The sequence below is a fragment of the Heteronotia binoei genome, chromosome 12 (assembly GCF_032191835.1).
Source record: "Heteronotia binoei isolate CCM8104 ecotype False Entrance Well chromosome 12, APGP_CSIRO_Hbin_v1, whole genome shotgun sequence".
NCBI classification, from domain to species: Eukaryota; Metazoa; Chordata; class Lepidosauria; order Squamata; family Gekkonidae; genus Heteronotia; species Heteronotia binoei.
This window is the reverse complement of record NC_083234.1, coordinates 28,114,819-28,258,997: the sequence shown is the minus strand read 5'-3', so window position 1 is coordinate 28,258,997 and position 144,179 is coordinate 28,114,819. Positions and strand designations below refer to the sequence as shown.

The window sequence follows — 144,179 nt, the reverse complement described above, 5'->3', positions numbered from 1 at the left end:
ATGGAAGCCTGGCGCAGAGCAAGGTTAGTGTGGAATCAGCCAGAGAGAGACAGAGATAGAAAGAGACAGAGATGGGTGGGAGAGAGAGAGAGAGACAAAGGGGGGGGGGAGACAGAGAGAACTTAAGCTTGTCAGAGTTTAGAGGCAAAACAGGACTCAAGGTCAGTACTTTGATGGGAGACCACTGAGTAACTCCAGGGTTGCTACAAAGAGACAGACAATGGCAACCTACCTCTGATTGTCTCTAGCCTTGAAAACGACATGAGAGTTTGCTGACAGCCAGTTGTGATTTGATGGCACTCAACAATAACGACGATAATTATTATTCCACTCTATCTGCTCTGCCCTCAAAACAATTATTATTCCTTTTTTTTGTAAGTGTGATACCCTTCTCAAGGGCTTTCTGTTACATCCTGTCTTTTTTTGTAAAAGGAAAGTTTCTTCTTTTGTTTCCTCGCCCTGTGTGCCCCTTGCTCCCTGCTGCAGGAAACCCCGCCCCCCGTGATCCATCACCATTGCAAGTCATTTTAAACATCTACAAATTTTGCTTAGCAAGTACAGGAGAAGAGGGAAGAGAGCTGCCGATGGGCGAGAAACGAAAGCAGTCCAGCCTGGGTCTGCGCCTGTCACCACCTTTCGAGACGCGAGACTCAGCTGAAGAAGCATTTCGCAAGACTGGCCAGGCTGTACATTTGCATCTGCCCTTCCAATGTCGAGAGCCAGTCGGGGAGGGCTCTTCTGACTGCCACAGAGCCTCTTGTGAGCATTTGCAACGTATTGCTCATGTGGAAACAGAGCTGCCAAGTGGCACAAAATGCTTTTGTTATTTGAAGAATAAAAGCCAGGCTTCTGTGCGCAACTTCTGCACGCTCGGAGGGTTGCCGTATTAGGTGACTGCCTTTCACATTCAGCCAAAGCGTTTGTGACGCGTTATGAATATGGAAAACAAAATTCTGAACGAGCAGTTGAGAAGCTCGTGTGCGCACACACCTCATTTGGGAGGCCTATCAAACAGATACTGTTGGATGGGATGGATGGAAAATAATGCAGAAGCCTTCCTTGGTCCCAGGATACAGTCAGAAAGCACCAAAAACTAAGCAAGCTGGGATCTACCCAGTATCAGCATGGAAGTCTAGCTGGAAATTTTATGTATTCTGGTTTTGGGCTCCACAGAAGAAAGGCAGGATAGTAATGTCATCAAACAGACAAAGAGCTATATGTGCTACTGTTACATTTTAAATTTGGTTTTTAGATTATACGTTTTAATGCTTATTATGTCTCTTAGACGTAACTGCCCTGAGCCCACTTGTGGGGTAGGCCAGGATATAAACCAACAAACAAGAAATTTCAAACCTTCCCTAAAGCCAGATGCTAGCTTCATCATGCCAGAGGTGCGGGGTGACCTATGATAAAGAGACTGTGCTCTGTACATGCCCAGAGGAACTCTTCTGTCTGTGATCATATTACTCATGCTAGAGTTTAGCCATGGCACATTCCAGGAATGAGGCTCTACCCCCATCTTAATCCCTTATCAATCAGTAATCATCAAGCCCAACAGGAACTCATTTGTATATTAGGCCACACCCCCTGACACCAGGCCAGTCAGAACTGCTTTTCTCTGTGTTCCTGGTTTAAAAAAAAAGCCCTGATCTTGCCATCTCATCATGCCCCACCTTGCTGCTAGGGCAAACCCAACCAGAACTGCCTTCTGATTGCTGAGATCCCTGGAAAATTAACAGGACTACAAAGAACTGGGTCTGATCCAAGAGTGCAGCCTCAGGCAGGGTTAATGTGATTAGTTCTGTTTGTATTGCTAAAAGATCCCTACGTACAGGCTCTTGCAAACAGAGCAGTGGACCAGTGGTGGACTGGCCAGGGTGTCAGCTTGCCCAATGGCGAGGGGGGCCTGCAGGCCCCTGATGAAGCCGGCTCCTCTTAAACATTAGGCAATACTTTAAAAATGTTAATGACGCTTTTAGTAGCTTGAAAATATAATAGAAGTCCCAATATTATTACTGTAATACAGCTAAAAATTACATTGTATTTAGGGTTGCCAGCCTCCAGGTGGGGCCTGGAGATCTCCCTCTTTTACAACTGATCTCCAGTTGTCAGAGATCAGCCCCCCCCTGGAGAAAATACAATCTGCATTTACATTTAGTATCTACTGTATACTGCCAGTAATATGCACAATATATGTGCACTGTAATTACTAAATATATATGCATTTATTTTGCAAAAGTTTTAATTGTACCTTTTTCAGGTATTTTTTTGAAAATTTTATTTATTTCTTACAAAAATTAAATGATAGCCTTATAGTTGTGGGTGGGCCCCCTATGTCTCCTGGCAACCAGTATTTTTAGACCTAGTCCGTCACTGCAGTGGACTACAGGGGTTTAAAAAAAATATCTCAAAGTTTGATGTCAGTTCTGCTCTAAATGCTCTGTGGCCTAGGGCCACTCTCTCTTAATCTTATGGGGTGTGTGTGTCTAAAGATACCATATTAAGCCCCTTGAAGGAAGAGAAGGATAAAGTTTAATTTAGGATAAAGTCGCTAGTCCTAGCAAATGATTGTCATTATAAGCACTTTCCTCCATGACCACAAGGCGGCAGTAGAGCATTCAAGAAAGCAATACTTCGCTCTAAACTTGCCGGTGACAGACATTCCCGCATCCAGAGCAGGTAGGGAAAGAGACTGCCCTGCCCCGCTGTACAGATAAGGACGTTTGTTTCGTGCTTTCCTTTCCCCCTCACAGACTTTTGAACAGGAACGCAGTTCCGGCTGGCTTGGTGTCAGAGGTGTGTGGCTTAATATGCAAATGAGTCCCTGCTGGGCTTTTCCCGCAAAAGGCTGTGTGAAACAATGACATCAGTGGGTGTGGTCTAATATGCAAATGAATCCCTGCTGGACTTTTTCTTTAAAAATGTGCCTGTTGTGATTCGACTGTGCTGTGCACAACATGTTAGACGGGAGAGTGTCAATGACATCTCCGGTGATGTTGTGCTCATTCCGTGTTGTGACATTGCTTTCCAAAGTTTAATTCCTAGCAATCTATCTGTGCACGTTCAGCTATATCACTCCAGTGCAGTTGTGCTCTCGCAGGGCTGTGTGTCCCACTAGCTTTCCCACCAGCGAAATGGGACGGGGAGGGCGCTTTAACCAACAACAAGTTTCTGCGGGAGATCAGGGGAACCAAAGCGAGATCGTGGCTGCAGCGAGGAGAGAATCATAAGAGCAAAGGTGGAGGGATGCAACCTGCAGGCACGATCCGCACTTCCGCGAGAAATTGTGCGTCTGCACCCCACAATACGGCTCTCTCGGTCCCCACTCGCAGAAAGTCCATTCACACCCTTTGTATTATGATTGCACTGCTAATCCTGACGCTCAAACAGTACTTTAAAAGCGTTGTAGCCGCTCTGGGAGACGAGAGCACGTGTCTGTAATTACTTCAAGTAGCCACTCGATGGCAGCACACGATAACCCCTGAACAAAGTGAAGCTTCGCGCGGGGTTGATTTTAGAATACCGATAGAGACACGTGCGCTTAGTAAAAAGGGATTACCTTTTGCAAAGTAACAAAGTTCTCTGCAGGTGAGTTGATAATGCTCAGAACAGAATTTACACATTACGCAGCAAACCAACCCGCGGCTGCCAACAAGTCACTTGGCTAAGCCACATAATTTCCAAAAAACAGTTTCTATTGACTACCAAACGTATGACTGTCTGATACAAACAAGAAAAGCACAGCCTCAAGCTATACAGACGCATTATAGAGAAAAACGGGAAAGTCACATCAGAACCAAGCATCACCAGCAGCAGAATCACCTCACCGGGTGCAACTCCTGCTGGACTGTAACGCTATGAATTGAAAGGAGGTTGCAAGTCTGGATAGTTTTCGCATTTAAAAAACAAACACACGCACTCCCTGCCCATAGAAAACAAGCATGCCACGGTAGGAGGAGAGCGGGCAATTAGTCTGCCCTTCTCACTCCCTGCGAGAAAAGAGGTAATAAACCTTACTATATGGCCCCCCTCATCCCAAGAAGGTAGCTGGAAAGGTCTTTTCCTCACCTTCACCACAGCAATCTCTCCCTTTGGCCTTCAAGTGGCTTCCTTCCTCTATCGCCATCACTCTGCTACCGGAATTACTCCTGTCATATCATTCTGTCCACGTGACACTCCTTTTGTCCCTACATGCTGCACTGGCTTCCAAACTCTTCATCCCGCTTCAAAACCCACCGTGCCCTTTACCCGCCTCCCAAACTAGCTATTCGGTGCTCTGACACGCAGTTCTGGGCGCCTGGTTTTCATTTTCTTGCTTTACCACTCTTTCACCACAGGGGGGCGCATTTATATAAGCCTTGAAGAGGGACGAGTCGGGCTTCTAACTTCTGAGCTCCTGGAAGGAAAATGTTTATGTAAAGTCACCCTAATGGTACTTTATTATTATTTTCATGCAACTGTCCCAAGACCCACCCACGGAAATAAAGCTCCACTCTTCTGAGAGACTGCACAAGAAAGTGTCCACCTCCTGGAATCTAAGGTTGCCAACAGGCCTGGAGGAAAATGAATACAGGCTTCAGCTGCCCATTTCCACACATGGAGCCTCTATTCAAAGGAAAGGATTTCTTTTTCTTTTGACTTAAGCTTTGTCAGGCCTCGAAGATTTACAGTTTATGGTGCCTCCCAGTTGGACTGGAACTTTACACTTGGCACACTGCTAGGCAAGCAGCACCTTCACCTGTTGAGGGGGGAAATAAAGAGCATATTTTGACCTCATGGCTTTAAATATAAATGCACAGAACAACCAATCACTCGTGCCTAATTGTCTGAGCATCTCCCAGGAGGGGGAGGGCTGTGGCTCAGTGGTCTGTTCCAGGTAGGGCTGGCAATCTCCAGGCGGGGACAGGGGATCCCCTGGTTCAGAGGCCCTCCCTCTGCTTCAAGGTTATCAAAAAGGCGGGGGGGCGAAATGTCTGCTGGGCACTCCATTATACCCTATGGAGACCGATTCCCATAGCATATAATGGAAAATTTATCTGCCGGTATTAGGGGCTCTAGGAGGGTCGGCTTTTTTTGAGACTGCTGGGTTTTCTATTGCAATTTCACTTCCTGTTGTCATGAGTTAACTAAATGAATGTATATGCATGCTGATGCTTAGCCAGTGAGAGATAGAGCCAATGACAATGTGTGCACGTATTTCCCGCTCAGGCTAGGTGTCAAAATGTAAAGTGACCATTGAAGCAATGCCCTAATTGGTTAATCCATTTATTTGGGAGGTGGTCTGGGGGAAACCATTTGGTCAGTTTTACAGCCCTTTGTGTAAGCCCTCAGATCTCCATGCAGTTAGAGTTTGGACATCTCAGAGTTGAGATGTAGCTTAGAGAGCTAGATAGGATATTGAGTCCTTCTTTGTTTTCTAGTAATCCCAGTAACCCTTTCCTCATAGTAAAAGTAAACTACTTTGTTCTTAAGCTAAACTGTGTGCCTGGCTTGTTTATCTTTGTGGTTCTCTCCACACAACTCTGCTAAAGTGTTTCTAAACCCCAACAGAGACAGAGCCACCAAATATTCAGCATAGCATCCAGTGCCTCTCCTCAAAACAGCTGCCATGTTTCAAAAAGATTGGACCAGGGGGTCCACTTCTATGTGCCCCAAAAGAAGGTGCCCCTAACCTTCATTATTTCCAATTGAGGGAAAGCATTTAAAAGGCGTGTGGTCCCCTTAAATGTGATGGCCAGAACTCCCTTAGGAGTTCAATTGTGCTTGTCACACTGTTGCTCTTGGCTCCACCCCCAAAGTCTCCTGGCTCTACCCCAAAGTCCCCAGATATTTCTTGAATTGGACCTGGTAACCCTAGTCCCAGGTTCCATCTTCAGCATGTGCAGTTAGAGGGTCTCAGGTAGCAAAGACCTATCTGTCTGAGGATCCCAGCTAGATTGGTCAATGGGCTGACACACCACACTTGATGGCATTTATCCTGTAGGACACGACCGCACTTGATTTAGGAGAAGAGAAGGCATGCTCATGTGCAGCTGCCTTCCCCTGAGTCAGAACCTTGGTCCTTCAAAGCCAGCATTGTCTACCAGATTGGCAGCAGCCCTCCAGGGTCTTAGAGAGCCAGCGTGGAGTAGCGGTTAAGAGTGAAGGACTCAAATCTGGAGTGCCGAGTCTGATTCCCCACTCCCCCTCCACACGAAGCCTGCTGGGTGACCTTGGGCCAGTCACAGTTCTCCCAGAGCTCTCTCAGCCCCCACCTGCCTCTCAAGGTGTCTGTTGTGGGAAGAAGGTGGGAAGCCACTCTGAGACTCCTTTGGGCCCCTAACAGCAGGGCATAAAAACCTTCTCTTCTTCGTAGGTCAAAGTCTTTCACATCACCTACTGCCTGGTCTTTTTCCCCTAGAGATTCCAGGGATTGAGCCAGGGCCTTCTACGCAGATGCTCTGCCCGCCCCCCTCCCCCAGCCCTTCCACAGCCCAGGCACTCAGGGATGGCTTGGAAGCTCCCCCCCCCCCAGGCACATCTTGGGAATGCGGCACTGGAGGCGGACAAGGGCAGCAGCAGGGGGAGCTCTGATGAGGTCCAATTAGCAGGGCCGGCTGCCTCCCCCAGCCCAGCCCAGCCAAGATGATTATGAAGCCCCTTTCAAATGCAAAGCCAGGGGAGGCCCAGGTGGCATCAGGGCTGACCTTTCCCCCCACGTGGCCTCCACACAGGAGTGCTGCCGCAGGGCCTTCCTCTCCTGCTGGGAGAAACGCCTGTCCTCCTCCCAACCACGTGGAGGAGCACCGGGCTCTGCAGTCAGGGCACAGCGTCCTTGCCAACCAGGACTGAAGCAGCCTTGGCAAACCCTTTGCTTTTCCCCCTTGGAATGCCTTTGCCCTCGGACAGCCCCGTTCCACCTGTTGCCTCTTCCGACATTTCCCAGCAATGTTCTGCTTCCCCGGGTCAAGAGGAGACAGGCTGCTGTCAGCTGTAGCCAGCTTGCAGCTGAGGACGAAAGCTGCAGGAGGTGCAAAGAAGCCCCAAACAGACAGGCCAGAAAGAGAGCTAAGTGATTCTTTTGTGCTGGAACAGAGCAGCATCTTGCACATGAAGAAGAGGGAAGAAGATCCTGCAGGGGGCAGCAAGCTCTAGCTGGACAGGACCGGAGAGGGAGAGAACTAACTTTCTTTGCCTTGTCTGTCTGCACAGTGCTGCTCTTTGGCTTTTCTTCGAGAACAGAAGTCCCAGTGGGGTGCCTGGGGGTATCGCGGCACCTGCAGACATCTTTCCTGGGACTTGCCGAATGTATTTAGATCAGGGGTGGCCAGACTGTGGCTCTTTCATGTATATTGTGCAGCTCCCAGTGGTCAAGAAGGAACTTAATGCAGGCTTACTCTCAGGCAGGGGTGGCCAAACTGTGACTTGGGAGCCACGTGTGGTTCTTTTGAACATATTGTATGGCTCTTGAAGCCCCCATCAACCCTGTTGGCCAACTTTGAGAAGGCATTTATCCAGTAGCTTGCATAATCCATTTAAAGTTAAAGTGGTTTTCTTTCCACCCCTCCCTCCCTCTCCCATATATCTTCCTTCCTTCCTTCCTTCCTTCCTTCCTTCCTTCCTTCCTTCCTTCCTTCCTTCCTTCCTTCCTTCCTTCCTTGTCTTGTGCCTCTCAAACATCTGACATTTATTCTATGTGTCTCTTATGTTAAGCCAGTTTGGCCACCCCTGGTTTAGAAGATGGGGGGCAGGTGGGGCACAGACACAAAACATCTTGGAGAGGTATTTGAAATGAATTTTGACAAATAGCATTAAGGCGATCCAGTCATCTGACATTTATGCACAGGGCTTTTTTTGTAGCAGGAACTCCTTTGCATATTAGGCTACACCCCCGTGGCGCAGAGTGTTAAAGCTGCAGTACTGCAGTCCTAAGCTCTACTCACGACCTGAGTTCGATCCCCGGCAGAAGCTGGGTTTTCAGGTAGCTGGCTTGAGGTTGACTCAGCCTTCCATCCTTCTGAGGTCGGTAAAATGAGTACCCAGCTTGCTGAGGGGAAAGCGTAGATGACTGGGGAAGCAAACCACCCTGTAAAAAGTCTGCTGTGAAAACGTCATCAGAGCAACGTCACCCCAGAGTCGGAAACGACTGGTGCTTGCACAGGGGACCTTTCCTTTTCCTTTCTCTGATATAGCCAGTCTTCCAAGAGCTTACAGTAGGCCCTGTAAAAAGAGCCCTGTAAGCGCTTGGAGGATTGGCTACATCAGGGGTGTGTGTGCCAGGAAGTCCAGTTGAGGTTGGTTAGTCAGCCTGCCCAAGTCCTCAGAGGCCTACCTGTGTCCAAGGCTGTCCCAAGTCACTGCGCAGTAAACACACCATTTGTGACCATTGTGATCACTCATGAGTTAAGCCTTCTATCTCCTTGACTCACTGACATCTGTCTTAAGCAGCTGCTGAACAGCTGTGCATTAGCTGGGGGCGATGGGAGTTCCAGCTCTTCTGCCTTGCATTCACATCTGGGCAGCAGGTGAAACTGATTCTTTCCCAGGGTTGTGAATGGTTACAGGTCAGTTAATTAAATGACAGAAAGAGAGAGAAGAAGAAGAGCCTGGATTTATCCCCCACCCTTCACTCAGAGTGCTTACAATTGCCTCCCCACAACAGACACCCTGTGAGGTAGGTGGGGCTGAGAGAGCTCTGCGAGAACTGCTCTTGAGAAGGCAGCTCTGAGAGAACTGTGACTGACCCAAGGTCACCCAGCTGGCTGCCTGTGGAGGAGTGCGGAATCAAACCTGGCCCTCCAGACTGGAAGCTGCCACTCTTAACCAGTATAACTTCTTAACCACTGCACCACACTGGCTCTCACTCACACTCTCTGGCTATGACTCTTCACAAGAATGCTGGTGAACACCAAATGGTAAAACCTTTGTTCAAAGGTTTTAAAAAACAGCTAGTTAACTATTTTGCTAATTCTGACAGGTTGGGGGTGGGGGAGACAAGGACTGCCGTTGGGCTGTAGGGGAATACTTGTGGGCAAAATGCCACCAACTGCACCATGCTGGGCTATCCGAATGAGCAGACGGTGACCCACCGACGAGGCTCCAGGCACTCCTGAACAGATTTCACTGCTCAAGGAAAAAAACAGGCTCCCTGCTTACAATGGGCAAGCAGGACTCGAACCCGACCGGCAGGGGTTCGAGCATTCCCGATCATAGCAGCAAGGAGACCCACTGCTTGAACCAGCAGCTGCCAGACTCATCAGCCGTCTTTGCTTGCGGCAAAGCGATGCTGGAGAAATCTCATTTCCACCAGAAGGCCCCATTCAGACAGAGCCAAGGATGGGAGGGGGTGCCCGCAGACGATGCGAAGTCAGGGTGCCGGCTGGTCGCCTGAGCCATTCTGCCATGATGCAGGAGGGCAAACCGGTCCTGGGGCCCAGCTGAAAGCCTCTTGTCCGCCCTCCGCCCAGACAGGGCAAGAGCCAACCAGCCGACCATGGGTGATTCATTGAGTCCCAACAGCTGTCCCTTCCTGTTGCCAGAGCCGGCCTGGACCTACGGGGACCCTGGCTCTGGGGCAAACTGCCAGAGCAACGCTGGTGCAGAAGAGGGAGCCATCTATCTCTTCTTGGGGGCGACTGACACGCTCCGAGCCCTGCTGTCTCCTCGCCACGGTCCCTCCCCTCCCGCTAGCAAGAGTGGCAGCTCCGCTCTGCTCCAGCTACTTAGAGACAAAGCAGCTAATTAATAACGCACTCTGTGCACCCAGCGTGTGGGGAAACACATGGCGAGATGGCAGCTGGGAGGGGTGCAGCGGGGGAAAGCAGCATACATCTAGCTGCGGCATCAGGCCACACAGGGGATCAGTCTGTCCCCTCTCCATTCATCATCGGCTCTTAGAAGAGCCCTGAATTCAGGGACTCACTCAGCCTAGCCAACACATACATAGTCCGATTTGCTTCATCCTATGCCCAGCCCTTGACTCTCACACGAAGTCAAGATCCGATGCCCGAACCAGAATCAAGGCCGACCCTAGGCTTTCTGGCACCCTAGGCAAGGCTAACTTTTAGTGCCCCCCCCAACACTGATAATGTCACCGAGTCACCTGGGGGGAGTGCCCAATTCAGCACCCCTAGAAGCCTTAGGTGATTGCCTAGCTTGCCTAGTGGCAGGGCCAGCCCTGGGGTCTAAACATAATCCCACCATCCATTGTGCTTTCCAGCAGCGCCCGATGTGGAACATTTCTGAAGAGCCAGGCTCCAAACATGATCCAGCACAACGCAATGATCGGCCTCAGTGTTGCCTCCTGAGCCAACAAAGAGGCCGATTACAGGAGACTGTTGACTTGGTGTAAGCCCAAGTTGAACCCTCCCACCTGTCACAGAGCTGCAAAAAGCAACTGCGGGGTGGGGGTGATCTGGCTCAAGACTGCAGCACTGGGAAGGAAGACTGACAGGGCCCTCCTGCACAGATATCCACCCTTCTAAGCCCGTTGGATTGAATGGACTCCGAAAAGCATGACCCTGTTTAAGATGGCATTTCCTCCCCATCCCCAGGCAAAGTATGGGCCCAACTTGCAGCCAGCAGTGACCTCTCTATTGACGTCCGCCATATTGTGTCTGTTCTCCCCCACCCCCGTCTGATGGTGGCATGCCAGAATTTGCACAGACCCCACTCACCAAAGGAGCCACAATGGAACTCTAATATGGACCAGGTAGGGACCAGTGACACATCCTTCCCAGGGCCAGTATCACAGAGGAAAGGTGCTCAAGGGCAAGGGTGGAATTCTAGCAGGAGCTCCTTTGCATATTAGGCCACACCCCCTGATGTAGCCAATCCTCCAAGAGCTTACAAAAAAGAGCCTTGTAAGCTCGTGGAGGATTGGCTACATCAGGGGTGTGTGGCCTAATATACAAAGGAGCTCCTGCTAGAGAATTCCACCCCTGCTCAAGGGTAAGGGGCTGCGGCTCGGTGGTAAAGCATCTGCTTGGTATGCAGAAGGTCACAGGTTCAATCCTGTGTATCTCCAGTAGAAAGGATCAGGCAATAGGTAATGTAAAAGACCTCCACCTGCCAGCCTGAATGGACAAGACCAATCTCGACAGACCAATGAGACCTCATTATAAAGCACCTCCATGGGCTTCTGTATATATACATCCAGGGCTTTTTTCGTAGAAAAAGCCCAGCAGGAACGCATTTGCATATTAGGCCACACCCCCTGACACCCAGCCTGCTGGGACTGTGTTCCTGCTATTAAAAAGCCCTGTGTACATCCCATGAGGCTTCTCTGTGCTGAGTCAGAACTCTGGTGCCTCTAGCTGAGCTCGGTCTCTTCTGACCGCTGGCAGCTCTGCAGGCAGAGAAAACACCTGATGCCTCGGATCCTTCAAATGGAGATGCCAGAGAGAGAATCTGATAACTTTTGTATGTAGCGAGGCTGAATGGTATATATATCAAGCTGCCTTATATTGCATCAGACCACTGATCCATCTGGCTTGCCCTGAGTACCTGCCTCAGAATAACCTGGGGGTGTTTTAGTTTGCATTTGTTTACATGCCTGCACACACCAACAGTGCACAAGAGGACTAAGGCTATACATCCATGGGATGGTAAAGGTTCTGGTCCTCGCACCTTCAGGTCCCACAAATGCTTGGAGTAAAGCCTGTTCCCTTAGGGATACTCATCTAGGGTTGCCAGCCTCCAGGTGGTGCCTGTAGATCTCCTGCTTTTACAACTGATCTCCAGCTGACAGAGATCAGCTCCCCTAGAGAAAATGGCTGCTGTGAAGGGTGGACTCTATGGCACTGCACCATGCAGAGGCCCCTCCCCAATCCCCACCCTCTCCCAGATCCACCCCCAGAGTCTCCAGGTATTTTCCAGCACAGACCTGGCAATCTTATTTCTGGCAAGCTATGCAAGCAGAATGTATCATTGCCTGGGATGGATCCATGCAAATCCCTGTGTGGGGTGTGAATCACCAAGAGAAGAAAAGATTGGATTATTCTGGGGCACTCAAAGGAGTCTCAGAGCAGTTTACAATCTCCTTTCCCTTCCCCTCCCCACAACAGAAACCCTGTGAGGTAGATGGGGTTGAGAGAGTGCTCCAAGAACTGCTGAAGAAGGAAAAAGGAGAAGGAGAAAGAGGAGGAGGAGGAAGAGAAGAAATCCTCCAAGAGCTTACAAAAAAGAGTCTTTTTATATCCTGCCCTTCACTCTGAATCTCAGAGTGGTCACAATTTCCTTTACCTTCCCCCCCTCACAACGGACACCCTGTAAGGTGGGTGGGGCTGAGAGAGCTCTCACAGAAGTTGCTCTTTCAAGGACAACTCCTGTGAGAGCTATGGCTGACACAAGGCCATTCCAGCAGCTGCAAATGGAGGAGTGAGGAATCGAACCTGGTTCTGCCAGATAAGAATGGCTGACACAAGGCCATTCCAGCAGCTGCAAATGGAGGAGTGAGGAATCGAACCTGGTTCTGCCAGATAAGAGTCCACACACTTAACCACTACACCAAACTGGCTCAGAGAGAACAGCTCTGAGAGAACTGTGGCTGATCCAATGTTACCCAGCTGGCTGCATGTGGAGAAGTGGGGAATTGAATTGGGTTCTCCCAGATTCAAGTCCACGCACTTAACCACTACACCAAACTGTCTCTCCATATGCTGGATCAGAAGGTCCAGAAGAGCTCATGCAACCTTCTCCCCTCCCCCCAAATCAGAGGAGCCTAAATGCTGCTTCCAGGTCTGTTTTATTTCTCTCTCTCCAGATCTGGGTAAACAAAAGCCATCTTCACAGAACTCTGAACTCTGGTACAGTTGATGTCTTCTGATAATAAGCTGAGCTCCTTGGATGCGCACAGACAAAGCCTCCTGACCCAAACAGCCCATTCTGGAGAGCCAGTTTGTCATAGTGGTTAAGTGTGTGGACTCTTATCTGGGAGAACCGGGTTTGATTCCCCACTCCTCCAGTTGCACCTGCTGGAATGGCCTTAGGTCAGCCATACCTCTGGCAGAGCTTTTCCTTGAAAGGGCAGCTGCTGTGAGAGCCCTCTCAGGCCCACCCACCTCACAGGGTGTCTGTTGTGGGGGGAGAAGATATAAGAGATTGTAAGTTACTGAGTCTCTGATTCAGAGAGAAGGGCGGGGTATAAATCTGCAGTCTTCTTCATTCGCTCTGTTGAACCTCCAGCCTTTTCACCTTGAATGTCGCCATGTCTGAAATGGCTGGGCTTAGCCATGCTCCCATGGAGCTGATGTCATAATCTCCAGCAAGGAGGCCCTTCAGCGTGGTTCTTATGGATCGGCTGCTTCCTGCTGCTGGCATGCTGGAGAGAGGGAGGCAGTTTCCAAGGCGATGGCAAACAGGCCCTCTCCAGGCCGGCAGGGGAACGGGATGTCATTTCTGGGCTGTTGCCCAGCTAATAATTGTCAATCAAGAGCAACCCTTTCTGTGTAAAATCCACAGAGGCCGATGCAGCCTTCTTGGGACCACCCAAATGCATCTCAGCAACAGCTTCGCTTTCTCAAATGTGGAAACAATGAAAAAAAACCCTATACAAACAAAATCCTTTGATGTCCCTTCTGTCTGTTTGCATGGAGCGTCCCCCAATCTGGGCTGGCTCTGCCTAGGGTTGCCAAGTCCTCTTCACTCCCCAGCAGGGGACATTTGCATGTGTGATGCGCGCGTGATGAAATGACGTCACTGGGAAGTGACATCATCAAAATGGTATCGCCTGTGTGTGGCCGCTCTAGGTGTTTCCGGGAAAACTCTATGGTTTTCCCAGAAGCTCTAGCCATTTGGGAGGTTAAAACTCCTATTGTACCATAGAGTTTTACCTCCCGAATGGCTAGAGCGTCCGGGAAAACCATAGAGTTTGTAAGCTCTCGAAGGATTGGCTACATCAGAGGGTGTGGCCTAATATTAAAAGACGTTCCTGCTACAAAAACAAGCCCTGGCCATCGCAATGTTTTTGTGGAGGGCTCCACCTCCTGCAGTGACCATTTTGTGGCAGCCATTTTATGGCTGTGCCCACCATGCTGTATCAGAATTCCAGGTGTGCCCACAGGCTCAAAATGTCAGGGAACCCTGTCCTAAGCTGACACCAGAAAGTGCTCAGCCAAGAAACAGCAGTTGCAACTGAGGGACCAGCAGAAGTGGTCCCTCAGGTGTGTGCCCAGGGTGGCCAGTTTTTCAACAGACCCCTGCTCCCCTGCCGTTAAAACCTGCTCCATTGCAAAGGTTAACAGGGATGAGTCCCAGGCTTCAGTCGATCCCTTGAGAAGCCTGGACAGCTGATCTGGAGCTCAAGCTGCTGTTAGAAGTGTGACAGCAGCCCAAGCCGTTTTTTCTTCCGGGTCAGCTGGCAATCTTCTTTACTTGCCAGAAACAGAAGAAAACGTTTATCTGGTGCCAAGGAAGCCTTTCAGTTAAAAAGCGGTTCCCCTTAAAACGTTTTCTGCCATAAATCCATGCTGAGAAGGCCTTTAAAGTTATTGCCTTTATCTAACATGCAGCTATTGCTGTTTAAAAATAAAAATTCAAGCCATGGTTTTAAAGAATGCAACATCTGTTTTCACAAAATAAATACTTTAAAAAAAAAGAATCACAAACATCTTGAAATAGCAAATGCTTCTACAAGCACTGTGGAACAAAACATGAGGTTTTGGGGGTTTTGTAACAACTAACTCCAGCCAAAATAAACACTGCCCTGTGTGTTAGTTGCATATTGTGAAGTGAGTGCTGAGTGAACACAGCTGGCTGATGAAAGCAAGTGCAGAGATCAAGTCTCTGAGCCCTTCTGTCCTCAATTGCCTATTGGCCAGGGAGAGTGAATGACACAGGAGAGTCCCCACCCCTATAAAAACAAGGTCGTTGTTCTTAGTTGTCAGAAAAGTTCATGCTGAGCTCTAATGCTGCTGTTCCGGTTTGCATGACCCAAGATGCCCTTGCTGACAGAGCTGCCAGCCTCCAGGTGAGACCTGGAGATCTCTCGCTATTACAGTTGATCTCCAGATGACCAAGATCAGCTCCCCTCGAGAATATGGCTGCTTTGGAGGGCGGGCTCTATGGCATTTATACCTTCCTGAGGCCCTTCCCCCAACCTGCCTCTCCCAGGCTCCACCCCTCAAATCTGACATTGTAGCAGCACATTGCCTAGAAGGGACAAAGGTTCTCTGCAGACACACGCCCTCATGCACACCTCAGCAAGGAAAGTTCACCCCTGCAGGATCTAGAACAGGGGGGGCCAAACTGTGGTTCGGAGTCACATGTGGCTCTTTCACACATATCGTGTGACTCTTGTCAGCTGGCTTGGAGAAGACATTTCTCTCTTTGAAGCACTTCTCCAAGGCAAGTTTAAAGTTAAAGTTGCTTTCTTTCCACCTCTCCTTCCTTCCTTCCTGCTCCCACACATCTGACATTCGTGTTTTGAGGCTCTCAGACATCTGACAGCCGCATCTCAGAAGCTAAGCACGGCTGGCCCTGGCTAGTATTTAGCTGGGAGACCACCAAGAAAGGCCAGAGGCAGGCAACAGCAAAACTCCCTTGGCTGTGACTTGCCAGCCCTCCTTTCCTCTGCCCTCCCTGCCTTCCCCACAGCCAACAAGGGCTCTCCCACCAACAAGGGCCCCCAAACCGCTGTCTGTTTGGATTGCCAAATCGCCCCTGATAAATGGGTTATGCTAATGCAGAGCAGAGGGAAAGTGCCAGTGTTAATAAAGCCACCGTGTCTCCCTGAGCGAGCAGCAGGCCACCTGTTTATGCAGCCAACGCTCCATGCATAAAGATTTCCCCCCTCGCTGCCCTCTGGAGCCAGCGCCGATGCTCCACGCGAGGAATAGGAGCCGCTCATTAGGAGGAGGAGGAGGCAGGCAAGCATTTGCGCTCCCTATCCCCTTGTTGGTTTCTAATGCCCCTTTTATTGGCTGGCACAACCCGTCTGCTTGCTGCTGGCTCCTGCCACACCTGGGAGGCGTGCTGGATGGTTGCAGCAGCCGCCTGCCTCCCGTGACAGCATTGCAGCACCTGCGAACTCTGCAGGGCTCTTTTGCAGCACGAGAGCCTCTGCAGCCTTCGATCTTCCTCCTTCCTCTAGAGATTAGGACAAGACAGCCGCAGGGCTAGAAACCAGGGCCACAAATCAAACAGGACAACCACAGAGTGGAGGAAAGCCCGGCCAAGCTTGGCACCGCTGCAGTGGTTTAAACGGATGCGAAAGCAAACCTTGGAAAGGGTTTCTTGAGGTCTCCCACTGCTGCTAAACTCTTCCCATCCCATGCAGCAGTTATCTGGCTGAGGTTGTTGCTGTTTAATACATGAAGTTATCTTATGCTGAATCAAACTGCCTGTCCATCGAGGTCAGTACCGAGAGCCAGTTTGGTGTAGTGGTTAAGTGCATGGACTCTTATCTGGAAGAACTGAGTTTGATTCCTCACTCCTCCACTTGGACCTGCTGAATTGCCTTGGGTCAACCATAGCTTTCACCGGAGTTGAAAAGGCAGCTGCTGTAAAAAAGCTCTCTCAGCCCCACTTACCTCACAGGGTGTCTGTTGGGGCAGGGGGGAAGGTAGAGGAGATTGTGTCCACTCTGAGATTCAGAGTATAGTACAGGATATAAATCCAATATCTTCTTCTTCTACTGTCTACTCAAACCACCAGTAACTTACCAGAGTCTCAATCAGTGGACTTTCAGGCCACCTACTAACTAAATCCATTTTAATTGGAGATGCCAGGGTGGACTTCCTGCATACCAGGCAGAAGGCCTGCCACTGAGCCACGGCATCATGGATGGCTTTCTCCAGTGCAACCAGCGCCTAAGCCACGGATAGAATTTCTTTCATTCATCTGGTTCCATTTCCATCCTGTGCTTTCCCAAGGGCTTGGAGAGGGTAACAAACATTTCAAATCAAAACTGAGAACCCAAAAGGAACTACATTACTTGTATCCTGGCAGCTAAATGTTAGCTGAAGACAGTTTTACAGCTCTCCTGGGAAGTACACAGGCTCAGACTTTGAAGGGAGAGGGGAGGAAAGTTCCATAACTGTAGGACAGTTCAAATTTGGCAGGTGGATGGTGTGGTCAAGAAGGAGCCCTAACTTGGCCTTCATAGTTACCAAGGTGGCCTCAGAAAATCATTTTAGCTATATGATTTAGGGGGAGGGGCTGTGGCTCAGAGACAGAGCATCTGCTAGGCATGCAGAAGGTCCCGGGTTCAATCCCGGGCATCTCCCAGAGATTAAAGAATGGAGTGTTTAAGTAGTAAGTGCTGTGAAAGACCTCTGCCTGAGACCCTGGAGAGCAGCTGCCAGCCAGAATAGACAATGCTGACCTTGATGGACCATTCAGTATAAGGCAGCTTTGTGTATCCATTTAGATTAAGCTTCCTCATTTAGTCAATGAAGCTTCCCCATCACCGCCTCTTTACCTCCAGGCCAGGAAAACAGTTATCTAAGACATTTCTGTGTGATGGGCTGCTATTAAAAGGACAGGAGTGGGGCAGCTTTAGAAGAATGAAACCCCCACCCCACCCAAGCCCTTGAACCCCAACAGAGGGTCTCTCAAGCAGGTGTTGCTAAGTAAATGTGATGCCTTCTCGTTTACAAGCCGGAACTCTCTCAAGGGTTTAATGGACTGGAAAGAACTTTGTGGGTGTAAAATGCTTGGTTAAGTCTGGAATGAGTGCCAAACTGGCCTCGTTGGCTGTGCAGCAAGACTAGGAACAACACCTGCTGTACAAATGCTACCATCGCCGAAGAGATCCCCTCCCCCCCCCTCATCTCTTCCATTCGTTTTCCAACACGGAGACCTCGCCTCGCCCCTTCCCTCTGTTAATAGATTTCAGGAGAGCATCTGCGGTGGATCGCTTCGAGGTACACGCTCCTCCTGATGAGAGGAGCTTGTCCAAGCAGTTGCCCTTGACACCAGGAAATGTTTGCTGAAGTTTGTCTAACATACGGCTGCTCTGCAGGGTCAGCCATGAAAACATCTGGGGACTCCAGGGGTTGCGAGGGGAGACAGGGTAGAGGTTTATAAAATTACGTATGAAGGGAGTTGACAAAGAGAACATTTCTTCCCTCTCCCCAAATGCTAGAACTCAAAGGCATCCGATGAAGCTGGTGGGTAGTAGGTTCAGGGCGGACAAAAGGAAATACTTCTTTACACAGAGTGATTTAAATGTGGAGTTCATTGCCAGAGGGTGTTGCGGTGGCCACAGGAATGAACAGCTTTAAAGGGGGGTTAGATAGATTCATGAACGATAGGATCTGTCAGTGGCTACTAGCCATGGGGACTGAAGGGACCCTCCACATTCAGAGGCAGTCAGCCTCTGTATCTCAGTGCCAGGAGTCAACACCAGGGAAAGGTGGTGTTGTTGGACATGATCACCCCTATTTTATGGTCTTTCTTGCTCAAAATCTTTACCCCCTTTTTTTTTACTATTTTACCATCCCATGTTATTGCAGAGCTTCTTTGTTTGCAAGACTGAACGTTCTGCCACTGAGTCCCTGCCACAATAGAAACCTGTAGTGTAGAAAGCCACAATAAATGCCAAGACCGACAGTCCCTGATACAGAGACTATATGAAGTGTCAAGAGTAAACTTCTAAATGGTATAGTAGAATATGTCCTGTCCCACAACGGTTGCAAGAGAAGCTGCCGACAAGAGCTCCATCTTGCAAGCAGGCTGAAAATTGTACATACGACAGCTATAAAACTAGGGCAGAATGGTGAAGAGCCACTACATCCTGATCTAACAAAGAGACAGAGAAAGTTCCTGCAGAAGTTTTGCAATTAGAGTTACTTTTTAGATCTATTGTCTTATTTAAAACCTAGCTGCTGGCTTTAATATATGCTGATATAAATTCTGCTGCTTTTTAATATCCTTCCTGGATCTATACTTTTTGTGTTGTTCTCATGCTCTTTATACTTTAGTCTATTTTTATTTTATGTTCGCATCTCTCTTACCATTTCCCAATCATGTCTAAAAAGAAGGAAGGAAACAGCAGCAGCCAGAAACTCTGGAGGGCTGAGGGGAACAACCAGACATGGCCCTTAGAGCCTCCACAACCTCCATATTGTAATCTGAGCCACATTCATCCAAGAAGAGGCTGCCTGACTTGGTGTGGCTGCCATGGCTGGAATGGATCTTGACAGGACTTGGAAAGGACTGACATCTTGTCACACTTGCATACTAGGAAGATGGATTTCCCACATGGAGAGTTAGTTTGGTGTAGTGGTTAAGTGCGCGGACTCTCATCCGGGAGAACCGGGTTTGATTCCCCACGCCTCCACCTGCAGCTGCTGGAATGGCCTTGGGTCAGCCATAGCTCCCTTAGGAATTGTCCCTGAAAGGGCAGCTTCTGGGAGCGCTCTCTCAGCCCCACCTACCTCACAGGGTGTCTGTTGTGTGTGTGAGGGAAGGTAGAGGAGATTCTGACCGCTCTGAGACTCTGAGATTCAGAATATAGGGTGGGATATAAATCCAATATCATCATAATTCTAATCAACAGTAGGAGGAAAAGAGGCTTCTTTCCCAAGAGAAATTCAGCCTTTCTAGGGAAGGAACTGTGAACTCCACACAAACACATCACAGTGGCATCTTCAGCTGCCACAACTTATTTCTACACAAAAGCCCTGTGTGAAACAATGATGATGTCAGGGGGTGTGTTCTAATATGCAAATGAGGTCCTGCTGAACTTTTTCTACAAAAAAAGCCCTGAGTCCAGGGTAACCCTTAGCCACCTCACCACAATGGCTCCCAAACTGGGAACTGTAATGGCAGAAAAGGTGGTCTATAAATAGAGAAAATAAACATGCCATTAAGATAGTTCATGATTGCGACTGCTCCCATTCGCCACTGACTGATCAAGAGAGGTCCAGACATTCGATGATTTTGGACATTACTTCTGAAGGAGAAAAGAGTCCTGTGGCGCAGAGTGGTAAAGCTGCAGTACTGCAGTCCTAAGCTCTGCTCACGACCTGAGTTTGATCCGAGCGGAAGCTGGGTTTCAGGTGGCCGGCTCAGGTTGACTCAGCCTTCCACCCTTCCGAGGTTGGTAAAATGAGTACCCAGCTTGCTGGGGGGGAAAGTGTAGATGACTGGGGAAGGCAATGGCAAACCACCCTGTAAAAAGTCTGCCGTGAAAACGTTGTGAAAGCAACGTCACCCCAGAGTCAGAAACGACTGGTGCTTGCATAGGGGACTACCTTTTTTACCTTTTTCCGAAGAACTGTTTCTTCAAGACCATCTTTAGCAGCTGCAGAATATGGCCAAAAGAAAAAGACAGCGAGACAGTAGACCATGAGCATTTCTACTTCCTGTCCAGAATGGCAGCTTCAAAACATAGTTCAGTTTGTCCAGGGGCGGTGCCATTTTTTGGGGTGCCCTAGGCGAGGCCCAAGTGAATCTTGATGCATCATGCACCTGAAACAAGTCCCTGTCTTACCGCTGCCACACTCACCCAGACTGCCCCTTTCCCCCTCCCTGTCCAGCAGGGAGCGACAGCAGCAAGCCCCTCGCATGCCAGGCCTTCCCCACCACTGCTCCTCACCCGGGACCTGTGTGTTGAGATGTCTCAAAGTCTTTTTTCCCACCTCCTGAAGGGTTTTTCCCACCTCCTGAAGCAGTCAGGCTCCAGCACGTGGGGCTGGGCATTGGTGGCTTCCTCTTGCCACTTCCTTTGTTGTCTGGTGGGCCTGTGCTGCTCGGTCCCTGGGCCAAATGGCAGAAGCTTCACTCAGGCTCCAGTCAGTGCCAAGGCGATGAGAGAGGCAGTGGCAGCTCCCAAGAGCATAACCTAGGAGCCTGGGCACCGCTGCCTCCCCTCTTGCCTCTCACCGCCCCCCGGCCAGCTTGGAGTGTGGCACTCCATGGAAGCCTCCTCCTTTGCCGCCTCTCCTGTAAGTGATGTCTATGAGGAGCATGGAGTTCCTCCCTGCTGAGCTTGACCCACACAAGCCCTGGCAGGAGCCTGCAATGCTGCTCTGCCTCACACTACCGAGACCGGCTTCCTTCCTACCAAGAGTTAGTTTGGTGTAGTGGTTAAGCGTGCGGACTCTTATCTGGGAGAACCGGGTTTGATTCCCCACTTCTCCACTTGCACCTGCTGAGATGGCCAGCCATAGCTTTTGTAGAAGCTGTCCTTGAAAGAGCAGCTGCTGTAAAAGCACTCTCAGCCCCACCTACCTTGCAGGGTGTTTGTTGTGGGTGGGGGGGAAGGTAGAGGAGATTGTGACTGAGACTCTGCGATTCATAGTATAGGGTGGGATATAAATCCAAAATCTTCTTCTTCTTTCCTGAGACTGGCTGAGCTCCCGAGGTGCCAATTAAAGCCGGCTAATTGAAAGCCAGTGATGAGGCGCATTGCAGGTTGAAACAACCACTGACATCGCGACTGCCCGAGGGTCGCAAATGCAGCTCCTCCATCCTTTGTGTTTTGGCAGAAGAAATGGAAGGACAGCCACTGAGAAAGGCCCACTTTAGCCAAATACAATTTAATGAACTTGATTTGCATACTGGGGAGGGGAGTGAAAATCAATTCAACCGGGCAGGGATTATACCAGTGGTCCCTTCTGACACACAAGATTTGTGATTCTGTGCACTTCTCCTCATTTGCATTAATAGCAAATACTAATTAATAATGCTAATGAAGAGTGCCTCCTGTTTATGACAATGAGCCCGAACAAGGCCAGGGTTAGGTCTCCGCTGCACACCAAAAGAGACCATGCATTCTGCTTTCAACTTCATTTGCATGTTTTTCAAAAGGACAAATCTGGAACATCCAATCTGCATGATCTCTCCTCCACTATTTATCTAGTTATTATTTTATTACCGCTGACCTTACCATTTTTGTTTCTGGATTCTTGTGTTATTCCCCACCACTGAGCTCAGCAAAAGCGAAGACAAACAGGTTGTCTTTGCTTTTCAGATGATCTGTACCTTTAAGAGCTGCATGGCTGGTGGGTAGAAAGGGTTCAGTTGCAGTTTCCCTCCAGCATGCAAGTGCAGCAATGGAAGGGTTGCACCTGTTGAATTCCTGTCCACCACTTTTTAAAAAGCCATAATGTCTGCGTTGGGTGAATGACTGCTTTTCTGACTGACATTACTTCTGTGTTTCCATTCAAGTTCATGAAACTGCTTTTTGAATTTTCCAGCCCTCCAAACTTGCACTGTGGGTATTCAATGGCTTCTAGTTTGTTTCTGGACACAATTCAAAATGCTAGTTTTGACCTATGAAAGTCAAAATGACCTGGGACCAGGGTATCTGAAAGACAAGTCCACCCAGAAGCCATGATGACTATAGTGACTACTAACTACATTGGGGGGGAGAAGGTTTCCATACCTTGTGTATGGCACCTGGTTGGCCACTGGGAGCACCTGGGTTGGACACTGCGTGGAACAGGACGGTGGACTCTTTGGACCATTTATATGACCTCACAGGACTGCTCCAATGTCCCAAATGAACCTGCCCATTTGCGGAAGCCACCTGTAGAGAACCTGTTCCAGATGTCCCCACTGCCAGAGGTGAGGCACATGGCAAGTACAGACATGGCCTTCTCTTTCAAGGTTTACTGGTATTGGAAAGCCTTCAACAAATACAGAGGCAAAGCACCATGGATGCTGAGAACCTTGATGTACACACAACTGCCAGGCAAACTTACCTTCCCCAAATTCCTTAGTTAGGTATGAGCTGAGCCCCTGATCGGATAGCTTTGATCATGCCGTTCATCAACCAGCTCAAGCAGTATACCAACTATTTCACATGCACAATAGCTGCTTGTGCTACAGAGTCACGGCTTGGCTGTGCTTTGCTTACCTTTCCTTTTAGTTGAGTCCAGTGGCATCTTTAAGACCAACAGAGTTTAATTTGGGGTATAAGCTTTTGTGTGCATGCACATTTCTTCAGATGTATTGATGCACAGCAATGTATCTGAAGAAGTGTGTGTGCACATGAAAGATTATACCCAGAATTAAACTTTGTTGGTCTCCAAAGTGCCACTGGACTCAAACTTTGCTCTGTTGCTTCAGAACAACACAGCTGAATCAATCTTCCTTTTAGTTGTCACTGTGGGTGCATTGCAACCAGCCCTGAGATGCGTCACTTTAAATAGTTTTAATGTTTAAAAAACCAAGGATTTTGAAATGACTATTTGGGGATGGAATGGGAAAGGAAATAAATGACAATTTCCATAATGTCACATGAGAATACTAAGGTTGCCAACCTCCGGGGGGGGGGGGTGGAGATCTGCAGGAATCTTCAGTCAATAGAGATCAGTTCTACAGAAGAAAATGACTGCTTTGGAGGATGGGCTCTATGACCAGGACTTTTTTTGTAGCAGGAACTCCTTTGCATATCAGGCTACACCCCCTGATGTAGCCAATCATCCAAGAGCTTACAGGATTCTTCTTACAGGGCCTACTGTAAACTCCAGGAGGATTGGCTACATCGGGGGGGGGGGTGTAGCTTATTATGTAAAGGAGTTCCTGCTATTAAAAAAGCCCTGTCTATGGTCCCTCCCCTTCTCAAAACCCCTCCCTCCCCAGGCTCCACCCCTAAGTCTCCAGGTAGCAACCCTAATGCATTTACATGAATTGCTCAGGACAGCTTCACACCCATGAATGGATAGCAACTTCATGGAGAGACACGAAGGGGGGAAATTTCAACACCAACTGTAAACAATATCTATTTTCCTTTTAATGAACATGCCTTTTAAGTGGGAAACATGGGTAGCACCATCAGACGTAGGAGCAGGGAGGGCATTTGACTGTGAGAAAGTGATTGGACATGTCCCAGATGTAGAACCAGGTTTGATTTCCCACTCCTCCATTTGCATCTGCTGGAATGGCCTTGGGTTAGCCATAGCTCTGGCAGAGGTTGTCCTTGAAAGGGCAGCTGTTGTGAGAGCTGTCTCAGCCCCACCCACCTCACAGGGTGTCTGTTGTGGGGGGAGAAGATATAGGAGATTGTAAGCCACTCTGAGTCTCTGATTCAGAGAGAAGGGCGGGATATAAATCTGCAATTCTTCAGAGGCAAACAGTCCAAGCTGGAAGTCAGTCCAGTGGGCAATGAAGAACTCCTGTTTAGCACTTCCATTATCATCTTTCTGGAGCTGCTGAAAGTGGTTCTGTCCTTCCAAGTTTTCAACAGGATGTAAGTGGAGAGCTCCTGGGGCTGTAACTGTGGTCTTCAACCCAGGGTCTGGGACCTTTGTTTGGACCACAGCACTTCCCCTGCTGAGGAGGGGCAGTGGTTCAGTGGAAGAGCCTCTGCTTTGCACCCAGAAGGTCCTAGGTTCAATACTCAGCATCTCCAGCTACAAGGACCAGGCAGTAGACCCTAGAAAGCCACCAGTCTGAGTAGACAATACTGCTCTTGATGGACTGATTGGTCAGTAGAAGGCAGCTTTGTGTGTGTTCATGTGGGTCATGATCATGAGCCCCTATTGGGCCACCAGATTTTTGCTGTTTTTTGGAAGGACCTGCCACTACTGCTACTGCATAGACAACAATTTGTTCAAGGGTGCTGAGAGGAACAGCAGGATGGTCAGGCAAGGTCACTCTGCAGTGGACAGGCTTCCTCCATTGCTCCAACCCCCTCCTGCTTGCCCCTCCTACAGTGGATCTGCCGGGGTTTAGCTTGTATTTCCTGTCACCAGCTCTCTCTTTGCTGCCCACTGTTTCACCCTTGATGCTTGCCCCTCCTCTTCCTGCCACCTGACTATGATGTCACATGCTTCCAGCTTGGTAGGCCTTGGTTTTATGCTGCCCCACTTCCCTGCAGCATGTTCCCACCTTCCTATAGCATGGAGAGGGAGCAAGGAAGCCAGGCAACGTCTTCCCCACTTCCTTGAGCTGCAGCGAGGGGAGGGGTGCAGGTGGGCATCAGTTTCCCAGAGTGCAGGAAGGCAACTTTCCCACCCTAGCCAAGGGCACCCCAAATCCGTGCCTCTTGCATGCAGCAGCCCTGCATGTGCCCAGGTGTCATAGATGACGTCCTCAAAGCTGCTTTGAAAGTGGGTCACATTACACACCATTGTGTTACTAGAGTAATAAAGCCCCCCACCCCAAGCACAGCCTAGAAAGGAGTTATGGTATCATGGTCATGTAAGTTCAAGGCCAGTATAGTATCATTATCAGAGTGTTGTACTAGAACTTGTATGCAAGAACAAGAGTACAGTAGCACCTTAAAGACTAACACAATTTGTGGTAGGGGAATGAGCTTCCATGAGTCACTGCTCACTTCTTCTGCCACAAATATTGTTACTCTTTAAGGTGCTACTGGACTCTCACTCTTTTCTACCACTACAGATAGACTAACATAACTACCTATCTTGTACTAGAAGTGGGGAGGCCTAGATTCAAATCTCCACTCTAGCATGCTGCTCACAGTGTGGCTATGGACCCAGGGCCAAGTGGGGAAGGCGTAGGAAGGGCAGCAGGCCAGGCAGAGTGACAAATCACACTTTCTCATTGGCTGTGAGGCACTCCAAAGTGATCTGTCAAGGCTGGGTGAGTGGGGGTCAATGTGGCAAATGAGGTTCAGTGTGACCAAGTGCAAAGTAATGCATATTGGGGCCAAAAATCCTAACTATAAATACAAGTTGATGGGATGTGAACTGGTGGAGACTGACCAAAAGAGAGATCTTGGGGTTGTGGTAGATAACTCACTAAAAATGTCAAGACAGTGTGCAAGTGCAAAAAAAAGCCCAACGCCATGCTGGGAATTATTAGGAAGGGAATTGAAAATAAATCAGCCAGTATCATAATGCCCCTGTATAAATTGATGGTGCAGTCTCATTTGGAATACTGTGTACAATTCTGGTCACCGCACCTCAAAAAAGATATTACAGCATTGGAAAAAGTGCAGAGAAGGGCAACTAGAATGATTAAAGGGTTAGAACAGAAAGGTTGAAATGCTTGGGGCTCTTTCGCTTGGAGAAATGTCGACTGAGGGGTGACATGATAGAGGTTTACAAGATTATGCTTGGGATAGAGAAGGTAGATAAAGAAGTACTTTTCTCCCTTTCTCACAATACAAGAACTCGTGGCAATTCAATGAAATTGCTGAGCAGTTGGGTTAGAACTGATAAAAGAAAGTACTTCTTCACCCAAAGGGTGATTAACACATGGAATTCACTGCCACAGGAGATGGTAGCAGCTACAAGCATAGACAGCTTCAAGAGGGGATTGAATAAATATATGGAGCAGAGGTCCATCAGTGCCTATTAGCCACGGTGTATTGTTCGAGCTCTCTGACTGGGGCAGTGATGCTCTGTATTCTTGATGCTTGGGGGGGAGTGCACAGTGGGAGGGCTTCTAGTGTCCTGGCCCTGCTGGTGGACCTCCTGATGGCACTTGGTTTTTTTGGCCACTGTGTGACACAGAGTGTTGGACTGGATGGGTCATTGGCCTGATCCAACATGGCTTCTCTTATGTTCTCATATTATTATTATTATTCCTCTTCCTCCTCCTGAACTCACTCCAAATGTGACCAACCACTCCCCAAAGAACCAATCCAGTCCAGGGGTAGCTACGGGTGATATTTTCAGCTTCTTTATCTGTTACATAATATATCTAAGTCCACAGGTGACCAGGTGTGTGGTGATGGCCACTGCAAGGGAGGGAGTATGAAGATGTCTGCCCTGGGTGAAGAGATGTCTATTTATGGCTCCAGTTAAATACTGATGGAGAAACATGCTATATGGAATGGGTGGGGGAAGGATTTAGGAGTTGAAGCACATCAGGGTTCCTGATATTATGTGCACATGAAGTCTAGTGCTTGTCTAGTCTAGTGCTTGATGAAGTCTATGTACCTGAAGTCTAGGGGTTGATGGTGGGGTATCTGGGCTGTAGACTGCAGGCAAGAGTTCTCATCTTTTAATGTTCTTTCATTCATTCAGCTCCCCTGCTCCCCACATAGAAAACTAGATGCCAGTCAGATGGGTCCTGTCTCAGCCTTTTCCATGATAAGTTTCTTTGTGCATTAAAATTTTTTTGTATAGAGATGCATCCAATCCAATTGGGAGGGATGGTGGCTCAGTGGTAGAGCATCTGCTTGGTAAGCAGAAGGTCCCAGGTTCAATCCCCGGCATCTCTGACTAAAAAGGGTCCAGGCAAGTAGGCGTGAAAAACCTCAGCTTGAGACCCTGGAGAGCCGCTGCCAGTCTGAGTAGACAATATTGGCTTTGATGGACTGAGAGTCTGATTCAGTATAAGGCAGCTTCATATGTTCATATGTTCAGTCACGTGAGAAAGGGCACAGTGCAAAGGAGCACAGCCCAGACACAAGTTTACTGCTGTTTGCAAGAACTAAGCCAGAATTGTCCAGCCCCGTTAACTTTAAGAACAATGCAATTTTTCTAGCAGCAGAGTGAAACCGATGGTTGCCTCAAACAATGGGCATGGGACACCTTTGCACATGTTGGAAGCTGGAGATTAGGAAGTGCGCTTCTTTCAAAAGTGCGCCTAGGAGACTCACCGGAGCGTGACACCATACAAATTGAAGCCGTTTCTGCAGAAAGCATGCACGGTGCACCATTACCCAAGATAAAGAAAAACCTCTCCAGACATTTCCAGCACAGCATTTACAGTGCAATCCTTAACAGAGTCACACTCTTCAAAGTCCACTGGCTTAAGCTTTAGAAGGACTGCACTGTTGGAGACCAGATTCTGGAAGCCACTTACCTGGACACGGGAGATACTTGTTCTCATAGGAATAAGCTACACAAACCCCTTTCCTAGCTAAGTAGCCAAGTCAAGACCTTGCATATTCTTACCATAACACACAGTCTGAATAAAAGAGCTATTGTTTTCTTTCCCAGTGTTATTATGTGTGTATTACAGAATGAATATAAAATAGCATTTGGGGGGGGGCAGGATCAGGTATAGCAGGTGTGATTTGCTATTCTCCGAGAGAGGGCGCTGGCTGGCCGATTTACCTTTCCAATGGGGACTGTATAGTTAACACATTCACCTTCAGACAGCTGCACTGGGATTCTCTAGCCTGAAGATGGTGTGACAACTTATCAGCGTGCCGCATATCTTAATAAGGAGTCATCAGTTCGCATTCATCAGCAGCATTCTTATTCAAAAGCTGGCAATTACGTTCCTCGGCTGTGTGCGCCACCTGCCACCGCGCTCGGAAGGTTCGGCCAGCCAGCCAGAGAGTTTCCTGCATTTTGCAATGCGGGGCCACTTGACCTGGAATCCGGGCCAGGTTCGACTACACCGGACCGGGAGCCGCGCTTGACTAGAGGCGTTCCTATCACTGGAATAGGTCTCAGGAAAGGGGCGCTCTCCCAAGCTCCCCCCTCCCCGATCTCAGACGTGGGGGGAGGGATGGGCTACCCCAGTGAGGAAGGAAAGGAACTCTGCGCTTGCTCAGAGGCAGCGCGTTCGGGTCGCATATTCCAGCGCTGAGCTCTGGCCTGCCAAACTGGTTTGGGGTGGGGAGGCCGAGTCTTGCAGCCCAGTCCTAAAAGCAACTTTACTCCTCCGTTAAGTCCCACCGATTGTAACGCGAGTCGTTGCCCTGCGAGGTTGGCAGGACACGAGAGAAGATCCTATTCGACGCAAGTCGTGCTTACTGCCGAGGAGAACCGGGCGGCTCATGTGCCTGCGCGCCTTAATGAATCCTGAAACTTAGAATCATAGAGTTGGAAGGGACCTCCAAGGTCATCTAGTCCAACCCCTTGCACAATGCAGAAAACTCACAAAGACCCCCCCCCCCCTGAATCCACAGGATCCTCATTGCTGTCAGATGGCCATCCAGCCTCTGTTTAAAAACCTCCAAGGAAGGAGAGCCCCCCACCTCCCGAGGAAGCCTGTTCCTAATGCCATCTCTTCTCACTCTCTCTCTCACACACACAGGATAGCAGAGGCGGGGTTGGGGGAAAAGAAGCCTGCGACCCTCATTGACTGTCACGGGCTCTGGCAGGGCAGATTTCCCAGGCAATCCGCAGATCCCACTGGGGACTTCTGGACTGGAGAGACGGACGCGGGCGGGAGAAGAGTCCCGCAGGCAGCGTCCAGCCCGCAGTCTGAACAGGCAGCTGGAAGGAAGGAACACCCCCCCCCCCGCCCTTCCTCAACTTCTTTAAACTTCGGCACTCCGAGGGCCTCTCCCCCCACTGCTTTGGACACCGCTTCCCAGCCCAGGGACCTCCCCGCCCGAGTCCTGCAGCGCCGGCGCCTCCGAGCATGTGCAGAGTGCCGCGGCGAACAGCGCCCCGACCGGCTTCCCGAGGCCGCCCCTCTCACCGTTGAGGCTGAAGGCGGTGAGGTTGCCCAGGTCGAGGAGGCGGGGGTCGAGGGCGACCAGGGCCGAGGAGTTGAGGCCGGCGGCGAGCAGCAGCTCCGGGGCGGCGGCGGAGGAGGCGTTGGCCAAGGCGTCGCTGGCCGCCAGCGAGTCGGCGAAGAGGTTCATCTGCAGCAGCGTCTTCAGCAGGTAGCGCAGCATCCTGGTCGCGCCGCCGCCGGCCCGCCGCCGCCTGTGCTGGCATCCGGAGCAGCAGCAGCAGCAGCAGCAGGAGGAGGCGCCGCGCAAAGCCGCCCGCGCCCGCCCGCCCCGCACCTCCGGCTCTGCAGCGCGCCTCTGCGCTCGCCTCGCTCTCCCCTCCTTCGCCCGCCTGGGCTGGGCTGGGCTGGGCGGGCCGCTCCCCCGGGGGCGGGAGGAAAGCAGGTGCCGCGGCCGCCAATAAATGTTTAATTATTAGATTAATAACCCTCCCTGGGGGGCGGGGAGGCGGAGAGGAGCCCCTCCCTTCCCCTCTCTCTCCCCCCACCCCGCGGGGGAGCCGGGGGAAGGAGAGCCCGGCCAAGGGGCGCCAGGCAGGCCGGCTGCTCTTCGGGGGCACCTACAGCAGCAGCAGGAGGCTCCCGGGGCTGAATGGAGCCCGGGAGAAGGCTGCCCTCGCACGCCAAGGGGGGCGCTCTCAGAAGGGGGGGGCGCGTGTGCGTGAACCCCCGCGCCGTGTCTCTCGCCCTCTTCCCGGGACAAAAGTTTGGGCCAACCAAGGGCGCGCTCCCTCGTGAGCGTTCCCAGAGCGGTCAACTTTTCACGGATCCCCGCCCCCCCCCCCCCCCCCCGCAGCCGGGGCTTGGCTGGCTTAGGCTCGGCAGGCTGGCGTGGCCGGGTTCCCTTGGAAAGGTCGTTCCCCTGACCTCCGAAGCACACCAAAAGCCACAGAGCATCGCGGAAGGCGCCCGATGGCCTGGCCCGCCTCGTGCAGGCATCCGGCGCTCGGCTCCTGCAGCCCCGCCTCGCTCGGCTCCCTAAGTCAACGTCGTGTGGCCGGGCAATGGGACCCCGGGCATTGCGGCGGCGAGGGGGGCGGGTGCGCGCGCTAGCTGGGCAAGGAGCCAGCCGCAGGCACGGCGTTTCCACGAGGCTGCCATGTGCCGGGTCGCGGGGGGCTATTGTTAACTTCTGTTCCACAGTGGGAGTGGATCTGGAGCTCTACAAACAGCAGAAATGTCCCGAAGAGTTTGCGCTGGGAAGCTGGAGAGAGAGGAGAGAAAAGACGGGGCTTGAAAGGGGAAGCAAAGTTGAATGGCCGGAAAGAAAGGCACGTGGCTTTTCTTCCACTGGCGGGTTAATGAGAAGGCTAAGGTGGGGGTGTCAAACGTGTGGCCCGGGGGCCGAATGAGGCCCCCAAACGACTGGCTGTCATTTGCTTCCTTCTGCATCACAGCTTGCTTTGCAAGGCTTGCTCAATTGCACTTGCACAGGAACTGCAGAGCAAAGCCTCTGCTTTCTCCATTGGTTGCTTGGGGAGGAAGGGGGAGGGGAGGCAGAGCTTGCTTTGCCAGGTTCTCTCAATCACACAGCAAAGCTATTGAGCCATGCTCCTCTTCCTTCTATTGGCTGAGGCTCCTCCCCCTCCTGGTTCGCTGGGGAAGGAAGGAAAGAGCCAGCACTTCCTTTGCCAGTTCCGTTGATCCCATGGGAGAGATACAAAGGAAGCATCTTTACGACCAACAAGTGCTAATGTTTTAAGTATGTTTTATTTTGTTTTTTAAAAACTTTGATTGTGTTTGAGTTCTTTATAAAGTTTATCTCTGCTACCTAATCTTAAATAGGAACACACATGGCCCAGCCCAACAAGTTCTCATTTACGTCACATCTTGTTCTCATAACAAAAGAGTCTGACATCCCTGGGTTAAGGGGAAGGCTTAAAGGCAGAAGGCAACTTGAAAGAGGGGCTTGAAAGAATAGGGAGGCGGGGTCTGGAGAGGCCCTAAGAGAAAACACTCTGCACACGTTTTCTGTTGTGTGGCATTATGGTCTGAACCTGAGCTGTGGCATTCTGTCCAGATATGTTGCCAACTTACTATGTAAATGTTTTTAAGATAAACTTATGTAAGTTTATGTGTTGTGAGCCGCCCTGAGCCACTTCGGTGGGAAGGGCGGGATATAAGTCAAAATATAAATAAATAAATAAACAAGGCTGGTGGCCCAACTCTTAGTCTCCTGCTAAGTAGAGCAGAGCTAAGCTACTGGACTCTGATTGTCTCCCTCAGTTGCAAACAGCAGTGACAACAGCTAGAGAGGAGGGTAAAAATGGACTTCAACCACCCCAGTCCATTTGTATTCCATCTCCTTGCCAAGTGTAAAGATCTGCGGTCTGACATTATGAGAGTTCTTGCAGGGTGGTGCGGGGGATGCAGCCACCTGCAATAACTGCTTGGAAAAGTGGATGCTTTTACCATTTGCTGTGATTACTAATTTACTGTTTGTTTAAGCTACACAGAAGTGAAATGGCACCAACCCAGAAGGTGCATCCAGACAGCACCTGCCTGAACTGCTGACACACACCAGCACTCAAACAGAAGCATTCTTCCCTCCCCAAAGCAGTACCAGGTCATCTGGGTGTTTGCACAACAATCCAGGAAGGGATGGGAGAGAGATTGCATCGTTTTGCCTCCCCCTCTCCCATGCTGCGCTTGCTAATATCTGAGGCTCCTATTAGAAACTGGGGGAGCAGCAGTGCTTGAATTGGAGGAGGAGGCAGAGATTGGATTTTTCCCCTGCCCTTCACTCAGAGTGGTTTACAATCTCCTCCCCTTCCTCTCCGTACAACAGACACCCTAGGTGGGGCAGAGAGAGCTCTTTTGAGAACTGCCTTTGAGAGAACAGCTCTGAGAGAACTGTGACTGACCCAAGGTCACCCAGCAGCTGCATGTGGGGGGAATCAAACCCAGTTCTTCAGATTAGAGTCCACTGCTCTTAACCACTACACCAAACTGGCTGCTTGATAATACACTGAACTGGCTCTCTTATACACAACAGGTATTATTTGTGTTTATACCTCATTCTTTCCCCACAGTGGGAACTCAAAAGTCGTTTAGATTATTCTCCTTCACTCCAGTGTATCATCATCAGGAATCTGTTAAGGAGGTTGATGAGAGTGTGTGATGCCCAGAATCACACAGCAAGCTTCTATGGCAGAGAAGGGATTTTAATCTGGCTCTGAGGCTATTGTACTTTGGTCACATTATGAGAAGACAGCACTGGAAAAGACAGATTCAGGTGTTTTAGCTGTGTGGGTCTGAAGCAGCAGAAGAAAGTTTGAGTCCAGTGGCACCTTTAAGACCAACCTAGTTTTATTCAAAGTAAAAGCTTTCGTGTGCAAGCACACTTCTTCAGAGACAGTGAAAAAATTTCCTCCTTGAATTTGTGAAACATCTTCATTATCTATGGATATATAGTCAATAATGCTAGCATCTTGAGATGAGTTGTAAGTAAAATCACCATAAGGGTCAACTAGATTATTCCATTTATTATTGCTAGCGACAGTCTGGAGAACATATTAACATCTTCGTTATGCTGTATGATAATTTTCTGCTCATCCTCTACCTGTATGTAAGGACTGTTTCTGTCTCTGTCTTGACTCTAATTGGCCCTTCCTGGTAATTAAGCTCCCACCACACCTTATGCCGAGGGCTTTTTTGAGCAGGAACGCAGTTCTGGCTGGCTTGGCATCAGGGATGTGGCCTAATATGCAAATGAGTCCCTGCTGAGCTTTTTCTACAAAAACCTTGTGTGAAACAATGGTGACATCAAGAGGTGTGGCCTAATATGCAAATGAGTTCCTGCTTGGCTTCTTCTACAAAAAAAGTCCTGCCTATACTTATACATATTGGTTGGCAAAGTTTGTTTCACAGTATTGGAAGAAGTGTGCTTGCACATGAAAGCTTATCCCTTGAATAAAACTGTTGGTTTTAAAGGACTCAAACTTTGTACTGGAAAAGACAATCATGCTAGGGAAAGTTGAAGGCAGCAGAAAAAGAGGAAGTTAACACAATACAGATTGACTCTCTAAAGGAAGCCATGGCTCTCAGTTTGCGGGCCTGAGCAAGGCTATTATTTGGAGGTCATGAATTCACAGGGTCACCATAAATTGGAAGTGACTTGATGGCACTTTACATATTAAGTCTCACTACACAATACCACACTGGTCCTGCTACAGTTTAGGATCTCAGATTATGCGGGGAGGGGGGCTCAAAATCCTTTTTAAAAAATGCAACATTACTAATACACATAAGTGATGGGACTTCTTAAATCTGACATAGTTTAGGGTTTCAGCCTGTCTTAATTTGGCCCTGGAGAAGAGTCATAGGAAGCGGAAGAATCCCTGTGTGGCTTGTGGATTCTGGGTGCATTTGAATCTGTGACATTTGAGATGCTTGCCCACTTCAAACTTGGATGCAAGCTGGCAGTTTTAAGAAGCATCAGCATGGGAGTTTGCCAGTGATGACACATGCCTACTAAGCATATTTCAGCCATAACAATTTGCAAGTACTTTGAGCTATACCCACTCTGGTCCTTTGTTTTGCGGGGCCAGTGCAACCGGAACTGTCCACGTGATCTATGTATGGGGGTATGAAACTCATTTGTTGAGGGCCGGATCGGACATAAATGAGACCTTGTTGGATGGGGCCATGTGTGTCATAAAATGTAATGCCAGGTAATGGAGACACAGACTTTATAAAAGACACACACACTAAAAGATTTTTTAATTTTTTTAAAAAAATAAAACATGCTTAAAAGATTAGCACTCTTGCAATATTTTATTTAACAGTCTCTGATGACTGAAGGAACCAAGAGAGAGGGAGAAGGAAGCAGACTTGCTCATGGGCCTGATAGGAGCCCTCCAGGGGCCTGATTCAGCCCCCGGGTTGCGTGTTTGACACCCCTGGGGTTCTGAGCCACATGGGATCTCCTCTTTCTTTTGTGCTTTCCATCTTGGTGCTTAAGTGTCAAATTGGGAACAGGAGAAAGTCTTGTGCAGGCTGGTGGGGGGGGGGGGGGATAAAACTGAATTAGGTGTTTGCTCCTTTCTGACCAGCAGCTCCTCCTTGGTCAGAAAGGAGCAAACCTCTAATTCAGTTTTATCCCCTCCAGCCTGCACAAGGCTGCCAAGAATGGAAGTTGCAGCATTTCTTTTCTTTCAAGATGCCCAGGGGCCTGATTCAGACTGGCACAAAGGAAATTAAATAAGGTGCTCAGGCTTCCCTCCACTGCCGTATCCCTGGCTGGAAATGTTCCAACAGAGCTGATTTCTACCCTGCTGCAGCGAATATACAAGGATCCATCTAAATTGCCTGTCCAAGCTTTCGGGGACTGTTTTAGCCCCTAGCTGCACTTCATGTCTTCAAAGATTTTCTGTCCCCCTCCCCCTCTTTTAACTGCAGAGGTGGTTCAATTAAACAGTTTCTTAACAGCCAGGGATCAGTGAACCAAGCAGATGAACCAAACTCCTTCTCCTGCCAATTCAGAATTGTTTCCTAAAGAACATTCACTGTCATGCTGCCCAACTGAATGTCTATCAGGAGAGGGGAGGGGGAGGAAGAGATGCAGTCTCTCGCACAAATACCTGCAGCAGCAACTGCTGGCTGAAGTTCTCCAGTCCCTGAATATCTGCATTAGAGCAGCAAGAATTCTTTGTTTTCCTGGGATATGTTTGATTCAGAACAGCTCAGTATTTTACACTGTGTTCACTAGCTTCCTAAGAATCTGAGAAACTGCGTGAAGCATACATTTTCCATTAAATTTACTAAAGTACATGAAGATTTAAACTGGGTCCAAGTACATATAATGTTGGATGTGGGGGCAGGGGGTGGGGAAGAAAGCTGAGCAAATTTCATAAATCTAGCATTGCTGATTCGGGCTCAGTGGCAATGCACATTTTTTTACACACAGACAGTCCCAAGTTCAATCTTTGGCATCTCATATTAAATGCATTCAAGTTAGCATGTGCTTGGAAAGATCCTTCCCTGCCCTGCAAAGTTGCCAACAGTCAGAGTGGAAAATCTTGAGTTAGTCTAAGTACAGAGCATCTTCATCTAGTTGAGTATAGATGTAAGGATTCAAATCCGGTCCCGTGGAGTTTGAGTGGCAGATGTCCTGAAGAAACTGTCCAGTTTACTAATGGGTATTCAGTCGTTGCACAACAGAGATGCCATAGCATCATACCCAGTATGACAAAATGAAATTCTGGAGACAAAATGAAATTCTGCTGCCTTTTTGTGGGTCTGTCAAAGACAAGCAAGGTGGGCAAGAGATCCTCCATCATCAGTTGAGGCTGCAATAACACAACTTTGGATGCTGTTCAAAAAACGATTCCCATTCCAGCAGAAGACTAGTAAAAAGAAGTTAAAGCTGTTACGTTTCCTTCATAAATCAATCAGTTGTTCGTACTTAATGTGCTGCTGCAATTGGCCTAACAATAAATCTCCCTGGGACTTTCTCCTTACTTTAAAGCAACTCTGTGTGGACTGCATTCTGAGAGCTTCACTGCCCAGCTTGAATGCTAATGATCTCCAAGCCCTGGAATTCCACACAGGATGCCCAGGGTGAAAGGGGTGGGGGGGGAGGAATCACAGAAGTGGGAAGAAGGGTCTCAGCACGGGGCTGGCTGGCTACAAGAGGAAGGTGAGAGAAGCAGAAGCCACATTTTAATCTTTGTTGGGGCACAGCAAGAGTTAAGCAAGACTGACATGTTCCTTCAGAATCTCCACTAATCCAGGATGCTGTTGTTGTTGAAGGCTTCACCAGGTGGCGCCCTTGCACATGTCCTCCACTAACCACACTTGCCTAACCAAAATCCATTTGGGGGAAGCTACCAAGGGTCATCCTAAGACGGATGGCAGGCACATAATACAAACACTGCCCACCCCCCCCTTTGAGTTGGTCCTCCAAGCATAGGCTTTGTTAAGAAGTCTTCAATTAAATCTAGTCCTCATGGCAGAAGAACTTGGGAATGGGGTTCCCCTGGATTTCTAAAGAAAGTGAGCCTTGTCTACTTCACAGTTTTTTAAATAGAGAGTGGAGCTGGTGTATCATAAGTAAGCCACTTGCATTCTAGCACTATAAAGGCCAGGAACACTTTTAGTTTCTAGACCTCACAGCGCAAAGAAACAGAGTGCTTGTAACAAGCTCAGAAACCTGTATTCAGGTGAAAGGGTGCAATGTTCAACCATTAATCTCCTTGGGCCTTTCTCTTCCATCAAAAACACACACTGAAATCTGGATAACTTCTGTATACAAGCCTGTACATTCTATTTAAGCAGCCCCATGGTGCAGAATGGCAAAGCTACAGTACTGCAGTCCAACCTCTCTGCTCATGACCTGAGTTCAATCCCGATGGAAGTTGGGTTCAGGTAGCTGGTTTAAGGTCTACTCAGCCTTCCATCCTTCCCAGGTCGGTAAAATGAGTACCCAGCTTACTGGGGGGAAAGGGTAGATGACTGGGGAAGGCAATGGCAAACCACCCTGTAAAAAAGTCTGCTGTGAAAACGTCGTGATGCAACGCCATCCCAGAGTTGGAAATGACTGGTGCTTGCACAGGGGACTACCTTTACCCTTTAAGAGCCCCGTGCTGCAGAGTGGTAAAGCTGCAGTACTGCAGTCCTAAGCTCTGCTCACGACCTGAGTTCGATCCCGGCAGAAGCTGGGTTCAGGTAGCCGGGCTCAAGGTTGACTCAGCCTTCCATCCTTTTCCGTCAGTAAAATGAGTACCCAGCTTGCTGGGGTGAAAGTGTAAATGACTGGGAAAGACTGGGAAAGGCAATGGAAACCACCCCATAAAAAGTCTGCCATTAAAATGTCGTGATGCGACGTCACCCGAGAGTCAGAAATGACTGGTGCTTGCATAGGGGATTACCTTTACCTCTATCTTTTACATTCTATTCAGATTGCAGAGTTTTCTAATCTCAGAATTTGGGCTGCTTGGGGGTGGGGGGAACCACACCAGAGCGTGGATTTAGTTTCCCCCACTCAGGGATCCCCTCTTGTAAAATTGACTAGCAAATGAGTAAAACTCAAATGTAAAGATGCTGGCTTCAAGGACAGTCAACGGCTGTGGTTGATTTTCTAATAGTCTCTTCACATTAGCTCCCAGAAACATTGAGAACACCCACTTCATCCTTAGAGATGGCAATAAGTAGGGCTTCCTTCATAGCCAGGGAACAGGTCACTGTTAAGATGCTGTTCAAATTCCTTCTCAGCCAGGAGAGCCAATTGTTTGACATTCTTCATTAGGATTTTACACTCCTCTGTGCTTCAAGTGTCATTAGATGCATATCTCATAGCTGCATACTTCAGCCTCCCTGGCTCAAAGTATGTGATGATAGTGCTTCTCCTGAAGGATTATGGATTGCAGAAGGGATGAAGAATCGACAGGAGTATCATCTGCACTTGCAGATAAGATCAGCTATAAGAGCATTTTCAAATATGACCTTCCAGTCCTGCAAACGCTAAAATGTTTGCAGGACTCTTCAGGTGTAAGTGTTGCCTAGCTTTCTGTGGTCTGTGAGTGCAGATGAATGGACACTTAACATCTATACAATTTTCCTAGTTTCAGGGAGGTTAAATTTGCCAGCTTGGGGTAAGGAAAAACCTGGAGATTTGGCGGGTTGGTGGGTGGGTGGAACAACTTCAGCAGGGTCCAATGCCATACAGTCTGTCCTCCAAAGCAGTCATTTTCACCAGGTGAACTGGTCTCTGTGATCTGGCAATCAGTTGTTATATTGGTAGATCTCCAGGCCCCACTTCGAGGTTAATAACCCTAATAGACAGTCATGATAGTATACATTAGAACAGTAGGTCCCTAGTCCAGCAGCACCTTAAATATCAGCAAGATTTCTAGGGTGTACGTTTTTTAGAGTCAAAGCTCCCTTTGACTTTTGAAAGCATATTGCTTGAAAATATTTTTGGTCTTTCAGGAGCTTGAACCTTGCATGACTTTTCTAAAGGCTGAACACCTGAGCAGCACTAAACAAAATGTTGCATGTAGGATGAGTTTTAAGGATTCTCCCCTTGTAGCAATGACTGTGATTGCTGATACTGGTGGCCAGATGACCAGGCAGTCAATGGGAAAGAAGATTCCCTTCCTCTTCCCCTTCTCCAGTGTTTTGAAAGCTGTGTCAGGCAAATCTGAGGTGTGCCCTAACCACTCTCGGAAATGTACACATGAACACATGAACCTGCTCATAGTGAATAAGTCCATCAGGGTCAGTATTGTCTACTCAGACTGGCAGTGGCTCTCTTGGTCTCAAGCTAAGGTCTTCTACATCACCTACTGCCTGATTCTTTCAACTGGTGATGCCAAGGATTGAACTTAGGACCTTCTGCATGCAAAGCACACACCCTACCACTGAGCCACTGCCACTTCCCTGTAGTGCTTAAGATGTCTTTTGTTAGATATCAGAGGAGGAGGAGAATGACAACTCATTCGGAGTCTGGAGAAAGCCAAGTTAACTGCTGCCTCTAGGTGCAAATAGCTCAATTTCCCCAAGCCTAATTCTGAATTAAACTCTCGGGATGGGGGTGCCTCATTTCAAAAAGGATGTGGACAGAACGGAGCGTGTGTAGAGGAGAGCCAGGAGAATGATTTGGAGCCTGGAGACCAAGCCCTATGAGGAAAGGCTGAGGGACTTGGGAATGTTCAGTCTGGAGAAGAGGAAGTTGAGGAGGGGCATGATTGCTCTCTTGAAGTATCTGAAGGGCTGTCACTTAGAGGAAGAGGGCAGGGAGCTGTTCCTGTTGGCAGCAGAGGAGAGACTCACAATTATGGGTTTAAATTAAGGGTGGGAAGGTACTGGCTGGATATTAAGAAAAACATTTTTTCCAGTAAGAGTTGTTCGGCAATAGAATCAGCTGCCTAGGGAGGCAGTGAGCTCCCCCTCACCGGCAGTCTTTAAGCAGTGGCTGGACAAAACACTTGTCAGGGATGCTCTAGGCTGAGCACGGGGTTGGACTAGATGGCCTATAGGGCCCCTTCCAACTCTGTGATTCTATCTCTGATCAAAGCTGCATCCACAGTGACCGTTGGGAAGAAAATCATGCATGATTGTCCAGAATTTGTTGAGTAACCTTGGCATGGTCAGTTTCTCTCAGCCTAATCTACAGTATTGTTTTGAGGATGAAACTGAGAGGAGGAGAGAACTAGGTATGTCTTATAAGAAATGATAGGATAAAACTGCGAGATAGTGCAAGGTAAAAAGAGGGGTTCTCTGAAGGACTGGAGAAAGCCAAGTTAACCGCTGCCTTTAGGTGCAAACAGCTCAATTTCCCCAAGCCTAATTCTGAATTAAACTCCAGAGATGGGGGTGCCTCATTCTTGGCAACAATGAAGGCCATTGGTTTTTCAGGACAACATGAAGATACATGTAAAGTTAAGGTCATTAGAACGAGCTCAGTCTGAGACTCAAAAGCGTTTCTGATTGGTTTTTAAAGCGTGACTCATGCATGCCTTTTTCTATAGCAAAATAATCCCAGTGCCAGGAAGAGAAGAGTGAAATGTACAGCATGGAACATGGACTGAGCCTCACTGCACACAGAAACAACCTTCTGTTTAATCACAGCAAAACACATGCTATGGCCAGTGCATGGTACTGTATACTTTCTCCCACCAAGATACAGGTTTTGTTTTTGGAAGAAGAATGCCACAAGCTTGAATGCTGTCTATCAATTAATCATCGAGTAAGTTACCCTGAAGGCTGATTCCTCAAGAACAACTGTTCATGTGTTAACATACCGGAGCTTTACAAGTCTTGCGCGCTAACAGCTTGTGTTGGCGTAACGCACAGGTAGAGCAAACAAACGAGCAGGTGTTGTTCCTAATTAGCACATGCCCTGGGATATTATTCAACAGCGACAACACACCTGATATCCATGGATATCAGCCAAACCCAGAATTCATTGTAATTGATTAGCCCTCAGGTTTAAGGACCACCAATGTGCCTTGTAGCAACTGCTGTGCTTTTGTTGACTGAAACATTGTCTTAAGAAAGGTATGTGGGGCAACTGAAATACTACAGAGAAGGGGTCACCAACCTTTTTCAGCTTGGCGGAACCTTTGCAATTCTCACACAGAGTGGAAAGCACAAGTACAAAATGGCTGCCAGAGGAGGCAGAGCCAACTGCAAAACGTCAGGAAGTGAGGTCAAAAGAACTCTAACAGCAACCTTTCACCGTTCCAGCCAATTCTGTTTAACACAACGCCTTTTAAAATGAGCCTGTTGTTTTAAAACTCTGTCTTGCATACACACTGCTTACCTTCTTGTCACAGTGAAGATCCTTGTGTTGTAGGGCCAACTGTTGCTGAAGCAACTTTTATTTATTTATTTATTTATTTATTTGGGATTTATATCCCGCCCTTCCCACGAATGGCTCAGGTTTTAGAAAACCTGCATGGCTAATCAACTCTCCAATGGCCAACCAGAAGCCCTGCCAGGCAAAAGCTCCACCTGACCCCATACACTTTCTACTACCACTTGGTGGGCAACGGGAAAGATGTCAGCTGGTGCCCTGGGCTCAAGGGCACTACATTGGAGACCTCTGTTCCAAAGGCACAGCCTTGTAAAAAAGCCGAGCCTTTTAACAGAAGATTCCAGAGATTGCACTTGGGATCTTCAGCATGCAAAGCACATGCTGTGAACCATGGCACCATTGCCTTCTTGGCTTTTTCAGTGTTAGCCTCTATTGTGATAAGAGTGCCATCCCAAGGAGGTCTCCTCAGAATCTTCCTTAGGTCTACTTAATGGGGCTTACTCTTGTGAAAGTGCCCAGAGGATTACACTGTGTATGAGTTTTAATCATGAACCTTAAAAGTTGCATTAAATGTCCTCTTGTAAAGCAATCAAAGAATCACAGACGATATCTGTCCCAAATGTCACCTGTAGAGGAGTACTGTAGCAGTGTTCACGCACCTGTGAGTCAATTACAGTGCCATCTTAAAATGATTTCAGAGGGCAGATGTGATGGTCTGCAGTAACACAGCTAGATATGAGTCCAGTAGCACCTTCAAAGACTGTTGGGGAAATGGGGAGTGCAGGAACCTTTTCATGGACTCCCATCCCCACCATACTTATTGGGGAGGGAGAGAAACTGGTTTCCCAATTGCATCAAAAGAGACAGAAACAGTGGTTTCAAGACACCTCCTATGTATTTAATTTCATCCCCAAACGTAAAACCCTTTAAAACATATAAGAATCTGGCATGCAGTGTACAAAATTAATCACATATCGAATTAGAGTGCACTGTAATTTTATAAAGGATATATCCTGGTGGCCTGCCAAGACCCATAATGCAGGGTGGTTGGCATACAACCTTGAACAAGACTACATTCAGACATTAAGTACCTTTTTCTATCCATAAGAGCTAATGTAACTGTCAGTCAAGTCTGTTGCTAAGCATCTGAGTTATACCTGACATATACAACAAAGCTCAGTCCCTTCTTTCTATCTCTGGGGGGTCAGGAAAGTCAGGGAAAGCTAAGACAACTCAGAGAGTCAAGAAAACTAGTTTCAGATACCCTATCTATTTAGAATTTGATAGTGTATAAATAATTCAAAAGACAAAAGTCCTGTACAGCGTTATCGGTACCAGAAGGCCACAGCATCAGGAGAGTTCCACAGCCTCCTGGGAGATAGAACCAAAGATTCAACTATAGAAGCTAATATAAAATAGAAATTAAAGTAGCATAGGTTTAGCAGGAGACTGAGGCACAATCCAGGCCCTAATTCCATGACAAAGACCCTCAGGGTATAAGCTTCCAAGAATCAAAGCTCCCTTTGTCAGATACATCTCATACCCTGATTATTGTGGTGGCCTTTCATGTGCTCCTGGACACTAATCCGGCTACCCTAAGCAATGATACACTTCTAAGTCCCTGTACTTCAGTGGGCTTGGAAGAGTGTAACTCTGCTCACGAGGTTCCTGTTAGAGCAGGAGGAGGAGATTGGATTTATACCCCATCCTTCAGTACCCAAAGGAGTCTCAGAGCAGCTTACAATCTCCTTTTCCTTCTCCTCCCCGCAACAGACAGCCTGTGAGGTAGGTGGGGCTGAGAGAGCTTTCCAAGAACTTGAGCAGAACAGATCTGATACAGTCATGACTGATTCAAGGTCATTCCAGCAGGTGCACGTGGAGGAGTGGGGAATCAAACCCAGTTCTCACAGATAAGAGTCCGCACACTTAACCACGACATCAAACTGGCTGCTCCTCTCCTCCTCCTCCTGCTGACTGGACTATGAACTAAGAAACTGAACCACATTTTTGCCATGAATTCCCTAAATGGCCTTATAAAAACTCACCATTTTTTAATCTCCCCCTTCCTCCAAGACACTAAAGGCAGCATATGTCATTCTCCTCCACTTATCCACTTCCAATAAGTGTGTGGACTGTACTGGCTGAGACACAGTCAGAGGGGCCTAATGTTACCCAGTTAGTTTTGTGACAGAATAGGTAACAACCTGTGCTTCCCAAGCTGTAGTCCACCACTATCATCACTATACAGCACTGATTTCTCACTTTGCAGAATGTATCTGATAATCTAACCTTATGAAGAAGAAGAAGATGGTGATACTGGATTTATATCCCACCCTATCCTCTGAATCTCAGAGCGGTCACAATCTCTTTTACCTCTACCCCCCCAACAACAGACACCCAGTGATGTAGGTGGGGCTAAGAGAGCACTTACAGCAGCTGCCCTTTCAAGAACAATTCCTACAAGAGCTATGGCTGACCCAAGGCCATTCCAGCAGGTGCAAGTGGAGGAATGGGGAATCAAACCCGGTTCTCCCAGATAAGAGTCACACACTTAACCACTACACCAAACTGGCTCTCAAAGATATTAAGAAAGATATTGGAATAAAGATATTGGAAAGAACAGATATGTGTGTATATTGAAAACTGCTACATAACTTGGCCAAATCACACCAGCATGACAAAAAAAAGAAAAAAAAGAGAAGAATTAGGCTGTATATAATCCACACCTGGGATCCCTCATCCAAGTTATTCTACATTGCTTTATTAACCATGACCTAAGGAGTTACGATGCAGGTGTGCATGCTAATTTCAATGACTTCTGTGCTTCAGGTTCTGGGATCAGCATGCTTCTGAAGCCGCTAAGCAGCTGAACAGAACAACCAGCTCCCACTCTGCCACCGAGGAGTTGCAGATCTCCTCCCTCCTTTAGCCCATTAGAACCTGTCACCTGACAGCTCCCCAAAGTGTCAGAAGAGCCCAGGCCTATCGAAGAGCTGAATGAAAGGGGGCAGGTGGCTTCCCAACCCCATCAGAGTCTCTCTCAAGAAGGCTCCCTCTTTGGGAGTTTGAATTTTAAGTGAGTTTTGCTTGTGCTAATCTGTAGCTGGCACGAGACAGATTGAACCTGTCTTGCGTTCCTCCTGTGGGAAAATTTCCGAACATGTCAGAGACGCACAGAAAGAGGGGGAAGTGAGTCCTCAAAGTTTCTCCTGCTGCAGCAGAGAGCATCTCTCGAATGTTAGAATGGCAGACACTACAGCTAGACATGCCACTCGGGAACCTTTTTAGGATTGGAACTGACTGTTGAATTCTTACCGTTCTGGTAACTGGAAGCTGGGTCTTTAAAATTTGTTTGTTTATTTATTTAGTGGATTGCCCCATCCCAGCTAATGCCAGACTCTGGGCAATGTACAGCATAACTGATAAAATACAACATTTAAAACCAATAAAGTCAATAAAAGTAGCAACTATAAACCTCGATGGCATCCTCTTAAATTCTACCAATCCAGATTTCCAGATGCTGCATCAAGTGTGTGTGTGTGGGGGGGGGGCAGTTTGGCAACCATCACTGTCCTTAGTCAAAAGCCTGGCGGAACTGTTGGGTTTCTGATGCAATTTCACTTCCTGTTGTCATGAGTTAATTAAATGTTTGTGTATGCTTAATGTTTGTGTATGATGTTTAGTCAGTGAGTAGGTAGAGCCAATGAGAATGTGTGCACGTACTTCCCGCCAAGGCTAGGTGTCAATATGCATAGTGACCATTCAGGGAGAGCCCTAATAGGCTAATCCATATATTTGGGTGGTGGTCTAAGGGAAACCATTTGGTCAGCTTTATTGTCCTTTGTGTAAAGCCCTTAGATCTCCATGCAGTTAAGGTTAGGACTCCTGAGAGTTGAGATGTAGCCTAGTGGCTAGAAAGGATATTGAATCTTTCTTTGTTTTCTAGAAATCCCAGTCATACCTTTTCCTCATTAGAAAAGTGAACTACTTTGTATTCTTAAACTAAACCGTGTGCCTGGCTGTGTTATTCATGGCTATCTCCATGTTACTCTGCTAATAGTATCTTTAAACTCCAACAGGAACATCTCTGCCTTAGAAGAAGACCGCAGATTTATACCCCACACTTCTCTCTGAATCAGAGTCTCAGAGTGGCTTACAATCTCCTTCCCCCACAATGATACCCTGTGAGGTGAGTGGGGCTAAGAGGGCTTTCATAGCAGCTGCCCTGTCAAGGACAGCTCCTGCAATAACTATGGCTAACCTAAGGCCATTCCAGCAGGTGCAAGTGGAGGAGTGGGGAATCAAACCCAGAAGGGAGCAGCAAATCTGCAAAGGAAGATGGCAGTCTGCTATGAAGTTCAGCACTAACCAAAGTAATATATTTGTATAAGTGGCCAAATCGCTCACTCACAAGGACTTAAGAAGAGCCCTGCTGGATCAGACCAGTGATTCATCTAGTTCAGCATCCTGTTGAACATACTGACCAACCAGTTCCTCTGGAAGGCAAACAATGGGGCACAGAGTCTGAGACTTTCCACTGATATTGCTCCTAGCACCAGAGAGAGCCAGTTTGGTGTAGTGGTTAAGTGTGCAGACTGTTATCTGGGAGAACCAGGTTTGCTTTCCCACTCCTTCACAAGCAGCTGCTGGAATGGCATTGGGTCAGCCATAGCTCTTGCAGAGTTGTCCTTGAAAGGGCAGCTTCTGTGAGAGCTCTCTCAGCCCCACCTACCTCACAGGGTATCTTTTGTGGGGGAGGAAGGTATAGGAGATTGTGAGCTGCTCTGAGATTCAGAGTGGAGGGTGGGATATAAATCCAATATCATCTTCTTCTTCTTCTCCTCCTCGTCTCAGATGCTCACGGCCTCTGAACCATAGTCACTGATAGACCTATCCTCCCTGAATCTGTCAGTCCCTGCAACCATCACTACATCCTCTGGCAGTGAATTCCACATTTTAATAATTCTTTATGTAAAGAAGCATTTCCTTTTGTCTGTCCTGACTCTTACTGCTCATCTGTTTCATTGGATGCCCTTGAGTTCTAGTATTTTGGGAGAGGGAAAAAATGTTCTCTTTGTTAACTTTCTCTATTCCGTGGATAATTGTATAAACCTCTATCAGGCCCCTCACCCCTTAGTCACCTCTTTCTAAATTGAAAAGTCCCAGACTCTTCAGCCTTCCCTCATAGGGAAGGTGTTCCAACCCCCTATTCACCTTGATTCTCCTCTTCTGTATGTTTTTTCCAGTGTTGTGATGTCCTTTTTTGAGATATGGTGACCAGAACGACACACAGCATTCCAAATGAGGCCGCAGCATTGATCCATACTCGGCTGACAGGAATCTGTTTCCTTAAGCTGTTATTGACAACCCCAGTTGTGCATAATGTGCATTTCCCATGTTACTGTTTTAACTCAGTGTAAAATATTCTAAATAAATAAAATGATACTTGCTGTCCTTTATCCAAATTTCTGATGGCCTAAAAGTTTTGGAGACTGTCTAATGAGTGCACATACCCTTTTTATAGTTTTCAAACTGCTCTTTATTTCTTTACTAAGCATCCTGTAACTATGCTCTGAGGATACATTAATCCATGACAAATAGCTCACTGCAGAGTCTACATAAGAAGCAGTTATGTAAAGAAACTTGAATGGCAGAACATTATCTGAGCTAGGCAGTAGAGTGAATAAAGTACTGGACTTGAATCTGGGACTTTGGCTGGCCGAGTTCTCAGATATAAACCCAAAAGTGGGCTTGGGAAAGTCAACATCTCTTTCTCTCTGCCTTAGACCTGCTTCTTAAAACAGGGATAAATGTGACCCACCTCCATTGTGAATGAATGAACGAATGTTCATAGTGGTTTTAAAAAAATATCGTGAAGTGTTACTAGAACAATAACATTAATTCTAATCAAGTCAGACATTTGTTTAGATATTAGTTGATGAGGGAAGAAAAAGGTTGACAGCCTAGAGCTGGGATGGGCAATTCTTTCAACCAGCAGGCCACATTTGGTGCTGGAAACAAGAAGGTCCAGCATCTGAGCTCTCAAAAGCAAGCAGAGACCCAGATGTGACCCTCTTTCCCACTTGGCAGCTCTTAATGGCCTTCAGACCTTGAGGTGCTTAACAATTTTTTGGGACCGTCATTCTACTGGCTGATGCTGCGGTCTGCCAGGCTGATCCTGCTTACAAACATTTAAGCAGCCCGAGAGCTGAATTAAAAGCTTCCTTGGCCTGGCTCTGGCGTCAGTCTACGATTTGTCCTCTTCTGGTCTAGGTTCTGTAAGAATAGCAAGCCGAACCTGAGACTCCCCTAAGCAGCCGGAGATGTTCTGTGTCACAATCTGAGCTTGAGCTGATTGCGACATATAATACACACAGAAGCAACGGAGGAACAGATCACCTTTCTCTGATATTGTGTCACCTCCTCGGGCTTTGCTTACACAGCATTTGTAAATGTCATTCTCCTGTGACCTCAAGTTGTTTGCCTGCTTGAGCTGCTGAAAACCAACTATCCTGCTTTCGGCAAGCTGCTATGATAGATGACCACATTCACCCAGCTCACAGACCTGTGCCATATCACAGAACAAGGTGATAAAGATCCTATTTGGGCGAAGGTGGAAGGGTTGTCTTCCAGAAAGATGTGGGAAGTAGATGGCTGGTACAACTATATTTTGTTCCCTTGGAAACTGTGACCAGTTAGAGGAGTTCACAAGCTTATTGCAGGCTCAAGGAAAGATCTGACACTCTGTACACCCACCTGCCCTGGAGGATGTGCCATGCCTATCTCTATACAGATGTGCTTGCTCAGCCAGGTGTATCCAGACCGGAGCTTGCATTTCCCTGGAGGCTCACTTTTATCGCTATATTTTGAAAATCCATTGCAAGGTGATTTACCACATCCATTTTATATGGTAAATCTTTCATAGACTATGTGGTAAGGGCCCGTGTTTACTGCATTAGCGGAAAAGAGCTACTTCTCAAAAGCAGTAAAAATGCCAAGTCTTTCCAACTGAGGCTGCATTCAAGCTAAGAACCTTTCTGGGTGATCAAAACCGGCCCATTACTAAATCCTAATCTACTGATCAAGGAGCAGTAGCCTAATATCCTGCTCATAAGGAAAAAAGGAGGGATTGCTTTGCCACTTAGGGAAAGAGCTGTACTCCTAAACTTCTGGGGAGATGCACGCTGTGGTCTTGGAAAGGATGGTAATCCATCTAATTTCTCCAGTCTCCCAGGAGGCAAAGAAAGATCGCAGAGGAATAGAGACCTGAAGTTCATATGCAAGGCCTACATGAGGCCCTTTACAATGGTTAAGAGCAGACTCTAATCTGGAGAATTGGGTTTGGTTCTTAATTCCTCCTTCTGAAGCTTGCTGGATAACCTTGGGCCAGTCACTGTTCTCACAGAGAACTCTCTCAGCCCCCACCTACCTCACAAGATGCCTGTGGTGGGAAGAGGAGGGAAAGGCAATAGTGAGCAGCTCAGAGACTCCTCAGGGCATAGAAAAGCATGGCATAAAAACCAAGTCTTCTTCTGAATGTGCAAGACTTTATGTGTGCAAGTCATGGGGCTGCTGAGGGAAGACGCTCTAACTTGCAAGCTGCTACACTGCTTGAGGTAGCAGGAGGAGGAGGAATTACAACCTCCAACAAACCTCACAGCTATTGCAATGGCTGCCACTACCCCATTTGTCTGCCCAGGTTTTTGTTTTGTTTTTTTGTAGCAGGAACTCCTTTGCATATTAGACCACACACCCCTGATGTAGCCAGCCAATCCTCCAAGAGCGTACAGGGCTCTTCTTACAGGGCTTACTAGGTGACCAAAACCGGCCCATTACTAAGTTCTGATCTACTGATCAAGTTCTGATCTACTGATTTGCTACATCGGGGGGGGGGGGTGTAGCCTAATATGCAAAGGAGTTCCCACTACAAAAAAAATCCCCGAGCCTGCCTCACCTCTGTTGCTGCTACTCCAGAAGGACATAATCCATTTTCCCTTTTCTCTACCGTGACCTGCTTTAAAAACCATGCAGTAAGGACATCCTGTCAGGCTTCCAGAACTCTCAACAATTACCTTCCCCTCACAAGCCTTTGGCTGCCATTTTGGTTTCCTTTGTAATCATAAATGGTGGCTGAACTCTTGCAAGTAGGAATCTTTTGAGTTTGAGAACTGGCACAGGTTGTTTGCCACCCTGTCTTAATGTCCCCTGGCTCCCCAGTGAGAGTTAGGAAGCTCTGGTGGGTGTGATGGGAGGTCACTGCCCCTCAACATCTGCAGCTTGAGGTAACCCCCCCCCCCAAAAAAAAAAGCCTGGCTGCACCAGGAGTCAAGTGGATAGTCTGATGCCCAGTCCCAACAGGGGCCATATTGCATAGATACAAATGCATATGATTTACCATTTCCCTCTACGGGCCTAAATCAAGCAGCTTTTTCAAACAGCAAATAACATATATATGACTGGCCATCCACAAACCATTTAAGTGGCACACAGTTTGCCGCGATGTTGCCGACCTCTCCCAGATGAGTTCATTTTTTTGTGGCTCCCTGGAGTAAGGCAACTGCTGAGGCTAGAAACGAGGCGGGGGGGGGGCACATACTGGGAAGGAGAGATGGCATGGCAGAGATTAACATTCTAACTCACACACACCAGGTGGGGGACAGAGAGAGAATTGCCAGAGAGTACAACAGAGATAAAAAGGCATGACAAATGAATGTCAAGAGGGAAAGAGGTACAATCTATATTAATGAGACTTGCTTGGGAAGGAGGGAGGGGGGGGTGAAAGGCTCAGCTAGAATATAGGGAAGGAGTAGCAGTCCAAATAACCCAGGCTGAGCAAGCCACAGGATCAGTGCTGTGACCAGAAGAGGAACAGGGCTTTTTTTGTAGCGGGAACTCCTTTGCATATTAGTTTTGGTGAATAACTAACTGGATCAGCGCTCAGCCTTCACGGTTCGAGCAAAGCTGAGGGTCTTTTCCTGAGATCTGATTAGTCATCAACTGTTATTAGACTTTACAGAGCTCTGCAATATGTGATAATAAGGGGAGATAGTGTATCTCCATGCGGCAGATCCTCTGATGGGAGTCTGAACTCACCGTTTGGAGAGAGGCAGGCGATAAGGAGCTGCTATTGAGCAGGGTGGGCAAAGAAGGGGGGGGAAACGTTATAATTAGTCTCTCAAGAGCTTGCACTTTTTGGTGTCAGAAGGAAATTGAAATAAGGTTAAATGATTTGTGAAAAAGGAAGCAGGGAGATTAAATCAGGACTTCCCTGATTCCATTTGCCCATACACCCCCTTTCCGTTCCATTCTATCACACTGTGGGTAGCCCTTAAAGGAGAAGGACATGTACGCAGCATCCTGTGGTCCAGCAGCAGGAACCAGATGGGACCCAACTTTGTCTGTAGTCTAAATGACTAGCTTGGTTCTCAAATCCTTGTTAAAATGTTGGGCTGCAGCCGAATATGTTGCAGCTTGCAAAGAAGCAGACGTGATCTCAGGGGATTCATGGAGCTGCACAAGTTCACATGGCTTATGGCTGCACTCCTGACTACTTTATGGCTCGTTAGGTGAATCCAGAGGCAGACAGCTTGGGTGTGAGCTGGCTTGTACTCAGAAGCAGGACAAGGCTGTGGTCCTGACATCATTCTGAGAGGGAGCAGTGAAGCAATGAGGCTAGCAAACCTTAGCAAGCACATCCCACAACAGATAACAAGGAACAGAATGTAACGAGCAAACTGGTCAGGATAAAGAGGCTTGACGCCCAACAAGTTAAATGCCATCTCTTGTGCTGTGAGTCCTGTGCAGCGATTGTAGGATAGGATGGAGCTAAGGCTTTGCTTCATGGTATTAAACTTTTTTGAGACCCATTCCTGTTGACCCAATGGCTTTTCTGCTGCTTCAGTTTGTCAAAGTCAATCCAAGTTTCCTTTGCAGTACAATAGCCACTCGACTGTGTCAGGGCCAGTGAGCCCAATGCTTCTTGTTGCTGATCAACCTATCCCTACACTTCTCACAATTATTTGCACACAGTTATCTGGATCGTCACATGACAGACTCACTGCTTGAAGTTTTCATGACATATTTTCTTCACACAGGGCAGTAGTGTTTTTTCACAACACATGAACAATAGCTTTCAGAGGGAAGAAGAAAGCTCCTATGATAGAAGCTATGATAACATGTCCACCCCATGAATGAACAACTCCTGTGAATTGGGTGATAAACGGACCTCAAGACAGTTTTTGAAAAGAGAGGACTGAATATAAGAACATTTATTTTTATTTATTTATTTATTCAGGATTTATATCCCGCCCTTCCCACGAATGGCTCAGGGCGCCCTTCCCACGAATAAGGATTGCATTGCTGGATCAGGCTGGTGATCCATCCAGAACAGCATGTCCTTCAACGAGAAACTAGAGACAAACTCTGGAAGGTCAAAAAACAAGGCTTTCCCCTGTGGTTGCTTCCTAGCACTGGTATTCAGAAGTTTATTGCCTCTAGCCATGGATTCCCTACAGTCATCATGAATAGTAGCCACTGGTGGGCTTCTCTTCCATGAGTCAGCCCCTAAGCTAGGGGTGTCAAACATGAGGCCCAGGGGCTGAATCAGGCCCTCAGAGGGCTCCTACCAGGCCCCTGAGCAACTGGTTGTCATCTGCTTCCTTCTCCCTCTCTCTTGCTTCCTTCTGCATCACAGCTTGCTTTGCCAGGCTTGCTCAATCACACAGGAACTACAGAGCAAAGACTCTATTTTCTCCATTGGCTGAGGCTCCTCCCTTGGGGAAGAAGGGGGGGGGAGGAGGGAGAGCTTGCTTTGTCAGGCTCTCTCAACTACACAACAGAGCTACTGAGCCAAGCCTCTCTTCCTTCCTGGTCCCCTGGGGAAGGAGGGAAAGAGCCAGAGCTTCCTTTGCCCAGTTCCCTGGATCTCATGGGAGAAATACAAAGAAAGCACCTTTAAGACCAACAAGTGCTAATGTTTTAAGCATGTTGTATTTTAAGAGTTTTTTTTAAAAAAGAATTAATTGTGTTTGTCTTTGTCCTTTATAAAGTTTATATCTCTGCTACCTAATCTTAAATCGGTACACACACAGCTCGGCTTGACATGGCTCGGCCCAACAAGGTCTCATTTATGTCTGATCCAGCCCTCATAACAAATGAGTTCGACACCCCTGTCCTAAGATGAAGCTGCATTCACCTGTGATTCCTAGCATCCTGCCTATCAAGGTTTTCTATCCTATGGGGTGATTTCCATTTCCCAGGGAATCACCTTTAGACTACCCTTTTTAAGGGAAAGAAGACATAGGTCAGAAGTTATTTTTTTGGTCTCTTCTTTATGAAAGCTTTATCAGCAAACGTTTGCAAGGCATGCACAGAGATCTCTGCAGCACAGCTTTGTATTTGCCAGCTTAGCTACAGCCAGCAGCACAAAAATTATTATTTTGAATCTGAAGTAGGACTCACTGAGCATTGGAAAGGAGGCACACCATTTGGTGCCAAGCAAGATTAGGTCTATAAAGCTTTAACACTATTGACATTAAGTCACTTTGTTGTAGCTGCATGGCTTGTTTTAATATAAAAAAGTTGGCAGGCATTCTCCTCTTTAGTGGAAAACAGGCCTTGTGTGGCTGCAATTCAGCACTGAGTTAGGGGTACTGGAAAACAGTAAGCCTCAGGATCACTTTCAGGGTTGGCTTGTGCAGTACAAACAAATCATATTCTGGGAAGATAACCAGTTAATAAAGATATTGCTGTTCTGCTATGGGCACACCAAAATAATATTAATAAACTGATGCATTTTAAAGCATCCCAACAAGATAAGCTCATAAGAATAGCTTTGCTGAAATAATCTAGTGGTCATCTAATCTAGCAACCTGTTTCATACAGTGGCCAACCAGTTGCTCTGGGCAGCGAAGAAGAAATTGGATTTATATCCCACCCTCCACTCTGAATCTCAGAGTGGCTCACAACCTCCTTTATCTTCCTCCCCCACAACAGACACCCTGTGAGGTAGGTGGGGCTGAGAGAGTTCTTACAGCAGCTGCCCTTTCAAGGCAACTCTTGCAAGAGCTATGGCTGACCCAAGGCCATTTCAGCAGGCGCAAGTGGAGGAGTAGGGAATCAAACCCATTTCTCCCAGATGAAAATCCACACACCAAACTGGCTCTCTAACAAACAGAGGCCAAGGACTTTCCCATGATGTTGCCTCCAAGCACTGGCATTCAGAGGTTTCCTGCCTTATCTTTGGCCATTGATAAATCTTTTTTCCATGAATTTGCCTCAGCCCCTTTTCGAGCCATCTACACTAATGGTCATCACTATGTCCACTGGTAATGAACCCCAGTTTAATCGCTTGATGAATAAAGAAATATTTTCCATTATCCATCCTGAATATATTGCCTATCAGCTTCATTAGATTCCTCTGGGTTTTAGTATCACAAGAGAGAGAGAAAAAGTTCCCTCTGTTCCCTCCTTCCACTCCATGCTTAATCTTATAAACCGCTCTCATGTGGTTTATAAACTTTTTAGTTTAGAAAATAGACAGCTAAAGGGGACCTTAGCTGTCTCTTTCCTGAATTAAAAAGTCTCAGACTCTTCAGACTTTCCTTTCAGAAAGATGCTCCAACCCCTTAATGCTATTATGAATATTGCAGGCATTTTATATCATAGCACGTGTGGAGGAAGTTTTTAACTCATATTAGATTGCAGACTGAAAATAATGTTGAGTTTTTCTGTCCAGAATAGCCGTCATTGGAACAAGTTTTGCTGGGGTTATTATTATTATTATGCCTCCATCTCATCCTTTAAACGTTAAAAATGGCTAACATGGTTTCCCTAATCCTAGCAGCAACTCTGTGAAGTCAGTTAGGCAGTGATAGTGATTGGCTGAAGGTCACTAATAGAGCCATCCTAAGCAGGGGTGGTGTTGGTGGAAAGTGCCCTCAAGTTGCAGCCAACTTATAGCGACCTCATAGGCTTTCCAAGGTAAGAGATGTTCAGAGTTGGTTTGCCATTGCCTGCCTCCATGGTATTCCCTGGGCATCTCCCATCCAAATACTAGCCAGGACTGACTCTGCTTAGCTTTTGAGATCTGACCAGATCAGGCTAGCCTGGGCCATCAAGGTCAGGACAAGTAGGGTTATCAGGGCTTTTTTGTAGCAGGTACTCCTTTGCATATTAGGCCACACACCCCTGATGTAGCCAATCCTCCAAGAACTTACAGTAAGCCCTGTAAGAAGAGCCCTGTAATCTCTTGGAGGATTGGCTACATCAAAGTTGTGTGGCTTAATATGCAAAGGAGTTCCTGCTACAAAAAAAGCCCTGAGGGCTACACATTTCTAAGTCCACTGAAGTAAATGGGCTTAGAAGGGTATAACTCTGTTTCAGGTGGCAGTACTGTGACATTCACGGCTGAACTCCATTCTCCCCAGTCATAATCGATTAACTACATCACACTGTTAAATGAGGGAAGCTTCTCAAACACCAGACCTCTTCCAGTTTACACCAGAAGAGAATTTTGGGCCACTGTCGCTCTCTCTATTGTGAATGAAATGCCTCTAGAATTCCTAATTGACAATTACCCAGTTCATTAATACATTGCTTCACACACATTAGAAGGTGGTGTATTTTACATAACATTTAACCGGTGGAGCCCATTTTTCTGAGATGCAAATGAGATGTGCGAGTGCCACCCCTGGGCGCAATCCTGGGAATATTCAAAGCTAGGGCAATTGCGCTCATTTGAATCAGTTAATTTTCTGATATTAATGACTACATTTTAAAAGTGCAAGACAGCAGGGGGTGGAAGCATAGCATGGAGAGGGACAAAAGAGGTCTCAGTGGGATTACTAATAAAGGGAGGAATGGGCTGGGGTTAAAATGATTCATTTGTGCTTGCTGGAATACATATTATAGGAAAGGAGCCTTCTGTTTCACAATGCAGCTATCTAGAGATCCAGAAGAGAGAGAGAGGGTTAAAATCTTACATTTTCCTGTGAGTAGTTTTCTTGCTACAGTAGAAAAGCATTGCATAAAGGTACCCAGCCTGTGAATATGTTTTACCCAGTTCTTAAAATCAAGTTTGCAGCTATCATTACTTTAGATTTGGAAGTTCAGGCATTCCACTCCTCTCCCCCCACCACAAATTCTGACATCTCCAATGGTAAGAGGAAAGCTGCCTCTTATACAGCCCCCTTGTCTCAATTCCATGCCAAATATCTGATGTGTCCCAAACCTCTTTCCATTCTAGAATGTTGATGTATATTCGACCCATATAATCAAAATAGAAGGCAAGCCCTATCTTGTCAGATCTCAACAGCTCACCAGGGCCAACCCCGGCAAGCACTTGGATGGGAGATGGGATGCAGAGACAGGCAATAGCAAGCCACCTCTCTTGAGACATCCCAGCCACACTATGGGTTGCCAGAAGTCACAATGACTTCCAGGTATGCAAGCACATACACAAACACACACACACAAAAACAGCTCACCACAAATAAATTTAAAAATAGAATAAGGGTCCTTCCTTACAGAATGTAGAGGTTTAACTGTAAGATGTAAGAGCTTGTAGATATTAGTATATTTATGAATTACCTACCAACGAAGTTATTCAGAAGAAATGTTTTTAATGTTACACCCCACTTGCTGGCCCAAGCAGGGGAAAATCCATCAAAGGTGGCTTTGATATATCAGCCATTCCCTGATTCCTGAACAGGTGGCATAAATCCAGGGCTTTTTTTGAGCAGGATTGCACAGGAACGCAGTTCCGGCTGGCTTGGCACCAGGGGTGTGTGGCCTATATGCAAATGAGTTCCTGCTGGGCCTTTTCTATAAAAAAGCCTTGCATAAGTCTATTTCCCCAAGAAGCTCAGTCCAATGTATGTGGTTCCCCCTCCCTGCATTTTATAGTCACAATAACCCTGTGGAGTAGGTTGGGCTGAGACTGGGTGAAGGTCACCCTGTGAACTTAATGACTCAGCTGGGACTAGTTTCTCCAGTTCTTGGTCCAAAACAAGGGTTATTGCACCACATATTAACATGCCTTTGTAGGGAGAGTTACAATGCTTGTTAAAAACTGACAATTGTGTCTGGTCTAATTGCTTCACAAGAATGACAAAAGCGTCATCATTTCTTAACATCAGGCCTTGAATTCAGTAGGAGTTCAAAGAAATGCAGCTCCTGAAGCTTTCTGAGGGTTCCCCCTCCTCCTCCCCACTATCTTGTTCATTGAATAGTAGGTGCAGCTGCATAACAATCCCTGGATGAGCTCCACCACCTATTTTTCTACAAAATGACGCCTGCTTAACATTATTTATAATGTTATAAACAGGTTATCTTAAACTAGTCCCTTCAGACATGGAATGTATTGTGTGTGGAAAATGAGGAGGTAACCTCTCTCCACCCTCTTGCCTAGCTGCATTTTATTACTTGAAGGCGTTTACCCCCACTCTCTCTTCAATACTGGGAACGAGCTGGGCAGGAAGAAGATTGCTGAATGCACTGAAGCACAATGAGGTGAGATTCCCTCACCTATACACCTGCCCAAGGTCTGCAACTTCCAATTTAGATATAAAAGCATGAATGTGTATATATAAATATATGTGGATTCCCTCCCAGTCAAGCTAAGTTTTGCCTGTAGGGCAAGCCTCTGCAGTTGCAAATCTAGAATTTTGCTGCATTCAGATAGATCCAGGTGGGAAGCCATGTTTGTAGATCTTTGTTGGCCTTAAAAGTGGCCTGACCTCCAACTTTAGTCTTTTGCAGCATTCAGACATAGGAGCTGTCCATGGTCCTGTTTTTTGAGGATGAGAAGACATAAAATGAATAATAATCATTATTCCTGTCCATCTAGCATGCTTCTTTGTGCCTTGAATGCTGATTCTTATGACTGATTCTGAGCCTTGTTTTTATAGTCATGATCCCAAAACTGGAATCTGTTGCCTGCATAGTTGCTGATCTGATTTTCTGTCGTTCCCAAGCAGTGCTGTGATTACTGATTTGGGACTCACTGGTATTGCTCTGTTGCTTTTACTTGTATCCAGCAGACACTGGAAAAAGTGGTAAAATGTGGGCATAATTAATATTTCTGTGGCAGGTTGGGAAGCCTGGGAGCTGCTGTGGACACCAGGGGGTGCAGGTGGCAAGACAGGAGGAAGTTCCAATGGAAAGAAAGTGGGCTACCTCCCAGTTGGCAGAGGGTGGCTGGGAATGCTGACAGGAGGAAAAAGCTGGTTGATCCAGGTGGTGACTGTCAGGGGGGAAGGGTTAAGAGAGGCTGGGGAAGCAGCCCAAAAACTTGCACAAAAGATGCAGGGACAATTACTGCAGAGAGCTCTTAAGCTTGTGGTTCAGAGGGGCTGGGAGGCATGCAAGGAATGAGAGCTGCAAGGACAGCTGACCCGGAGTGAAGTATCTTGGACTTTGGGCAAAGGATCAAGAGGGCATGGAATGATGTAACTCTGGCCAGGAGGAAGGCTTGTGTAGCTACCTGGCAGAAGGAAGAAATAAAATATCTGTTACCTCATTAAATACAAGTCCTGCGTATTGCCCCAGCATGGAGTCACACCATGCTCCAATCTCTCCAGCATATGTCTACCTGTCACTATGCAGGCTCGCATCAACATTTCCATTTCACAGTGTCAACACCCATCTCAGACAAACCTCTATAATCCTGTGATAATTTATTTCTAGCCAACTCTTGCCTCCAAAGAAGAAAAGAAAACGGAGGCCCAACCATTTGGCATTCAAATTAGTCACTTTTTTTTTACGTCTTACTTTTTTATTGTTACAATCAAGGAACTCCTAATCCCATAGACCTCAGGGTCTAAATCCCAGGGGAGTGGCAAGTTATTTCCTGCAGTGATTTTTCCTGTTGCACCCCTTTCTCTTGCTCTATACAAAATAAAGGAGGGAATGCACTTCATTTCATCTGCATAGGACAATGAAAATCTGTGGACTTATGCAATCGGAGTGAAGGCTCTGAAAAGGTCAGCTCCCTAAAATACGATGCAAGCATGGGATTAGTGATTCCCCTGAGAAAAACCATTCTCCACTCAAATCCAAAGACTCAGCAATGATTTTCTAGAGCTAGCAATTATGGCACACTAATAACACCTTGGCAATTTATGATGATTAAACCAGCAGTATTCCAAAATTATCCCTCCCCGATATGGAGAGATTGAGAACTAGTCCCGGTTTAGGACTAAATATTTCTAAGAATAAGGAATAGGCCCCAACACAGTGTAAACCCTGAACAGTTCTAGAGAAGCCCCTGGAGAACTGTGTTGTGTAAAAAGCTCCCCTGGGATGTCCTGTAATTTCATTTATGCTTTCCATTATGTCACACATAGCTCCTTATTTAGTTGCATTGACAAATTCAGATGAACAGAAAGTTGCCATATCCATCAGTGGTCTCTCTCAGCTGGATACTGCCATCTGGCCATTGATGGAGGGCAGATCCTTCATTGTGCAGACTGAAGGCCTTATTGGAAACACAGCATAATTATTCATGCCTTACTTCTGTTTTTATCCTTTCTGCCTTCTGCCATCAGACTCAGGATCAGAAACACATTATCTGGATCTTCCTAGCAAGGCATCCCTCAGATTTTCAGCCTAATGGGTCTTTGATAACTTTTGTTATGAAAACCTCTCATATTTTCCATCCTAACGTTGAAGTGTTTCTTTCGAGGGTGTGTTTCCTTTCAGGCAAGCTCTGCCACCTGAGTATTGACTTCTAAGTGTCTTTTGAAGTGTGCAAAAATCTGAGGAAGAAAATCTGTCAGTTGCTTATTTTATCAAAGACCTGTCATGCTTCGACAATGGTTAGCAATCAATTACAAAAGACGCGTCTCTTGCCTACAGTCCGCTGTGTCTGCAAGCTGTACCCAGTTTCCCTCCCTCAACAACTAATTAGGGTTCAACAAACAGTTTGTCAGTATCAGGGTTCTTCTACTGATACATCTGCGGGAGAATCAGTGTTCCTTCCAGAGCAAATGCAGTTCTGTGAAAGGATCTAATTATTAACAGAAACTTTCGGGACTGAAGCCCATGCACACATGTTGACATATCTTCAGCTCTAAATTTGGCTTCATGGGTATTTTATCTTCACTATGGAGCCTTGCTAAATAAATTAAAAGGGAGATGAAATAAACATTTATTTTAATTAGTCCCTTTGAACTAGCGGGATTCCAGGGTGTACAAATCCCTTTCTTCATCAGCCTTAAATTAAAAACTGGGGGGAAAACTAAGTGTGTTTCTGTCTTTTGTGACAGTAGGAAATAATGCTGCCAATAAGCTGCCATAAATGTACATAGAGCCTACAGTCCAATGGATGAAATCCCATAAGCCACACAGACAATAGTGTCAAGTCTCACTATGAATGGGAAGCCAGGAGCTGAGTTATCCTGTTTTCAGGCCTGATGAAATACCAAGGACTACCTGCAAGGGACAACTTCTTCTTCAGAAGAACCTGAAGATACCCAATAGGTGTGGCTTTGTTCTCAGGCAGCTCATATTTGAACACAAGATCCTAAACTAAGGGCTGCATTGCACTTTCCAGAAACCATGTTTATTGGAGGAAACACAACATGTATGAAACAGACATCAATTTTATGAACATTCAATATTTATTTATTTATCAAATTTATATTCTGCTCCCTCTCCCCTGAATGGGATTTGAGATGGCTAAGAACATATAAAATACACCAATTAAAACAATATATAATCTTTAAATATACAACGGCTAAAAATCTATCCCCATTGCCCTGACCTGGATAGCCCAGGCAAGCCTGATCTTGTCAGATCTCAGAAGCTAAGGAGGGTCAACTCTGCCAAGTATTTGAATAGGAGTCCTCCTTGAAATACCAGCAGTTGGCATGGCAGGGGCAGGCTTTATGCAGCCACCTGAGTATCCTCCAGGCCCCCAGTAGGGGTCAGTCACCTGAAGTCTCCATGACTTCCAGGTACAGACAGACAGAAAGACACACACACAAACACACACACAAAATAAAAAACAACAACAAACCTATCCCCATTAAAACCTATCTACTATCAAGCAGGGTAGGATGTATGGATGGTGAAGACACTGCTGAAGTACAGCAGCTGCCTGGTGGATCACATAACCCAAAAGCCACCAGGGAATGAATATCTGTTAAATACGCACCAAGGAAGCTTTGTGGCTTGCTGGCATAAATTCATGAAGGGTGTCTCTCCCATTCATACTTTCTGTGCGAATTACAACAAACAATTGCTGTGTGATGAAACTTTTGAGCCCTGCTTGAACAAATTCATACATAGTCTTATGTCTTTCATTTAAGATCTAGATGGATTTTATGTCTGTCAACATTACCCTGCACACAATGGAACCTGACGAGCATGACAGTAAAAAGATGAACATGCTCTCTATGCATCAGGAATTCCCAAATAATGTCATGTGGCGGGATCCAACAGCCACTACCCACAACTAAATTTAACTAAATTTAACATAACCTTTAGAAAGGCATATAAGGCTGCTTATTGGAATACATCAAATCAAGGTTCAACTAAAGCATTATATGACCATGAATACATTGTCTCAGCCTACCATCTCTTCATTCAATGAATCGTAGTGTGGATCAAACATGGTGCTGGAAGATGGGGCTCTATGGGCTTTGCCAGCATCTTTGACAAGGTGACTGACCAGAGAAACAATCATTCTGCTTATTACATTCAGAAGAGCAAAACTAGAAGTGGAATGCCAAGGCCAATCCAAAGGGTACAGGCATCATCATCTTTGACTACACTGACATTTCTATTAGTCCAAAGGCTGTGCACAACAGGAACACATTGCTAAGCACTTATTGACCAGCTAACGTCCATCTAACCAGTGGGTGATAATGTCTGCATCTTTCAACTCTTTATCTTGTTACTCTGTGATGGCTACATTAGCAGACTAATTTCAGTGTCAGGAGTGATGTGAGATAACAAGAGAAAACATGTCACAAACAGGCAAAGCTGGCGTTTCAGTTGGGCTGCATGGCAGATGTGTATTCCGCCCCCCTCCCCTCAAAGTCCTAGTCGGTGCCTGGAGAAAGTATCCTTTTCAAATCACAGCAACAGTCATTTTCTTTAGGTCAGAGCTGGGATGATATCTGATGCCAAACATATGTCTCTATGCTTTTGAGAAATTCTTTGCTGTAGTATTATGCCAACAACTGGATTTAGCATAAAAGTCACTAGAAGGAGCTACGTGAAACTTGCAAATGTACCCACTAGTGTACACAGAGGTGCAAATCATAAATGCCTTTCAAGAAACAGACTTCCAAATTTGCCAGTGAGGTTTTTTTTCAGCTCATTTAGAATCTTATTTCTGACTTTCATTCTAGTGGCTTGTTTATTCCAGCTCATCCTTACACTAGCTTCTCCCAAGATAATAAATGGCTCCACCTCCAGTTTTATTAGCTGTGGGCCTTGAACTTAAACCTGAATTCCCATTTGCCTGAGCATGGCCTGCTGCACCTGACAATGAAGGATCTTACCTTCGATTTAAGTTTTCTGGATTCTGCTGGCATTCAGGATATAAAGCCTCCTATCTTGGCATCTTTGGGTCCATGTATTATTCATAGACTCTCTTGTTCTTGGGCAAGTGAAGAAACCAAATAAATATTAATTCCGAAGTAATACAAAGCCTTCCATTTCTCCTGCAAGAGCTCTTGTTGCTCCAGGGACACAGGAGGATCCACCATGCGGAAAAGGAGAAATAAATTACCTGAAAATAACACGTTATCAAACAATTATCAAAACAATTATTCTCTGCAGTAATAGAAATGAACATTCAGCAGTACACCAGAATATTAAATGCTGTGTAAGGTGACAAGTGGGGAGGTTCTGCCAAGTGCCTTTATTATACGATTTCCTTAAATCTCTGCTCTGAATCGGGCTGTGTCTTGGTGGGGCAAATTCAGCACAGTCTGTTGGAAATGAGACATTAGTACTATGTTAAAGTTATTTGGAAAAAAGTGTCATGTGAGAGATGATGTGAGTTGGCTCTAGTCAGAACTTTTCTTTCTTTCTTTTTTTTAGCAGGAATGCACAGGAACAGAGTTCCAGCTGGCTTGGCACCAGAGGATGTGGCCTAATATGTAAATGAGTTCCTGTTGGGCTTTTTCTACAGAAAGTCCCGTGTGAAACAATGGTGATGTCAGGGGGTGTGGCCTAATATATAAATGAGTTCCTGCTGAGCTTTTTTACAAAAGAAAGAAAGATTTTGATACTCTCAAAATCTGTTTGGAGTTGAATACAGAGGTTCCTGTAGCATATGTTCCATGTGACCAGGAACCTACCAATCATTGGTTTCAGTTCTACCAACAAGGCAGAATGAAGTCTCTGTAGGCTCCATCTAGCTCCATCTATGAAAGAAAGAAAGAAAGAAAGAAAGAAAGAAAGAAAGAAAGAAAGAAAGAAAGAAAGAAAGAAAGAGAGAAAGAGAGAGAGAAAGAGAGAGAGAAAGAGAGAGAAAGAGAGAGAAAGAGAGAGAGAGAGAAAGAAAGAAAGAAAGAAAGAAAGAAAGAAAGAAAGAAAGAAAGAAAGAAAGAAAGAAAGAAAGAAAGAAAGAAAGAAAGAAAGAAAGAAAGAAAGAAAGAAAGAAAGACCCGGCTGTACTTATTGTGACATTTAACCTTGGAAGTCAAATGGATCTAAAAATCTTCAAGAATATGACTGGAAGCATCTCTATGGCAAATATTTAAAAATATAGCGGTGATGCTCCATACTCAGAGCTTGCCTTTAACCATCAAAAATGGCCCAGCATGACAGAAACCAGGTGGCTGAAGTCAATATCTAAGAACAAAGGGCTATGCATAAGTAAGCTCTGAAACAGAAAGCATTTCATAGGGAACTGCAATACAGCTCCACTGCATGCTAAGAGCCAATTTGGTGTAGTGGTTAAGTGTGCGGATCTGGGAGAACCAAGTTTGATTCCCCACTCCTCCACTTGTACCTGCTGGAATGGCTTTGGGTCAGCCATAGCTCTTGTAGGAGTTGTCCTTGAAAGGGCAGCTGCTATGAGAACTCTCTCAGCCCCACCCACCTCACAGGAGGGCGGGGAGAATATATAGGAGATTGTAAGCCGCTCTGAGTCTCTGATTCAGAGCGAAGGGCAGGGTATAAATCTGCAGTCGTCGTCTTCTTTTTGCTACTACAATACTTTCTTCTAGGATAAAACTGTAGGGCAGGATGGACCCCATTGCTTCATTCAGGAGCTAGAGTTCATTGCCTATTAAAGCCAGAAAATAAATTTGCTGATACTCTCAAAATCTGTTCGGAGTTGAATACAGAGGTTCCTGTAGCATATGTTACATGTGACCAGGAACCTACCAATCATTGGTTTCAGTTCTACCAACAAGGCAGAATGAAGTCTCTGTAGTCTCCATCTAGCTCTCCAGCTCTTGCAGACATCCTGCTTAGAGTGTGTGAAATGTAATGGGCTCCAACTGTGTAAGTCTCACTGCAAAATGTGCTTGTTCTGGTTCTGTCTGCCATCCTTTAAGGCATTCTTTTTGGCTGAAGTTTATCTTTCAGTTCCCATCCCCCTTGTCCAATCTTCATTGATTGTAGCTCCCAAGGAGACAGGCTCTGGTTTATTGCATATGTTTCATTTGCTTTCACCCAGCTTACAGAATGGTTATTTTCTCTTGTCTTATCACTGTTTATCCAGATTACTTGTAGCATCTTACCTCTTATTAGGGTTAATGCAATTCAAACAGAGCCTATTGGGCTGGATCCTCAAGCAATTAAGTTTCAGCTCACAGGCGCTGAGTGTTTTGTACAGTATAATGTCGACAGACATCAATTCCTTTATATGTGTGGTGTCTGAAAATGTAAGACTAGAATCTCCAGTGATTTACAAGAAGCATTACAAAAATTATTTATATAACAAAGAGTTGTATGATGTTCATACAGTGCCTTGATCATTGCTAATGGAAAGCAAATGTTAAAGAAAGGAAGTTCAGAAAGGAAGAATGACTTTTAATTAACTATGTTGAAAAATTATGTTGGAATATAGCTTTGGGAATGTCCATGGGTGCAGAGCCAATGGCATCTAAAATGTCATTCATGGGCTTCAAATTAGACAGGAATCCTGAGGCAAAACTTATTCCAGCATAACCTTTCATGATTCAGAGCTCTTTTCAGCAGATGCAAGCTCACTTCTAAGAAAGAGAGTTCGGACTCACAAGATGCTATGCTGGAAAATTTTTTGTCAGTCTTTAAAATGATGGATTCTCTCACACAGTCTTGTTCCCTCAAAAGTTAAGGCAGGGGTTGTCCTGTCCCACCACAACTTTTCCAGGTGTAGGTAATCATGGGGCCACTTCAAAAAGCTATTTCATGCCCTGACCTGGATAGCCCAGAAAAGCCCCATCTTGTCAGATTTTGGAAGCTAAGCAGGGTTGACTGTGGATAGAAAACTGTCCCTGAAATACCCAATTGGGAGGCAAGGGCAAGCTTACTCAGCTACCTCCCTGAATATCCTCCTGGCCCCCAGTAGGGGTCAGTCACCAGAAGTCAACACACACAAAATACCAAAAATACCGAGAGAGAGAGAGAGAGAGAGAGAGAGAGAGAGAGAGAGAGAGAGAGAGAGAGAGAGAGAGAGATTTCAATCTGGGGGGGGGGGGGGGGACTAACAGTACAGCACTATCTATCCTTCTAACTCCATTGAAGTAAATGATCTTACACAAGTATAGCTCTATTTAGGTTCTCCTGATCTCCACGTATATGAATCAGAAGTGACACCAAATTGATCTGTGCCAGTAATTTATATCACAACTAGCCCATGCTATTTAATTTATACAGAAATTCAAATAGCAAGGTGAGAAAGCAAAGAACAGGACTAGTTATGCCCTTTGAAATTGACTGCACGTTTTCAATTATTCTAGCAGAGGCATCTTTTATGAACAAATGAGGTGCCACTTATGGACACTGGAAGTGGAGCAATCACTAAGCCAGATGCCCCGTTGATCAAGCTGGAAATACAATTCAAGGCAGGTTTGCCTTCCTTGTGTCAAGACAGACAAAGAAATGTGCTTGTCCCTTGCAATAAGCTGCCCGATTTGTCCCCATTAATCTGCTCTGCAAACAGCAAGCGCCTGGGATCTGGCTGTGAATGGCCAGAAGGTTGTATTCTTGTTAGCAGATTTATTACGGGAGACATCACAGCTAATTGTCCCTTTATTCTGTGATTAGTATTTGTTTGCTCAGGGCTTTCCAAAAGAAGGTTAGCTTCTCGTCAGATGGTTTGCACAGCCTCTTTCCAAACATCTCTCCAAGCACCAGGGTTAGTACTGAGCATGTTAATCCCCTTTGATCCCCATGAGTTTTTTTTAATCTGTTTAAACTAAAGGAAGTCTCACTCTTCCTTGCATGCTCTTTCAGACATTATTTCCACTTCATTAAAATTTTAAGATCGACAGTTGACTTTTATCATTTTCCCCATCTTTTCCTCTCTTAGAGATTTGCCAGGCCACTTGCTCAGACGTGTCAAATAAATTTACACATATTGCAACCAACCGCATGGGGGAAGAGTTCATGTGTGTGATCTGTATAAAGAGAGCAAGAGAGGTCCTTATATAAGAGGAGACTTTCCTGCAATACAACAGTCTTGTGTATTGGCACATGGCAACATTCTTGTGTGTTTACATGGTCTAGACATGTATGCCATGTTCATGAGATGTCTCAATATTAGATGCATGCACACGTTTTATTAATGTGTGTAAATCTATGAAAGAGGTCTTAAGACTAGATTTTTTTAAGGCTTTGAAAGAAATATTAGGGGACATCTTAGAACCACTCAGGGAAAATATCACACTCTTAAATTGTATTTATTAACAAAACAAAAACCCAGAAAATGATGCAAATGCATACTGATACTAAACTGATATACTTCCAACAGTTGCTGCCTAAGTCAATACAATACATTAAACTGCTATGCTGTAGACCCAAGATTCAAAAATCCAAATTACAAACAAAGCCTGCTTTTGGCCTAAGCTTCAAGAGCAAAGCATGGCGGTGGGGGGTGGGGGGATCTCACTGGCTGGCAATAAAGCAAAAGACAAAGACTTGTTGAAAATATCCCCTTTAAAAAGCAGGGATGCTGCAGACAGGACATGACAAGGTCATGCAATCCAGGTAAACTGTCTGTGACAGCAAATTTAATCCCATATATAGCCAAAATTTCATTTCAGCATGCAGATCTCATCGCATTGACAGAAGACTTTAAATCGAGAAATAATATCTCTTTTCAGGAAGGTGTGGTTATGAGGATTCTGGGATCAGAGAGATGTCTATAAACCATCAGGAACAAAGCCAATCCTGGCCTTCCTAGTCAGGATGAATCATAAGGGTAGTATAAAGAATTTCTCATCTTGAGACCACTTTGAAGTATACAGGGCAGTAATTTGCATGAAAGAAGCCAGGGCAGAACAAAGGCTCCACTGGAAATCAAGACTAAGTTTCAGATGCAAAATGAATCATAGCCTTGGAATACATCCAATTCGAGCCTTGAAACAGAAATAGGGGGGGTGGGGTGGGGGAGGTGGAATACAGAAGAATCCTGAGCAGGATTCCACCAGGGGCATTTGGAGGGGCTGAAGAGCCAGAAGGAGTGGAGACTCCTCACCAGTGCGAGGGCACCACCCACCATGGATTACTAGGGACTAGCCCAAACTTGAAATAATTCCTCACCAGAAGTGGTTGCCTCCATGCAACTTTTCACACAAACTGGGTTATTATTTATTTGTAATATTTATATGCTGGTCTGAGCACCTCAGAAACCAAGGTGGATTCTTTTGTGTTGCAAATGGCTAACACCATACATATAAAGGAGTGCTGGTAGACCAGTGACCTTTTCGAGGCCAGTATCTTCCTTTAACATATTTGCAAGGCTCAGATAGCCAGACCCAGCACATCAAAAAGAAAACCCATACACGGGAATACCACTTGTCCCCAGAAATAACAACTGCATGTTATAGTGTTTCTTTTAAAAAAAGTAATCACCATACAATTTAGAAGATGATGATATTGGATTTATATCCCACCCTTCACTCTGAATCTCAGAATGGCTCACAATCTCCTTTACCTTCCTCCCCCACAACAGACACCCTGTGAGGTAGGTGGGGCTGAGAGAGCTCTTGCAGAAGCTGCCCTTTCAAGGACAACTCCTACAAGAGCTATGGCTGACCAAAGGCCATTCCAGCAGCTGCAAGTGGAGGAGTGTGGAGTCAAGCCCAGTTCTCCCAGATAAGAGTCCACGCACTTAACCACTATACCAAACTACACTACACCAAGTAAAATGGCATTAATTGGGGAAGAAACATATGTGTGAATAGGAAAGAATTCTGTGAACCCAATTAAACATAGAATTAATGTTCACTAGAACAAGACCTAGATCACTAGGAAGTCAGGTTAAGAACATAAGAACATAAGAGAAGCCATGTTGGATCAGGCCAACGGCCCATCAAGTCCAACACTCTGTGTCACACAGTGGCAAAAAATTTTATATACACACATACACTGTGGCTAATAGCCACTGATGGACCTGTGCTCCATATTTTTATCTAAACCCCTCTTGAAGGTGGCTATACTTGTGGCCGCCACCACCTCCTGTGGCAGTGAATTCCACATGTTAATCACCCTTTGGGTGAAGAAGTACTTCCTTTTATCCGTTTTAACCTGTCTGCTCAGCAATTTCATCGAATGCCCACGAGTTCTTGTATTGTGAGAAAGGGAGAAAAGTACTTCTTTCTCTACTTTCTCCATCCCATGCATTATCTTGTAAACCTCTATCATGTCACCCCGCAGTCGACGTTTCTCCAAGCTAAAGAGTCCCAAGCGTTTCAACCTTTCTTCATAGGGAAAGTGCTCCAGCCCTTTAATCATTCTAGTTGCCCTTCTCTGGACTTTCTCCAATGCTATAATATTCTTTTTGAGGTGCGGTGACCAGAACTGCACACAGTACTCCAAATGAGACCGCACCATCGATTTATACAGTGGCATTATGATACTGGCTGATTTGTTTTCAATTCCCTTCCTAATAATTCCCAGCATGGCGTTGGCCTTTTTTATTGCAGACGCACACTGTCTTGACATTTTCAGTGAGTTATCTACCACGACTCCAAGATCTCTCTCTTGGTCAGTCTCTGCCAGTTCACACCCCATCAACTTGTATTTGTAGCTGGGATTCTTGGCCCCAATGTGCATTACTTTGCACTTGGCCACATTGAACCGCATCTGCCACGTTGACGCCCACTCACCCAGCCTCAACAGATCCCTTTGGAGTTCCTCACAATCCTCTCTGGTTCTCACCACCCTGAACCATTTAGTGTCATCCGCAAACTTGGCCACTTCACTGCTCACTCCCAACTCTAAATCATTTATGAACAAGTTAAAGAGCATGGGACCCAGTACCGAGCCCTGTGGCACCCCACTGCTTACCGTCCTCCACTGCAAAGACTGCCCATTTATACTGACTCTCTGATTCCTATTACTAAGCCAGTTTTTGATCCACAAGAGGACCAGTCCTTTTACTCCATGACTCTCAAGTTTTCTAAGGAGCCTTTGATGAGGAACTTTATCAAAAGCTTTCTGAAAGTCAAGGTAAACAACATCTATCGGGTCGCCTTTGTCCACATGTTTGTTCACCCCCTCAAAGAAATGTAACAGGTTAGTGAGGCAAGATCTTCCCTTGCAGAACCCATGCTGAGTCTTCCTCAATAACCCGTGTTCATCAATGTGCCTACTCATTCTGTCCTTGATAATGGTTTCTACCAACTTTCCCGGTATTGAAGTCAGACTGACTGGCCTGTAATTTCCCGGATCTCCTCTGGAACCCTTTTTAAAGATGGGGGTGACATTTGCTACCTTCCAGTCCTCAGGAACAGAGGCAGATTTCAATGAAAGATTACAGATTTTTGTTAGAAGATCCACAAGTTCAACTTTGAGTTCTTTCAGAACTCTCGGATGTATGCCATCCGGACCCGGTGACTTATTAGTTTTTAATTTGTCTATCAGTTGTAGGACCTCCTCTTTTGTCACCTCAATCTGACTCAGGTCTTTCAACACCCCTTCCAAAATTAGTGGTTCTGGGGTGGGCAAATAGTTCTCGTCTTCCACAGTGAAGACGGAGGCAAAAAATTCTTTTAGCTTCTCAGACATTTCCCTATCCTCCTTCAGTAATCCTTTTACCCCATGGTCCTCCAAGGGCCCCACTGCCTCCCTGGCTGGTTTCCTACTTCTAATATATTTGAAGAAAGTTTTATTGTTGGTCTTTATGTTTTTTGCAATATGCTCCTCATAGTCCCTTTTTGCCTGCCTGATCACAGTCTTGCATTTGATTTGCCACAGCCTGTGTTCCCTTTTACTAATCTCACTTGGACTGGTTTTCCACCGCTTAAAGGAGTCCTTCTTACCTTTTACAGCTTCCATTACTTTGTTTGTTAACCATGCAGGCCTTTTCTTATGCCTGTTTGTGCCTTTCCTAACTTGTGGTATGTATTTTATCTGAGCTTCTAGGATTATAGTTTTAAATAGCGTCCAAGCTTCCCCAAGGGTTTTGACCTTATGTACCTTTCCTTTCAGTTTCCTCCTCACATGCCTCCTCATCTCAGTGTATTTACCCCTTTTAAAGTTAAACGTGGTTGTGGCGGTCTTTTTGGACAACTCCCTATTTATACTAACGGTGAAGGTTAGGTCTTGATTAAACCGAGATTGTACCCCACCTTTCATCTTGGATCAAGGCAGTATATTAAGATTACTTTAAAAATAAAGTTAAGCTGCTGAGGGTCCTAATTCAGAGACTCAGCAACTGCTTTGCAAGCAGAAGGTTGCAAGTTCAACAGCTGGCATCTCCAGTTAAATGGGTCTTGGGTAAAATGGCTGGGAAACGGCTCTTCCTGCAGCCTCAGGAAACTGCAGCTGGGACTAAGCATAACAATTATGTAAATTGTTGAAGTTGCATCCTATGTTCCTATCAGAAAATGAAGTTCTACTGTCCTTTGCCATCTCCAGACTTTGGCTCCCTCCAACTGAGAGCTGAGCTTCCACTTTCAACAATGTAAAAAAACCAAAAAAACCCCAATAGTTTGGCAACAATATGAGTCCAATTCTGTACACTTAAATAAATGAAACCGCTTACTGATAAAACTGGTATAATGCTTATAGTTCTGGTCATTGGATCCAAGGAATGTTCAGAGCTAGCAGAAAGCGCAGAAGAGGACAACCAAGATGATTAATGGATTGGAGCACCTTTCCTGTAAGGAATGGCTAAAGCAGGTGGTGTCAAACATACAGCTCGGGGGCCGAATCAGGCCCTGAAGGGCTCCATCAGCCCCCATGCAACTGGCTGTCATCTGCTTCCTTCTTTCTCTCTCTTGCTTCCTTCTGCATCACAGCTTGCTTTGCCAGGCTTGCTCAATCGCACAGGAGCTACAGAGCAAAACCTCTATTTTCTCCATTAGCTGAGGCTCCTTCCTTGGGGAGGAAGGGGGAGAGGCAGAGCTTGCTTTGCCAGGCTCTCTCAATCGTACATTGATTAAAGCTTGCCAGAGGGAGCTTAGATGTCCTTTACGGGACATAATAAATAGATCCCTCTCGGAGGGGCGTTTTCCATCACCTCTGAAAGAGGCTTTGGTCTGCCCCCTCCTGAAAAAATGTACAGCAGATCCGGCCGAATTGGCAAATTACCGACCGGTTTCTAATTTACCGTTTTTAGGTAAAATTATTGAGAGGGCAGTGGCGCTGCAACTACAGGGTTTTCTGGATGACGCTTCCGTCCTAGACCCTTGCCAGTCCGGCTTTCGCCCGGGCCACGGGACGGAGACAGTGCTGGTCGCCTTGGCAGATGACCTCCAGCGGCAACTGGATCGAGGTGGCGTGGCGGTGCTGATGTTGTTAGACCTGTCAGCAGCGTTCGACACGGTCGACCATCGGCTACTGACCCGCCGCCTCGCCGACATAGGGGTCAGGGGACTGGCCTTACAATGGCTTTCCTCCTTCCTCAAAGGTCGGGGACAAAGGGTGGCAATCGGGGGTGAGCTTTCCCGGAGGCGCACACTAGATTGTGGGGTGCCTCAGGGAGCAGTTCTCTCCCCGACGTTATTTAACATCTACATGCGCCCCCTTGCCCAGATTGCCCGGAGTTTTGGACTGGGTTGTCATCAATATGCGGATGACACCCAGCTTTATCTGCTAATGGATGGCCGGCCTGACTGCGTCCCAGTGAATTTAGACCGGGCACTGCAGGCTGTGGCAACTTGGCTTAGGCTGAGTGGGTTGAAGCTGAACCCGACGAAGACAGAGGTCCTTTGCGTGGGGCGCGGCGCTCTGGGAAGGGAAATACCTCTCCCGGTTTTTGACGGTGCGCCGCTGAAAGCGGCGGGCCGGGTCAAGAGCCTGGGAGTCCTACTGGAGCCTTCACTATCAATGGAGGCCCAGGTAGCGGCCACTGCCAAGTCGGCATTTTTCCACCTGAAGCGGGCAAGGCAGTTGGCTCCTTTCCTGGAGCGCCGGGACCTGGCAACAGTGATCCATGCGACGGTCACCTCAAGACTAGATTACTGCAATGCCCTCTACATGGGGCTGCCTTTGTGTCGAACCCGGAAGCTGCAGCTAGTGCAGAACGCAGCGGCCAGGCTGTTATTAGGACTCCCGAAATGGGAGCATATACAGCCGGGGCTGTGTGAACTGCACTGGCTGCCAGTTACATACCGGGTCCGATACAAAGTGCTGGTTATCACCTTTAAAGCCCTATATGGCTGAGGACCTGCCTACCTGAGGGACCGTCTCTCCCCATATGAGCCCCAGAGAGCACTGAGGTCAGCAGGGAAGAACATGCTGACTATCCCTGGGCCAAAGGAGGCAAAATTACAGAGTACCCGGGCACGGGCCTTCTCTGTTATAGCCCCGTGCCTTTGGAATCAACTCCCGGAGGAGGTACAGGCCCTGCGGAATTTGGACCAATTCCGCAGGGCCTGTAAGACCACTCTTTTCAAGCAGGCCTTTGTAGACCATTGATAGGATGGCTGTTTAATCCACCAACGATTTTATCTAGTGACCCCTGCCATAATATAAATATACAGAATAACATCAAGAAGGTCACCGCCGTCTAAATTATGGAACGACCCAGACAACTGGAACTGGTTTTAGATTGTTGTTTTTAAACTACTGTATAATTTAATTGTTGTTTTAATTTACCTTATATTGTATAATTTTATTGAACTGTTGTTAGCCGCCCTGAGCCTGCCTAGGCGGGGAGGGCGGGATATAAATAATTAAAAAAAAAAAGTACAGCACAGCTACTGAGCCAAGCCTCTCTTCCTTCTATTGGCTGAAGTTTCTACCCCTTCTGGTCCCCTGGGGAAGGAAGGAAAGAGCCAGAGCTTCCTTTGCCCAATTCCCTGGATCCCATGGGAGAAATACAAAGAAAGCACCTTTAAGACCAACAAGTGCTAATGTTTTAAGCATGTTTTGTTATAAGGTTTTTTTTTTTAAATCTTTGTGTTTGTCTGCGTCCTTTATAAAGTTTCTGTCTCTGCTACCTAATCTTAAATAGGAACACACATGGCCCAGCCTGACATGGCTCTGCCCGACAAGGTCTCATTGACATCAAATCCGGCCCTTATAACAAATGAGTTTGACACCCCTGGGCTAAAGAGTCTTGGGCTTCTCAGTTTAGAAAAAAGGTGAGTTAAGGGGATTGTGGTAGAGTTTTATAAAATTATGCAGGGGGTGGAGAAAGAAAACTTTCTCCTCCATAATACTAGAATTCTGGAGCACTCAATGAAATTTATGCACAAGAGATTCAGCATGGAGAAAAAGAACTACTTCTTTATTCAATGAGCGATTTAAGTGTGGAATTCACTTCAAGTGGAAGTAGCAATAGCCACAAGTATAGATGGCTTTTAAAGGGAATTTAATAGAGGATAGGCCCATCAATAGCAACTAGCCATGGTGACTAAAGGAACCTCCATATTCAGAGGCAGTAAACACCTGAATACCAGTGGTGGGAGGTAATGCTGGGGAAGACATAGGCCTCCATGCCCTGTTTGTTAGCTTTCCGGGGCAAGCAATTGGCCATTATGGGGGGAAAAATGCTGAGCTAGCTAGATCACTGGTTTAATCCTGCAGGGCTCTTCTTTTATTTCTATATTCTGAAATGACTGTACAATCTTGTCAATGTATGCTAGATATTTATTTGAAATGACAAAAAGATGCTTGGGGAAGAGGAGGGAAGATGTGTGGGGAATATCTGCAGTCCACATAATTTAGTAGGTTTCATTTTAAAAAAGAAGCTTCAAGCAAAAACCAAGAAAGCTGTCAGCATTTTTTAACATAATGTCAGCTCGCTTGTACCTTTTACAGCTTGCTCTGCTACACAATCTTTGCAAATAACCCTGCGACACACTAAGTTCTCAATTGTTTCCTGTACATAAACTAATAAAGACTCTGGGAGATCTGAGAGCATGCATCTGTAGTTTCCCTTGGTAAGCAGAAGCATACAGGCCCAATTTGGATTGGGGCAGTGGTGAGGAAGGAACTTAACCCTTTCGTCTCTGTGCCATTTTGCTACCTCAATCTGTTTTATGCCATGGGATCGATATTTTCCCTTCTGAAAGACACAGGCACACTTATAATTGTCTGTACATTTAGAAGGCAATTGACATACCAAAAATGGCAGCAGAAAAAGATTAAATCCCCCTCCCTCTGCATCTCCAGTGTGAACTGTCCCCTCACTGCTGGAACCTACTGATAAACGAGAAGAGAAAGACCCATTCATGAATCTTTCAGTGTTGCCCCTAGTTTGACCTGTACACACTTTGCTATATGCAACAGATGATAAAATAACAGCAGAGATTTGAAAGTTAAGTCCTACTGAGTTTAGTTGTATATGGTGGCAGTGGTGAAAAGTGCCATCAAGTCTCAGCTGATTTATGGGGACCCCTTGGGGTTTTCAAGGCAAGAGACATTCAGAGGTGGTTTGCCATTGCCTGTTTCTGCAAAGCAACCCTGGACTTCCTTGGTGGTCTTCTATTTGAGCACTAACCAGGGCTGACACTGCTTAGCTTCTGAGATCTGATAAGATCAGGCTAGCATGGGCCAGTCAGGTCAGGGCTTAGTAGTATATATTCCCAAGTAAATGTGCATAGGATTGCAGCCCTTGCCTGAGATTCTGCAGTGATCCAGACCTATATTTTATTCTATACTCACCGAGAATAACTATTCAGAGCCTTGCCTCTGTCCAGGAGAGATAAGACCTGTAAGAAACAAATGAACAAACTAAAAACATACTCCTGATAAATAGGAATTAAATGGTGTTCCTTGTTATCTTCCCAGTTTTACTTAAAGGCTTTCCCGACACAGCATTTTCTAGTACACACATTTTAAGCAAGAACAATATAGTAATCTTTGATAATAATGTTGACGGAAGGGATCTATTTCAAATGACCACCTTTGTGGATTTTGCTATCCAGGTCCACAGAAGAAACTAGTTGTTTCTTTGTAAGAACAAGTCACACACAGCCTTTGATGCTTTCTACTTTCATTCTGGGCTTGTGAGAGCCTCCCCAGAAAATAATGCCGATGATCAGTTGACATTATTTGCATGTACATTTCCATGGGAATAATTCCAAAGGCACTACCTCAAAGGCAAATATTATGTGGTATGCAGTCTACAGACAAAGCAAGACAGACACTGAGAGCCTATATCAATTCATTTACTACGAGACAACAAACCTAACTTATATATGGATTACAACATCATGGGGTTTTTTGGGTGCCTCTTCTCACCCTCAACTTTATAAGATAAATTATGAACTGCTAACTTCAGTACACATACAGAGTTCCAGAGATCTGCCACTCACCTCAGTCTTAGCTCACTGCTAAAGTTCATGTATCAGGAATTAACTTATGCTCAAAGGATCCCTGCTAGTACAATTCCAATTTATTTCAGTAATACAACCATGCTCTTTGCTTATGGGACTTTTAACTGTGGCCATGGTACCTCCATATCTAAATGTATCCATCTTGCTTTTATGGCTCATTGTGGTAGGAGCTGGGCCTGTCAGATATGAACTTTAGCAGCTGTATAAATATTGATGACTGTAATAATTTGTGTTCTGCATATGCTCTCCTTAACGCCATAGTATAATCCTCCAGCTAGGGATACACGGCATAGAAAGGAGCCGTCTCCATTTGCATGGTAATGAAGTGCTTCTGAAGGTGCTCTTTGGAATGGTTAGCCACATAGCCGAGTGGCTAATGGATATGGAGGCAAGACTTAGGGAGAAATTAACACTTTCAGACAATTTAATCAACTCATACGTTTGCTATTGAGAAAGATCAGTTTGATGTGATCTATTATGAGAAATAAATGTAGTTTCCAACTCTTAGCAGAGATCACTAGTGGAAACTCTGGGCAAGCTACACTTCCACAAGACAAAAAACCCAAAGCCAAACAAAACTGCTCCACTTTGGTACAAAACAGGAATATTCCAAGGTCAATATTCTGTTGAATGCTTTCATAAAATAGATATCGAACAACTGAACAATCAGGCCTCGGGAGAGCTCACATCAGGTTTTGAAATCATCCATTGCCTCAATTTGCTATCCAACACCCAGGACACATTTAACTTCATCTTATATAATGGCATAGAAGAGACTTCAAGAGGCACCATGTTGGTTGATCACAGCCAAGAGAAATGGCACAGGAATGCACTGAAAGACTTGCTAGATGTTCTAGATATTCTTGCATTAGTTTTTATTTATTTTATTTGTTTCAATTTTAATTCTGACCTCCCTGCACGCAGGCTCAAGGCAGATCACAATAAAAAATATGCAAACATTAAAACAGTAGCTGAATAATTCAATAATTAAAACAGTTAACAATATAAATTAAAAACAGGTAGCACTGTCAATCAAAGCGCAGCAATCTTAAAGCTAGAGCCACTGGGTCTATAAGATCTACTCAGTCTGGGCTGCTTAAAGATGGAGAGCCTAAAGATGGAGGGAGGTGAACTTAATTGGAGACCTGCCACCACATCCAAAGGCCTGGTGGAACAGCTCCGTTTTGCAGGCCCCAAGGAATGAGAAAACATCTGGCAGGACCCTGATCTCAAGCGGAAGCATGTTCACCAGGGCAGAAAAAGCCCTGGTCCTCACCGAGGCTAAACAGACATCCCTTGGGCTGGGGACCTCCAGCAGATGTTGATTTGCTGAGCTTCGGGGCACATATGGGGTGAGGCAGTCCCTCAGCTATGTCAGTCCCAGACTTTGCAGAGCTTTGAAGGTCAGTACCAACACCTTGAAATGGATTCGGTACTCAATTGCAATTGGTGTAGCACCAGCCAAATGCAAGCCTGCACAGGAGACGCAGCCAGCAAGTGCGCCACTGCATTTTGCACTAGCTGGAGTTTCTAGATCAGCCCCAAGGGCAAGCCCACATAAAGCAAGTTACAGTAAGCCTAGAAGCCGCCTAGAAGTAGCCATTGCATGGGTCACTGTAGCCAAGTCTTGGGAGAAAATTAGGGTACCAGTAGCCTGATCTGCTGAAGATGATAAAAGGCTGACCTGGGAACTGTGCTGAGCTGTGCCTCCATGGAAAGTGAGGCATTCAGGATCACCCCTAGGCTCTTCGCCTTCTGAGCTGGCACAAGTAATGCACCACCCAAGGTTGGGAGCCTGATACCTGACTCCACCCCACCCTGGCTCAGGTACAGAACCTCTGTCTTTGCTGGATTAAGCTTCAGCCAGCTCTGCTGCAACCACCCAGTGACAGCCTCCGATGCCCCAGCCAAATTCTTTGAGATGGAGTCCAGGTGGCTGTCCAACAACAGATGGAGCTAGGTTCCATCCACATATTGGTGACAACTCAACCCAGCCCTCTGGACCAACTGGGTGAGGGGGTGCATGTAGATGTTAAAAGGAGTGGGTGTTGCGGGGAGATCTGCTCACCAAGCACCATTCTCTGTCCCTGACCGTGGAGAAAGGAGGAAAACCACTGTAAGACAATCCCCCAAACTCCTAATCTCATTAGGCTTTCTGTATCTAGACTGTAGTTTGATTAAACATCTTCATCCTTATGATTCTGTGATTAAAGGTTGTTTTCAGATATCAAGGTTACTTTGAGGTAATTATTTATTTTAATATAACAATTCAGAATCCTTTTTAACCATCACAGGCAGCCTGCCAGTAAGGAAATTTCTGCCTCACTCTTAGGTAATATCCATTTTAAGTATCTCTCCAATGCAGTCATTTACAATGTGTCTCTCCTCATGCAGGGTACTTGGTGAGGTCTGTAACACAGCATATGCTTACAGTGTACACATTTAATAGACTGTTCTTTGAATTCTAGAGACAGGCAATCTATATATCTATTGGCAAAGTCAAAGCCAGCTTTGGATAAAATGCTAGGGCACTTATTTTCATCAAAGAGAGGAGAATAAAGTATTAAAGCACAGAGTGGGCAGATTTGCAGGAAAATAATGGTTTTGCCAATTTGCTCTTAAAATCAAACTTGATAAAAGGAAAAAGAAACTCAGAGGAAAGAACAAGTTGAGTCACTGATACTGCCGCAGCCAATGCAGAGGGGTGTTGTCTTTTAAGATATTACGAGATTATCTAGTTCTGCTGCAACAGACTAACACCCCCTTAAAGCAGGGGTATCCAGGAAACCACATGCAGCCCACCAACATATGTGATCTGGTCCATGGCCCCAACTACAAAGTTGGTGACTCAGCAAGCACTGCTGGGCTTCACACTCCTGGCTGGCTGCACCTCTGAGCAGTGGTCAGCTGGGTGCCAATGAAACAATAATCCATCAACAGGCTATGCCATTTTTGGAAGACTTTGGTGAGTTCGTGTTCTAATGATTTATAATGCTGCTCATGAGAAAGTAAACTGTTTGGCATATCCTATGGAATGTACAACACAGATTTTTATGAAGTATATCGATTAAACTTTCTGAATTACATCATAATTTTAAGAGATACTCCATTCGTTGGGTCACTGAGAATGACCGGAACGAGACAACCAGTACCTGGGATTTCTTGTGTTACTCTTCTTTGGGGCATTTTTGAATGTGTTGTATTAACATTCCTAGTGAAGACACTTGGCTTTGGAATTCGGAAATTCTGGATTTTTCTGTGATTCTCTATATTGTATTTTGATTGATATTGTAATTTCCTTTGCATATAGTTTGCTATTGTGTGAAACATTTCTACACTAAACAGCAGACATCACTATTTAAATTGTTTAGCGCTTTATTAGAGTAGAATTGCTTATATGAATGAAGCAATACCAGCAGAGACGGGTAGCAGCTCTTAGGCAAGCTGCGCATAGGCACAGACCTGCATGGGCTTTCCCCTTTATTAAAGCACTAACTGCAAAGCAGAGTACTGGATGTCAAATAGTAAAACTGAGTGGAGGTTGAAGGGTTGAATTCCCCTCTTCTTTCCTTGCATAGCCCTAAGGGAAACTCAGACTGCAAGAACCAGAAAGGTGGTTTTCATCTAGACCAGGGGTGTTGAACTCATTTGTTAAGAGGGTCGGACTGACATAAATGAGACCTTGTTGGGCCGGGCCATGTTTGTACCTATTTAAGACTGGGTAGCATAAATATAAACTTTTTAAAGGATACAGACAAACACAACTAAAGATTTTTAATTAAAACATGCTTAAAACATTAGCACTTGTTGGTCCTAAAGGTGCTTTCTTTGTATTTCTCCCATGGGATCCAGGGAACTGGGCAAAGGAAGCTCTGGCTCTTCTCTCCCTCCCCAGGGGACCAGGAGCGGAAGGAGCCTCAGCCAATGGAGAAAATTAAGGTTTTGCTCTGTAGCTCCTGTGTGATTGAGCAAGCCTTGCAAAGCAAGCTAAGATGCAGAAGGAAGCAAGAGAGAGGAAGAAGGAAGTACATAAGAGCCAGTTGCTCAGGAGCCTGATAGGAGCCCTCCGGGGGTCTACGTTTGACTGCACGTTTGACACCTCTGCACGTTTGACACCTCTGATCTAGTCTATCTGAGCCCAAAATGTTGACAAGTCCTCAGCATTCCAAACCTTAAAACTCATGAGGCAAGGCTTGATGATGACATGGGATGGGGCCTGGTGATACCATTCTTTCACAACACCATCTGCTTAGTTCCAGTCAAGGCTGATTTTGCCACCATCATTTATTGTCATGTCATTAAATTGTCTAAAAGTATTACCTTTGAAGAAATGAAAAAAAAGCAGGGGTCATTTTGTAGAAAAAGAGGTGCTGGAGCTCATTACCTGGGGAAAACCTAATGACTATCCCTGGGCCGAAGGAGATTAAATATCAGAATACTAGAGCACGGGCCTTTTCGATCGTGGCCCCTACCCTATGGAACCGACTCCCCGAGGAGGTGCGGGCCCTGCGGAACCTCGATCAGTTCCGCAGGGCCTGCAAGACCACCCTTTTTAAACTTGCACACTCGGACTGCTAAGAAGATCGGTAATTAAGGATCCGCCAATGCGGTCTGAAGATCTATACCGCTGTATAACTGCATTTATTGGACTGGTTTTAATTTTAATTTTAATGTTTTAATGTTTTATATTGTAAATCTAAAGGTTTTATCTACCACTGTATGTTTTATAGAATGTTGTTAGCCGCCCTGAGCCTGCCAAGGTGGGGGATGGCGGGATATAAATGAAATAAATAAATAAACAAACAAACAAACAAATAAATAAATAAATTAGCACAACTCATTTCTATATGCCATACATCCCTGACACCATTGGAAGGTCTACTAAATTATAGCAGCCCAGCATCTACCTTAAAATGCTTCTTGAATTATAATTGTCATAATAAAACCTTACTCCCATCGTACTGTTTAAATTACTTTTTCCTATGTGGCCACAGTTGCATGATGAAGATTTCCAACTGTCTGCTTTATATGTTTTGTTCTTTTCCCATTTTTGTAGGGAAAAATATCAGAAAGTTTGTCAAATCTTAGAGTTCAGCAAAATTCTCACAGGGGGTTTGAACAACGGAGTCCAGAAGCAATTATTTTGGGGGGAGGGGAAGGGGAAGGCAATGGCAAACCACCCCGTAAAAAGTCTGCCGTGAAAATGTCATGATGCGAAGTCACCCCAGAGTTGGAAACAACTGGTGCTTGCACATTTTAAAGAAAGAAATAGCACAATAAAATATAGAGGTTCTGGAGCTCTGCTCCTGTGAGCTCCTGCCCAAAATGAGGCCTGAACAAAAGCATTCATCCACAGCCATTGACCCCCTACACTCACTCACTCAGGAGTTGTTTTCTTGTAGTGCAAACCACACTCCTGGAAAGTGTAGACCAATCATGTGACTCTTTCCTACTGGACTGACATCTTACCAGGAAGAGGTTGCTGATAGCATGGGGGAAAAGAAGATGATGATGAGAAGAAACATAAGAACATAAGAGAAGTCATGTTGGATCAGGTCAATGGCCCATCCATTCCAACACTCTGTGTCACACAGTGGCCAAAAAACCCAAGTGCCATCAAGAAGTTCACCAGTGGGACTAGAAGCCCTTCCACTGTGCCCCCCCAGCACAAGAATACAGAGAGTTCCACACAGAGAGTTCCAATGATAAGCTGTGGCTAATAGCCACTGATGGACCTCTGCTCCACATGCTTATCCATTCCCCTCTTGAAGCTGTCTATGCTTGTAGCCGCCACCACCTCCAGTGGCAGTGAATTCCACATATTAATCACCCTTTGGGTGAAGAAGTACTTCCTTTTATCAGTGCTAACCTGACTGCTCAGCAATTTCATTGAATGCCCACGAGTTCTTGTATTGTGAGAAAGGGAGAAAAGGACTTCATTCTCTACCTTCTCTATCCCATGCATAATCTTGTAAACCTCTATCATGTCACCCTGCAGTCGACGTTTCTCCAAGCTAAAAAGCCCCAAGGGTTTTAACCTTTCTTCATAGGGAAAGTGTTCCAACCCTTTAATCATTCTAGTTGCCCTTTTCTGCACTTTTTCAATGCTATAATATCTTTTTTGGGGTGCGGTGACCAGAATTGTACACAGTATTCCAAATGAGATTGCACTATCAGTTTATACAGTGGCATTATGATACTGGCTGATTTGTTTTCAATTCCCTTCCTAATAATTCCTAGCATGGTGTTAGCCTTTTTTACTGCCATCGCACACTGTCTTGACATTTTCAGTGAGTTATTTACCATGACCCCAAGCTCTCTCTCTTGATCAGTCTCTGCCAGTTCACACTCCATCAACTTGTATTTATAGCTAGGATTTTTGGCCCCAATGTGCATTACTTTGCACTTGGCCACATTGAACCTCATCTGCCATGTTGACACCCATTCACCCAGCCTTAACAGATCCCTTTGGAGTGTCTCACAATCCTCTCTGGTTCTTACCATCCTGAGCAATTTAATATCATCCACTTCACTGCTTACTCCCAACTCCAAATCATTAATGAACAAGTTAAAGAGCATGGGACCCAATACTAAGCCCTGCGACACCTCACTGCTTACCATCTTCTACTGCAAAAATTGCCCATTTATACTCACTCTCTGTTTCCTATTAATTAGCCAGTTTTTGAGCCACAAGAGGACTTGTCCTCTTACTCCATGACTCTCGAGCTTACTAAGGAGCCTTTGATGAGGAACTTTATCAAAAACTTTCTGGGAGTCAAAGCAAACAACATCTATTGGGTCCCCTTTGTCCAAATATTGATGATATTGGACTTATATCCCACCCTATACTCTGAATCTCAGAGCAGTAACAATCTCCTTTACCTCCCCCGCCCCCCCACAACAGACATCCTGTGAGGTAGGTAGGGCTGAGAGAGCTCCTGCAGCAGCTGCCCTTTCAAGGACAACTCCTATGGCTCACGCAAGGTCATTCCAGCAGCTGCAAGTGGAGATGTGGGGAATCAAACCCACTTCTCCCAGGTAAAAATCCACACTATTGCCCCCAGTCACATTTTTGCAGTGTCTACTTTGGTGATGGAGAAACAGCTCCTACACTACTGGGTTTGCCTGACTGAAGGGATTTAATTTGAGTTGTTAAGGAATGTTTATGAATAATCTAAATTCCTAGACATTTCTATTGATGCTATGTCAGCAGATAGATGCAACACTATCCATGTTACAATGAGTGCATGAATTTGGTTTGGGGAATGTGTATGGATATTGTGTGAGAGCAGCAAATGTGTATGGATATTGTGTGAGAGCAGTGTGAATGTGGCTGTGGATATGTGTGTGAAGGAACAAGGCAAAGAATGACACAGAGAAAATATTATACACATAAAAGCACATCTGTGAAACACAAATTAATCACGGCAGTACAAAGTCGGGGGTGGGGGGGAAGTCAGAGTTGAAACTAGGTGTCTACTGGCAAAGATATGAAAAATTATAAATTAAAAAATCAAAGACTCTGATAGACTGGCAGTAGGAGGAGGTAAGGGTAGTTAGATGAAAGGAGTTGTCTAACTTTTGTCCAACATTTCATTGCCGTTTAATTGGTAGTGTCAAAGAACCTCATAGTAAGGCATGTTCCTATTCTGTAGGTAGGAATATATGTGTGTGTGTGTGTGTGTGTGTGTATATATATATATATATATATATATATATAGGCTAGCATTAGCTTGCTGTTCTGCTTCTAGCCTTCTCTTTTATTTAGTTTAGTTTTTTTTTTGGGGGGGGGATTATTTTCCAAGTTGCCTAATCCTAAATCTCAAGATATTATTGTGCCAGAAAGACAGGTTGCTTACCTGTAACTGTAGATCTTCGAGTGGTCATCTGTGCATTCACACTCATGGGATAGAGCGTCTGCGCCGATCCCTGAATTGGTGCCTAAAAAGCCCGGGATTTTTTCACGCTCGGCACCAGCGGGCATGCGCAGGCGTCTCAGTATGCATGCTCACCGGCGCAAGCGCGAGGATCCCACCAGTTCCTTCCTGACTGCTGGAAGCCCCTACTGGAGGGAGACCGTCAGCAGTGGGGAAGGAAGGCGGGTAGTGTGAATGCACAGATGACCACTCAAAGATCTACAGTTACAGGTAAGCAACCTGTCTATCTTCTTCATGGTCTCTGTGCTTCACAGTCATGGGAGATTAGCAAGCAAGACATACCTGGAGGCGGGAAGACGGTCAACCAGAAGAGACAGCTTGCAGCACCTCAGCTCCCAGATGAGTCCTCTGCTGAGCATGAACATCCAGAACGTAGTGCTTCATGAAAGCATGCGGAGAGGACCAGGTGGCAGCCTTGCAAACGTCCATCAGGGAAACGCCTTTCAGGAACACCACCGACGTTGCCATTGCTCTTGTAGAGTGTCCACAAATGGGCCCAGGCAATGGCTTATTTGCCAACAAATAACACAGTTTAATAGTCTTAGTGAGCCATTTTGAAAGCCACTGAGACGAGATTCTGGAACCCAATTTAGGAGCAGCATAAGAAACAAAAAGATGCTGGTCCTTACGAAAACTCTTGGAGCGACTCAAATAAAACAATAAGGCACACTTAACATCTAGAGCATGCCACCTACGTTCCTCATCCGAGGAAGGTGTAGGATAAAACGTGGGCAACCAAACTTCTAACTTAAGGTGAAACTGAGAAACCACCTTGGGGAGAAAAGAAATATCAGGAGCTAATGACACTCCAGACTCCTGAAAAACTAGATATGGGTAGTCACAATGCATAGCCGTGAGCTCCCCTGCATGGCATGCTGATGTGATGGCTACCAAAAAAGCAGTCTTCCAAGATAGAAGCTGTAACGAACATGTGGAGGATGAAGCCTAAGCAAACCATTCAAAAATCTCTTAGAGTGAGGGTGTGCAAATACTGAATGCCCCTCTACTGGCTCATGGAATGCAGATATTGCTGCCAAATAAATTTTAACCGATGAAAAAGCAAGGCCAGCATCCACCAGAGATAAAAATTCAAAAATCACCGACAGTCCCACCCGTTGGGGTGAGACTGCAAGATCAACTAAGAACTGAAGAAACTTCCGCCACTTCCTATCATAGGAAGCACGGGTAGACAACTTCCTGCTGTTTAGGAAGATGTGTTGGACTCTGCTGGAGAACTCACAGGGTCGATGAACCATGCTGTCAGCTTCAGGTGAGGCACGTTGTGATGAAATACATGACCGTCCTGAGCTGACAGAAGGCCTGGTTCCGCTGGAAACTGGTAGAAGACCCCGCTCGCCAGTTAAAGCACGATCGGGAACCAGTTCTACCGTGTCACCAGGATGCAGCATGGTTGCTCTCTTGCGATCTTGTTGACAACTCTTGTCAGCAGTGGCAGAGGTGGGAACAGATATAGGAACCGACCTTCCCACAGGAACAACAGACCGTCTCCCAACGACTCTGGATCCGTGCCCCCTCTGGAACAAAACAGAGGACACTTCCGGTTTCTGGCTGTGGCAAACACATCCACCTGAGGGTACCCCCAGAGCTGAAACACAGGTTGAAGGAAGCGTCACTGTATCTCCCACTCGAGCGGGAAAGCTGCACCCCTGCTTAGCGAGTCCGCTTGCAGATTGAGCACCCCTGGGAGGTGTGCAGCCTTCACATAGATGTCGTGCTCCAGGCACTCCGACCACAGTTCCAGTGCCAGCGCACAGAGCCGTCGAGAAACTGTCCCGCCCTGCCTGTTGATATAACACAGGGCAGTAGTATTGTCTGTTAGCAGGGCAACAACCTTCCCCGCCACCATGGGGCAGAAAGACCGAAGATCAAAGTGAACTGCCAGCAGTTCCAGGTAATTTATATGACAGTGAAGCAATTGGGAAGGCCAAGGGCCCCCCACACACAGAGAGTCCATGTGAGCCCCCCATCCCCACAAAGTCGCGTCTGTGGTGATCGTCACTGTTGTTGCAGGTAGGTGGAAGGGAGCTCCCTGACAAATGTTGTCCTTTGATTTCCACCACTGCAGTGTTCGGAGTGTCACAGGTGGAATTACAAACCTCTTCCGAGGTGAGTCTCTTAAGGGTCGAAACTGTCAAAGAAACCACAGTTGCAGGCCTCTCATCCTCAGCTTCGTAAAGAGCAGCACGCTTGTAGTTGCCGCCATCAGTCCCAGCATCCGCTGCAGCTGCTGCGCTGTGTCTCACTTCCGACTCTGTAAAAGCTTGACAAGGTTGATGATGTCCATTGCTCTCTGCTGAGGCAGAAAGGCGTGGTGAAGGTAAGATGTGACTTTTCCAAGTTAACCTGCAGACCTAAGGTGTGAAGAAGACAAAGAGTGGTGGTAATATGGCTGGATAAACTTTCTTTTGACTCCGCCACAAGGAGCCAATCGTCGATGTATGAAAAGACGACTATCCCTTGAAGCCGGAGGTGAGCAGCCACAACACTCATCATCTTGGTGAACACCCGAGGTGCAGTGGACAGACCGAACAGAAGGGCTTTGAACTGGAAGTGGTGGGAACCTACTGCAAACCGAAGGAAACGCCTAAACACAGGTCCAGTGTTGCCATCCAGTCCCCCTGGTTGATGAGGGCAAGAACTGTTTGCAGAGTGGACATTCTGAACTTCTGGTACAGAATAAACTTGTTCAGATTCCGAAGATCCATGACTGGTCTCAGACCCCCATCCCGTTTGGGAACCAGGAAATAATGAGAGTAGAAGCCTCCCGTTCTGGCCTCTAACGGGACCCGTTCTATGGCTTGTATCTGTAGGAGGTTGCTCACCTCCGCCAGCAGAGGTGGGGAAGGGGGTGTGGTGATTACCACAGATTGGTTCGGAATCTGAGCGAAGTCTATTTTGTAGCCTTCCGCGATGATGGAAAGTGCCCACCTGTCCATAGAGATGGACTCCCAGGCCGAAAGGAATGGGCAAAGGTGGATAGAAGAAGAAGTGGGGGCAGTGACGCGTGCTACCAGAAAGTCAAAGGCCCTGCTTTTGCAGGCAAGCACCCTTAGACTTGCCAGTGGTCTGAGCTGAAGCGTATCGGTTTCTGTTGTTCCCCCTGTTTGAGGACCTACTCTCAGGTTGGGCAGAATGAGGTCTCCACTGTTGTTCTGGGGAGAATTTTTGATATGGCTTCTTGGACCAGGGTTTATGCCACTGTTTTGGTTTAGCAGCCCTAGAAGAAGCCGGGACGGGACACCCAGGTTCCTGGAGGTCTTTATGCTCTTATCCATTTCCTGAAGAGCATTGTCCATGGTCGAGCTGAAGAGGCCTTCGCCCTCAAAGGGCAGATCTTCAACGAAAGCCCTGGTGTCTTGCTGAAGGGCCGTTGACCGGAGCCAGGAGTGGCGGCGGAGGCAGACAGCAGACGTGATTGTTTTTGCAGACACGTCCACCATATGCTTTGCTACAGCCAATTGTTGCTTGGCTACAGCAAAGCCTTCCTTCTGCAGCTTCTTAGCAGCAGACCTCTTCTCCTCGCTCATGGAAGACAGAAGGGGGGGTGAGTTGTTCCCACACAGAGTATTGGTATCTAGCCATGCATGCAGCATAGTTAGATACCTTTACCCCCAACGCTCCAGCAAAATAAAACTTCCTCCCAACGTTATCCAACTTCTTTCCCTCCTTGTCTGGTGGGGAGGAGTGAGTCTTACGTGCTTTCGATGAGGAGGATACAACCACTGAGTTTTGGGTGTGTGAACAGGAACTCGGCACCAGCCTCTTGGACGTGGTACATGTGGTCCAATCTCCTTGATGACACAGGTGTAGAAGCCGTCTTCGCCCAGGGCTTCTTCACCACCTGTAGGATGACCTTTGTAACGGGCAAGGCAATCGCTGTCGACGTGTCCTGCTGCATGATGTCGAATACGGTATTGTCTACGACTGGTCGCAGTTATGTCACCGGGAGGGAGAGGGAGAGTGCCATCCTCTTCACCAGGTCCCCATATGACTTCAGATCCTCCAATGGTGATATGGAAAGATCCTCAGCAGCATGTGACACTGGCGAAGGCTCCAAAGTCCTGTCCGGATCGTCGGTACTGACCTCAGAGTCCGACGATGAAGACTCCCTCCTCAAGGAGTGTTCTGAAAGCACCGGTGTTGACGCTCTGACGGGTGACCGGATCGACACCGACAATCGAGCCTGGACTTCCTCCAGCACCACGCCGTGTCTTTCAGGCGGGATGGACACCGATGCCGACGGATGACACCTAGAGTGTTGCAAAATCCTCGACATATGAGATGCCTCGGACTGTTGGTCCCAGTCAGCAAATTCACGAGGAGGGTACCATTGGTATGGTGGGTATGGGTAGGCGTAGGGAGAAGGCCACTGCCGCTGATCCCACGGTGGAAGCAGTGGGAAGCGATGAGCTATGGTGGTTGGTTCCAACTCTCTCCGTCCCCTCACCTGATCCAGCGGTGCCGACGGCTCCATTGGTACCGACACCTCTACCTCCGACACAGAGCCGCTCTCACTCCGATGCCGCAACCCCGAAGAGTGGGAACGTTGAGTCAAGTTGATCTCGTGCTCCGATGCCAACCGATGCAACTGCTGTGAAGCACTGCCTCTCAACACCAAAGGGCTACGATGTGGAGACGACAAGATCTTTCTAGGTGGAGCAGCCGGCGTCGTTGCCGAAGCGTCCTGAGAAGGGGAAGGAGTGCAAGACGATCTCTTCTTCCGCTTCTCCTTGGATTTTGTCTTCTTCGGTAAGGATGATCGGGTCCCTGAGTCATCCCGACGCTTCTTAGCTGGGGTGTCCACTGACCCTTCAGAGGGTCGTTTTGTGGAATGCCCGCGCTTGACCGGCATCTTGGTCCTAATCGACGATGTATCGGCCGATGTGACCGTCAGGGCCGCGGCTTCTCCCATTGGTACCGACGGGCCTGATGCCATCTTCGGAGGATGAAGTGCCGATTCCACCAATGCGACCGAAAGTCTCGCCGCACGATTCTTGCACGTCTGTTTTGAGAAACTCAGGTAGTGCAGGCAAGAATCCATGTGATGTCCCTTGCCCAAACACAGGAGACAGGGGGAGTGGCAATCTTTTTTCCACAGGAACAGCACCTCTTAAAAAAACTCCAACGCCTTTCCATAAACGCCAAGGAAAAACCCACACAGGGGAAAAACGGGGGGAAAACAGGGCCCCAAAGGGCAAAGTCCAACAATTTTTTTTTAAACAACACTAACAATCTTAACAACTAACTAACTAACTACACTAAGAAAACAACAAACAGGCTATATACAACTAGAAGAAATAATCCAAAGATTACTTTACCGACCAGGGACACGAAAGGAGATCCTCTCAGCGCAGCAGTCAGAAAGGAACTGGCGGGATCCTCGCGCTGGCGCCGGCGAGCACGCGTGCTGGGACGCCTGCGCATGCCCGCTGGTGCCGAACACAAAAAAATCCTAAGCTTTTTAGGTACTGATTCGGGGATCGGTGCAGGAGCTCTATCCCATGTGCGTGAAGCACAGAGACCATGAAGAAGATTAGGAAGAAATCTGGATAGACAGCACTTTTATCACATCATGTTTGCCAAAAGGGCGAGGTGATGCAAAATCTAAATGTACCATAAATGCATATTTCATTTTAAGCACACCCCTCCTTCCTGTCCATCAAATTGACAATTAAAATTTCTGGTGATCCATGAATACTGAGAAGTAACAGTCTTTAAGTGACGCACTGTAAGAAAATGAAACCTTTAATGTAAGTCCCACAAGACAGCAAAGGCAGCAGCCACAATCTTGTTTTGCAAGAATGAGAAAAGCAAACAGTGCTTCCAAAAAAGAGCCTGGTTGCTTATTAGGGCAGATTTGTTTGCCACATTTTTACAGATACACATCGCTCCTATGCATAGATACATTTTTAGAATGCAAATAACCATTCTAATGTGTTTGTCTGCCTAACATGCCAGGAAGCAGGTGCAAACAAACACTGGAAATGTTTAAAAAAATGAATACTTTAAACAATCAACAAGCAAGCAAATCAAAGTTGTAATCTAATTTGAACTTCATTTGAACTTTTTATTTGCTTGGCTGCTTCTACCATGGGATTTCCCCCCACATGAAGAGCAGGATCTAGTTCAAAGAGGGAGGGGGTTGTTGTGGGGTGGCTGCAGGCAGTGTCCATGTGGATGCTCCACTCCTAACCACCACAGGGAAGGGAATGGAGATAAGCACGGCTTCCAAAACGGTGCAAGGCTATTTGCTCCCTTTACCAGACCTCCTGCTTTAGCTCCTACAGCAGGGCTAGGGTGGGCTTGGGCTGTAAGCATGGGGGCTGGTGCGACCACAATCACACTGTGCTGTTGAGTAGGCATGACAGAGGAAAGGGAGAAGAGCAGGGTTAGGGAGAGTGGCAGCAGTGAGCAGATATGCCATTCCTACTAGGGTTGCCAATCCTTGGTTGGGAGCAGGGGATCCCCTGGTTTGGAGGCCATCCCCCCACTTCAGGTTTATCAGAAAGCAGGGAGGGGGAAAATGTCTGCTGGGCACTCCATTATACCCTCTGGAGACCAGTTCCCATAGGGTATAGTGGAGAGTTGATACGTGGGTATCAGGGGCTCGGGGGGGGGGGGTTGAGGTAGAGGCACCAAATTTTTAGCATACCATCTGGTGCCTTTCCTCAAAACATCCCCCAGGTTTCAAAAAGATTGGATCAGGGGGTCCAACTCTATGAGCCCCCAAAAAAGGTGTCCCTATCCTTCATTATTTCCAAATGGAGAGAAGGCACTTAAAAGGTGTGTGGTCTCTTTAAATGTGATGGTCTGAACTCCCTTTGGAGTTCTGTCATGCTTGTCACACCCTTGCTCCTGGTTCGCTCCCAAAGTCCCCAGATATTTCTTGAGTTGGACCTGGCAACCTTAATTCCTACCTTGTTTGCAGCTTTTTCCATGAATGGGGCAAGTTTTTGTACTCCCAGCTGGCTGTTGCCTTTGTAGCTCTCGCCTAATCAGATATTTTGACCAGTCACCAGTAGCTACAGCAGGAGAAGAAGCTAGCTAGCTAAAGACTGCAGAATGTATGAATGATGGCAAGGGACAAAACAGCATAAGGAGAAATGACTGAGATACAAAGCCTTGTGCTTTGAATGAGTATGCTTGGAATGTAAATCCTTTTCAGACCAGAATGATTAGCATATCCTTAGGGAGACCCTTACAGTCTCTTCCTCTGTTGACTGTTATCTGCTCAGCTGTCTGAGAAGTCATTGTTTTGAATATTTACACATACTGGTATGTATGTAGAGTGTGACTGCTTAATATACATTCACACGGGCGGTTTTGTCAAGGAGGGCTACTCTCTCTGCTAATAAAGATGGCCCCAACTGCAAGAGAAGAAAAGCCAAGCAAGAAAAGTCCATGTTAAAAGAAGTAGGCATGGAAAATTTAAAGAGATGTGAGTTGGCAACAGGGAGAAATGCCACAACAGGAGCTTGGACTTCCTATTAATGCATAATAATGATTCTGACTTGCTTCCTCCTGCTGCTGCCCAAGTGGGGGGAGACTTTCAGCTGGGTTTTGCTGATGGATGAGACAGTAGGAAATTGTCTGCAAATCCCCTCTCCACTCCAAGGTATTATGGGTCAAGACAGACTTTCAAATGAGAGGCTAACATAGATTTAGGATGGAAATGTTCCAAAAGGCAATCTGCATAGGTTGTTCCCTGTTATCCCAAGTGTCTTAAGACAGTGTGAACCCTATTTTTTTTTCCAGAGGGGCAGAACACTATGTGTGTGATAAGACCTGTGACCATAATTAGCTGCTGACAGAAAATACGTTTTTGTGAAGTTTAGAGATGAAGTAAAGGCCTTCAGTGGGCTTTAAAAACTGATGAACTCAAAGTCCAGCAGACGTCATTCAGCTAGTATGTGAGGCATGGGGCTGAAGATCATCCATGAAGTGAGAACCTGAGTTTGTCCCTCATTCCCATTCCTCCCAAACCTTTACTACATCACATAATCAAAAAGTGGGTTTTCAAAACAGAAACTGAATCACTACACTTTTCTGGCTTAGTCTCTCCTGTCCTCAAGGGTAATCACCTGAGCTGCTGGAGAGGCTCTGGAACCCATGCTCAGATAAAAAGAGAATGCACCATATCTTCAGAATTATTTCCCTTGTGTGTGTAATAAAACAAAATTTAAAAGCCCACATTTTCTGATGAATAAAAAAATGTCTCCAACTGAAAGAAGAATTCAATATTTACGAGATGATGAGATACCAATATCCTAATTTCATCCAGCTGTAGATCTCTTTATCTAATCCTCTATAACCTACTTGTCAAGATGCGAAATCAGTCTCTAGTGCCTAGTGGATGATGGAAACAAGGTGAAATTGAATCCAACAAGATAAGGGTGGTTGGGGAGGCAGCTGTTCTAAAGAGGTTCGGCCCAGTGAGTTTGGATGGCATCAAACTGATTGTTCGATCAAGTGAAAAGTATAGGGATCCTCTTGTACCCATACCTGTTTTTCAAAACTCAGGTTGAAGTAGTTGCTAGAAATGGTGACACTCAAACCCTCACCTGTTTGGACCACATCCTGATCACCAGTCATGAACGAGCTAATTTTTCAGTGGACTATTCAGCAGGTTGCTTCGACTACTCCTTCCTGACACTGCAATCAACTCTTCAGATGTGTCCATTCTCAATTAGTCCAACTGAGTTCTATTCCCAGCTTCCTTGCTATGGTGCGGCTCTGCATGGCAGGTTGTTATTTAAATAAACAGTTAAATCAGGCCCAAATCATATACATCAATCATAAAGAAATGATATGTTTTAACTACTGTTTGGTGTTTGTTTAAATAGTCCTTAGCAGCACTAATGGCTGTTGATCTGTTTGGATTGGCAGTGTTTTCATCCTTGTACAATCTTCACACACACACCAAAAACCCAATGCAAGCCTGTTTGGCAGGCATTTGAGTCTATCAGTGCCAAGCTAAACAGGCTCAGTGATCAGTTCACTTCTGATTGATGTAATAGGTTTGACTCTTGTTCCCCGTGAAATTCTTGGCATCCCTACTTAGGAAAATCTTTTACCATTTACATTTAATTCTTCTGTCTCTTGGTCTCTGCCAATCTATGCATCTCTAACCTTCAGACTGGATTACAGTAACATGCTCCATATGGGACTGCCCACATGAAAATAACTTGGAAATTTCAGTTTAGAGCAGCCCTCCTACTTCAGCTGGTATCGAACAGTGGCTTGTGTATAATGCAACAGTTGTACTGGTCGCCCATATTTCCAGGCACAATTCAAAGTGCTGTTTTTAATCTTTTAGTTTTTATGTTGCTAATTAGCATTTGCGGCACTGGAACCACCCATTAACTATGCGGGGTGGGCTTGGACTCCAGAGTGGACAGCCAGCAGGCTTGATGGCCAGAAGAGAGAGGTGTAGGTCTGAACAACCTGCAGGCCAGGTGTGGCCAGGAATCCCCACGAGGAGGTGGGAGTGTGCTTGTAGCAGCAGTACAGAGAGAGGGCACACCCTGTCATCTCAGACTGGAGTGGGACCACAAATGAGGCAGGCGGGCCTGGTTATCTGGTCAGGATTTTGTGTGTGTGTGCACGCAAGCATGCGTAGGAGGCAAGGACATTCAAAGAAGTGACTTGCTGCCTGCCTCTGTATCCCAGTTCCGATATTCCTTGGAGGTCTCCCATCCAAGTACTTGCCAGGGATGCCCCTGCTTAGCTTCCGAGACCATTGAGTGAGGATCTTAAGGAAGTGGTTCAGCATAGCTAGGCAGCGCTAGATTGATAGAGAAAAGCAAAGGCAACACATGGAGCAGGGAGTGGGGATAACTACCTTGAGGATGGAGGGCAGGAACTCTGTATGACCTCGACACAGAACGTAGCAAGGCCCATTGACAATCAATGAGGAGTTCTCACTACTAGTCATGGACCCTGGGGCCCCACCCAGCTCTCCAAGCATCATGCCCTACCACCCCTTCCAAGGCCCCAGTCACAGTATTATTATGTAGAACAAAGTATGAGTCCAGTGGCACCTTTAAGATCAAGAAAGTTTTATTCAAGGTATGAGCTTTCATGCACGTTCACACTTCCTCAGATACAGTAAAATGGAAGGTAACAGTTCAAATGTTTAAGCAGAGGCTGACCAGCATATTAGCATGCACCATGATGAACATGTTTTAAGATATGCAAAGCAAAGAAAAAACAGGAATAACAAGCTATGTTTATATCATAAACATTTGTTTGGATTTAATTAAGGCAGGGGAAACAGTGACAGAATAAATATGTCGAAACAGGAGATAAATGTGTAAAAAACTTCCTAATTGTGGGAAGTTAAGAGTTTAACTGAGACTCCATATTATGTAATATTTTATGTTCAGTTAATAGTCTTAAAACCTACCTTAGAGGTAGCTACTGTGCCCTGAACTGGATAGCCCAGGCAAGCCCAATCTTGTCAGATCTCAGAAGCTCTAAGCAGGGTTGTACTGTGGTCAGTACTTGGATGGGAAACTGTCCTCAAAATACCCAGTCTGAAGGTGGGGGCAGGCTTATTCAGCCACCTCTCTGAATTTCCTCCAGGGTCCCAATAAAAGTCAGTCAACATGACTTCAAGGTACAAACACACACACACACCAAAAAATAAAAAGCCCCCCAAAAGTTGTTATTTTGAAACTGCTGTGCTGGAGTTTAGCAGCGGATTATATATCATTATTACAGTGAAATCCTTTGTATGTGGCAGTAAGTCTCAATGAATAAAGGACTGAGTTCTGAGTAAACCTACATAAGATTGTGCAGTAGTTTTGGTCTTACATCTCAGCGGCTTACATCTCAGCACAGAAACAGTAGATGTTTATGTATTCTATTCAAGTCGCTTTGCCAAATCACTGCTGCTTGAGAGTTGTCCATGCCCACTCTGAGGGGATCACTCGTACATCTCTTATACATTCTGCATACCCATCTGCTGACTGCTTGGACCTTTGGGTAATAGCCACCTCTTCTGTTTGTGCCTGCCAACTGAGGATAATGCTTCAGGCATCTTATAATGTGGCTCTAACTCACAAAAGCTTATGGGTACAATAAATTAAAGCCTTTCATATGCTGCTAGATCCTTCATTGTTCTAGATGGAGTCACTAGTGTTCCAATGCAGGAAAAAAACAAACCCAAGTGCCATTCCATTCAGGGAACATCTGTCCTCACTTCTGTAGACCATCAGTAACTCCAGCTGATGCATGAGACTGCCCCTCCTTACTGCAACAAACAGTGGCCTGAATGCTCTGTCCAAGAACTCAAAATCTGGTAAGTTTCACCACAAACAGGTCAAATTTCATTCTCATAGGCTAACACTTCTTATCAGTAGGGTTCACATTTTCTTTTGTGCCTTCCCCTTGCAATGCTCCTCATAAAGGAGTGCCATGCAGAATGTTCATGTTTATCCAGGTTGTCTTTATGGCACTGTTTAGGGACCTATGATAGCACTCACGGCTGCAAAATGAGCAAAACATAAAAGGACCTCATACATCGGGGATTCAAATCCATCTCTCTGTTTGCAATATAATTAGATAAGCAAGTGCTGGACATGGAAAGTTGGAATATACTAAGGTAAGACTCATTACCGGAGCTTCTGAATGAGGAAAAGCATCAGTCTATATTCCCTGTGGGGTCTTGATCTTTACATATAGGGAACATGAAGATTAGAGGACATAGATGCAATGGATAAGGTAATATTAGGGAGCAGGAAGGGTAGCAGAAAATCATGGATATTTATAGACAAGAAATAAGTCATGAGCACTATTGCCAAATAACTTGTCTTTTTATATTTTAGAATACTTTCATACAATTTGTTCTGCCACTAGGACCATCAAGTCTTAATCAATAACTATAGGTTTAATTATATATACACACACACACACTTATGATTCTAAGGGTACAGTTCATCTCAGAACACTTACAGTGCACTTCTAAGCAGTCATGCCCTGTTATTGGTTTTCAGTGGACTAAGAAGGATGTAATTCTGTTTAGGATTGCACTGTTAGCTCTAAAAGTCTTAGGCTGTTGGCTCTAACAGCTAATATGGAGGAAGAGAATTTTTGCTTTGCAATTCCCAGAACAGCACTGATATATCAAAAGGGATGAATACACAGCAAAAAATGTCATGTTCTTTTTATGAACAGGAAATAAACACAGTATGGTTCTGCATCTTTCAGTACAAATATAAAAGCTATCTTAGTAAAGATAGTTGGCAAAGGCCCTGCTTATTTGGGGGCCATTGTTTCAAAGCACTGGCTTGGCCTGGAGACCATGTGTTCTCTAAATTAGTGGTTTGGGGTTTATTAACATCCCATTTTTCAGCTCTTTAATACAGACTTTTCTAAAGATCATTTATCACTCCACCCTCCCTTTAGGTCCTCAACATCACCAGCAGCTGGGTCACCTAGGGGAGGGCAGAGATGTTTGTCCCAGAAGAGAAGGAGATTGCAGGTTTAACAGGTAGTGCCTCATGTGTGAATCGCTAGCTTGGGACTAGAACATCATTGGGAAGGGTGGTTTCAAAGCTGTGCTTAATTAGGTGGAAGGAGTGTTTGCATGACCACTAATAGTGGATCAGAGGGATAGGGAGCTATGACTGACTGCTTATACAAAGGCAGCCAATTACTTGCATGTCTGCATTATGTATTAACCCATCTGGGCCAGGGATATTGGCTTTGAAAGGAAGACAAAGGAGGGGGTGTGTCAATGATCACACACCAAATTATAGTGTCTATACCCTATTGTCCAAAGATAAGCAATTCATAGCCAGGTTGGCAGAATTTATAAACACCCTGGGACACAGACCTTTCACTGCATCCCTGCACCCTGGCAGAGAGATTCCTGCCTTCCTGAGGCCTATTTGTTGTAAGCACTTCTTTGTTTGTTTAAGAAATTTGTCCACAAAAGTGAACGGTGCTGCTGATCCCTCCCCCAGGTGCTCTCTCAGCAAGTCAAGAAAAGAAAAAGACAGCTCGGGGAGACTGGGAAACATGCAATTAAATGAGTACTGGAAATATATTCAGCTATACGTACAGCTTCCTTCTTTGAAGATAATCCATTAATCACACACCTCCAACAAACAACAACTTTATGTGTACATTTGAATATAACATATTGTGATGCATCGACATCGCAAGCTGGTTGAAGACCCTGAACTCTATCAGAAGAGTTGTGTCTATTTGGTTATCTCGTATATTCTTTCAGAATCCCACACGAAACAATCCGTGCTGATGATGGAATGTCACTCATCAGCTATGACGGCCTCATCCACTTCCCTCTCTCAGAGGCAAGATTTTCCCTTAGTTTTTCTTTCCATTTACTGACTGAGCCATCCTAGTAATGTGTTCCCTTCTTTGCTGAAGAACTCTGGCTGCCCCACCCTGTCACAGTATGATATTTTGGTTGTTGCCTCAACCCAGGAACTTGACGGAAGAGATGGGAGCCCCCCCCCCCTTTAACTTTAATAGCACTCAAGACATTTTTATGTTCCAAATTAATAGTACATTTTATTTATCATAGAGGGAAAAGGTCAGGTGAAATCAGAGGTAAAATTTTTGGGATAACTCAACATAGATAAACTTTGATATGAAACCAGTATGTGCACAGACTTTAGTTCTTATGTTTCTGGCTAATGAGTTTAAGACTTTCACAGTGACTTGAATCTTTATGTTGAGAGGCTTTTGTTCCACTGTTTTCCAAACATTCTAGTGCACTTTCTTTGAGTACTCTAATTCTTTTGGTTTCCAGAAAGCTGGTGCACTCTTTCCAGTACCCAAACCTCTTCTCTTGAAACAATAGTACTCATATTGAGTTTTTAACTGACTCTTAAGGTCTCCAAGGGCAGTTTTCCAACCACACCAGACCAAGGATCTCTGCACTCTTCAGAGCTAACTCCTTGTTTAGACTGGGTAGGGAAAATCTTTCTCTCTTCGGAAGAACTATCCCAGAGGTGACTTAACATAAGAGCCACATAGAATAAACGTCAGATGTTTGAGAGCCGCAAGACATGAACATTGATGTTTGAGAGGCGCAAGATGGAAGGCAGGAAGGAAAATAGATGGGGAGGGAAAGGTGAAAAAGAAAGCAATTTTAAATGCATTCTTCAAGCTGCTGGCTGGCTAGGCTCGGATAAGTGATTTAAAGAGAGAAATGCCTTCTCCAAGTCAGCCAATGGGGCAGTGGAGGCTTCAAGAGCCACACAATGTGTGTGAAAGAGCCACATGTGGCTCTTGAGCCACAGTCTGGCCACTCCTAATCTATCCCCTTTACTTGGTCTGAATGGGAGTCTTTGCCTACTTCCCAAACTTCCTTGCCAACTTTTCCCCAGTTCTTCTGTCTGTGTTAAACTGCTCTCAGTCAGGGTTGAATCCGCAGACTATCAGACTTTTCTCAGCTAGGGCTTAAATCAGACTGCATCTCTTTACAGCATCTAGTTCAGATGTCTTTCTCCGCTCAGTTGATGTTAACCAATCTGATCTCTTGAAACAGCTTGTCACTCTATGCTCTCTGGCTCTGTGAAGAATTAACCCTTCACAATCCTTTAACTGTTTGTATAGCACTTCTAAGCTTTTCAAAAGTGCAGTCCAATCACACCAGCATATTTTATTCCTATTTAACATCATGCATAATACCTGCTAACACACATCAAGACATTTACTTGATAATAAGACATTTACTAGAATGGTATAGCTGTTGCCTTTATTATGCAGTTAGTCCTTTTAACTTTTTTTTTAAAAAAATCAATACTTAGTTAACTAACAACCAATAAATGTCATGTTAAACCCAGACAAGCTCCTCTGAGCATTTTATTAAAAGTAACAATTGGAAGTGCTTTTTGATTTTCAAAGTTTTTGAGCTGTGCCTTGATTAAGACTGCTTGTTCCTGCCCATGGCAGACAATGGAGTGTTGATGGGCTTGTTTGTTTATGCTATTGATCACAGCCCTGTCTGGAACTTGAGGGAATTAGGGAGGTGGCATCTGCTGCATTGTTTCCCTTTGGAGCATAATTTTATGACTCTTGCAACTTGGGAGGGAAATAACAGCAGTGACCCACACGCCAACGAGACATGGTAATGTGGGGGCATCCAGGAGTCACAACACAGGGGGAGCAGGCTCTAGTTGCATAATGAGGCAGATGATGTTTCAGAGGACATGACCCATTCTAAAGTTTCAATAGATGCCAGTTAGTGAAAGGGTCGTTTTTCTGCTTAGATTCAGTATCTGCCGAGAAGAGGTCAATTCCAGCTTACCCTGTTTTTTTGGTTTTTTTGCATTCAACTACGTTCACAGGCTAAGGAGGGAACTGAGAGTAGCTTTGCTATGTGTATAACTTCTTCATCTTATATAATTCTCCCACTGTCCAATTTTAGATTTAGTTTATAAATCCGAAAGAGGTGCTCTACAGCATCCTGTTTTACACAGTGGCCAACCAGTTGCCCTGGAGGGCCAGCAAACTGGGTATAGAGGCCAAGGCCTCCCCGAGAAGCTGCCTCCTAGTTTTGGTATTTGAGGCAGAAACCTGTCCTTCTTTGGCTTTACTTTTGTTAAAAACAAATCAGAACTCTTGTGGCAACTTAAAGACTAACAACTACTATTCCACTATGAATCAGAGCTCACTTCCTCAGATATAGTGGAAATATTCTTTAAAACAACATATACCTCTGTCTAGTATATGCTTATCCCTTCCTTCAAGGAGTTCATAACATAGTGTCCTCTGCATAGGGACAAGCTTGTATAGTTTTCCCATTGCAGCTGCAACTGCCAGTACAGTGCTGTAGCAAAACTATAGGATCTTAGCGTACATCTGTGTAAATTAAAAAAAACGCTAAGCAACACCATAGATTTTAAACAACAAAACAGTGTAATGTAGAGGTCAGTAGTGTTCTGACAAAGCTTGCGCATAGAACTTCAAACAGACAAGAGCATGCAGCAAAAAGACATTCACAGAAGACAGTTCAAAAACAGTCTTTCCAGGGAGTAACAATATTCCAGTATTTAGTTTGTGGAACTAAAAGAAGCCCTTCCAAAAATGCCTATTCTAGATATCAAGACATTTCATCTATCTTTCTTCAGTTTGGAGTCATATTTATCACTGGAACCCAATCTTTACAATACATTCACAGGAGACCAACAAGGTTCAGAACATGTCTGTTAGATTTCCAGACAAGCCTCCAAACTGAAGAAAGACGGATGAAACATCTTGATATCTAGAACAGACGTCTTTGGAAGGGCTTCTTTTAGTTCCACAAACTAAATATTGAAGTACAGTGCTGCTGTAATGGTGCATGGGTTGAAATTAAATCAGAAATTTCCGGCTCAACATTAGGAAGAACTTCCTGACAGAGCAGTTCCTCAGTGGAACAGGCTTCCTTGGGAGGTAGGGGGCTCTACTTCCTTAGGTTTTTAAACAGAGGCTAGATGACCATCTGAAAGCAATGCTGATCCTGTGAATTTAGGGAGGAGGTATTTGTAAATTTCCTGCATTGTGCAGGGGGTTGAACTAGATGACCCTTCCAGCTCTATGATTCTATACTGTTGTTAACCTGTAGAGATTGCAAGTGGCAAGGACTTTTCTGATGTTGCATTAACACCATGCCATCTCTTCCAGAGTGACCCAGAAGTGATGTCATTATTCCAGGGCAATGCTCTAGCAGTCACTTAAAACTCTATGGTTTAATCAAAATGTTTTGGGCAAATGCTAGAGCGTCACCTGACAACATGCCACTTCCAGGTTGCACCAGAAGTGATGTCATGGCTTCTGGCAATCTCCATCACCCCATTTCCCACAGCATTTCCCTCCTGCCGCTCAGCTGAGCAGCAGCAGACAGAGCCTCTCTACTTGCTGATGGTAAGTTTCTCTGTAATTTCCCTGCCCCAGTGCCCCAGCAGGCAATTCTCTTCCCTGCCCCATGCCACGTTTTAAAGAGTTTTTTTTAAAATCATAGATTGAACTTCATTATATTATTATAACAATATATCAGGTTCTTTGAATTAACAGCTTTCATTTTTAAAAGGAAAGTCTCTAGTAAAGATACATGGCAAATATATGCTTCCCTCCCAATATCTTTGCAAAAAAAATAAAAGAGTCAGAGACCTAGTTTTTTTAATGCAAGCCTGAAATTCAGAGAGGTTGACACACATTCTTCTAGTTATAATTATATTCAATGTCCGGATGGCATACATCCAAGAGTTCTGAAAGAACTCAAAGTTGAACTTGTGGGTCTTCTAACAAAAATCTATAATCTTTCATTGAAATCTGCCTCCGTTCCTGAGGACTGGAAGGTAGCAAATGTCAACCCATCTTTAAAAAAGGTTCCAGAGGAGACCCGGGAAATTACAGGCCAGTCAGTCTGACTTCAATACCGGGAAAGTTGGTAGAAACCATTATCAAGGACAGAATGAGTAGGCACATTGATGAACACGGGTTATTGAGGAAGACTCAGCATGGGTTCTGCAAGGGAAGATCTTGCCTCACTAACCTGTTACATTTCTTTGAGGGGGTGAACAAACATGTGGACAAAGGAGACCCAATAGATGTTGTTTACCTTGACTTCCAGAAAGCGTTTGATAAAGTTCCTCATCAAAGGCTCCTTAGAAAGCTTGAGAGTCATGGAGTAAAAGGACAGGTCCTCTTGTGGATCAAAAACTGGCTGAGTAATAGGAAGCAGAGAGTCAGTATAAATGGGCAGTCTTCGCAGTGGAGGACGGTAAGCAGTGGGGTGCCGCAGGGCTCGGCACTGGTCCCATGCTCTTTAACTTGTTCATAAATGATTTAGAGTTGGGAGTGAGCAGTGAAGTGGCCAAGTTTGCGGATGACACTAAATTGTTCAGGGTGGTGAGAACCAGAGAGGATTGTGAGGAACTCCAAAGGGATCTGTTGAGGCTGGGTGAGTGGGCGTCAACGTGGCAGATGCGGTTCAATGTGGCCAAGTGCAAAGTAATGCACATTGGGGCCAAGAATCCCAGCTACAAATACAAGTTGATGGGGTGTGAACTGGCAGAGACTGACCAAGAGAGAGATCTTGGGGTCGTGGTAGATAACTCACTGAAAATGTCAAGATAGTGTGCGTCTGCAATAAAAAAGGCCAACGCCATGCTGGGAATTATTAGGAAGGGAATTGAAAACAAATCAGCCAGTATCATAATGCCCCTGTATAAATCGATGGTGCGGTCTCATTTGGAGTACTGTGTGCAGTTCTGGTCGCTGCACCTCAAAAAGGATATTATAGCATTGGAGAAAGTCCAGAGAAGGGCAACTAGAATGATTAAAGGGCTGGAGCACTTTCCCTATGAAGAAAGGTTGAAACGCTTGGGACTCTTTAGCTTGGAGAAACGTCGACTGCGGGGTGACATGATAGAGGTTTACAAGATAATGCATGGGATGGAGAAAGTAGAGAAAGAAGTACTTTTCTCCCTTTCTCACAATACAAGAACTCGTGGGCATTCAATGAAACTGCTGAGCAGACAGGTTAAAACGGATAAAAGGAAGTACTTCTTCACCCAAAGGGTGATTAACATGTGGAATTCACTGCCACAGGAGGTGGTGGCGGCCACAAGTATAGCCACCTTCAAGAAGGGTTTAGATAAAAATATGGAGCACAGGTCCATCAGTGGCTATTAGCCACAGTGTATGTGTGTATATAAAATTTTTTGCCACTGTGTGACACAGAGTGTTGATGGGCCGTTGGCCTGATCCAACATGGCTTCTCTTATGTTCTTACGTTCTTAATTGACAATTATAATTATATTCAATTGACAATTAAGAAAAAAGCCCCTAGTGGCAGGGGAAGAAATGGATACCATGGAGAAATCCAAATATTGCAGTGTTTCTCAAAATTTTGCAGAAAACCAGGTTTGGGAAAGTGAAGAAAAGCTGGGGAAGACTGATGCACAAAAGCGCCATGATGCTGTGGGGTCATAAGGTTGCCAATCCAGGTTGGGAAATTCTAGCGATTTGTGGGTGGACCCTGAGAAGGGCAGGATTTGGGGAGCTGAAGAACCTCAGCAAGGTTTAATGTCATAAAATCCACGGCCATTTCTCTGTAGTTCAAAGCTCAGTTGTAATTCCAGGAGATAACAAGGCCTGACCTAGACATTAACATTAAGTAGGGAAGCAGGAAAAAGCCACTTCCCAATAGCATGGGGGCAAATAATTCATATGGAAACAGCCCATGTTCTTTCTTGCTCATTTTACTCTCATAACTACCTCAGCACAAAAATTAAGCTTAGAGACAGTGCTTGTCCCACAGTCACCTAATAAGCTTCAACCTTCAGGACATAAAGCTCTGAGTTCTAAAGAAAACATTGGTTTGTGGGTAAAAGGTTTGTGGCTTCACAGTACAAGGGAATGGCTCACTTCAAAAGTCTGTTCACAGAAAAGATAAGCTATTCTTTTCTATAACAGGCACACACAAAGTTGAGAAGGCCCACCTCCATGAGGATCAAGGCAAGATAACACCAGGCAGGGACTGTATTTAGTTGCTCTGTAAGGGAACTGAGAGAAAGGGAAGTCATTAAAACATCTTCTCTTTATGAAGGGTGCAGCGACCTCTGGAATGCACAATTTCCCAATTAACTCAGGCACCACTATACATTCCCATCTGCCATATAGGCAGTGTGGTCTCTTACAGGGAAGTTCAAAACAAAACTTAATGAAGACAACCAAAGATTCTTAGGATAACCGTGGAAATGCTGCATTAAAAACAAATGCAGCTACAGGATTACACACAAAATTCAAAGAGGCAGGAAGAACCCCTTCACGCCGTCTTCCAAATTGCCTGACAGAAGAATATACTGCAAGCACAATTGTGCAGCTTGGATATGAAAAAGGTTAAGTTTGGGATGCATGCACTGATCCTAGTTGGTATGTGTATGCACTGCAATATAGCAGGAAGGCTGCTTAACATTTTTATTGTTTTTCTTTAAGCCCATCTTATTATTACTTTTTTTTTGCTACAGACATCAGGCATTTTTTTTATCCCCTTTCATCAGCTCCTAATCTTGCCTGTGGCACGTGCTTGGCATTGGAAAGCATGGGAAGATAATAAAAATCCATTACAGCTTTGCTTTCCCAAGCCTGAATGAAATGCAGTTTAATTGGCGTCTTATTCTGTCACTGTTAATACAAGTTTATACTTCTCCTTTTCATCAATATACTTTACAATCCGGGGTTAATTATGAATGGGTCACAAAATTACAGTAAACACTAGTCAGGGAATATCTAATTACTTGTCTGCTTGGCTTGTTGTTAATTGTTAATTATCCTTATTTAATTTGAATTCTGAGTTCGTATTGTACGTGAGGTTTCTGTGCACATGCTCTGCTCCCATCAGGAACTGGCCCAGCCCATGCTGACAGCTACAAAGAGGCTGTGCTGGATCCATAAGATGTCTGCAGATGATCTTTTTGCTTCCAAGGGTGAGAGTCTTCACTGAGCCTCACTCGCCAGTAGAAACAAGGAGGTGGCTACTTCCTGCTGTCCTTTGACAAACAGTAGGATTCCTGTCTCCTGCTAGGTGCATGAAAAGCAATCTATGAAAAGGGCTGAGGAGGCATAAAGGGCTGGTTTTGCCTGGAGGAGAGTGATGGTTCTCTGATTCCAAAGCCATGCAATCTTTTCTTGGTCTCAGTCCACTTTATCACTCTTGGCTCCTGACTACTTATTTGCCATCCAACCTCCCATGGTGCCACCACCATGTGACTGTAACATAAGATATATATAATTATACACGGAGATCAACTTATAGTAAATTACAGATTGTAGTCAGACCACCTTCAGAAAAAAGGAGAGAAAAGCTACAACCTGAGGAAGGTTACTTTTGTGGATGTGTCCTTCAAACCTTAGCCAATTAAATATGCAAGCTAATGGCCAGATGGTGAAAAAAAAAATCAGGTGATAATCCTGGATGACCATGGGGAGGAGCTGTGGCTCATTGGTACAGCATCTGCTTGGCATGCAGAAAGTCCCAGGTTCAATCCTCAGCATCTCCAATTAAATATCAGGTAGTATGTAATGTAAAAGACTTCCACCTGAAACCCTGCAGAGCTGCTGCTATAGTGACTTTGACAGACCAATGGGCTGATTCGGTATAAGGCAGCTTCATACTCATGTGTTCAATAGAACTCAACTCTCTCTCCCTACCCACCGTATGGCAGAATTGATGAAGGGACATGGGATACTGATCCCAGCTTACTTTTGAACGAGGATTGTCAAATACTGGGGTCTTTCAGGATGATAGTTTAGGCACTTAAGGGATATGTCCTAATAACACTGAAGCCCATTTCAATACTCTGACCCCATTGCCAGGTTACCACAAACATCAAGAGCTGAAACCCCAGACTTTCTCAATGAAAACCAGTCAAAGATGAGGAATCATGTAATGATGAGACATCATACACATTTTGTTCCTTGGGAACTCACTAAGGAGCACAATGCCTTTGAAGAAATACTTGCTGAAATAAGCTCACAACATGGTTTAGGACAAGGAAGTCTCTCAAGGTTAGACACAAACATGCCCTACTGACTGTTGTTGGTGCTAACTCCCTGCCTGTTCTCCAACATGACTGTTTTCAGTCAGGAATGAACAGTACCAAGAGGACACCCTCCTGCATCAAGCTATCTGCATTCAGAATCTGATCAGCTGTTTTGGCTCCCTCTGAACTTCAGTGACAGAATGAGACATCAAATCTTTAGCATTTCCTGCATCAACTAGCCTCTGTTGCCCCAGCTTGCCCTCTTGGACAAGTCAAGACAGGCCATCAATAACAGAATGATACTGAAATGCAGGACAGTAGTCTTTCAGCCTAGCTAGGACCTAGCTGGCTAGGATGTGGGAAATACAAGTCTGCTTGAGCTATGCACTTTCAATAATTAGAAGCACAGACTTAGTTCAAATAAGATGCCAGGTGAGCACAGACATTCAAGATACATAGCAAGATGTATCTATTAACATCTAGGCAATTGCTCCTATTAAGAATTCTTTCTTGTTTAATACTGTCAGCTACTCACTTGGTCACCAGCAGCAAATAATAATTGCCTTCAGGCAATCAGGCAAGGAGAGCTGTTGGTTTAAGCCATTAAATGACTTATACAACTATCTGTGGTCAGATGAGCTATTAATGATTGTGGGTTTAATTTGCATGACTAAGCCAATGTCTCCGCCCAGACTACTGACGGGACCTGAAATGAACAGCCTGAGCCTGCAGACTCCCAAGCAAGACTTTCACTCGCTGGGTGACCTTGAGCCAGTCACACTTTCTCAGCCTAACAAGGTTGTTGTGAGGATAAAATGGAAGAGAGGAGAATGATATAAGCTAGTTTGGGTCCCCTTGGGGAGAAAGGCAGAGTATAAGTGAATAAAATAAAATAAATCCTCAAAGACTAGGCAAGCCAAATCATACTTTCTGCCCAGCCACAAGCTTTTTCGTCAAAAAAGACTTCAAACAGAAACAGTATAAAATATTCCTGAGCTAGATATAGATATTCCTGAACTTTACAGAGAGTGATTAAGTCTATCAATGGCTATTAGCCATGGTGGCTGAGGGGACCCTCCACATCCAGAGGAACTAATTCTCTAAATCCCAGAGCTAGGAGGCAATATCAGGGGAAGGCCTTGGCCTCTATGCCCTGTTGTTGGCAGACCAGAGGAACTGATTTCCCACTGTGTGAGACAAGATGCTAGACTAGATTGGCCATTGGTCTGATCCAGCAGGGCTCTCCTTAGGTTCTTCAGACTGTCACTCCAACTTTAACCACTAAATATGTCAGTTACTCTAATGGTCAAAAAGGTAAAGGTAGTCCTCTGTGCAAGCATCAGTTGTTTCCAACTCTGGGGTGACATTGTATCATGATGTTTTCACTGCAGCCTTTTATGGGGTGGTTTTCCATTGCCTTCCCCAGTCATCTACACTTTCCCCCCAGAAAGCTGGGTACTCACTTTATTGACCTCGGAAGGATGGAAGGCTGAGTCAACCTTGAGTCGGCTACCTGAATCAAGCTTCCGCTGGGATCGAACTCAGATCATGAGCAGAGAGCTTGGACCGCAGTACTGCAGCTTTACCACTCTGCGCCATGGGGCTCTTCCCTAATGGTCACTTTGGCACAAAATGGGCTATTTAGCCTGCTGTTTGTAAATATCTGTTTCACTCACTTCTAACAGCCCAAATACAGTAATTAAAAAGTGGGTTTCTAGGCACCATGAAACAAATTACACCCAAAGTAAATCTGCTCAGCTTTAAGATAAATACAGTAGTAGCTAATTTAGCTATTTTTCATATAAAACAAAAATTTCTAGTATGACAATGGTGGAAAATATTCATGGAATAAATATACAATACAAAAAAACCCCATGATTTCTTGATTTTTGTTGAGCAACTTAAGACTTCTCCCTGTATGAAGCGTTTTCTAATTAAACTGAGCTTATCAAGTCTATATGGTAGGAATAAAATAACCATTCCACCATCTTCAAGCCACTGCGGGATGATCAGTGGTCTGATCAAATACTATTAATACAATTTGTGTCATATGAAGTATCTCATTAATATAAAAAGACGGTGGCCTGTGGAGTCTCATATACACATTGCCTATGCAATGGAAATTGACTGTTTAAAGCACACACACAAAATCATTTTTAAATAAAGAAAAATCTTGGAGAATATTACAAAATAATCAAAAGATTGTACAGAGGCAGACTCTCTCTTCCAGGTAATCTTATCTTTCTCTAAGCTTTCCATATAGCAAATGTTGATTAACATAATTCAGAGCAACCTTACTGCCAGAGCAGATGAGCTTTGGGCTAAGCTGACAAGTATCCACTTTAATCAGCAAACTGGAAAGTAGTAAACTACGCTGGAACAGAAATGCTCTAATTTTACATGCAGCACAACAGATAACGTAACACTCACAGAAGCAAGGTGGGAGTAGGTGCTGATTGCAGTAGCTAGCTTCCCACCAGAAAGATGTTCAAAGAAACTGCAGGACCAGTGATGAACACATTAGAGGAATTACTATTTTCCACAATATTCTGAAAGACCTGGACTATTTCCATATGGGAGGAACAAACAAGTACCCCAGACATACCCCACACAGGAGGTGGTGGCGGCTACAAGCATAGACAGCTTCAAGAGGGGAATGGATAAGCATATGGAGCAGAGGTTCATCAGTGGCTATTTGTCACAGTTTATCATTGGAACTCTCTGTCTGGGGCAGTGATGCTCTGTATTCTGGTGCTTGGGAGGGCACAGTAGAAGGGCTTCTAGCCCTACCGGTGGACCTCTAGATGGCACTTGATGGGGGGGGGGGGTTGCCACTGTGTGACACAGCGTGTTGGACTGGATGGGCCACTGGCCTGATCCAACATGGTTTCTCTTATATTCTTAATGTTCTTATTTCATATTCCACAGAAAATACCAAAAGAAAAACACAGTCTGGGGGTTCAAAGTCCAAGCATCAAACCAGAAGGGCAAATCTAAAAGAGCATAAGCCAGGTCACAATCTCAAAGATCAAGCTCACAGAGGCCTAAAGCCTGGCGCAGCAGCACACAAGAGTTGTGGATGAGTTGCTTCCGTGTTGGCTCTCCCTTTTCTGACCAATGTTATCAGGAGTCATTCAAGGTCCAATGCAACTCATCAATGGCTGAGCAGCCTACATTGTTGTCACCCTTGATTCTGTAGTAACTCCAACATACAGGCAGAGGTTGACTGGTGTTGGCTGCCAACTGCACACTACAGCACCACTCCTGTGCCTCCCTCCAAGCCCACCTTCTCTGGCATTTCAAGGGCTCTGCCAACCCAGGATGAGCTGGTGGTTGCAGGGCGTCTGCTTCAGCTTTTGGGCTGCAGAAATGAGGGTGCAGCATGTTGACTTTAACTTGAGACTTCCCCCCTGTGCCTGGAGTTCCACCTTGTCTGGTGGGTCTTCCTGCAGGATGTGAGGGCTGGGGCCAGCATCCTCCATCCTCCATCCTCCATCTCTTCCTCATCCAAGGATGTGCTGGCAGGCAGATCCATGACACCAGGACAATTCCAGCCAAAGACTCCACCTTACCAACCAACATCCCTTCTGTCTTGACTGTCAGCCTCTGTACAGGTACGCAGACCTCAGAATTTCTTGATTCCAAAGCACTTGGAGCCCACTATTGGATGTAAAGCAAGAACTTTAGAGATGTGAATTAAGAACTTTCCTAACAAGCATCTGAACTGAATCATGTCCATGGTTTAAAGTGGATGGTGTAGGGATGCAGAGTGACTCAGCAGATACATGTCTGGTACATCACCCAACCCAAACAGCTCACTGATGTTCCCACCACACATGACATAGTGACTGGTCTTTCTGTGAATAGCAACTTTCTTCTACTTACTGCATGATTCCATTTAAGCACATGTCCCATTTGTGTGAGCTATTTCATTCTCTAGAGCAGGGTGTCAAACCATGTGGCCTGGGGGCCGAATCAGGCCCTCAGGGGCTCCTATCAGGCCCCTGAGCAATTGGCTGTTGTCTGATTCCTTCTCCCTCTCTCTTGCTCCCTTCTGCATTACAGCTTGTTTTGCCAGGCTTACTCAATCACACAGAAGCTACAGAGCAAAGCCTCTATTTTCTCCACTGGCTGAGGCTCCTCCATTGAGGAAGAAGGGGTGAGGGAGAGCTTGCTTTGCCAGGCTCTCTCAATTGCACAGCAGAGCTACTGAGCCAAGCCCCCATTCTATTGGCTGAGGCTCCTTCCCCTCCTGGTCCCCTGGGGAAGGCAGGAAAGAGCCTGAGCTTCCTTTGCTCAGTTCCCTGGATCCTGTGGGAGGAATACAAAGAAAGAACCTTTAAGACCAATGAGTGCCAATATTATAAGGTGGTTTTTAAAAAAAAAAAATTAATTGTGTTTGCCTGTGTCCTTTATAAAGTTTCTCTCTGCTACCTGGCATTACATTTTATGACATACATGGGCCAGCCTTATAAGGTGTAATTTATGTCAGATCTGTTCTTCATAACAAATGAGTTCGACACCCCTGCTCTAGAGCTTTGCCAACAAGGCAGCAATGGGAAAAGCTTTCAAACTGTTGTCAGGAAGAGGCAAGACTGTACAGGTGAGACTGTACAATGTTGTCCGGGGGGGGGGGGGGGGAGAACAGGAGCAGAGACTCAGACTCTGCCCCCAACCACAGTCAGGCAACTCACTTGCTTTGCAGACTGGCTAGGTGTGCTAACTGCCCCCTCCCCGCAAAAAAAGTCAGACAAGGCAGTGCAGAAGAGCAAACATGTTGCTTGCTTACACTGGAAGGTTGCAGATAAAGCTAAACTACACTGCTTTCCCACCTCCCATCTCCATGACAGGCAGAGTTACATGCATGCAGGGGAAAGGATTAATGGCCTTTCCTGCTGGCTAGAAGGCCACACAAGGTACAGAAAGATGGCTGAACCAAGTGTGGGAGCCCATGAAATGCAGAAACAATCAAGAAGATCTGTGAGACATCTGTGAAAGGGTCAAAGTTGTCTATGTGAGAGATGAGTGACAAAAATCAAATCTATGATATCTGTCTCATCTCTTTAATTTAATTCTTTGTTTGAAAAGGCACAGTTCCCCTGTACAAATCCCCACACATTTACCCACATCTTGCTATTAAACCTGGCAGAGGACAAAGGTTTCCCATACATGGTGGCTATTTTTTAACAAAAATTGAGCATGTAAGTGAAAGGAGTGAAACCTTGCTCTATTTCATTCTGTGCTCCAATGTTTTCAGGATTTTTCTTCCAGCCTTCAACAATGTCCCATACTGCATCCAAACCCTAAGGGAGAGCTTTATTGTCTCCTGTCTGTAATTTGGCAGGAAGGATATCTTGGACAAGGGATGCAATTTGTAAGAGATATTCATTCCCACTACTGGAGAAGAAATACACCTAGAAATGTTTTCTATCAAAACCAGTGGAAACAACTATCTGATTAACTAATACGAGTGAATCTCACTATTAAAGAAACAGATACAGATCTTTTCCCAAAGGCAAAATAACTGATTCCTTTTTGTGTGTGTTAGTCATCTGGTGATAAAGGTGTATTTTTGAAACTACAAATACTGCCTTACAACTTAGTGCAACCACAATTTGTTACCTTCCTGGAGGGAAGAACTGCCTTTCCATATATGATATTTGTAAAATAAGACTTTGATAGCTTATAGTGACATGATTAGAAAAAATATACACATATGCAAAACCTGTAACTTGATGAAAGGGAAATAAGTGCAGCAAGTGCAAGATGAATGGTTGTATATTACATCTCAGTCAATCATAATCATGTCCCAGAGCAATACAAAGAATGATATGTGGTATGCAAATTCAAGTGGGTTAGGACAAAAGGCACTAGCATGTCTCAAATAGTGGCAACAATTAATTGGTAGTTTGTGAGTAGAGAGAAATCAGAAGAAGAGGTCCCTCACTTCATCTCTACCTGCTTCATCAGAACTCTTTGTTATTCAATTGGCAAAAGCAGCCTTGGCTCTCAGATCACTGTTACTCATCCAAACTGTAACAGATTATAAATCAAATTACACTATTCCATTCTGAAAATGAACAAATAGTCCTAATTTAAATCGCAATGCTGCTTTTCAATCAGCTGCTCTAGACAAATAATGAATTTTTCAAAAAGTAATTAACCATTCACCTGATTTGCATTCCTCATTCACTTTGGACCACTTGGATTATCAAGAGTCCTTCTAATTTTGTTCTTATTATCTCCCTAACAGGGAGATTTTCATAAGGCAAACAGGAGGCTTTGGGCAGCATGAATCTTCCTCAAAGCAAACATTTCGAGCTATAGACAGGATGGAATTACATTTTGACGTGTTCAGGACTTAAAGAGGATGAAGAGAGAGCTGGGCACACATCATACTTGGCTTGGGAGCAAATTTTCTCTATTGTCTTGGCTTATAAAAAGCAGGGAAAACTTAATTCCAATTTAGATTATGTCTTTGCTGTGTAATGCTCTACTGCTGGCTGAAGTACCAAAACTCTAAAAACATTCTAAAGTTCAAAGAATCTTTGAGGCAGGATACTTTTCTATTTAAAAAGTATCATGAAGTCAAAAAAGAACAACAGAATGGTACTGGAAGGATTAAATAGACCTGATTTTAAATCCCAGTCCAAGCAATCCAAATTTATAACTCACAGCAGAGATGAGTCTAAGGAAGTTGGGGGTTTAATCATCACCCTAGTCCAGAATCGGGATCAATCCTATGCTATGTAGCATAGAACAAGAAGGTTATGGAATGGTGGGTTTACAGCATGATGAACATGAGAAGAGTCTCAAACACCATTATACCTTTTATGCATTGGTCATCATAAAAAGGTATTACATGAGTTGTATTCTTTTTGGGGGGGGGTACTTTGGGAGCAGGGAGCCCTGAGGAGCAGAGTGGTAAACTGCAGTACTGCAGCCCAAGTCTTAGTTCGATCCCAGCAGAAGCTGGGCTCAGGTAGCCAGCTCAAGGTTGATTCAGCCTTCCATCCTTTCAAGATCGGTAAAATGAGTACCCAGCTTGCTGGGGAAAAAGTGCAGATGACTGGGGAAGGCAATGGCAAAACACCCTGTAGAAATCTGCCAAAAAAACATCATGATGTGATGTCACCCCATGGGTCGGTAACAATTCAGTGCTTGCACAAGGGACTACCTTTACCTTTTTTACGTTGGGAGCAGCACAACTTTAAACTGCTTCTTTCTACTTTTGATAACTGATTCAGCCAATAAAGACAAGGATGGAGATAAGCAATGGCAAACAACCACTGAATATCTCTTGTCTTGAAAACCCTATGGGGTCACCATAAATTGGCTGTGATGATGGCAAAAAAGCATCATCTGGATGCTGATTTGACTAGCAAAAAAGAGTGACTATGGGAATGCCATGTGAAATACAAAACATAATAATTTGGCTTCCATTGACTCTATGTATGGTGTGCAACACTTTTAATTTACCTCCAGAATTTATACAGTGACTTTCAAGTGATTTCAAGCTCCTCATTCAATTTTCAGTCCCAAATGCCCAAGAGCCAGTTTCTGATTGATGGGCATGTTCTTCTGATGGTTTAAAGAGACTTCTCCTATAGAGTTTAATTGTTCTGTTGCATCTTGTTTGGGTTAATTTAAAGCTAGCTCCACTTGAATCTGCTCTGCACCTAACACAATACAGTCTTCAACAGGATGTAATACTACATCCTGAAGCATTTTCCCTTCCCGAACCATCCTAAAACATTTTTGTAACAACCAGCCTGAAGAAGAGATGTGGTAAACTTGAATGTTTGCACACTGCTATGGGTAATTGGGTTGACTCTCACAAAAGGTTTAACATAGATTGTGTTCTTTGATGAAAGCCTTGAGTAAATAGAAAACGAAGACTTGACCTCACAAAAAAACAGCATAGAATTCAGAGACTGGAAAGATGGAAAATGACTTAAGAGGCAATAGATATTCTCAGAAAGCAGAAATATGCCTTGTGATTCACTAGGAACTCAGCAAGTGCCAGATGAGTCACTGGGGCTCCTGGCATGATGTCAGCATGGGGTTGCCAGGTTGATGCCTAGAGATACCTTTTAAAAGCACCATGGCTGTGTAAGGGGAACTGGTTGCAATCATCTCTGTCCTGACCTTCTACTCCCTTCCCCTCCTCCCTGTTGGGGTTAGTAGTATTAATTTTATCTCTGAGTAGGTGGGGGCAGGAAGAACAGGATAGGAAAGCCACAACTGTCAGAGCCAGAAAGGACTTTCAAGAAACAACTCTATTCTGTCGGTTCCCATAACATGTTACAAGAACATAGCATTTCAAGGGAATAGTAGTTCTGCAAAAGTTGTCCTGTATTTGAATGCATTAAAGCAAGTTCTGTCCATTTTCATAGTCTGCCCCATCTTTCTCATACTGTTCCATCAGCTAGAGTGGAAGGATGCCTAATTTAGTAACTGTGAAGCACAGGAATGCCCATTCTTAACCCTACTGGAATCTGTATGCTATCCCCTAATGAAGTTGTCAGCATCCCCTCCCTTTTCAAACAACTGTAGTACAACAGCATGAAGCAGAGATGGATTGAGCATGCACCAAGACAAAATCTAAAAGAACCTTTAAATATATATTTTTAATTTTGTTAGTCATGCTTTATAAAGTTGCACCAATAAGTTGGCATCATCTAAGTCTCACTATCACACGGCTCAGAGATCAGCAAGGTGTTTACAGGATTCTAAATGTCCAAAGCATATTTCTCAAAATGGTTAATCAATCATGGATTGATGAATAGATCACTCAGCGGTTTTATGTTAGCAACATATTCACAAAGCTATCACGAAACTGCTGAGTGCAATACTCATCCATCCATGATTAACCATGTTTTTCAACTATGTATTTTTATTTTATTTCCATAGCTATGAATTGTTGAATTTTATAAACCACTCAATTCCCTCATTTATTACTAAAATTGTACCTATCAATTATTATGCACAGTACTAATGCACAATCAAAGACTAGACAACTTTATGAGCTATGAAACAATGCTGTTCGGCAGCCTATACCACATTCTTAGTCTTTGTTTGCTTTTGCTAGAACGAGGCTTAATATTGTGTATGAGAGATTATTACAGAAGTTTGCTGACAGTTTTGCTTCTCGTTCTACTATGCAGTAATGGTGCCCACCCCCATCTTTCAACTCCTCCCAGAACTGACATTTCTCAGTTTCAAACTAGCAAGCATCACTAGTAAGGGTGGCTTAAGGGTTTTAAATGAACAGTTGGGTCAGGAATTATATGCATTCAGACATAAGAACACGAGAAGCCATGTTGGATCAGATCAATGGCATATCCAGTCCAACTCTCTGTATCACACAATGGCCAAAATACACACACACAGTGGCTAATAGCACTATCAGCCTATCTACAACACATGTAATGTCCGCTACCTTCGCACCAGGCAGGCAAGTCATCATACGGTCAGTACGCAGTTTTGCTTACTTGTCTAAGGATCAAATCACCAACTACCAAGACTCCCCCTCTCTCCCTGCCCAGGGATGGTTCCTTGGTGCGAAAGGATACCCACTCACCAACTGAAGAAGAGGTCCCTACTGAGGGCGCATTCCCCTTATCCTCAGCCTGGTGCCCTGTTCCCTCTCGACCCTCATGTTCCCTGGCAGCAACAGGGCTGCCACATTCAGAGTGGGGCTCATCTAATACGTCCCCGAGAGTCTTCTCCGAGTGCCTAACTGACTGTCTCTGCTTCTCCAGGTCAGTCACCTCGGCCTCAAGGGTACAAACTCGTCCCCTGAGGACCAGGTGCTCCTTGCATCGAGCACACACCCAAGACTTCTGTCCCGTGGGCAGATAGTCATACATGTGACACTCAGTGCAAAACACTGGAAAGCCCCCACCCCCCTGCTGGCATTCTACCTTCATGACAGCTTTTTACAAAAATATACAGTCCCCTTTAAAATCCTGTTTGTTTATGTGGCTTTCCTTCTGGAGGGTCTGTTTACCTTATTGGGAACACAAGGAAATAGGGATCTGGGTTCCTGGTTCTTACACAGCCCCCAGGCTAAGAGCCACAGGCCAAGAGCTCTTTAGCTCTCGCCCTTCGGCTCGTGCCAAAGGCTTGCGCCTCTGGCAAGGCACAGTTAATAATGCAAAGAGGGTGGGGAACACAGCTACTCCTAATCAATCAGCAACAATCACCTTCAGCCCACTCAAACCAAACAAACAGCAGTTCCCCAGCAACCACAAACTCAGAATTTTCAGCAATCACTTCAGATTTTTTTAAAAAGTACAAAAAAACCCGTAGTCCACAGACCAATGGTACACACTTTAATGTCTGACATCTCCAGTCTTCATACATTAGAGATAAACTGTGTATATCATATCAGATTAAGACAAGACTAGTACAGCAAGAGGATGGAAATCCAGTATAAAACAAATAATGTTTCCTGCTGTGGGTTACAGTGCTGAAATCTATAAAAGCGCAAGGGGCACCTTTGGATAACATCTATATTAGAATTGCAAATTGTATTTTGGGGTAATGAGTTTGCTACTCATCATCTCTAGGGCTGCTCAGGGAACTGACAAGTGCAAGAGGCAAACAAGCACTCATTGCAAATGGGAGGCAAGGTGGTTTTCAGGAACCTTCCAGAGTTAAATGCATTTTGCTGGGACATCTATTCAGCTTAATGCATTAAAGACACCACAGGACTCTCAATGTCCAAACATAGTCTTCCACAGAAATATTTTGTAGTTTTTAGGAAAGGGCAGCATTCAAAACAATACTTTGAAAAGAAGTTTGATGTTGTCGGAACATGAATCACCATGACCAAATCATGCCTTCCAAGATTTGAGCCTAGGGTACTTGGAAGACTGCCTTCACCTACAGTAAATTTTAATAGCTTAAGTTAATTTAAATTTTAAATAAATTTTAATAGGTGTGAGCATTGGTTATGTGGTTATTTTCGATCTCCTGTGTACACACACAGTTTCAGTTTTATAATTAGCCCCACAATACCATAATAATTCATGTATAAAGTTTTAGATGCTTCCAATTTATACAGAACTGCACTTGGAGTTACCAGTAGACACCAAGTTTAAATTTTGTACTACTGTCAATCAAATATAACTCCTCAGGAGGCCCATTTTGCAGAATAATCAACATTTAAATCTGTTGTGGTTATACAAAACGTCTGAGATTCCTGTGATTTAACACACCCCAGAGAATACAACTGGTAATATCTTTAAATCTGAGATAAAATGTGTCCTTGGCTACTTGCAAAGAGAGATGAACCGATTCCCAGGGTGTTCATACTGGTTCTTCACACTGGAAGCAATTTCTGTCTCACGATCAGATTTTTAAGAACTTCCATCTGAAAGGCGAAAACTTATACAATTTTTCACCACATTTGCAATTGCAAAAGAGGGAATTGGGGGGGGGGCCTTTGTGGAAACTAATGTGGAGCTAAAGGCTAGTAGTAACACCTATTTTATCTCCACACATTAAGAACATAAGAGAAGCCATGTTAGATGAGGCCAATGGCCCATCCATTCCAACACTCTGTGTCACAAAGTGGCAAAAAAAATTATAGATATATATATACACACACATATACACACACTGTGGCTAATAGCCACTGATGGACCTCTGCTCCATATTTTTATCTAACCCCCTCTTGAAGGTGGCTATGCTTGTGGCTGCCACCACCTCCTGTGGCAGTGAATTCCACATGTTAACCACCCTTTGGGTGAAGAAGTACTTCCTTTTATCCGTTTTAACCTGTCTGCTCAGCAATTTCATCGAATGCCCACGAGTTCTTGTATTGTGAGAAAGGGAGAAAAGAACTTCTTTCTCTACTTACTCCATCCCATGCATTATCATGTAAACCTCTATCATGTCACCCCGCAGTTGATGTTTCTCCAAGCTAAAGAGCCCCAAGCGTTTCAACCTTTCTTCATAGGGAAAGTGTTCCAGCCCTTTAATCATTCTAGTTGCCCTTTTCTGGACTTTCTCCAATGCTATAATATCCTTTTTGAGGTGCGGCGACCAGAACTGCACACAGTACTCCAAATGAGACCGCATCATCGATTTATACAGGGGCATTATGATACTGGCTGATTTGTTTTCAATTCCCTTCCTAATAATTCCCAGCATGGCGTTGGCCTTTTTTATTGCAAACACACACTGTCTTGACATTTTCAGTGAGTTATTTACCATGACCCCAAGATCTCTCTCTTGGTCAGTCTCTGCCAGTTCACACCCAGTTCACATTGACAGTGCACCTTCATTTATTAATTCAAAATATTTATGTCACTTTTATCCCTGACCTCCAAACAGCTCATGATAATACAATAAGCCTAATTAATTATTTGTTTTAAAGTAGTCAGTAGTGACTGATGAAGGCACTGAGAAGACAATAATGTAGACCAGGGATCCCCAACATGGCCGCCTTAGTGACTGTTGACACCTTCCCTGGAGTCTGCCCTGTGTTTTTAGAAAATGGGCAGGGCCAGGTGGGGCCTTCCTAGCAGTGCTTCTGATTGGTCACTGGAGATTTGATTAGCAGTGCAGATATTTTAAACAGCTGACTTTTGCAGCAGCTGCTGCAACCACAGCACAAGGATCCTCACTGTATGGTTGAAGGAAAGCTGCAGCAGCCATTCTGTGAGGGCTCTACCTCCTGCAGCAGCCATTTTGTGGCTGCACCCACCACACTGTGTTAGAATTTCAAAGGTACCTGCAGGCTCAAAAAGGTTGGGGACTCCAATACAGACTATCATCTTCCCCTCTCCCTAGTTCTTGGGTGTTATTAATGCTACTCTAATTGCTGCACTTTAAGCTTCAGTGGTGGCCATGGGAGAGCAGCCCTTCCTCTAGAAGCATGATATCTAGCAACAAGAGTGAAGGAGTGCCAGATTTTTTTGATCTGAGTAAATAGGCAATCCCACTGTTCTTTGATTGTTTTCTGAATGAATGGAGCTAGTAACCTCAATGTGGATTACCAGAATCTAGCACCAACCGGAACCAGTCACTCATGACTGCAAGGATTTCAAATGCATAAAAGCTGGCATTGAATATTTCCAGAATTGGTTCCAAATTAGCCATTCACACAATAAAGAACTGAAGTGAGGACCAAGCCCTGAGGTAGACTGTTATTCAGTTTCTTCTGCTTGCTGATTGACTGATCCATAATTATTTGGAAACTTCTATTGCTCAGCTTGTTATTTAGGAGTAGAAATAATGTTCTGCAGGGAAAACTTGTAAAAATTTGTTCAGCAGACCATCCCTTCAGACTGTGTCATAAGTGGCAGTCAGACTGACGAAAACTGCAGATGTCTTAAGACACTTCTGATACCCTGCCTCAATGAAAGTTGTTAAGCTGAGACCCTGGGTCTTCACAACTACAAGACCTAACTCCTGCTTGCTCTATAGAAACATTTGTTAATTCTGTCACTGATTCTGTTCAGAATTAGCTTCTTGAAGACTTTATAACAGGTGCTCAGAAGGGAAACAGTTCTGTATCTTTCCACCAGATGTTTTGGTTTTCCAGGTTTCAAAACAGTAACTATCTTTGCTTTCTTGAATTTCTCTGGGTGTCTTCCTGTTTTCATGATATCGGTGAGAAACTCTGCAAGCCACTTCTTAGTGAATGTGCCACTGTTGATCAGGAACTCATTATGGATGCAGTCAAAGCTTGGTACCTTTCATCTTGATATCATTCAGTGTCTTGGAAATCTCATATGCACTGAAATCCCCTGACAGCCTGCAGTCTTCTGGGCAGATGTGTTTGAAAATCTGGAGGTATTTTTTTTTAAAAAAAAATCCTGATTATAAAATCTTGATCTTTTGGAGCTCTGGATAGGGATGCCAGGCAGCTTTCTGATTTGATGTTACCTCAGGATTTCCTCAAAACACACTGGAATGCCACTGGAAAAGAAGGTGGCATTTATATGTGATATTAGCACAAAAAAAATCAGGGACTCGCTTACAGGGAAGTCATGTGATTTCAATTACTTTACGTAGTTTCCTTTGCTATTCTCTACCTAAGTTTCAATGCTAAATATATTCTAAGCAAAATAAAATCTACTGCAAGACAGAGATTCTGCATTTGAGTTTTATTTATTATTTACTTTTGGGAATCATGGGGACAGTCAGGGACCATGCAGGCAGGGCTCTGAAGTGCAATATTTTTTAACCCTGTTTAGCTCATCTTCTGGCTTCTGAGATGTCAAACCACACTGCCCCCAGATTTAAGGGCTTCCAACCCCTTTAGAGAATGTCTGGGAGCTACAGAAGGCTGAATTCTGTGCTTTGTATCAAATTCTACCTTTGTACAGTAAGACTGCAGAACTAAGAAATAAAGAGTCTTACATATTTTTTAAAAAATCAAAGCATCCTTGGCTTAGTCACCTGCTTTGTTTTGCTTGCAAGTAAGCACTTAATGTATTCTAATGCCCCCAGCTCATGTAATTTGTAATGCCACGATCTCCGTAATCCCTGTAATTAGAATTGTATAATTACATATCTGATTGCTCCCATCCTGGAGTCCTGACAGCTGCGATTGCTTAGACTCCATATTACTTTTTGGGAGGATTTTTTTTCCTCAAGCCCTTCCCACCCAGCTGAGGAAATTAGTTCTGCAGAAGACTCCTGCTTTCTCCAAACACTGATTTGTTTAACCAACATTCGTACAAATGGCTCTGTAATTAAAGCATTTTGGCTAATATGAGAAAGGGAATACCCTAACAAAGGCAACTGGAATTAAGCAGGCAAGAACAAACACAGAGCTTTCCCAACCATGAAGCACAATTACCAGGGGCTAATAATCAGCTCTTCCATTACAAATACATTAACACCTACCATATAATTGATCCTTTCCCAATTCTCTAATATAACTGAGCAATCAGCACAATATTTTTTGTTGTTCAGTCGCACAGTCAATTCCGACTCTTTGGAACCCCATGGACCAAGTCATGCCAGGCCCTCCTGTCTTCCACCATCCTCCGAAGTCCACTCATATTCGTGTTAGTTAAATCAGTAATGCTGTCCAGCCATCTCAACTTTTGCTGTCCCCTTCTTCTTTTGCCTTCTGTCTTTCCCAGCATCAGGATCTTCTCCAGCTCCCTTCTCATTTGGTGGCCAAAGTATTTGAGCTTCAGCATCTGACCTTCCAGGGAACAGTCTGGGTTGATTTCCCTTAGGACTGACTGATTTGATCTTCTTGCAGTCCAAGGGACTCTCAAGAGTCTTCTCCAGCACCACAGCTTGAAAGCATCTATTACTCACATGTAAAGTGCAAAGAATGCTCACATTTTAAATTTGGGGCAGACATAACAAAGCTGTTTTTCCTTTTTGTACTAAAACTCCATAAATGGTCCATGCATAAGTTCAGTGAAGTTGTGTTACGCTGGGCATGTTGTTTATTACAAAGGATTACAACTGAAATTGATCAAAAGGCAGAATAGTTTTTAACTATTTTTACATAAATATTCACACACATCACATAATATAGCACTAGTGAGTTATTTCTGAGGCAGGACATATTTCAGAAGTTATTTCGTCTTTTAATATGAATTGTAGCTGTGTCAAGTCTTAGGTTGTGCTCAGGATAATACCTAGTTGAGATCTTAACTTACACGAACTATACATTATCAGCCCATTTTAGTCTTATTTCATAACTAGTTCAGTAGAAAACTGATGGACAATGTTTGCTGGAGGAAATGGAGTGAGGGTACAGCTCTGCTGGTTCTCCTGGGTCTCTCAGCAGTTTTTGATGCTATCGACCATGGAATTTTTCCAGACTTGTTGACTGAGATGGTGATCAGGGCAGGCCCATAGCTATAGTGGGGCCATGGGCGGGGGGGAGGCCACTCCATTCAACACCCCTCCCCCTTCTATCTGTATGGCCCCTCCATTGAAGGGCCGCCAAGCTGCCCCCTTTGCTCACCACCACTCGCCATGGCTCTGAACAAATGCAGCATTCTATTGTAGCATTATTGCTGGTTTCCTCTCTGCTGTGTCACTCAAAACAAGCAGCAACCACCACCGCTGCTCCAGTCAAGCAGCACTTTCTTCCTATTCTCAAAGCGACCAGCCTGAAAGCCCTACAGAGGTGCCACCAGAGACATAGTGTGTGGGGGGCTGCAGCAGATGTCGACACTGCCTGGCCAGTGCTCTTGCGGCATATCCCTTGCCTGGCGTGGCCCACTGTGCAGTCTGTGGTCGCCACCTGCTCAGCCATGCTCCGACCAGGCCCCTGTGGCTGCTGCCCTCTCCAGCGTTCATGCCCAAGGGATGAGACTCACTCCTGGGATCACCTTGCCATGCCAGCACAGAAGAGCTCTGGGAAAGAGAGAGACCCTCTAAGTGCTGGGGTGCCAAGTGACGAAGCCTTCCTTGGAACACAAACAAGCCCTTGCTAGCTGGATCCTCAGTGGCCAGAGGCAGCGTGGGCCTTGAAATCTGAGAGGGGTGGGTGGGAAGGAGGTTTCACTTTTGCCTGGCCAGAGAGACAGGGAGGGGCTTCAGATCGGCACGGGGAGGGGAGGGAGAAGCCTATTTGCAGCTGGATCCCCCTGGAAGGTTTACTGAATTAGACAAGGGGGGAAGGCTGTCACTTTACTTGAGAAGTGTTTAGGGCCAAATTGGGTGGCCCCCTGGCCCCTCAAAACAAAAAATGCAGCTGTGGGCTCCACCAAACATGAAATTCTGGCTATGGTCCTGGATCAGGGTACCACTCCTGATAGTCCACTGCTATCTGACCAGTTGGTATCAGAATCTAGTACTGTGGAACAACTCCTTGAGCCAATCAGAACTTTTGGTGGGAGCAGTGCTATGATCAGAGCCTTGAATCACAGCTGTGGTTAACCCATTATGCAGAATTAACTATCCATGGGGCAGGGATCAGCCATTGGCTATTAAGTACAGTGATATTAAACATTTAAGAAACACACCGTTTACTTTCTGAATCTGAAGTAAGTCTCTGTTTAGATTTAAGTCCATACATTTTTAGGATTATAACAACTTAGCATGCACTTTAGTTAGAAAGAATCAAAACAGTTTTTGCTTGGAGACTTAAATCACTGACTGAAGTAAATTGAACTTGCTATCTGTGAAGGAAAATTGTTGCAATGTGGTTCTTTGGGAAGAGCTAAAGGGGGGGCGGTATTTTATAAATATCTCTCCTACCAGTTTTAGGAAAGTGGGTATCAAACAGGAGTAAAATATTTTTGTGTAACATGGCTCTGTCTATGAACCCATTCAAAGAGAAGGCAATGCTTAATGCCCTCAGTGTGAAGTACTGCTGTGTTGTAAACACGTAATCACATCCAACTAGATAAATGGCATAAGGAAATTTATCACATAACCACTAATTAGCTGGGATGATTTATGGAAGACAGGTAGGTGAGTGAAATGATGCTGGAGAACAGAGAAGAAGATGATGATATTGGATTTATATCCTGCCCTCCACTCCAAATCTCAGAGCGGCTCACAATCTCCTTTATCTTCCTCCCCCACAACAGACACTCTGTGAGGTAGGTGGAGCTGAGAGAGCTCTCACAGAAGCTGCCCTTTCAAGAACAGCTATAACTGACCCAAGGCCATTCCAGCAGCTACAAGTGGAGGAGTGGGGAATCAAACCCAGTTCTCCCAGATAAGAGTCCACACACTTAACCACTACACCTAACTGAAGCAAAACAGCCGGAGGAAAAAACATCAGAAGGTACATCCTTTCACCATGAATGCACGAATATGTGATACAGAATACTTAGTAACCCTTAATCAGCACTTGCCACTTCTATCATACAAACTATAACACATTTGTTACAAGGTCAGATTGACATAATGTCACTTTACTGGGCTGGAGCATGGTGCCATAAAATGTAACAGGAGGTACTGGAGATATAAACTTATTAAAGGTGATTTCAGATGTCGAATGGCAGTAGCAGGTGAATGACAATAGTAGGCTTGATTGGATTAGGTGCAATATGCATAGGGATACTATGTATGGTGATACCAGCATTGGTAATGAGACAGGAAAAGTCGGTCTCAGTTCCATCCAGTAGGATTCAGTCCAGGAGGAGGCAAACAGTAAGTGGACATTGGAAACCACAACATTCAGTTGCTGACCTAAGAGTAGCAGTGCTCTTACAAAGGAATTTCAAAGGGAGATTAGAAAGAGAGACTGCTGAATTGCAATTGGTAATGAAGCTCAAGACAATGCATCCTCCAGAACTGAGACCTATTTTTCCTGTCTCATTACCAATGTATGCTATTATCACTTGGCATCTGAAATCATTCCACTCTCCAAGATATAAAGGCCAATCCAAGTGTTCTAATTCCTAATCAGAGTCTTTTGGAAAGAAAATAAATCCAGATAGAAATAGAGAAATCCAAGAGAGCTGGGAAAAAGCAAGCTACGGTGTGGCTGCAGCCGCCACCCTGGAAAAAGAAGTGGAAGGAACTTGTTTGAAGGATGGATTTGAGCCCTGTGCGGGCCACATCTGGCCTGCAGGCCACATGTTTGATATCCCTGTTCAGACTCTAGAAGATACAGTAGTTGCTATTTCCATATTTTAAAAGACTAGGAACTCAGAGCTGATTCCAGCTGGAAACCCTGTGTTTTAAAATTTTATACTGTTTTCTTGATGTCAAATTGTTAATTATACTGACACACATATTCTAATTTTTATGTTGTGATCCGCCCTGAGCCTGCTTGCAGGGAGGGCAGAATATACATTTGAATAATAAAATAAATAATAAGTAACAATAATGAATGAGATACAAGAGCAAAATTAATTCTCGCAGCTGTCAATAACTTTACATGTTGTGACTCACTTTAATCTCATTTTACAGAGACTACTGGTCCTACATGCACCTGTTGCTTCTGAAGCTAGACTAGATGGTACCTCTAGATAAGCCATCCCCACTCACCTCAGAACTGCAAGCATCTCTCTTCTTGTGTGCTCCTCTACTTGTTCTTGGAAGTAGTCACTTGAGCTGATTGAACAACCACAGGATCTGCTTCCTCATTCACTGTGAGAGTCCTTTTGTTAATCTAGCTTCTCAGAAGTATTTTAGCTGCTAAAAGGAGATAAGAAGTCTGTATGATTATAAGCCAGTCCAATAACCATCTCTTTGCTAAAGGCCTCGACTATTCAGCTTTCGCACTGATAGAACTGCTAATGTTAAACTGTCAGTATTATACATACTAGCAACTTGCAGATGCAATAATTTTCTTGAAGAGCCTCCTTTCCTTTCTTCACCAGGCCTCTCATTCAATGGTCACCAGATGAAGGGGACAGAGTTGGCTTACACCCACGTCTGCCCTTTACCTATAAATCCAGTTCCTCTCTTCACCCCTTTGCTTTTCCTATTTTGCAATTTCAGCACTTCTCTTTCTTCACAGGTGTGCGACAGAGGAAGCTCATGTAGTTCTTCCTCAGTACAACACAGGGTTGACAACTTTCAGGTGGGCCTGGATATCTCCTGGAACTGGAGAACCAGTTTAGCGTAGTGGTTAAGTGTGCGGACTCTTATCTGGGAGAACCAGGTTTGATTCCCCACTCTTCCACTTGCACCTGCTGGAATGGCCTTGGGTCAGCCATAGCTCTGGCAGAGGTTGTCCTTGAAAGGGCAGCTGCTGTGAGAGTCCTCTCAGCCTCACCCACCTCACAGGGTGTCTGTTGTGGGGGAGCAAGATAAAGGAGATTGTGAGCTGCTCTGAGACTCTGAAATTCAGAGTGGAGGGCGGGATATAAATCCAATATCTTTTTCTTCTTGAATTAGAATTGGTCTCCTGGTGACACAGATCAATTCTCCTGGAGAAAATTGATACTTGTATTATACCCCACTGAGTCCTTCTGCAGGTTCTACCCCTAAATTCTCCAGGTATATCCCAACCCAGAATTGTCAACCCCGTGCAAGAGGAATAAAAATATGTAATATAGGTCCCCCCTTGTTTCATTGCCAATGGCTCATTCATGTATTGTGTTTTTTTCATGTCCTCTTTTTTTACGTATAGATAGCCTTATTTTTCTGATCACGTGCGATTAGCAGTCAAATAAAATGAAGGGCGTGGTGAAGGACCGAAAACTGTGTTCAAAGGATTTCCACCTCTGACTATCAGCAGCTCTCAGATGTCAAATCTCTATTTAAAACAGAAACTGTTTATATTCAGGCATTTCTCTCTAGCCACAATGTCCAGAAACTTTTTTCTTTTAAGGAAACCTGAGATTATCTGGATTCTGCAGAAGACACAGGATTGCACAGTACACCCAATGAATGAATTACAAGGAATGCATTTTAAAAATGTGCTGGCTAAGGGAGTAATCAAACACAAACAACCTAGGAACATAAAAAAGGAGGCAGAAATCTTTGATGGCTCAAGCTAAAAAGGGCTTCTGACATTTTCTGTCTATACAAGTGAAAGAGCAGTTTTATATGTAGACAATGGAACCCCTTGGGGAACCAAGAACAAAGCTAAGTGGCCTGGTTTGGTCAAGGAGCTCCCACTGGCTATTCTAACTACAAACCCAAGGAGGTTAAGTCAGTTGTGTCTCAGCCAAGAGAAAGAGGAGAAATACCATTGGAGATAATTCTCTGCATAAATGATCTAAAGCAGATAGGAACAGCACCTGATCCCCTAAAACCCCCATAGCTGGATCATTGTTGCTGCCCATAACCCATGGCAAGTTCCCAAGAGAAGGGAGATCTATCAGCTTGGACTGCACTCTCTTTTTTAAACTCTCCGTTCATTAACTCTACCCAACCTCATTAATCAAAGCTGGAATAAAATGAGCCCCAGAGAATGCATAGTTTTCCCCTCTGTTTCCAAGCTGCTTTAATTACATTCTCAGTGGGAGGGTTTCTTTCTCTTACAAACAGGGGCAGGCACACCACAGGCCCATTGCCTTGTGGGGATTTGAAGATACTGGCCACAGAGGCTGAGGTCATGACCTGGCCATAGTGAAATAGACATCTTGACCTCTTTTTTGTGTCCACTTGACAAGTACATGTGCCTTTTCATAGCACTGAAGTAGCCAAGCAAACAGATGAGGCAGAGTCAATTATTTCATCTCCACTCCTATCTTCTCATCTACTCAAGTGCATTTTGGGGGGCCTCAATTCAGAAGATGAAACGGCAGACTGGACCCAACAGCAACATAACAGAGTAAGCAGCAACAAATTTATATTTGACATCAGCCATTAACGGTAACATCTGTATTAGTAGCAATGCAGTTTACCTAACACAACGAAGGCTTCAGAGAGGTGTGTTTAGATAACGGGCACCAAAAAAAGCAACACGATTCAGAACACCCTTCTTTAGGCAATGATCTGGGGAACTTCTTTAAAGTGCCACAGACAAACCAATACAAGTTAAGTTATTATAATTTACCATTTTATGAAACCAGGACAGCAGAGGAGGGGCAGGAATCTAGAGGGGGGAAATGCCTCTTCAATAAATGTTATTTTCCTCCATTCCATGAAAAGCTCCAACTGCCCATTTCCGCATATTAAGTTCCTATCAAAGGTTGATATCACGGATCAGGCAGTGTTCTGGCATGCCCATCAACACCTGTTTCTGGCATAGCTGATAGGTAGCCTTCACACTGCGTAAGAAGTGACTTGTGAGATGCCAGCAGCTCTGGTGCAGACACTGAAAATCACAACTTGAAGCATCCTATTTGGAATTCTCTGCAGGATCCAAAGCGTCCTTCAGCACCAGGTGAAGGAAGGAGACCACACAATAAAAACACCTCAGGTCCATGGCCTGTGCCTCTGCCCTAATATTTACACTGCAATCAACTAGCATGTAGCTAAGGAGAGACCCATGTCTACTCATGCCACTTACTGCTTCTTGATGGAAGCAAAGATGTTGGCTACCATGGACACCTTTGCCAGGGTGCTGGTATTGAACAAAGCCTGGCAACATATGACCCGACAGGTCCTCTCACCCTGCCTTGCTCAGATTGCCCCATGCCCATCCAAAACCATCCACTGGTTGTCACCAATGAGCTATCACAGAGAGGTAGATCTCCTGTGCCTGAGGGTAGCTCCAGATGCTGGAAGTGAAGTGTGCCGTTCTCCTAAGAGCATGGGCTAGCTGTGCCTTCATATGGTTCCTGGCAGCCCTAAACAAAGGACACTATGGTCTTGCTCAGCATGATGCAAGCAAGGATCATGTGCCAGGGATAAGTATCTCGGAGCAGCCTGTGGAACCTGGCATCTTCAACAACGGAAAATGGATGCTCAAACATCTCACCAATGAGGTGAGTGACCCTCGTCCCTGTCCTCTACTGCCCACCTCTTGGCACCCTAGCACCAGTCATACCAAACATCTCTGTCAGAGATACTTGGCATCCCTTCTCTACAGGAGACCTGGAGGCACAGCACCAGATCAGATTACTGAGCAACTCTCTTCTTGGCTGACTGGCAGTTGCATGCCCCCAAACCAGCCCCCACCACAAAAGCACAACCTGGTGATATGTCTTCAAATGGTTCCTGAGCCTGGTTATAGAAAGCTGAGCCAGGTCTTCCCCTCCACTGATCCTAGTGCTATATGGCTGGCACTGTGTGACCTGCAGACCTCCCATCCTCTGGAAGTGCTTCTAAATGGTGAAGGTAGAGGGGCCATCACCTTGCCTAATGGATGCAGGCACTGCTGGAGCCACCTCCTGTGAGATGCTTGGGGAAGGCACTCTGTGTTTGGGGGGGCCAAGAGATGCCCAAGGGAGATGGGGGGTAGTTGGCAGCACCTCCAGGTGTCTCTTCTTAGGTGCTCTCCATCTTTTCTTCCTCTCCTCAGAAGTCCTGCTGGACTCTGAAGGAACTGGAGAAGGGACCTGCCAGCTAGCTCCTCTTGTTCCTCCAGCAATCTCTGGGTCCTTGGGATGAATGTGAAAGTCTGAAAACTCTCATTCCCCAACTTCAGATAAGCTCAGGCTGCTCTTGTAACTGCTGAGTCACAACATCTGGAAAAGAGGTAGTCCGAGCAGCAGACTGTAGCCTAGATCCAGCACCTACCTCAGGTACCTCTGTAGGTAATGCTGTGGCAGCAGCCTCAATGAAGAGGACCTTGCTAGGCCTCTTCATTGCACCACCCCCAGCCAATGGATGGAGTGGTGGAAGGCTGCTGTGAGGCAGGCCTCTGCATGGGTATGGGGAAAGCCACAGCCCATCTCCCTACCGCTCCTGTAGTTTTCTGCTTAGCCTTTCCCCCAGAGCCCCATTGTACTTACAGTTATTGCTCCTTCTGTCCCCCTGGACTACTTCACCAAAGTAAGCTAGCTACTACGTGGCACTTGAGTTGGAGTACTAACGGACATACTCTTGAACCTAACTCACTAAGCTGCTGCCCTTGACTTTATTCCTCTTCTTCACTAACCTTTTCCCCCACCCCCAACCTAACCTTTCATTTGGAAAACCAACCTAGACTTGCTTCAGTTGAATTCTTAAAAAAAAAAAAAAGTTCTGACTTTCCAGCCTAAAAGCTGACTGTTTTTTTGTAACTAAAATCTGAGATGGAAGTATCAAACTCTTTTTTAAAATGTCAGTTTATTTTATTTTTCCTAGCAGACAAGCAAAACCTCATTCCTCCCTCCCCCCACCCCCCCCAAAAAATTAAGATAAATCCCTAGTTTTTCTGAAAACCTGACTTTAACTTTTGGAAGACCAAAGAAGGCAGGCTAAACCTTATTTAAAAAGAAAAAACACCTGACTTCCAATTGTTTTGGAGCCCAGGTTAGCCTAATAATTCTAAAAAAAATAATAAAACAAGGCTTTATTTAAAAAAAACAAAAAAATGCACCCTATTACTGCCCACCAAGCAAAAAAAAAACACAGAACTTGAAACAATAATTTAAACAATATTTTAAAACAAGCTGCAAACCAGTCCTTGCACAAAACAAAAGAGGGTCTTCTCAGGCAGTCAGACAGCAGAATTAATCCAAGATGCAGATAGACCAGAGCAGCCAGAGGCACACCAACAGCACTCCCAAAATAATATTGCCTTGAAACGGAGTCAATCTGCAGCCATGCCTGCTTTTTTATCCTTTGCCCATGGTCAGAAAGCTATGGGCTATGAGGGAATCATTATGATTGGGCAAACAGTTCAAAGCTCCCCTAATGTCTGATCCCATTTGCCTGGGAGAGATGTCTCCCACTGCATGTTAAAGGAGGGAAACTGTTAAGGGGGGAAAGCAGGCCTGGGATCCTTTAACATGCCAGCCCTGGATATTCCCAAATATTTCCAAAAACATTCCGGACACAGATACTGGTATTGTTGAGAATCCTGAATGTCATCTGGATAACCAAATATACCCCCACCAAAAAAAAAAAAAAATACCGCTAAGGTATTTTTCAGGTTTCTATTTAGATCAGATATATCTGGGCACACATACCTAGTTGTCAGTCCTATTGCTCAACAGTCTTCACTGTAGCTACAAATTTCTCCTTTCTTCACTCCATTTCTATCTGGTGCAGTAATTCCTTCCTTTCATTAGGTGCCAGGACCTGCCTGTCTATAGGTGATCTCCTAGGGCACAAAAAATGGCGAGGAACCAACCAGCCCTCACTGCCCTGCCAACCTGCAGCAGCAGGATCTTTAGTGGCAAGCAGCACCAGATCTGAGAGGTATCCCTATCCTCCATTAGTCCACAGGGAGTCTGCTCCTCCCCTCACTCCACTGGGGGGACAGAGATGGGACCTCTTCTCCCCAAAGTATGATGCTGGGTGCAGGGGAGGGCACAATGGGAAGGCTTCTAGTGTCCTGGCCCCCATGATGAACCTCCTGATGACACTTGGGTTTTTTGGCCACTGTGTGACACAGAGTGTTGGACTGGATGGGCCATTGGTCTGATCCAACATGGCTTCTCTTATGTTCATAAGGCATGCAGCAGCCTCCTGCAGCACAGTGCTGGGTGAGAAGAGTGAGAGGCAGCTTCCCTGTCCTAGCCTAGGGTGCTCCGAAACCCAGATACCCCTGGTGGCTGCTGTATGGATGGGAATGTTCAGATCTTTCCCAGTCCTGTCCATAGCAGTACAACATTTTCTGCAACAATTCCCTGTAGTGGTCATCCCCTTGCCACACTGCCAAGCTCAAGTTTAAAAAACAAAACAAAAATCCTGTAATTAACAAATCAAACTAACAACTGTCACCTGCCAGTTTTAAAAATCCTTTTAAACTCTTCTCCTCATGGTGTAAGCAGAAAAATGGTTGTTTCAAGTGTATGAGGCAGTGGAAATGTGGATTAACTCACTATATGTAAGCCCTATTGCCAATCAATGTTCTCTCTAAGCTGCAGAGTTTTGTGAGCAAAAATTCTATTTTGTGAGCTATTGGCATTAAAGTTGTGAGCTACTGCATAAATTAGTGTGCTCTGGGATCATCCTTCCTGAGCTAAGACAAAAATGGGTGAGCTGGAGGCTAAAAATGTGTGAGCTAGCTCGCTCTAACTCAGCTTAGAGGGGAAAGTGTTTCCAATGCACAGAATTGCTGCCTATGAGGAAAACTGGGAGTCTCCTCACTGTGTGGAAGTCACCACAATAACTGAAAACTTGCCACAACACTGAAAACAAAGGTCAGGGAGGCTCGCACACTTATCATTTTGTATAATATGTTCAATGGACTTAGTTTGGAGTAAATTTATATCTATAAAATAATAAAACTCCTTTCATCTTGGCAAAACTGAGCAACCTGACTGGTTGGGACTGGGTGGGACTGTGATGCATCAACCTTTGGCCTGTCAAACTATCAATCTTGCATGCCATTGGTTGAGTCCGCTCCTCTCTTCCACCTAAGTAGCTGCTGCTAGCCAGCAGCACTGATTCTGTCAGTAAAAGACAACCAACCTTAGTTCTGGCAGTTACTGGCCCCCCCTGCTCTCCCATTGGCTGAGCTGCCTGTTGCACTGATTCACAGGAGAGAAATAAACCCTTCCCTTGATTGGCTGAGGGAGGGAGGAGGGAAACAGCCAGAGAAAGGCTTCCCTTGATTGGCTGAGGATTCCTCCCTATCCTCCTCTGGAATGGGGGGAAAATGTCACCCTGTGGCAACAAACCAGATACAAAGAGAGAGATATGGAGGGAAAGCGAGACAGAGAGATTGAAGCCCTGTGCTTAACACGAGCGACGTTATCAGATACGAACTGTTGGTCTGAAAGGTATCATTAAAGGCTTCTGAGGCAGAATTCATTGGAGCCAGTTCTGACCATGGCTGGGAGTTCCAGGATGGTGGGAAATTACTAAAGATTCTATGGTGGAGTTTGAGGATGGCATAGGAGTTAGGACTTTAGAATTGGATCTGTCAGACATAGGTTCTTGCTGAGGGAGCTGACTGGGTGATTTTGGACCAGTCACAGACTTCCAGCCTAATCTGCCATACAGGGTTGTTGTTCAGATCAAAGGGGAGAGAGCAGAACGATGTAAGCTACTGTGGTCTCTCTCCCATGAAGAAAGACTGTCCTTTTCCTAGGTACAGGCAGCAGGGAGAGGGGGGGCAGTGGAAAGAGGGCAGATAAAGGGAAGGAGACAGGGTTGCCAACTCCAGGTTAGGAAATTCCTGGAGATTTAAGGACCTGGAGAGGGTGGGGCTTGAGGAGGGGTGGAACCTTAGACAGGTACAATGCCATTTCCTTCTGTGAACCACTGCTCACAGCCAGTTTGGTGTAGTGGTTAAGTGTGCGGACTCTTATCTGGGAGAACCGGGTTTGATTCCCCACTCCTCCACTTGCACCTGCTGGAATGGCCTTGGGTCAGCCATAGCTCTGGCAAAGGTTGTCCTTGAAAGGGCAGCTGCTGTGAGAGCCCTCTCAGGCCCACCTACCTCACAGGGTGTCTGTTGTGGGGGAGGAAGGTAAAGGAGATTGTGAGTCACTCTGAGACTCTTTGGAGTGGAGGGCGGGATATAAATCCAATATCATCTTCATCTTCTTGTTGTCAGTCTCCAGTTGAGGGCTGGCAATCACTTAGAATTACAACTGCTCTCCAGATGGCAGAGATCAGCTCTCTTGGAGGTAGGGGGAGAGAGTGAATGTCTTCACTTGGGTGGATGAGAAGATAGCAAGGGCACTCACCCAAAGCCTCTTTCTAGAGCATGTTGTATTTTTTCTCCACTATGAGTATTATTCCTAATAAAGTGAATGAGGTTGTAGATTTAATGTCCGAACAATTTAGGCAATCTTACACCACTGTTTATTGTATGCAGCATATGTTTTTATTGTATTTTTAATTTTGAATCCACCTTGAATCTCAACAAGAATGGCAGACTATAAATGAAATAACTATACACCCTGCTACTTGTACTACTCAGCTTTCTCTTCAGATCTTTCCCAACAATGGGCAGTATCATGGCGTCTAAAGCCAGGAAACCAGTTCTGGGGAGATGGGGTGGTGTGTGTGGAAAACTAAAAACTCTCCCATATCTATAAGCTATCATATTCAAGGCTAAAAGGGAATATCTCCATTAATAAACTTCTGGAAATCTTAATATGAGTTTAGACTTAGAGATGTAAATAAAGGCAATTAAATCAATTATTTAAATCAACAAGAACCAAGCAAGCAAGAAAAAACAATTTAAAATCAATGGTATTTGCACTTTAGGTATTTCCTTTTAAAAGCACAGAATACTTTCAGTTGGTCTTGAATGCTGTTGGATGCCCATACAAATATTATCCTACTCATCTTCTGATCTGATTATGGGCCTCCATCTCATAGTAACAGGATTTCAAAGAAGCCTTGTTATGAATTCAGACTGTAAGAATTCTCACTTCCAACTCTATTACAAGTCCACAATATGTACTAAACATTAGATGACTGATATATATTTTGACAGATACATTTGTATATATGTGGTCTACCCGTTATTACTTTATTGTAATTTATGAATAATTAAAACTCATTTAAAGCTTTTTAAAATAAAATTGTATACATTCTTATTACATTTGCTTATGGACCCAGAATTTCCAGACATAAGGAAGGGCATTAACAGGGAGATGCACATGTTTTCCCATTCCATGAGATGCAAATTTGGTTGGTGGTCATAAATATTCATAGCTTGAGAGAAAATTGCAGCAATCAAGTAGTTAAAAAGCACAAAATGGGAGTACTAGATCACTCAGGTGGGCTCAGTAGCTGATTCTGGTAAGGTACTATGAAAACCCTGTCCACTTCCCTCCCTCAGAGGCAAGATTTTCCCTCTGTTTTCCTTTCCCTTTACTCATTGAGCCATCCTAGTAATGTGTTCCCTTCTTAGCTGAAGAATTCTGGTTGTCCCACCCTGTCACAGCATGATATTTTGGCTACTGGCTCAGCGCAGAAACCTGAGGAAAGGATCAGGAGCCCACTCGAGGCATTTTGAAATTAAAAAAACCCAAAACATTTTATTTAACATAATGGAGAACAGTCAGGTGAAATCAGGGAGGACATTTCTGAGCTGAAATCAGTATATGCACAGACTGTAGTTCTTATGTTTTTGACTGAGAGCTTTTTAGCCTTTCAGCACATGTTCTTTGAGTATTCTGACTTTTTTTATTTTTCGTGTATGCGCATGTGTGAGTCTGCACCTGGAAATCATGTTGACCTCTGGTGACTGTCCCCTACTGGGGGCATGGAGAATATTCAGGGAGGCTGCTGATAAGCCTGCCCCCATCTTCGACTGGGTATTTCAAAGACAATCTCCCATCCAATACTAACCACAGTCGATCCCGCTTAGCTTCTGAGATCTGATAAGATCGGGCTTGCCTGAGCTGTCCAGGTTTGGGCAAGTATTCTGACTCTCTTGGTTTCCAGAAAACTGGTGCACTCTTTCCAGTACCCAAACTCTTCTTGAAACACCAGTACCCATCTTGAGTTTTTAACTTATTCTTAAGGCTTCTAAAGGCAGTTTTATAACCACACCAGACCAGGGATCTCTGCATTCTTCAGAGCTAACTCCCTCCCTTGGTCTGATTCTGGACTGAAGTCACAATGAATAAATGTATGCAGGGCTTTTTTTTAAAGCACTTTTTAAATGCAGTTCCAGCTGGCTTGGTGTCAGGAGGTGTGGCCCAATATGCAAATGAGTTCCTGCTGGACTTTTTCTACAAAAAAGAACTGTGTATGGATTCTAGTAGTGGAGAAAATCAGATATTAATTCCTTCTTTTACAACTGTAGCTGTTTCTCTTTTGTGTGCAGGTGTATTTTTGTTTTGTTTTTCTTTTTTATTATTTGTACAAAAAATCCAATAAAATATTTTATTGAATGTTTATAGTTAGGATTTTTAGCTCCAATGTGCATTATTTTGCACTTACTCACATTGAACCTCATTTGCCATATTGATGCCCACTCACTCCGCCTCAACAGTTCCCTCTGAAGCGTCTCACAGTCCTCCCTGGTTCTTACTGCCCTGAACAACTTAGTGTCAACCGCAAACTTAGCCACTTCAGTGCTTATTCCCATCTCCAAATCATTAATGAACAAGCTAAAGAGCGTGGGACCTATATGGTACCCCACTGCTTATTACATTCCACTATAAAACTATCCATTTATACTCACGCTCAGTTAATTCCTGTTAATTCAAGTGATGCCTGTTTTGTACAGGTTCAGCATATCCTAGAAAGTTCCCTAGTAACTGAGAAATCCAAGCTCTGGAAACACATAATTTTACCTGTCTGGCTGGCCCTGTATGTAGAACAGGGCCAATTCATAGTTTTCTTTGTAAATATCCTAAACTTCAATTTCTAAACCATGTCACAACACCTCCACCCAGCTCCTGAATACTATGAAGAACATGTCTACAAGGGACTACACAAGCAAGGACCATAGATGATAGTCTGTAAATTGGATATCACCAAATCACTGGATGGCTTAACCCCACTTTTTGCATTGGTGTCACAGGTACTCTCTTATAAGCTATGAGTGAAGTGACTAGGTTCAAAGTTTTTAACAATATTGAATTATGCTGGTATGCATTCGGCAGTCAGTAAACCTGGCACAAGGCACTGAAACCAACTGATTCCATATTTCCCATCATATATGCTTCCACAAGCAGCATATGAATCTTGTGACAACTCCTTGTGGAACAATAATAATGGGAATCAGAGGGAATCTAAAATACTCCCGACACACAACTAATCTAGCAAGAGAGCACGGAACTGCATTTTCAATAAGGAAAGCATTCCTTATCTCATCAACAGCACAACTTCTCCAAACACAGTTGGAAGATTACAGTATCTGTGGTGGGTGCTAAATTGAAACATCAGGAAAGAGAGCAAAGATAGTTAACATGGGCTAGTAGAGAGGGGTAAAATATGAGAAAGTAAAATCAGATAGTGAAAAAGGATAAGAGTACAGCTGGAATTTTTCCTCAGTACTGTTTCTTATGAAATTTGATGTATATCACAGTCAGTATTTTACTCCTATACTATATTTGAATAGTTTATTTTATATGGAGTCACTGTTTAAGAAGTAAATATTAGAGGTTTTCAAACTGTCAGTGAACCTCACTGAATTGGAGGGGGGGGGGAGTTAAACTCTCAATTATTCCCAGTTAAGGGGGAAAATATAGCCCAATGTTGGTAAACCTCTATAAGCAATTAGCCCTACTCTTAAGAGCGTGGAAAAAAATCAGCATTTGTTTTTGGCATAAATCTGTAATAACATTTTACAAGTGTTATGTATAAGTTTGTTCATGGTAACAAACTGTAAGCATTGTATATGATAGAGCAGTATTCTGTATTGTTCAGATTTGCCATCATTCTCAGGATAGGAAATGGTGGGTAAAATCACTGGAAGGTAAGAGCTGGACATAGCTCAACCCATAAATATCTTTGAGAAAATATTAAAGTTTCTCTTTCAAACATTTTGATTTTAGCAATGGTGGGTATATTAACCTGGTTTATGACAGTTCCTCCCCCCCCCCCCCTTTTCCAATATTATCAGTGCAAAGATCTTTCATTGTAGACACGATAAACCCCTCATTACAATCACCCCACAGACATCAAACTAATGAGAGGCTGTGAAATGGGAAAGCCGCGTGTGGCACCCTGCATGCCCATGTGTGTGTTCTGGGATGCAGCAGAGAATTACTCCACTGTCTATATCCCGCTCAGCACCTGCTCTTCTGTTCCTTTGGGGCAGGCTGGCCTAAGGTGTTACTGAGGCCCCTGGGAGAAGGCTCAGCTGGGGCTGCAGTTGGTAAAAGGGTCTGCAGAGGGAAGAAGCAAGAACCAGAATCTGTTACACTGAAGCATGACAACAGAGAACAATAAATTTGAAACAGATGCTCCTGAAATGAGCTGCCTGCCAGCAAAGTGACCACTGAGAGACTCAGTTTTGTCTAGGCTTTGCCAAGAGGAAGGCTTTGAGACACCATCCAAGTTTCATAGGAGTTTAGCACTCCTGTTAGATACAATTGAGCTCCCTACATATCCTCTCCTTACAGACCACAGTAATTACAATAGGAAAGGCCTGCTAGGGCAAATCAGTGGACAGACCAGATAGTACCACTGTGTGTATGGAGAGGGAGATGATGAATTGCAGCACTCCCAAGCTTAATTTATCAGCCAGTCCAATAAGCCTTTTGTTATGAAGTTTTACTGCCACATTAAATGAATAAAAGATACAACTGGGACCCCATTTGTTGGCCCTGGATCTTGCTATAAAACATAATGGATCTATTACTTAAAAATAAAAATCAGGAATACAGACATTCTTTCCTTCCCAACCTCTTACCCAGGTACCCAAGTATCCAAAAAACAAGCAAACATCAGTTTCAGGATTTTTCAGCAAGCCTGGGGGAAGTCCCAGGTTAGCTGAAAAATATGAAATGCAAAATTTTTTAAAAGACCCCAAAATCATAGAAGCAATGTCTGATGCCTTAAGGATGCCAATGAGATCTTCCCAAGACTATGCTGTGAGATCTCAGCAACCAACATTGCCAAGGATCCCAAGGAGAGCAGACAAAAAAGGAGAGAGAGGGGAGGTAAAGCTGGAGGACCAAGAGGCAGAAAAGATAAAAAGGGAAAACTGAAGCCAAAGGAATAAAAGAAAAAGAAAGGTGGGTGGTGGCAGAGAAGGAAAAGGGAGCAGAGTCTAGGGAAGGAAAGCCAAAGATGTGGGGAGAGAAGAGGAAAGTTCAGGGGATCTGCCAAGGGAGGGAAAGGGGAAATTATCAAGTATGATGTCTATAGAACTGACAGGGCCCCCACAAGTCTCCCTCTTATAACTTCCATTCATAACCTATTTCTCTACCCTCTGACACCTGACCATTTTTGTCAGTGTTTTCAATTGACTTTTGCCATCAGCATCTAGAACAAAAGGCAGCGAATTGGCTTACAACACTTGACTAGCCAGCCCTAGTCTTACAGTCTATCACCAACAGGCAACAACCCTCAATAGGCTAAAGTTTGCCAATTACTCTCAAGCAGCAACCTCTGTTTTCTCCTCCATTCTTCCAAATTATTGCTGCCTCCTATATTCTCTTTGCTTTCCAGGTATTTTCAGGCACATCTTCCTTGCTGCTGTTCTGAAGCACACCCTTGTCTGTTACCCATTTCCTAATCCATGCATAACATTTGCTTGAAGAATGATGCCACAGTGTATGGAGTCATAGAATGAAGGCTATCACAATTCTGTGAATTTATTTGCACAGTTCCTCTTTAATGCTTTGATGTCTACCATAAAACATTAAGGAACATAGCACATTAAGGAACATAGCAACTGGAAACACTGTCCATATTAGGGATCTCTGAAGGACCCAGACTTGTGCTGCTTTAACATACAGGCATGCATCTCCTATTGCCTGAGAAATCTTTCTGTATAAAATAACTCTAAGGAAATTTACAAGGCAGGTCTGGAAGGCCATAATTTAATCTGAAGTCAGGGCACCTTGTAAATGCAGCACACATTAAACATAGATAATGTGCAGCAAACCCTGCAGGTCCTGCGGCAAAACTGTGCTCAACTATGCTGCAACACGGAGCCCCAGGACTATTCAGTAACCTTTCTTTTAAATGGAATCATTCAAACCACTGCAGTGCAGAGAGGAACTGCATAACCTAAGCACTTCAAGTCCAAGGAAAGCAATGGCAGGTGTGAATTAGCTGCAAGATATTAAAATGAAATTGAAATCGCTGGGATAAGAGAAGACCATTCTGTGCCTGGCTGCAGTACTGAAATGCTTAAAATGTGCAATAGGATAGGAAGGGAAGAAGACCCAAAGATATGCCCTATGTACTTACTCAAACTGCACATAAATATTTAAGTTTGTATCTCCCTCTCCCTAAGTCTGGCTTATAGTGGGTGACATCTTAGAATATACAGGGGTGTCAAACTCAATTATTATGAGGGCCAAATCCAACATAAATGAGACCTTGTCGGTCCATGCCATGTGTCATAAAATGTAATGCCAGGTAGCGGAGAAATAAACTTCATAAAGGACACAAACACAAATTTGTTTTTAAAATTTTTAAAAATATATGCTTAAAAGATTAGCACTTTTGCAATATTTTGTTTATTTAACAGTTTCTGATAACTGACACGTCTTGCTCTGAATTATTACATCAAAATCTGGAGACAATGTGTTGTAGTAATCCTGAGTATACTGTTCAGGTGTTGATCTGTAAGTCGCAAACCTACCGTACTTTTAATTTATTGACATTCATTACAGAAATCTCATGGTCAATGAGGAAAACATGAAATGGCTGGGCATTGCAAGCTTTTGTACATAAATTTCTTCATGTGCTGGGCAACCAAAGGAGAAAATAGAGACTTTGCTCTGTAGCTCCTGTGTGACTGAGCAAATCTGGCAAAGCAAGCTGTGACACAGAAGGAAGCAAGAGAGGGAGAAGGAAGCAGATGACAATGAGTTGCTCACAGGCCTGATAGAAGCTCTCTGGGGGCCTGATCAGCTTTTGTACATAAATTGCTTCATGTGCTGGCAGCCAAAGGAGAAAATAGAGACTTTGCTCTGTAGCTCCTGTGCGACTGAGCAAGTCTGGCAAAGCAAGCTGTGATACAGAAGAAAGCAAGAGAGGGAGAAGGAAGCAGATGACAATGAGCTGCTCACAGGCCTGATAGAAGCTCTCTGGGGGCCTGTTCAGCCCTCATTTGACACTCGTGATATACATATACAATTTACTATACACACATACAATTAATCAAGAGAGAGAGAGAGAGAGAGAGAGAGAAATACAATAAAATTAATAAAATGATATATACCAACAAAAAGAAAAACATTATTAAAATAAAGAGTCACGTCATCCTAGACCAAACACAAGCACTTCCCCATATCACTCAGAAAAATAAGGAGCAAGTTCAAAAGGGATTGACATAAACTTTAGCAGATGGGTGGAATGAGTAGTTTGTCAAGATGGCTGATCAGTGTTGCCCTCTAGTGTCATCACACAGAATTCTGCCATTACAGACTGACTGAAAGGTGATTCTAAACATGGCATTTTGAGTCCACAGAGTCATTTTTAAAAAAAATATGTGACCACGTATGCAAAACAGCCAGTGTGGTGCAGTGACTAAGAGTGATGGACCAGTATCTGGGAAATCCAGATCTGAACCCCATTCTGTGATGGACACTCGAGTGCCCTTGAGCCAGTCATTCACACTCTCTCTCAGTATAACCTACTTCACAGGGTTGTTGTAAGATAAAAAAGAGGAGAGTAATGTAAGCTGTGTCATGGTCCCCACTGAGGAGAAAGGTGGGGTACAAATGAATAAAATAAATAGAAATCATGTTAGAACTAATATCTATATTGATAAATCCATCTATAAGGCCTGATCCAACAGAAACTTGGGGTTCTACTCACAGGCCCTGCATATGGGTAATCAACTCCTGATAAAGCCATGGTTCAGAGACCACATTTTATTGGTGAGATACGTAAGCCAGACACAGAGGCTTTACTGGAGGCTATTGTGCCAAAATGCTTTGTTTTTAAAATCCGCAGGACTCCCTTCAGGAGTCCATCCAGTTCTGCAAAGCAAGTTACTAAAGCAGTTGCTTTTATAGGGAGCAAGTGCTCCCTCTGCTGTTCTAAATGGGATAGATCTCCAAGAACAAGCTAAGTACTAACTTGATGGGGAAAGTCCTTGAAACATCCAGTCCCATTATGATTGTTAAGCACTGCAACATGAGTTTCCCACATTCTGGCAAGAAACCCTGTTTGCAAACACATTTCCCATTTCAAATCCTTAAAAACTGAAAGGGACAAGAAAAATTAAATGAAGAGCTCTAGATTCACAAAAACTGTTGCTGTAAAGTAGAGGTCTCCACGGTTTTTGAGTCTTTGGGTACCTGTGAATTCTGACATAATATGGTAGGTGCAACAACAAAATGGTTGCCACATGAGGTGGAGTCATCATCAAAATGGCTGCCATAGCTTACTTTCAGTCACCCAGCTAAAATTTGGCTAAACTGCACCCAGCTGCTGCCAAAGCAATGTTTTTTAAAATCTGTATAGCTGCTCAGAAGGCTTGCTGGGCAAAAGCCCCACTTGGCCTCACCCACTTGGTGGGTGCTGGGAACAGTGTCAGCAAGCACCATAATGCCAACGTGCACTGCACTAGAGACCCCTGCTATACAGTACATGCAAAATGGGACTCTGACGACAAGGATGACACAATTAGGAAACAGACAGTAACAAACAAAGGGAAAATCCAGGATGGCCAGCCAATAAAAGGGTAGGTACGTTCAAAAGCCAGATCAAGACTACAGATCTTTCCTGGAATCAAGCCCCATTAAATAAAATGGACTTGCTTAGGACTGCTCTCCAAATGTGGGAATACACTTCCATGTTTAAGTTTCCCCCCCCACAAGAGCTCCCTGCAGTCCTGCATGATATAGCCATAACATGGAAACAATCCGGCTGGGTGAAACCACATACAGTTGCAGCAGCGTAGAGATAACAAAAGAATCTTGACTAGTAGAAGGGAATTAGAATATTAATCACAGAAAAGGTTAAAAAGCTTCTTAAACATAATATACCACAAGACAGGAATTCTAGTGAGGCTCTTTGGTCTCACAGAAAGACTGTTTCTGAACTTCAGTTATAATAATTGAAAGCCGCTTTCTAATTTCCAGTCTACCGTTGAGGATTTGTTGACAATTTATTAATCTCTCACTTTTCAGCTATGAAATGTTCAAAACCGCTCATGTTTTTAAAAGTCATACTATTTCTTCCTCCTTTCCAATAAATCAGTCTCCATTGTTCAGTAAATGCTGTAGTCTTTAACTGTATAGCATCCTGAAATCGAAGCGAGGAGGAGCCCAATGCTTCTCTTATTCTCATACCTTCTTCAGGACTACCAGCTTTCTGTATGCCTGCTTGAGCTCTTACTGGACATTTTTATACATCCCTTCAAGGCATCAACCAAGATCAGAGATCAGGAAACAGCCCCAGAGACACAAAGCATTTTCAATCCAGAAATCTGGGCTCTCCATATAAGTCTCTCTCAGCACCAGAAGCCACAATCATTGTTGAATTCTCCTCAACAAGCTGCAGATCTTGTCCCTAGCCCAGGATTCAACTTGCTTAAAGGCAGACTTAGGTGAAATTGTCCCCCAAAAGATAACACAAATATTTAACTGCTAGATGAGTTCTCCTAAAAAGACACATAAGTAACTCAGTAAGTTGGTATATGATAATATCTGGACCATTTATCAATGGGTAGCGTTATAACAGAGATAAGTGCTTTCCTGCTACTTTGTATTTTAAAAGGAGTCATAACGCAATATGAGTCCAGCTGCCACCCAATTCCCTATAGTTTTCAATCTTGCTGCGCCTGAAAGTCCATGACCTTGGTGTGGTAAGATAACATTTCACCACAGCTATCTGTGTAAAAATATATCACTTTGTAAGGTGAATGCTCAGAGGCTAAGCTAAAACTACATTTTCACACAGTCAAAAGGATGAGGAAGCATTTTTTTTTCTCATCTCCCAGTCTGCAAAAATTGGCAAGACTTCAATTCCTATGTTAACAGATGTAGCCCAGAAAACAAAAGAGGTTTGTATTATTGGAGTAAGCAGCACATCTTCAACAGTGGTAACAAACTCTTTCTACCCTTTCTTAGCTGGTAATTTTCCACTTAGTGGCTGAGAAGTGACTGGTCTATTGGCATTATAGAAAACCTCCGTTCTTTGTGACAAACGCACAAAGGATAAGATGACATCACATAGTTAAAAAGGAGATGGCCTACCAGAGGACAGACAATGGTTAAGAAAGATATGAACAAGAAATGTGGCATGATGTTCTCCCTGGTCAAGGCTGCATTGTCCCAGGTCTGCTATGGTTTTCCCCACAGTGGAAAACCCACTAAGGCCTCAAATTGTAAAGGGAAGGGCACCTTATTCCTCCTCCTTTTGTTCCCTGAGGAGGAACTCTGCCTGAGGAGGAACACTTCAGCCTCCTTGGCCTGCTGCACATCCTCCTTAAACAGGCTGCCCTTCAAATCCTCTCCCAGAGATGACTCCTCTTCTCTGCTCTTTCATCCAACCAGAAATGTCCCGGAGGAGTGTACCAGCTGCAGCCATCTCCTAAGTTGTTCCCTCCCTCAGGCAGTGACTGGCTTCACCCAGTGTGTGGGTGTAATAAAACTGAAGATGTGAGCTCCTCTGTGAGGTCTAGCTGCTTGAAACCATTAGCCTAAATTTCACATCTCCCATGATAGAAAGCAGTGTCAGTGTGGCATGTTATACCACATTTAGTACTACTTGACTTTTCCTTTCTGTGTGACTAATCTACACTCTGCCAACCAGATACTCTCTCTTCACTCTTCCTAAATTCTTTTCCTACTTAATATTTTTGTAGAGTCCATCTGAGAAGTGAAAAATTCTGTACCCTTCATTCTTATGAATAAAAGCATGTCAAATCTTCAACAAAACCCTGATTTTGCCAAATTAAGGCTATATTCTCTGAACATCTATTTAGGAATAAGTTTTATATCTATTTAAGACTAAATTCTACAGTGGGAGTTATTTCCAAGGGAACAGGCACAGATAAAAATGTAGGAAACCTATAATACCATGCATAATAACTACAAACTAGAGGGAGAGGAATAACTGCATAGGATTGTACTGGAAAAGGTTTACATTCCCTACAAAGTTGGAGAACAAATATATCTGAAGAAACATCTAAGGCAGGGATGTCAAACTCATTTGTTAGGAGAGCTGGATCTGACACAAATGGGATTTAGTGGGGCGAGGCTATGTATGTCATAAAATCGAATGTCAGGTAGTGGAGATATAAACTTTTTAAAGGACACAGACAAAGATATTATTTCTTAACTTAAAATACAAACATGCTTAACATTCTTGCCATATTGTTTAAAATGGAAAGGTGGGGGGATAATGGGATTGGCAATACAATTTTAAAAATAAAACATCAAGAAAAAGCACAAGGATCACAGCAGAAACGAAAAATATAAAATGCTCTGAGCCTGGTAAAACAATGAAATGGCACTGCAAACTTCTCACCCTCCCCCCCCCCAAGGTCTACTTAGACTGGGAGTGGTTCTCCAGTGTAATATCCTCCTTTGGTTGTAGGTCCCCAGGTTAGAGTACTCACTAGGTCAGGTCAATTCAGTAAAGGCAAGCTGGCTCAAAGCATCAACCCTTTATTTGCAAGGATACAACTCCAGGAAGCATGAGTTTTTCAGCTGGCTATAGGTACGCTGAAAGCAAAACTATCTCCACTGCATTGAAACACAAACAAAGTTGCAATAAAAATGTGGAATGGATTTTCCATTAACGTCTGTGGGCCCTATCTATCTGGGCACAGAGACTTTAATAGAAAATTCATTCCATGTTTTCCTTGCAGCTTTGTTTCATGCTGCAGTCAGCAAAGACAAGGCAGAAAGAGCTGGGAACTGAAGGAGCAGGGAACTTCATCAGCCTCAAAGCGTGAGTTCAAGAGGGGGTGGAGGGGAGAGAGAAGAGCCCCATGGGCCTGATTAAAGCCCTGGGCAGGATGGGTGTGGCCTGCAGGCTGGACATTTGACACCCTTGATCTAAGGGATTCACTGTCTAGCTACCATCTTTCTATAGCACATATTCAATATATGTTCGTTTTGCACAAAAAGCCATAATAGCACTTTAATAAAAAGAAGCAGTAGGCAATAAAGTTATTAATTTTTTTTAGCTGAACAGCAGTTGGAAATATGTTTTGTAGAATTTATTATTTATATTCTGCTCCATCACTTAGGTTCAGAGTGACTTATAGTGGTTTTTCCAAACACATTTCTGTTCTCCAAGGACTCACAATTTATTTATTTGATTTATATACAATCTAAACAATTTATAACTTACCATTTATAATAATGTAATATACAATAAGGGACCAGACTTCCATGTGCGATGAAGATGCAGTCTCTAGGGCTCTTCACAGAAACAAATCTCCATTTTCAGATCCGAATGCCTATTCTGACAATAAAATGAATTTTTAAAAAGATGGTGCAGAGTGAGATGGGGTAGGATTGTTGCAGTATTTAACCCTGTAAATGCCCTGCTTCTTCAGATATTTGATCATTTATATTCAAAGCCTTTTTATCTTGCTGTCAACTACACAAATCAGTAGTGAGGGTCAACAGTCATTCAGATAGAAAGCTTGAGAACTGTTGAAACAGAGTAACTATGGCATTTCAGCTGGATTCAGTAATGGTTGGCCATTACATGAACTAACCTGGGAATTGTCAGGTTCCTGTGCTGTCTCCTCCTCTTACACAGATCTAAAATAATTTGTTATCTCCAGGTTTGTGTTATGCCACAGTTTGTCATTATATCCTAACGAGTGAACTATATTTAAGTACCTACCCTTCAACCAATACTGCAAGCAGGAATCATAGCTTGGAATCCTGCCATGAAAGCTAAGACACTAACCACAATTTGCCATAAACTTGCAAACAATTAATTATATCAGGGGTGTCAAACTCATTTGTTAGGAGGGCCAGATCTGACATAATTGAGATCTTGTCGGGCTGGGCCATGTGTGTCATAAAATATAATACCAGGTAGTGGAGATATAAACTTCATAAAGGACACAGACAAATACAAAGATTTTTAAAAAACTTTAAAATAAAACATGCTTAAAACATTAGCACTCTTGCAATGTTTTGTTTATTTAACAGTCTCTGATAATTGACAACTCTTGCTCTGAGGAGCCTCAGTCAACAGAAGGAAGAGAGGTTTGGCTCAGTAGCTCTGCTGTGTGACTGAGAGAGCCTGGCAAAGCAAGCTCCCCCCCCCTTCTCCCCAAGGGAGGAGACTCAGCCAATGGAGAAAATGAAGGCTTTGC

At 44.9% G+C, this 144,179-nt stretch overlaps 1 long non-coding RNA gene across 1 annotated transcript; it reads right to left on the bottom strand.

The window, feature by feature from the left end:
• Positions 1-72,647: 72,647 nt before the first annotated feature.
• LOC132580296 (uncharacterized) lies at positions 72,648-143,275 on the bottom strand. The gene is made up of 3 exons (XR_009556045.1): positions 143,195-143,275; positions 73,757-73,803; positions 72,648-73,157 (listed from the first exon to the last, which is right to left on the bottom strand). It is a non-coding gene; the product is annotated as an uncharacterized LOC132580296 (long non-coding RNA).
• Between the last annotated feature and the right edge of the window lie 904 nt (positions 143,276-144,179).